The following is a 123433-nucleotide window of genomic DNA, read 5'->3' as shown; positions in this document are numbered from 1 at the left end:
CATCGGCTACAATGACTACACCTAAACTCCCGACTCACTTGGTAACGCAAATGCATTTATACTTTCTCGGGTGCTACAACATCCCCTATACATTTTCGTAACAATTGATTCTTGCGTATATTGAATGCATGAAAATAGTTGTGCAGTGCTACATTGACGTGATACACTATTGGGGCAAGTTGTGAGTCTGGTAGTAGCACTGCTGGTGGAAGTATTGCATTGCACATCATACAATGTAATAAGGGGTTCTTTCTCTCATATAACCTGCACTCCATAGGACACGGAACTGAAGGAAATTAATTTCAAAGCAATTTTTAAGGCTGACTTAGGCAGCAATTATTTAGAACAGCAAGGTCTTGCTTGGTAATGTGCGTGCATTTACGGTACTCATTCTTGATTGTGCATTTTTCAATCGTCAATCCACTCCTGCTTGGGGCCCCAGTATGGTCTGAAATATAATGAAATTTTTCAACATTTATATTAAGAGTTACGGCTTTGTCAGAGCGTCTGATCATTTTCATGTTCTTGCGAGGGCAGTCTACGAAACTATCAATCGATCATTGCAAGGATACGGTTCGTCGTGATGAAGGCGGACACGAACCACTCGTTGAACTTGTTGACCACTTGGAACTGTTTCAGTGCATTATGTTGGTTGAGCAGTCGCGCACAGGCTGTACCACTTGAATTCAGCCTTTCGGAGCTGCGCAGGGCAGTCTCCCACAGCTCCTCGCTACTAATTAATGGTTTGAGGTGGCGGGGGGGATATTTGATGGGGCATTTCCACATTATATGGGAGAGATCTGCTGTCTGGACAGGGCAGAAGCGACACTTGGGTGTCGGGTATGTGTCGGGAAAGAATAAGTGCAAGCACGTGTTGCTTTTAATGCAACACGTGCTTTGTGCAAAATATGCTGGACATTTCTAGAACATTGCGATGTTCCGTCAAAGGCGGCTCTACCAAGTGGTCGGCCAACCACCTGATATTTCCTCTCATCCTCCCGTCACCATTAAGCGCCAAGTAACATGGTGCCTTCCTGCACCCCCAACAAAAATGAAGCATTGTGGTTTGCCCGACTAAGAACAAAACTGTGGTCTGTGAAGTGATAAAGTGAAATACACTTTCATCACTGCCATTGCCAGTCCCGTGTATAATTATGTACTGCAGTTTTTCAGCTTGAATAGCTGATATCTGCAGTGGCGATTCAGTGGTCAGTGTATTCTGCTGCAGGGTCGCAGGTTCGACGTCTGGCAGCATTCCAATGGTGGGGGGGAGGGGGGGGGGATGCATAACCACTTGTGTACTCACACTTTGATGAACGCTTAAAAAATTGGCAGAGAAACCATTGGATGATGATTGTCAAAGTCAAGTGGTAGCTGCCCATAGACATGTTGAGATATCCTTTTGGGGGTCTATTGGTTATTGCTAGGAGTGCATGTGGGTACTGTGACGGTGCACAGGCTCCACAATCGACCCACGTTACAAAACCACATCAAAACTCTTAGGACACACACTGTGCACTTTCAGAATCTTGTAGCATGAAGGCAGTGGCTGCTGTGCTTGAGCATGACAGTGCCATTGTAGGTATCTAAGATGAGGTATTGATTGAAAAAATCAAGAGTTTCAGATCAAGCTGTTACGAGAACAACCACAATGTTTCTGCTATGCGACAGCATCTTACGCAAAGCAGAAACTAGTATGCTCCATGCAAGGGCAGATTTTACGACATCCACTTCATGCACTATGGATATTCCTCCATTGCCTCTTTATTTCATTAAACTACAAAAAAAATATCATTCCAGTCACTAATAGCGTTGCCACAAGGGCACATTCAATGAGAGCTGAACAGTATCGCATTTGAACCGTTAAAGGCATGACCACGGTTGTGAAAAAGTTATCACCACTGCTGAACATAAGCATGTCACGTGACCAACTTGCAGACAATAAAATCATGCCACAGTGAAGCTAATGTGACACTAGGCTGGTCAATTCAGAGCGCTTCAGTAGCACTACAAAGGTCATGTAAGCAAACAACAAAGCTTTACTGAGAGCGTAAAATGGCTCTGATTATGATAATGAAGCCTCGTCATTAGTACTAGATCCAGCTATTACGTAGGTCAACATTAAAGCTGTTTTACACAATTTTCACATCACTGTCGGAGTGCTCTAAAACAGTCAGTCAAACGTGCCATAATAATGCAATGAGCACAAACAGCCTTCGATAAGTTCAACGACGATGTTGTTCAGCGATCACTGAGAGTGCTCGTGTGACAATGACACGATGGAAGTTTTGACAACAGCAGTGGCAGCAATAGTCCCTTCATGATCCGGACTGCGGTTTCCTGATCACATGAGCACAATCGTACTTCCCACGCACCACCTTAAGCTTGAGACCCGGAACGTCCTTCGTCCGAGACCTGTAGACCAGGACGACGCTGTGTTCCTGCAAGTTGTGTCCCACGCCGGGCACGTAGGCTGTCGCCTCCTTGCCATTGGAGAGCCGCACGAGCACGCACTTGCGGTTGGCCGAGTTGGGTTTCTTGGGCTTCTTTATAAGTGTCTTGATCACGACACCCTTCATGAAGGGCTTGCTGTCCAGTGGATGGCGTCTCTTCTTCTTGGGCGGCGGAATGCCTCCGGCGTGAACCTTCTCCAGGATCGGGTCATAGATGAGGCCGTCGCGGTGGGGGTTGCCCTTGAACCTGACAAAGTACCTGTGACGCACAGGCTGTACGGTCGGAAGGCTTGGCCTCTGAATTCGGAGCGGCGTGGCAGCGGGAGAGTTCGACGACTGCCTGGTGTAAGGAGTTGGCAGGCTCGCCTGCCACGCACTGGTTGCACAAAACGAGAGACCTGCACAAAGAATGGCAACAAGTAAGTATTGTTATCCTTAAGACACCTACAAAAAAAGACAAACTGAAATACACAATTTTTTTCCCTCTCACCTTACAGTGGGGACATTTCGTATCACGCACATACAAATTTCTTTTAGTGAGTGACGTACACTCGAATGCTAAGTCTACCGGCCATGGCATCCAGAAAAAATTTTAATTTCTCCTGGCACAGCCACACAACTTGGAACTGTTTCAGTGCATTATGTTGGTTGAGCAGTCATGCACAGGCTGTACCACTTGAATTCAGCCTGCATGCATAGGATGCTAACAAAAACAAACTTTTCGTGGCAACTGTAGTCTCCAGACCTTTGGTCGTGACTACTTCTTGACATATAGCTCTGCCTCACCAACTCCTCTGCAGTGCGCAGTGAAGGCGCTTTAGGGCTTGTGCCAGCCAACCGATATCGAGAGCTGGCTGCAAGTTTCAGAGACCCATTCTGTGGGTGACTACCCAACGACTGCCAGAGACGTGGCATACGCCAACGCTCGTTGGCTGAAAGCAGCACCTCAAGTCTGTTATGGGCCGTTCCGGACGGCACATCGAAGAGATGCCGAGAAGGTGCCATTCTATCGGCGTCGGGCGATCAGAGGCAGATAGTAGAGCCCTTCTGCTGGTTCTCTTTCCTGATTGGCTGACGTGACCCAGAGGTGTCGCTGCACTATACAGAATCGGTGAGATTGAGTTCAGCTCATTTGAATATCCTCCCGAGACCTGAACACAATTATGTGATATAATCGCTCTTCAAGGTGTTTTTTACTGTCTACTGTTATTAACTTGAGAAACAGTTTTTAAAATTTAAATACCACGGTTAGATGCCATAAGCTGCATCTCCATGTACGTGAACATCTCATCTAGTCATGTTTGCTGTTGTAAAAACTGCATTTCATTGCTTAAACGCAGAGATGAAGATGTGACTATGTGTAGTACATTGCTATGTTGCTGGCGCATTCAGTATTTTCTATATAGTGAACTAGAATTATAGTTCACTATAATTTTCACGCAACCTCAGTGATTTAGAAATACACCTCAAGGTTGCTTTCAGCCGTCTGGGACGACACAGAGGTCTAGATCAAGTGAGTGTCAAATTCCTCGAAAGCAGATGAAAAGATTATGAGTAAACCACTTCTTTACAATTACGCATGAACTGTACTTTACACTCAGAATGAATATTTTGCGTAATCACATCCGATTAAGCTTATAAAAAATGTAGAAGGCAATGTGCAATGTATTGTTCAAGGGGTCTTAGGAGGATATAGGACGAACGTTGGTGCAAAGAGACGATAATTAAACAACTACAAACAGGGTGAAGCGGGCCTTTTAAGAATAAATGAATGATGGGGGAGGCAATACAAAAAGTTGACCGAGCTAGTTCGCCGTCCACACCGTACGTTTCTGCTGCAAACAGATGAACACCCTGCATATCACCCGAGTAAATTAATTTAATAGCATTACACAAAGCTTCCTATCCGAGAAGCGCGCTCGTTCAGATGGACCAAAACATGTTCCATAACTGACTGATCAGAGAGAGAGAGATAATTTATTAGAAAGGCGGAGAGGTCGGCCTGAGCTAGCATGAAACGACTGACCAAGCAGCGTTAAGAGTGCGTCAAAACTATCCAACGTATTCTGCGGCTGGGGTCCCAAGTTAGCCTCCGCAGTCTCTGTGCTTCATTATTATTATTATTCGTAGTTGTTGTAACATGCATGGAAAATTCTATTACTGTGAAGGTTGTAGAAACCACGGTAAATGCCGATTTGTGTCCCGGGTTACATTGAGAAACTCGTGGTCAGAGGTGGGCATGATACGGAACCATGCTCTTGGTGGAGCAAATTCGCTTGGGCGCTGCACTTACTCCGAGAAGGTTTGGCTGCGTGGAGGGTCATCTGTGCGAATGCGTTTCCGAGGCTTCGTAGGCAATTCATGATCATGAAATTTTCGTCGCAAGCTTACAAACGATGTGACACTGTAAAAGCACGCTGTACCGCCAGAGCGGTCTGCAGCGGTCACAAACGCACTTATTTCACCGAACCGAAAGCCTCGCCGATTGCCATGATGGTGATAGTTAACTGTGTAGTGATACTATTTTATTGAACAACAAAAAAGGGCACCTGAATATGACTACTACTACTTTCATTGCAAGGAATTCGGCTAAAAAAGATCATGGTATTTTATTTGTATTTCAATTCTATCTTGAGTATGGCCTTCGAGATTACCATCACCTAATTTCTATGATTGTGCTGCAGTCTCGAAGGCAGCCGCAAAAATGAACCAAACCTTCAAAAGATACAAGCGGTTTGAGTACCGTATTCTGGTACACTGTAGTTTTGAGGCAGCAAGGAGGAACAAAGCAGAAACTCAAGAACAAAAACAAAGCGCATGACCTAACCAACATTCACGTGATCTGCGGCGTAGGACGCGGGTGTTTTGAAAACAAATTTAGGATAGGATAGGAATAAACTTTATTTGTCCAACGGTTATGGCTGTTGGTGCCCGGGGCTAGGCTGCCAGGGATCCATCGCCGGAGAAAAATCTTCCGAGATCCTCGGCAGTGGCCCTGGCTCGCTGGACGGCCCACTCCTGGTCTTCGGGTGCCTCGCTGAGGAGGGCGGCTTGCCATCTCTCAGCGAGGTGCCCCGCTTCAGAGGGTCCTGCTGTTGTCTTCCCCCTTCCTCTTGGTCCTTCTTCCTCATGGCGTTGGCATTCCCAAAGCATGTGGGCCATATCAAATTTAAACGCAAAAGCGCAGAATACTAACTTGCTTCGTGCTGAAATATCGCCTGCGAAGCGGCCGGCACAACAAAGACATGTGGATGCTCTGCTGCACAGAACTAAGTAAATAATATAGATGGCTCTACATGTGTCCGCAAAGCGTTGTGTGAGCTGTCTTTCATATGTTTGAATTCGGTGACAGCGGTCGCACTACAGAGTGCGCAGTTATTTCAGCTTCCGAGGCACCCGAGTGTTGGCATGAGGCAAGCAAAGGTGCTCAGGTATTCCTAATCTGCTTGAAAAATACAAACATATTAGATACAATGCGTTACATAACGTGCTCTACTAAAGCTTTGGCTTACGAGCGTAGATTTTCATAAGACGCGCTGCTTCATAGCGTAATAAAGGGCAGTTCATGCGACAGTGCTGCGCGATTACTCGCAGCCGTTTTATTTTTCGTTAGGGCACTTTACTTTTATTAAAAATGATTGAAAAGACTGAAGAAAACTTGATAGATACAAACCCAACACAATGATGTGGCGATCATTGCGATAGCAATTATATGGACACTCCAAGCGCAATTCTGTCGTCTCCGTGAGGTTCCGCGTAAAGTCCAAGGGCGATAAAAAATACGGGGGATGCTTAGAACTTTCTAAGAATGCGAAGGCGAAAGCCTAGTGGCACCTTCTGTTGTACTTTCTACTGATCGGCTGTTGAAATTTCTGTTGAACGCCTGGGTCGCAATAGGGCCGCGTGTTGATCTCTCTTGACCGCTGCCACAACTTCATCCATAGCCGCTTCCTCACGACGGCGGTTACGAAGAGCGGCAATTGGAGCTGCTCTAGCCTTTTCTGCCGTGGCGTACTTTCTCGGTCTTCCTCACCCGCGACTAGGGCCTGGTGCGTCGTCACCCTTAGCGATGTGGAATGAAGCTTTGAGCCCACGCGGCGACGTATGCGCGAGCGCGCTGCGAGCGTGCTGCCGCCGTTTCCAGAACGTTTTACGGGCGCCGCCGCCTGACATTTCCCTCCTCCTCCCCAGCGCCGCCAACACGCTTGCCCTCAACAGCCCTACTGCGCTGCTGCTGACATTTCTCTCCCCTTCCTCAGCGCCGCCGTTGCCCTTCCCATCAATGCCTTCCCGCGCCGCCGCTGACATTTCCCTCCTTTCCCTCAACCCTGACTGCACTCGGTCTCAGAACCCTTCTCCGGCGTTGCTGTTTCCCTTTCCCGGCACACTCCGTTTTTCTGTACCTCACAACGCGACCATGAAACATAAGAGAACCTACTGAAAGAACCTAATGAACCTACTACCGCGAAATTAAGGAAAACGAAATTAAGGAAATTTACAGGCGTAAGTTGGAATCAGCTAGCGCAAGACAGGGGTAACTGGATATCGCAGGGAGAGGCTTTCGTCCTGCCGTGGACATAAAAATAGGCTGATGATGATGACTTTTATCAATCTAAACGAATTTTTTCTTTATAGTGTTCCTTTATTTAAAGGACCAATCATGTGCAAGTTTATATGTATACGCCACTGCCTATGTGCCTACTATTGGTCAATCCCCCAGATTGGACACGGGCCACTTTCATTAAAAATACCTTTAAAATTTCTGAAGTAAGATTTGCAATAAGATGGGGCGGGTAATCGTAAATGACATAGCAGACACATGACAAGAGGGGTGGCGCGTGCTCGCAATGATTTAGCAGCGCATTCGTGCGTCCGGTCTTGTTCTACGTCGTGTGCGTTTTGAGTCATTGGCAATAATCTAAAGTGCAAACTGTGTGTGGCATGCATATACGGTTTTCACATTTACCACTGGGTCCCACATACAACTGACGCGCGAGAAAATTAGTCACAGTAAAGTTTCTCGACCGTCACTATAGGGTCTTACGCAAAACGAGAGCAGTGTTCTTTCTGGGGTTTTACGTGCCAAAACCAGTTCTGATTATGAGGCACACCGTAGTGGAGGGTTCCGGATTAATTTTGACCACCTGGGGTTCTTTAACGTGCACTACAACGCAAGCACACGGGCGTTTTTGCACTTCGCCTCCATCGAAATGCGGCCGCCGGGGCCGGGATTCGATCCCGCGACCTCGTGCTCAGCAGCGCAACGCCTTAGCTGACTGAGCCACCCCGGCGTACGAGTACGAGAGCAGTCAAGTTTGTGCCTGAATTGTACTGTAATCAACGTCGATGAGATCTTGACAACGCGCTCGAAAGTTTGCACCGCTTGATCGACTGCGCTCCCTCTTGGGTGTACTAAAAAAACTAGATCTGCAAAGCAATCGTGACTAGCATTAAGCATTCCACGAATTCAATTCAAGATGCGAACGACAAAGAAGAGGCGCAAGTTCTACTTTTGTAGACACCCGGCTACGATAATTTAGCCCCACTTTTTTAGGGGCGAAGCTCCTTAGGGTGTGGGTCTGTCCCTCCTCTGTAGTAGTAGTAGTAGTAGTCGTCGTAGTAGGTAGCCACGTCTACTTTTATGAAAAAAAAATTCCGAAAGTTGTCTCCGTAGCGCGGAATCGAACCAGGGACCCCTCGCTTCCGAACGCGCGGCGCTAACCACTACGCCACGAAGCGCACATCGACACGCGCACCACGATGACAATAAATACCCAACATTAAGGAAAGACTGCGCGTTTCTAACGCGTTTGTGCTAGCGCGTTACGGCCCGTGTAAGAAGCTGGTGTAAGACGCTGTGGCCTCTCCGCCTTACCCCCGTATTCATAAACGCTCCTCGACTTGAACTTGACTTGCCACCGCCTTGGGCAGCGCGTTCGAAACGCGTTGAAGGCGGTGGCAAGTCAAGTTCAAGTCGAGGAGTGTTTATGAATACGGGAGTTATACTCTCTCAGCAGTCATGTGATGGCGTCGGCAAACGCGGTGTACGTTCCGGCATGTGTAAACGGCTGCGTAAGACGCTGTGGCCTCTCCCCCTTACTAGAGAGTACTGCACGTTTCTAACGCGTTTGTGCTAGCGTCCCCTTAAGCGGTAGATGGTGCAATTATAATGAAGGGCGCTGTTATAAAATAGGAACGACGTCACATATGGCGCGTGTCATTGGTGGAAGTCAATCGTTCGATTTAGTGCGGCGAGACTGGGCGAATTACACGGAAGATTCACGGTTTACCGATTATTCCCTCCGGAGCTTCGCCCACTCATCATCATTCACCCCGTGGATATGCGGTGTTTTTTTTTTTTTTAGAACTGAACAGCTGTCAAAGAGTTTGTAACGTGCAGTTCTTGTACAGTCTGAATTACACTTGACTTGCTTAGAGTGGTTAATCAGCCGATTTGGCCGCTGTTTTTCACGCAGAATAATGCCTAGGCCGACGAACAATGAGACCACGCACAAGTGGAGCCTAGCAGCTATACCGTGATGTAGCAGATGTAGACGTTATCGCAGTCCCCGAAGTACAGTGGCTGCCCGAAGACAGCATCTGGAGCGAGCGTACAACGCTATTGGCAAAACGCGCGATGGCTCGCATGCGCAATTGCACACCACCCGAAGTGATGCAACAGTGACGTCATCACGACCTCGCGAGAGAGGCGCAAGTTGAGGTGCAGTTTGTAATGAACTCAGCAGCTTTGTAACGATAAGAACTTTTTTTTGTATATCAGATTGCTGAAGAAAACTTGCACGTTGACGATACCGACAGAACGACGACATCGCGAGATCGTACTCGCGGTCTGTGTGTACCACGTGGTACACCGAACGTGTTCGCCAGCTCGCACTGTACCCTAGGCTCCTGTACACATAGTAAGCACGGACGTATACGTTATACATACAAGAATCAATAATTACCTAAACAAAATATGCGATGTTATCTTCGCGGGGCAGTGTAGATGACATAACACTACTAGCGTAAGTTCACGTCTTTGGCACTGGCAGCGAAGAGTCACGCCATGCTAAAAAATAAAGAAAAAAAATAAAGAAACAGCGACCTTACACGACGCCTGAGTGCACACTGCTGAAACGCCGTGAAGGTTAAATCGTCTCAGTAATTGCGTAAGTCACCGGTTGTCGCCGATGAGGTGCAGCGACGACTCGCGAATTGCTTCACAAATTGTCCGCGCAGCACGTTGGATGATTCGGCACGATTTTCGCGGCCAGCGGACCAAAGGTCAGACAAAGCCGATGACCTCCAAGATGTTGACGACGAAGTCGTGGCTGCTGCCTAGCGGCGGGTTGTCGAACGTGTCGCAGTGCTCGGTGCGACCGTTCTCCAGGGATTGGTCGACGTACAGACCCATGCCGTTCCTGCGTACGAAGCCGTGGCGATGTTGTGACGCAGTTTTACGAAAATTGCATAGATTTTGCGCGGCTAGAGACTTTCAGTTGTCCGTAAACGTATCAGACAGTTTTAGTGTGTCCGGTATTCCGCTATACCCAATGACATTTGCGTAATACCGGGCTACCGCTAAAGGCCCTTGATGTTGGAAAGTAGCGGCACTCTTTGATCTACGCCGCGACATCCTCGCCGGCGCTGCTAACCTCCTCTTTTTCTCCCCCTCTTTCGCGGAGCCAGCTCATCTGCCGCGCTGAATGGCTGCGGCGCGCGATACGACCCTGTCAGGTGACTCTGACGTCACGAAAACTTTTTTTTTTCGCGCGCTTTTAGTTCCTCTCGTCCGCCATGCGCCTTACAAGCGGTGGTCGCCCTGCCGCTCCGAACGTGCGTTTCCCAAGTTTTCCCGTGTTTCCGTAGGAATCTGGGCTTCGTTCTCCGTGGAAATGCCTTGCTGCTGCGCGTTTCAATGCAGCAGCAGGTCAGAGAAAGGGCGAGCATTATTTTCTATCCCCCGAGAAGAACGGACTGTCGTGCTCTGGACGCAGTGGCTCCATAACATCGGGAGAAAGGATTTCGCCCCTTCTAAGCACGTCGTTCTTTGCGAGGTGATTGTTTCAGCTTTCCTTATATATTGGTAGGTGAAGTTGCATGGAGATTTTAATGCCCTTCGCATAGCCGGACTCTCCGTTCAGTATAACTGTGCATATAGTTTTTTTTTTTTTTTAAGTGAGTCGTTGAAGTTTTTGTTGACTCTTCGCGCCGTGACACAATTTTTTGTGTTTTCGCGCCTGCGTTAGTTTCCAAGATAGGTCCTCCTATCGAAACGTTGGCCAGCCTTTCTGAGGCACCTTATCCCTGTTTATAATCCTTATTCCTCGTTTCCAATTGTATGTAATTTATGAGCTAATAGCTGTAACTCCTATTCTGTAATTATGTGTGTGCGTGTGTGCATGTATGTGTTTGTGTGTGTGCGCGCATGCGTGTGTGCGTGTGAGTGAGCGCCGAGTGGAAATACTGCGTAGTTAACATGGCACTTTCTTTCGAACCACCTACCGGTCCGGTCCGCAACCTTCGGCGCCGCCTAGATCAGTGGCGTCAGTTATGAAACACTGGTAGCGATTTTCATCTTGCGAAAAAGCGCGAATAAGAATTATTTTGTTGAATTAAACCAAACAATTATCCTCTTTCCTGCATATAGGCTTATGAACGTGAGTTGATTAAGCGAAGGTAAAGTCAATTAACAACCGCTCAATATCTTGGCAGCCGTCGTGAAGTAAATAGCCGTACGCAAGAAAGCGAAGATACGTATCTGGCATGTGTTATGCGCTTATGAAATATCCCTGAACTCTGATAAACTTTTACATCTTGAATGATGTAAGTTGATTATCAAGTGCCATAGTATTCCCTGTGAGCAATCAGCCTCTTTGTTCTCTTTTTTGTGAGACTTAGGGTAGTCCCAGAGGTGATGGAATACAATTTCTCGTCGTTTTATTGCTACGGAATACAGACGCGTGCGTTAAGTTCTATATTGCCTATTTCGCAAACACAGCACGTATTTTGCACAGTGACATTGGTACAAAGGCTTTTGGCCCACGCGAATTCGCTTTAAACAAACTATCACATTTCTTCTTGGTTACCTTCTTTGAGCTTTTTAAGAGCCACAATTATGAAACAAATTCTCGTGTATATTCTATGCTGCTTACATTATATGCGCTCAATACACCTTCGCGTTACGAACAGCCCAAGTAGTGACGGAGAGGCAAACCGTTCAGCCATTGCTTGGTACTAATTTTTTCGGCGTGCTTTCACTTGTTTTAATCGAAGCGTCTTCAAAAAAAAAAATGTCACGCCGTTCTATCGGAAGCGTACTTTCGTCACGACACTTTCACAGGAGATAAATTCCCATATAACGATTCAAAGGGCCGAATAAAGAAGCGCGCGCATTGATTCTAATGCGGCTGCAGCAAGCCACTGGGGGTTCAGCGTGCCGTGCGCACCGCGCCGTCCCGGGGAGGGGAGAAATCCGAAGAGAATTGAGGAGGAAAGCGCGCGCGCGGAGGAGACTGTCGCTACTTTCAAGATCAAGGGGTTTTAGCTGGATGGATGGATGGATGGATGCTATGAGCGTCCCCATTGAAACGGGGTGGTGAAACGGGCTCACGATTGCACCGCTGCCGAAAATTTACGCCAGCAGCGAAGTAGAATAAATTTGGTTACTGATAATAGTTGTTTGTCTAATTGAGCTCTGCGAAACCAGGTGGTGCCACCAATCCGGCCGCTCACGTTTACGCCTCCGATAACCCGGTCAATCCCACAACGGTAAAAGGTTTGCGGACGAACTAAAATTCCATATTACCTTTTGCGGAATAGCAGGTGATGCTATTCAGTGCACTCTTAAATAGATAGCAGGTGATGTGCACTCTTCAATAAAGTTGCACCCTTCCGGGCTTATCTTGTCCCACAACAGTAACCATCTGCCATGCTTGCTTTTTCTTTCTTGAGAACGCTGCGCTCGATACTTTTCTGTCGAGAATGCTATGTCACGCTGTCACGCTATGAACAGCCGTTCGTGACCTGGAAGTACCGGGTGCGCAGCGTTAGAGAAAGGAAAGGCGCGCAAGATAGATGACGATCATTGTTGTGTGACAAGAAAATTAAGTCCCTAAGGGTGCAAACTCTTCAAGAGTGCATTGTCCTTTATTGGTGCAAGGGCCAGGTGTGCTCACTGAGCACCAGGGGCCGTATTCTGTAACGCTTCGGTTTTCGAAGGATTTGGTTTGGCGGTGGCGTCACATTGGGGCGGTCCGTTGACGTAATGAAAACAAGTGAAAGGACAGAGACCAATCGGCGCGAAGGTTTCTTTTTGTGGCAGTGAACGTCACAAACCGAGTAAAAATATAGCAATTTACGAGCGCTTCTTGGTAAATAAAAATAATTTGTTCATGGTATTGATGATGTTTACGTTTTTCATCATGAAACGTGTGTGAGTTGTACTGGCGGATCAGACCGAAGCATCGCGTGCGGCTTCGCTTCGTAGCAGACGACAAATTAGGTTTCCGCGTTATTGACATGTGCGTGACGTCATCAAAAAATGCGTTCGCGCCCTGAGGCGATGGCGTCATCCAGGCGGTGACCAATCGCTGCACGCAAACCGAATCCTTCGAAAACCGAAGCGTTACAGAATACGGCCCCAGGACGATGTTTTAAAAGGTGTATTGCAATGATGTATTTTTCTATGATGACATGTAGATTGACTTAAGCAATAACGCCTAAAACAAAAATTTGTTTAAAATTATGGAGATGTACCTCCGAAAAGGAGTTGACGGCACTCCATTTGTCGTTACACTCTAAAAACAGTTGCACCCTTTAGGGCGTATTTTTGCCACAGAACAATAATCGTCATCTGACTTGGGTGGATTTCCTTTCTTTAACGCTGTGCGCCCGGCACTTCTCGGTCACGAACGACAAGAGCGTTATCAGCGTGACACAGCGTTCTCGACAGGAAAGTAGCAAGTGCAGAGTTTTCAAGATAGGAAACGCAAGCAAGACAGATGACGATTATTGTTGTGTGGCAAAAATGCACCCCAAAGGGTGCAACTGTTCTTAGAGTGTACACGAATAGGCAGTGCACCCCTTAGAACGAGCAAAAAGTGTACAAAGTCCACTCTTTTTACACCCTTCACTATGTCCCCATTTGCACCCTTACATCCTTTGTGCGCCATTTCCAGGGTGCAGTAAAGGTACACTTTTTATTTGTGCACACAAACGGGGCGTGAACACAAACGGTGTAGATGCACCTTTGTTGGTTCACACCACGGGTGCACTCTTAAAATTAAGCTGTCTGCACTTCGTTCGTTGTACACCCTTTAGGTTCTACAATGTTTTTCCGAGTGTATGTTGTACAGGGAGAGATGAGTGAGACGACCAAGGTCAGACACGCACCCGCCGCCGACGAGGATCATGGTCTGGTTGGCGGACATGAACAGCTTGGCGGAGTGCGGCACGTCGTGCATCGAGCCGACGCCGATCCAGGCGTAGCGCTTGGCCTCCGGCGAGAAGGTGAAGAGGAACGACTCGCCCGTGCCGAAGTAGGCCTGCTTGCGCTGCTGCCAGCGGGTCGAGCAGTAGGCGCCGAAGCGCTCACCGCGCGTCGTCAGCACCACCAACACCGTGGGCTCCCAAGTGTCCGTGTGCACGTAGAAGTTGGTCAGGCTGCTGCCGTGCTCGTTGGTCGAGTAGATGAGCTCAGGCTGCAGCATCGTGATGCGCGGCGGAAGCCAGTTCCACAAGACGACCATCTGCACGAAGGCCAGAAAAGGGCGCCGTGTCGACTGAGTGCGTGTGCATATAGGCCAATCTATGTATATTCTGTTAAGTGTAGGTGCGAAATCAATAGCACTCCTCCCATCAGCGTTATTACTTGCGATAGAAAGTTTTATGCTTATCGTTTAAAACTGGTTCGTGAAGCGTGAAGCGTCTTGTCTGAAGCCTCTTGTGTGTCATACGCGCCTCCGAAATGTGCTCCCGCTCTAAACTTTGTTTGCATCAAGTAACAGTTTACACGATGCGGGACTGCTGATATCTTACTTATACGGCGTTATTCGCACTGAATTGTGCCATCTTGTCTGCAGCCTCTTGGAGTCATATGTAGAAGTGCACAAAAAAAGTTACAATTGCGGAAAGAGACGCATAGATGGGCACTAAAATCTTGGAGACAACAGCCATCCTTCGCCAAGAGCATGATAGATGGCTCAAGGATGCTTCAGAACCAGGGCGCGTCATATCTCTATGGGGGAAGTGAGTTCATCAACGTGCAACTCGAGAGGCGATTCACGAGCAAGATCACCTACGGCAGTGGCGCATTGGGCACGAGATATCTAAACATGCTATCACGAGGCGCTTCAGCGGCAGCTTTATGTGAATTTAGTTGCTCTTTTTTTTTTCTTGCGCCGCATGAGCTCGGACTAAAACATCGCGATGCGAGACGGCAGCCATTTCAACCGATCGCACTTCTGCGCGCGCAATTGTTGATTGATCACTTACGTGATTTAATTTTCAGCAAGAATTAGTTGGCTAACGTGTGTGCAGATGCCTTGGCGAGATCGTATGACGAGCCATGTTGCTCTTGTAGAGCACCTTCACAGTACACGCGTACATCCACATTGTTAATCGACTGAGCCGGACAGGAAATGGACGTGCCCCCCTCCATGCACCCTAACCGCCATTAGCTTTATTTTCACGTCGCACATATAGTTGCCGAGTGTAATTGGCTGCAGAATGCCTGTCGCTTTATTGAGGAGCAGCACTGAACGTTACGCCATGGAAAAAAAAAATAAAGTGTCCCCAAAAGTATATAGCTACATTCGCCTTGCATGCCGCATTTCCAAGTGCCAGGTGACTAAACTAGTACTTCTGTATATGTCGTTGCTTGAATGACAGCCAAGCGCGCCTTTCATATTAGACCGCGCTTCTCGTCGCCTTTTGCGCCGTACATGACATTAGTAAAGAAGCTATAAATAACACTGAGCTAGCGTTTCTGCATTTGTTATCGCTTGAATACTGACCAGGGCATTCTCTTTCATGCCGGGCTGACATATACATCGCCTTGTACTCTGCACCCACTGGTACCAGTTGAGTGAACTCGTCCTCCTGCAGTCCAACTGGGCGCTGCTATTTATATAGGGCCACCCTGTACATCGAATTGTATACTCCGCAGCTGCTGGTACCAGCAAGTTGAGCATTGAACGCGTACTTTTGCCCTCATCGAATGCCAACCGAGCGTTCCCATTTATACCCTGTGCGTCGACTTGTACTCCGCAGCAACTGGTACCAGCACGTGAGCACTGAACTCGTACTTCTGCCGTCATTCATTGTTTAAATGCCGACTGAGCGTTCCCATTCATACCATGTATACGTCGACTGCTGCTCGTACCAGCTTCTGGTACCTGCTGGTCCGCAGCTGCTGGTATTGAGTATTGAGTATGCAGCTAAGTGAGTATTGAATTCGCACTTCTGCAGTGAACCCTTGTGCACGGCACCGTGCGCGGCCGCACCTGGTCGCGGCTGAGAATCTCCGACTGGAAGTTGGTAAGCTGGGCTATGCCGACCGACATGGCGCTCGCGGCGCCGTATCTGCTCTTCTTGATGGACAGTAAAGACGAGGTGATCTCGAGGCGGCTGCCCGAGGCGCCGGTCTCCGAGGGCGACCCCAGCAGTCGCTTGCCCGGGTGTCCGCGCACGTACGCCTCGGACTTGAGCAGCTGATCGTTGAGCACCTTCGTGCTGACGCCCTGCGCGCGCACGTGCACGGAATCAGGCCCGGCGTTCCCCATATTCGCGGCCAACCTTCGGTGAAAAAGTTAATTGTGCGGAAAAAGTTAAAACAGCGCGATACACACAGTACTGAAAGAAATAGGACGAGACACACGGGCGCAGACTTACAACTGATAACTCTACGCAAAACCTTCCACATAAACGGACCACGGCACATTCGCAGGGCAAGCCACAATCTCTCCCCAACGTCTTGAAGGTACGTCGCGATAAGTCACTACACTCATAGCATAAAATTATGTAAAAAGAAAAATATGGAAGACAGTAAGGGGGCTGAATTCGAAAAGAGAAAGAACAACCTTCCTCTTTCTGAATTTGCACGCGCAGCCATAAAAGCTGCTGATGTTTGTGTTTTGTTGAGGCTTCGGGCTGTCGTTCATCGCCACCATGTTACATATCTTCCTTAATGTATTCTACTGTCTTAAGTAAAAATAAAATTAAGTTGATATGTAGTCAACGTTGTCTTGATTTTCTTTAAACGACCAGTCTTTTCACGCTGTTCGGAGGGCGAACCAACACCAAACTCGCCCAACCAGGCTCGATAACGTCATCAATGCCGCCATAATGCTGTCAGCCAGCACGGTGAAAAGCTGCGCGTCATCTCTATTCGCTTATCTCCAGCAGCACCGTGGGTGCTGCGGAGAGGACAACAATATGGCGTGCGTGACATCACGTGACTACTCCCTATGGGAGTATATATCACTGAGGTCATCGAGGCCGCCGTAGCCAGCCGTGCAGCCAGCCATAGAGTTTGCTACAATAATCACCAGAGGGAACTCTGACACTTCAATCGTTCAGATACCATGCTAATGATGGATAGTACATGGATTTGTCTGATCTTCGTGCTTGGGGCTTAAGGCGTTCTTGTGGCTTCGTTTATTACGCTTTATGTGGGCCTAAATTGGCCTAAATGTCAGAGCAACTTATTATTTTTTAAATGTAGAAGGTAATGAGAATCTACAAGCACGCATATAAGTGCTGCTAATTGCAGTGCAGTTCCGCTTGTTCATGCGTCCGTGACGTAATGGTTTCAATATCGGGCTTCCGATGCCAGAGGTCCTGTGTTCGAATCCTGCAGCCGTCGGACAACTTTAATAACGTTTACTTAATTGTTTCTAACGCAGTACTTAAAAAATGATCACTTTGCAAAGTCACGAAGCCGTTTTAAAGCCAGAGGACGAAGTTTAGGCCAATACGTGTACCAACCATAATGGGATCCCAAGCTGGCTTGAACTGCCCTGCTTGGTGCTCCCGTAGACACTATAGCCTCACCGTTCCTTCTAGTAATTGTATGAAACTCTATGCAGTCAGCATAGTGAAAAGCTGAGCGTTATCTCGATCGCCTTATCTTTCGCAGCGCCGTGGACCATGCGGAAGAGGACATGCAATATGACGTGCTTGACATCACGTGACTATCTCCCTATGCAGGCGTCCGCTGCGCGAGCGCACCTGTATGCCGTAGGCAGTCTTGAGGAAACTGTCCACATTGTACGGCATGTCCCTGAGGTACAATATGATCCGGTCCAGGAAGGCGGCGGCCTCGTCCATCGCGCCCTCACCCGAAGGACTGGCTGCTGACATGGATGGTAAAGTAAGCATGGAATTGGGGATTCCAAGTTACGACGTGGCAGGCTTATTGTATTATACAGGGTGATTTATTTTAGTGCTAGCAGAGTCTGAAACCCTCAACTGCCGATGACGATTTAACTCGTCGCGAATTGTTGGCAATTTATTGCAGAAAAAGAAAGAAATGCTCAGAAAGTTCCACATTTACGGTGGAAAATGAAGTGATCTTTTTATACAGCTTGTTTTATTATAGTGTTAGCAGAGCCTTAACCCGTTGATTGCTGATGACGAGTTAATTCGTCGTGAATTCCTGGCTATCTCGGAAAAAAAAGATGCCCACAAAATTCCACATTTACGGGAAAAATGGCGCAAAATATGCAGTTTCTGAGAAAATTCTGCTCTTCTAAATTTCTTTTTCGGAATGTCACTGCAGTATGTGGTTACAGTAATGCCCACTTGTTCGAGTAATTTCTGTGCACGTTAAAGAACTGCAGGTTGTAAAAATTATCCCGGAGACTCCACTTATAACGGCGTTCCTTATAATCAGATCTGGTCCTGGGACGTAAAATCCAAGAATTTTAACGCGATTGCCTTAAGGGCCCCGTGTAGCAGAAAATCCGGCGTTGGTGTCGGCGTTAAATATCGGCGTCTGGCGGAAATAATCATGCCGAACCACATCATCCCGAACCACCCCGACCGGCGGGCCCTTCGCGTGGCGCAAGGCGTTAGTGAACAAAAATTGAATTTCCCAAAGTAAAATCCGTCAGAAAAATCGTAAAGTACGACTTAACCACAACTTACATACGTGATAGCGTCGGATTGTAATTTGAATATACCAGAAAAAAATCGTGATAAGCAGCCAGGGATCTTTGAATGCTATCGCTTTCCACTCTTAAAGGCGAAGCTTGAGCAGTCCTCATGATGGTGTTTCGCGATACCTTGGTTCTAGGCAACATTTAGGGGAATGTTGAAAACCGAGCCGCGCCTCTGGGCACCAGCAAACAATTAATAGTATCAAAAAAATGTCCTAGGGCCTTCACATTTTGATATAAGACGGCTTATATTGCCCATGTAAAAATGATTTTCCCATCAATGAATTTGTGTTTAAAAGTGAAGCCAGCTTGAAGGGGATCGGTGTAGGCGTGATCTTTGTAAGCTGGCTTTCCCACGTTGTGGGTTGCAGTGAAGCCTACTCAAAGAAAAATGCGATGCGAACGGATCCCGATAACGCTATCGCGTTCCACTCTTAAAGCCGAAGCTAAAGCGTCCTCCATTTTTTTACAATAATCTAGCTTAAAGATCAGATTTGCGCCGTCTAGACCCCACAAGCAATCTTTAAAAATTTTGTTCACGTTAAACTAACATCTGTATTTTAGTCTTAATATTTATGTCCTTCAAAATCGCATGGAGCTATCCTACAGCGCATTTCGGCCTGGTCGGGTACCTGAAAAGGTGGTCATTACTTCCGCAACAAAAACGCCATCATCAGGTAGTCAATGAAAAAGATTCGTTTATTAATTTTAATTATTCTCCTTAGGGCACATGCTGATATTTCATAGCGTTTCATCATTTTATGAACACCTAAGATTAGTACTTGTCGGAACGCGATCGCCTCTGGTTGCGTACGTTTGCAGGGTTTTCGGTCGTGCCATTCGAACACTCACCCTTGTTTTTGGCCTTCTTTCCTCCAAACACTCGGGCGAACACCGACTCATTGGGATATTCGCCTGTAAGAAAAAAAAAAAGAGCGCAAGATTAATCGCGGCACGTTTACATACAAGTAAGGTGCCGAGGGTGTCTCTCTCGAAAACCCTAACATCACAACAGCCCTCCATGTCAGCAGTGTGCGCTAAATCTTTCTGGGGGTGAGGTATTCTGTGAGTTGGACATGTCCATTTTGTCTACTCTGAAGAGCTGATTGGCTGGGGGCGCCTGTCTGCACCACCGGTCAGCCAATCAGAAATCAGAACTTCTGCAGCAGACGCCATGGACTTGTCTATTAGGTGGTCACTTGCAGAATACACCCCCCCCCCGCGCCTGGTCTATATATAGGCGCGTGACTGTGGCTCACTCGAGTGGTCCTGGACGAAAAAGATGAGGATGGCCATGGCGGCGCGATACAACGCTCTCACGCCCTCGATCAGGAAGCAGTCCATGGTCCGCACCTGAAGCCCGAAAAAAAAAAAAAAAAAACCGACCAGCGTCAAGCGCCTCACGCTGTGTTGCGTCGACAAGACTGCTTATCACGAACGGAACCTTTTGAAGAGTTTTTTTTTTTTTTTCGAAATGATCCAAATCCAGAAACCGAAACTATAGATCAAATTATGCTCCAATGGCAAGCACATCTCATCAGCTTTCCTCTAAAATGTTTATTTACGTAATCCTCCATAATTGGCATGTTTGAAGTCGTGTCTGGAGGGAGAAACATAGAACTTATTTGTCCTCAACTAAAAAAAAGAAAAAAAAAAACGTCTGTATAATTCCTTATACGTACGTGCTGCCGCGAGCGAGCTTGGTTGGGAACGTGTAAAGGTTTATAGTTGCGGCGGTGGAGCGCCCGGGAAGCACAGCCCTCCACTTCTCCTCCTCGCCCTCCCACTATGGGGGCTGCGGGAGCGGAGGGTGGCAATCGCCTTCCTCGCCGGCGCTCACGGCGCCAGAGACAACACACATGGGATGAATCGGCTTATATGTACAGCCTACTTACACTACCACTACACACATGCGATAGTTAACGGCTATGTTCACTACGGAATTACGCAGTGAGACATCATCATCATCATCATCATCATCAGCCCATTTATGTCCACTGCAGGACGAAGGCCTCTCCCTGTGATCTCCAATTACCCCTGTCTTGCGCTAGGTGATTCCAACTTGCGCTTGCAAATTTCCTAACTTCATCATCCCCCCTAGGTTTCTGCCGTGAAGAGACAGGAAGAGAGCGGCGTGGATCAGAGAACAAACGGGGATAGCCGATATTCTAGTTGACATTAAGTGGAAGAAATGGAGCTGGGCAAGCCATGTAATGCGTAGGGTCACTAGGGTGGATAAACGGTGGACCATTAGAGTTACAGAATGGATACCAAGAGAAGGGAAGCCCAGTCGAGACAACATACGCTACCTAGATATCCTCACTGGAACAAATATACGCCTTTAAGAGCACCGTTTCTTTAATAAAGCAAATAGCTTTCTGGAAGCCTTCGGCTATTCGTCTACCCTGAAAAAATTCGTTGACGGTTTCTTTGCAACTTTTTTTTTTTTTGCTCAACGTTCGCTGTAGCATCTCATACACGTACCAGGTGGTAGAAGGGCAGCCCGCGGAAGATCCACAGTTGCCACGTGAGGAATACTTTCTCCAGGTCCTCCTCCTGTTGCACCTTGCGCAGTAGCTTGTGGTACGTCTTCTTCTGCGCATGCAGTGCGATAAATGACGGGAGTTGCGTTGCTAGCCATATATAGCCTCATTGAGTTATATTTAGTGCCTGCCCAGTCACTGCAGTGCATGGGAGTCAGTGTTCCACTGCGGTGGTGCCAATTTCTCATGCAGATTAGGGAGCCTTCGTGTACGCACGCCTACGTCCTGTAAAGCAGCCTTTGAGCACGTGTATTTGAAAACTCCTCTATGGGAAATGGCTACAGCGTTTGCTTGACCGCTCTTCGCCGCATTGCTTCCGTACATGGAAGTAACTTTGAATTTGCTTTCAGCGTGACATGCGGTCAGAGAGTTCCCCAACCGAGCTCCACAAATTGTTACTAACTACAGAGAAAGTGACGCCTTCTAAGCGACCCCCCTCTCTCATTCTCGGATTGGCCATTATAGAGCAGGAATTAACAAAAAAGAAAGGCTATGTGCTTGCAGTCTATCGCGTTTTGTGACGTTAGTTATTCAGACGTATACGTACACACTCGCTGAAACACATACGCTTCAAAATCAATTCTACACTGTAGCCGAGTTTTAGAATAGGGGCCCCAAACGTTTTGGGGCCCCAAAGAAATAGCGTCGACACCACTGCGCATGCGCGAGACGCTAACTGCGTTTGGGTTTTGCGTTGGGCACGCTATTTCGCCGATTTAGCGGGAGCCCCAAAAGCAGCCCCAAAAGTTTTGCGTCAACAAACATGGCGGCACCCATCGAAGCGGCGGCTCTCCGAGTACCAAACTCGGCTTGATTCTTGGTAACGCGTGAAGTTAGTAAGCTAGGAGAAGTGACTGCGGTTATCGCTTTCTCTCAACTAACGTGTGTAATGAAGATTGATTCAATAGACGCCGCTGATTTTGAATTCGATTGTCGATTTCATGGCTCGTAGGCCTAACGTGGATTAGCTTGGCTGGTGAAGGCACGTCAAGTTGGTTACTCAAAATTAGGCGCAATAAATCGATTGCTGCTAATAGATTAACACCTTAATTGCAATTAAATGCAAAACCACGAAAGTCAAAATTACTCTTCCGATCATAAAATGGTATAGTTTATTTTAATATTTATTATAGCTTTTCTTTGACACCGTAGTGGCGCTGCAAGCGCAAGACGGTATTCGCAAACGCAAAGCCCTATTCTAAAACTCATCGCTCTTGCATGCCCCAACGCTAACACCCGCAAAGCTCTTTGGGGCCCCAAACTTTTGGGGTCCCTATTCTAAAACTCGCTATTTTGGAACTGACAGATGTTCGAGCGCAGCTTAAATGAGCTGGAAAAACAAAGCGGTATTGTCACTGTCGTCGATGTATGGCGACTTCCGTTAATTTCGTCTCTCATTCGGAGATGATGTACCACACGTTCGTTGACCTTCCAGTCCTGCTCGCAGCGTGCACTTTCTTGAAACGTTAGGGCAACGAGGAGGGTTCGTGAATGGGCACGAGATACGCGATGGCTGTATTCGAGACGCATGCGCTCGACGTCACGTGTTAGCGCAGTAGCGAAGAAGGCTCCACCTACCGCTAGGTTCTTGGTCAGCTTCATGAGCGTGTGGGCCGACGTGTCGTACATGAGCCGCGTTTGGCTCAGGTGGCGCACTATGGTGCCTTCGATGAGGGCGCAAGCGCATTCGTACGTCTGCGCAGAAGAAAAAAAAAAACGCACATACTTTCAGACGTCTGCCTGATTGAGAACGCTTGTCTCGGTGCGCAATTAGTTCGCGAAGTGTCGCGAAGGAGGCATCATGTGTCCAATAATACAACAGAAAAATACCCATCCTGTGGCGATTTATATATTAAGTAAATGACGCTTTTTCAAAAGCAAAGCAGCCATTCTGGTTTGGTAAGCCAGAAAAGGGCTAAAATAAAAGCGTAGGACGAGAATGTATTCTAATGGAATCAAACACTTAAAATGATCGACTCGTTTAGAGGTCTTTTCCGATCCCAAAACAGCACTGATACGAGAAGAAACTATACTGGTTAAATTATCAGTGACGTTCGGCGCTAACGCACCGGCGCTGAGGTCGCGAAGTTAGAAATTGGCAAGTTTGCCCTTACAATTTTCTCCAAAAATAACGAACATTTCCCGACAAATGAATGAAGATATAGTTGGGATACAATACTTTACCAACGCAAACTGATTTTGTGCGCTTTTTTTACACCATATGCACCAGCCTGAGAATGTACATGGTCAAGCTTCAATCCCTGATGAAGAGCCTTTGTTTTTACGGCTTCTTTATGAAGACGTACTTGCCGTCATAAATTCTATCGTCCGTTGCATTACGAACACACGCAAGCCTGTACTTCCAATGTGTCCCGCAAAAAAAAAAAAAAAGAAAGAAGAAATGAGCTAATCGAGGCACAACGCATAGCACAATATGAACGCCTGTCCAAAACTAAAACAGGTAGGCAAATATTGGATCGCCTGGGTATAGAGTATCATGCCCAACATGGTGTCAAAGTAGATATGCCCAGACACATCAGAGGCACGATAACCGTCCCTCCAATGCCCAAGAATATGCATCCCACCCACCATCAGGGTAGGCGAAAAAGCAGAGCACGCGATATACAAAAGAAATTCGGTAACAGCAAGGGCACCATATTTGTAGACGCAGCTAGGTACAGACACAAACGCGCCTACACAGCAGTGGTGATAAATTACGAGGGAAAATGCACGACGAGCGCTACAGTCAACACGCCACACGTAGAAACCGCAGAGGAAATAGCTATCGCGTTAGGCATAGCACAAACACAAGCAGATATAATCATCAGTGATTCCCAGACGGCAATACGAAACTTCGTCAATGGTCGAATCTCCCCAGAGGCACTACGACTCCTAAAATTAGGTACCAACCACGACAGAAGTGTCCATCTCATCTGGACACCCGCTCACACACTACCAGACAGTAGCAATGAGGTGGCGCACCGCATGGCTCGAGAGCTTACGGACCGAGCCTCGGTTAGTCCCGCTTCAGCTACTACCGACGAGTGGGAGTGGGAAGATCGAATGACCAAATTTCATGAAATTACACAACACCATAGATTGCAGAGGCGCACAAAGCCGCACATTCCCGCCGCCTCATCCAAAATTAAACAAAAAAACAGTCTGTCGAATGGCGGCAGTTACAAACCAGTTCCTATCCGAGTCCAGCTATCATGCACATAATACACCCAGATTTATACACGACTGACAAGTGCAGACATTGCGACTCTAGAGCCACTCTAGAGCATATCCTATGGGAATGTGCGGGTATAACACACAATAACAGTGATGCAGCCTCAAACAGCGACAGCCTCCGCGCGCGCTGGGAGTCTGCGTTGCTCAGCTAGGACCTGCAGCACCAACTCTGGGCCGTCCAGCGAGCCGAGGAAGCCGCCAAGGGCCAACAACCCTTGGCCGAAGCCTAGGCGGGGTCTAGGCCCACCCCACCAAATCGCGGGGCACTCAATAAAGTTATTTGAATGAATGAAGAAAGTCTGCTTCTCCGCACAAGTACCCTCTATGTGGAGAAGCCAGCTTTAAAGGTACGTGCTATGCATACGCGCAGACACGATGTCAGCGTTCGCGTATAGACGTGATGCCCACCAAATGGATTAGCGGTAGGAGCGTTACAGCACAAAAGTGGTCATATATGTAGTGTAGGAGAGGCGGAGCAGAGCACTTGCATCCGTCTTGAATCAAAGTTCAGCTGCAGATCTCGCTTCCGTTAAATTTTCAGAGCGTAGCTCTTAAGCGCCCGTTGCTGCGGAGTGTCAGCGTCGTAGCTCGTAACCGAACGAACGAGCACAGCGAAAGATGAGAGCGAACGCGGAGCGTAGCGGGCGATGAAAGATGGCGAGAACGAAGATAGCGCGAGGAGGAAAACGGAGTAGTAGGGTGCCCCATGAGGCGGAAAGCGGAGGAAGTGATTACAAGGTAAATACATCTGGTAGCGAAGCTTCCATAGAAGCCCATACGTTCAAAACATGGTTGCTTACCGGCGGTTCATGGGGCTTAGCGCCATCTGTGTGAGGAGGGAACACTTCCGGCGGAAGAAAAAATAATTTGACGTCATATCCGTCAAAACCAGAAGTGACGTCATTTTGTTCTCATAGGCGCGAAATTTGTTTTCGGAGACCTGCCATTGAGCTGTATATTCAAATGCCCCGCCATTCAACTTCATGGGCGTTCCGAGTTTTCAGCGCGAAAAGCGATGCCGGAAAAGATCAGCCGTACGGGTGTCGAAATCGCATCACTGCACAGAACACACTTTCTTTGGAGGCCGACGAACGCTTTGGGCGTAGATTGCGTAGACTGCTCGTCCTTTCGTCGGACGCCAAGCCCGTCGGCGAGCGCTGTTGCACGAAAACAACTAAAGTAAACAAGTATCTGACGGTCGCAACTACTTTTGACTGCACAGGTTAAGAAACAATAAAACTACCCGCGTCACCTAATTCAGACAAACGTCGACATGCAACACAACACATGTGAGGCGGGCGTATTGTAACAGGTGAACTTTACGAGCGCGCCTTTCCACGCACTCCAAGAGCTGCATTGCATTGCAACTGATAGCGGCGTCAACGCCCGCCGCTATCGATGGGCGCTGAAACAAGGAATTTATTGATAATGATCAAGTAAAACAGAGTGGTATCTTCTTTTCTCGCCATGCGTATATAAAATGTATTAGGAATTTTATTTTAGTTCAATGAATCTAACTGCGTCTCGCTTTAATTTAAAAACGGTTTTTTCTTTCCCAGTGTTTCCCAGTGTTTTCTTTCCCTCCAAACATAGTCGCGCTTCAATCGCTGCTCCCATAACCACCCTTGCTGATCTCGGAGACAATTGGTTCTGAAACGCTTTTCGCCCGAAGCTTCGCGACCTATGTGGATCGACCTTGGTGATTATCAATCACTTCCTCAATCACTTCCTCGCGCCGCGCGCCTTCCACCACAGCCACGCGCCGTCTATGGCGAGGACTCACGGAGGAAGGAAAAAAGTAAGGAGAGGGCATTACGTCACGCAGTCAGCCTTGGCAAGCGAACGCGTTCGCTTGCCAAGGCTGACTGCGTGACGTAATGCCCTTTGCACAGTGTCGGCCCAACACGTGACCTCTTGGGTCGAGATCACGGAACAAGAATTGAGGTTTGCCGAAACGTTTGGTGCCCGGTGGAATCAATGCGCACTTGTTCGGGGGCCCTAGCCACAGCGCGGCATGCAGAGCGGAAGCCCTAAAATGTACCGTGCGTTAGACGTGACTATCACGTGTTGGGCCGACACGCTTGGCTTCAATCGCGTTGCGCGATGCTCCTTCCTAACTTTTCCTTCCTCCATGCGAGGGCCGCACGGCGGTGGTGGGAATGCGCCCCGAGCGTCCAGTTAATATTGCTATCGCAATGAAACAAGGTCTTCGGGAGAGTCGCAGCAAACCTGTTCCTCGGTGAGGTAGTGGAGGAGCAGGCAGACGACCGGGTGCAGGATCGGGCAGTAGGTGATGAAGGGGTAGTTGACGGACACCACGTACAGCACCCGCTCGGCGCGCCGCTGCCCTTCGGCCGAGAGCAGGTAGACCTCGTCGAAGATGGGGTCCGCGAACGCCGGCATGCCGGTGGGCCACTGGCCGTCCAGCGACTCCTTCACCGTGTTCTGGTAGTAGTCGTCGGGCGGGCCCACCTTGACGTGGCCCTGGCACAGCTTCAGCCACAGCTCGCCCCGGTTCAGGTGGTCGATGGGCCAGTGCTGCGTCCGCACGATGCTCTTGGCCTGCGATCGCGCGCGTTCACCGATCGAATGATTTAAAAAAATGCTGGCTCTCCCGCAATCCAGAGTAGATGTAAGCATGAAATGGCTACCGTCAAAGCAGACTGGTTGGATATGATATATACTAGCCACAATCTTCTGTCTGGAGTTTTACGTGCCAAAACCAGTTCTGATTATGAGGCACGCCGTAGTGGATGGCTCCGGATTAATTTTGACCACCTGGGGTTCTTTAACGTGCACTACAACGCAAGCACACGGGCGTTTTTGCGTTTCGCCTCCATCGAAATGCGGCCGCCGCGGCCGGGATTCGATCCCGCAACCTCGTGCTAAGCAGCGCAACTCCATAGATGCATACCGATTGAATGATGTTCGATTAGCCGCGCTCATCATCTAGCACAAATATTACATTTCATGATGCGTTTTGTTTAACCCAACAAATACCGATACATCGTATTTGATACGCTCAGTTTGGTACCTCATAATGCCGATTTATAAGTGCGGGAAGACTAAGGAAGAAGACAGCAGTGGCGTTTTTGACACGCTGGAGCGAAGTTTCGGTTGCGGATAGCTCAGTGAAGAAACAGTACTTGGTAATTACTACAATAACTCAAATAACATTTAATTGCTTTTTCTTTTTATCTGCGAGTGTACTCATCGTGGCCAGGAATTAAGGCGATCAAGTTGTGTTAATTTCCTCTTGATGTGGAGTGGTCTTTAGGCTTTTTCGGTTTAATTATTATAAGACAAAAGTCTTGTTGCTAGTCGAATTGGCTCACAATGATTATAAAAAGATAAAAGCGCCAAGGACAGACCAGCACGAGATGGTTTATCGACATGGACAAGCGCAAACTTCCAGCTAAGTTTTATCCCCGTCATAGTCGTTAATATAAGGAGTTCCCCACACATGCGCTATGGAGCAACACACATTTACTTTAAAAAAAAACTGAAATGATGACGTCACCGAAACATGCCGCGCATGGAATCTTTCCACGTATACAGTCGAACCCGGATAAATCGAATTTGAAGGGGACCATAAGAAAGTTCGATATATAGGTATTTCGATATATAAGATAAAAATTGTACGCAAAAAATTTCAAGGGGATTTCACTGCTGTTCGTTATACACGGTAATTCGTTATATGTAGGTTCGATATGTCCGGGTTTGACTGTTCTAAGCATAGAAATAAAAGGTTCGCTTACGAATGCGTTCCCTCTGAAGGCAATATATAAAACGCTTCCATCAGCTCTCTCGCAGTAGAATCTTTGGTTCTGGTCCAAAATCTTGCCCCCCCCCCCCCCCCCCCTCCGACGTTGTGGAGCGCACATGCAAACTCGAAAAACTTTCTTGCTGTCTCTTAATTTGAAGAAGTACTAGCCCGACGTTGTCGACTTGTCATTTTTTAGCATTAAATGAAGGTTCAAGCCAGCTCTGGAAGGCTGGCAAGCGCCGGAACACCCAAAATAATTCGCAATAATGCTTACCTGTACGAACTAGTTCTTAGATTAATTTCATGCAAAAATGCAAAGTCGAAAATGTCATTCATTAGCTTAGGACCGAATTAGAACAGCACCTTTTCCATGTCATTGAATAAAATTAAAACCTACCTAGTTATATCAATTTCAAGTTCCTTGAATTCTTACGTTGATGTTGAACTAATCGGATGCTTTGCTGTCACTTTTCTTGCTATAGTATTTTCGTCTCTTATTTTCAGTGCTCTCTTTATTGTTTTTTTTGTATAAATTATACGAGCCCCTCTCACATCTATTCGATGAGTTCTGTGGTTCAGCTCCGTACACTAATATTTGATAATGTTTCTCTTGTTTAATTGTGATTTGCGACTGTAAAGAAACTCCGCCGTGATATATTCGTTTTCGTTTTTGCTATAAATGAGAATTCTATAGCTCTATAACCCTAGCAGAAATACTGGCTCTAGTCATCATAACGCAGAATGTGGTCACGTGGGAGCAGGACAATTGCGATGTCCTTACACTCCGTCTCGCTCGCGGTTGCCGCCTATGTCAGGTGCTGCTCCTTGTGAGGTTGGATGTCGAGCAGCATAGCAGACGACCGAGCGAACAGGAGCGACTGTCAATGACGTCGCAATGTCCTGTTCCCACGTGACCATATTCTAGGTCATGGCGTCACGACGGCAGAAAGCTACGACATAATATTTAACGTGCTCCTGGGGGCTTGCCAGGGTTTCCTTTTTTCGGATACAGAGGCATCGGGCCTTCATTTAGCAATAAATAAATAAATAAATAAATAAATAAATAAATAAATAAATAAATAAATAAATAAATAAATAAATAAATAAATAAATAAAGTCGCAGTTTCGCCCGAAAGGCGAAGCATCAATTACGATAGCAAATTAGTAGAGATCGATACGGAGTAAGGATGGTAGTGTTATCGACTGTATAAAGTCGGACACATTCGCTTACTAACTGAATTAACAAGCATGGTGTCAGCGCGCACAAGCAAACATGAATAGATCCTACTCGACGACCGCAGACAACCGCTATCAAAACGCTGGCGTGAGCAAGCGCGGCTGCAGCAGCAGCGAGCGAAGGTTCGTGCGGTCTATCGCTTCAACGGAAACTGAGCGGCGAAAGCACAACTGCATACAAAGGTTGGAGTCGTATGCAGATCGCTTTAAAGATACGGTGCGTGCGACCTCCCGCAGCCGCGCGAAGTACAAGCACGCAGTCGCTGGCAGAGTAGAAGCTGCACCCCCTCCCTCCCGCGCTGCCTTCCCGCTTTCCTTCTTTCACGTGCGAGGTTGAGTCACCAGTTCTCCTTGCGCCCGGTCGCAAGATACGCAGTTGATGACGCAGCACAACGTCACTCCCCGTCTCTCCCTCTCATCCCCCCACGGCCTTTCGCGCGAAGGATGACGTCGCGTTTGCTCTCCGCCATGCGTTCGCTCTCCGTGAAAGCGCGCGTCCTTCGCGCGTTTTAACTCGCACGTACAGCATACCACGCTCGGCTGAGATTTTATCGCCCTTGGACTTTATACGAAACCTCATGACGACGGCGACGGTGAAGGCGACGACGACGGCAGAAATCCGCTTGGAGTGTCCATATAATTGCTATCGCAATGATAGAATAAAATGAGCACTGGTAAATACGTCATTACCGTTTTGAGACACCTTATAAGTGTTTACTACAGTGAAATTACTCCTTTAATTCACCTTTATAAGTGTCTTCCATCGTGAAATTACTCTTTTAGGACACCTTTATAAGTCTTTCCCAACCTCCATATGTTTGCTGAGTGTCATCATTAGAGTTTGCACAACTCCGGAAAAAATTGGAGGACACTGAAGCTTCGCCTTTAAGAGTGGAACGCGATAGCGTTATCGGGCCCCATTCGCATCGAATTTTTCTTTATGAGTAGGCTTCACTGCAACACAACGGGGGAAAGCCAGCTTACAAAGACCAAGCTTACACCGATCCCCCTAAAGTCGGCTTCACTTTTAAACACAAATGCATTGCTGGGAAAACATTATAGCAGGGGCAATATAAGCCGTCTTATATAAAAATGCAAAGGCCCTAGGACTTTTTTATCTTTTTTTTTATTAATTGTTTGTTGTTGCACCGAGGCGCGCGCGTGTCCAAAATGCATTAGTCCATGTTTGGCCTGCCGTAGAGTTAATGTATGTGCTCCCCTTCGGGAGCATATAAGTCGAGCGCCATCTGGATGGTGTCCTTGCAAGTAATCTACCCGTCCGCGTTGTATGGTAGAAATGCTGCAAAAGGTGTTTGTGTTCGAGTTTCTTCGTAACGGAATTACGTTTTCTCGTACATTCAAATTGCAGTCAGACGTTATCATGTCTGTAGGTTGTAGTTAAGTCGTACTTTACGATTTTTCTGACGAATTTTACTTTGAGAATTTCAGTTTTCTTCACTAACGCCTCTACTCCACGTGGAGGGCCTGCGTGGTGGGGGTGGTAAGGGATGATTTTCTCCGCCATGGACTCCGGTGCTTACGACGACACCGACGCCGGATTTTCTGCGACACGGGGCCCTTAACGCTATTGCGTTTATACGCGTCAATACTCGTTTAAATGCAAATGACCTCCTTGATCTTGCCCTGCTTGATTAAGCGGATGACGTCGTCGTAGACCTTCGTGACAGGCGTCGGAGAGGAGGGTAATGGCTCGGGCAGCTTGGACGAGTTGACAAACGGCGCCTGGAAACACGAAGGGAGCGCCATCGCTCGCCGATGCTTGCTGCAGCCTCCGCCTGTGTCTGAAAGAATTAGAGAAAGAAAGGATTCAGAAACGAAGGGGTGAACTTACGGGGGGGATATAGATGCTGATCCAACGCACACATTGGAATCTGTTTGAAGCGAATTGCTTTCGTGAAGAGGTTATATATATTTAAATGCTTGAGAAGCATATATACCGGGTGTTTCAGCGAACACTTTCAAAAGATTTTAAAGGTTGCCTGTGGCAGATAGCACAATTCTAGTTCATGAGCTGGTCTTCTCGAAGAGGCGGACATTACTTGCACAAAAAAGTGAAATGCATAATAGAGTAATTAACAAAATTCATTAATTAAGTTTTTAACCTCATGACCCATATTGTAATTTACAAAGTCTAGCCGTGGAGTTCGCAAGGCAGATCCACTGGGAGCGAATTTGCAGGATGACACCAGTTTCGACATATTAATCCCCGAACTTTGCGGATAAATTCATTGGCGTTCCAGTTACTTTTGTGCTTCATTGCATAAAACGACGTTTTCTTAAGAAACAAACTGGAACGCAAATGCATTTCTCCGCGAAGAATTGTGCTATCTGCCACAGGCAACCTTAAAAAAAAGTGTTTGAAAGTGATCGCTGGAACACCCTGTATATTATAATCCTGGAACCTAATCTTAAGACTTACGTTGCAACCCCGGGGCCGATCCAGCAGTCGACGATACACGGGACGTCAGCAGACTCGCACGGGCCGAGCCCGGGGTCCGGGGGAGCCTCGGGCAAGTGTCCAAGCGAAGCAGGGAAGACCGACCAAGATAACGTACACGTCGCCTGGGCGGTGGCGCGTTGCCGATGAGACGCGTGTAGCGAAGAAGGCTTCGACGCTCAGCGGCCGTCAGCTGCGAGTGCACGAGACGCGCGATGCCCTCTTCGTCTTCTTCTGAAAACGCGCTCGGTGCCTCGTCCTTTCCGTCGCCTTCTTCCTTTAATAAGTTAGGATACAGATTGTCGAAGTGGGAAAAACGTGTATGTGTGTGTGAAATTTGAATAGCGCCGGTCACGTGGTAAATGTATATACCGGGTGTTCAAAATTAAGCTTGAAGGAATTTTAAAAAATCGCCTGCTGCAGGTAGCATAACTCTTATCGCTGAGCGGGGTTATTCGAAGAGGCGGACATTAGTTGCACGAGGAATCGAAGCACACATTCAACTAATTAACGAAAACTGACTAATGAAACTTTGGGTAACAGCGCAAACAGACGACCACAAAAAGAGAGACACATACACACAAGCGATGTACCAACTCGCCCAAAAAGAAGTATTGATGACTAATGAACTTCTTAATTAATTACTTTATTACGCATATTGCAATTTACGAATTGTAGCCGGTGAGTTTGCACGACGTATTCACTTGAAATGAATTATTGGGATGGCACGAGTTTAGAGATATTATTTCCAAAAGTGTGGGACGAAATACATAGGCGTTTCAGTTACTTTTGTGCTTCAATGCATAAAGCAGCATTTTGGTTAAAAAGAGTAAGTGGAACAACAGTGCAATTTTACGGCGAGTTTGATGGCGCTTATCTCCAAACTGGTGTCATTCTGGAAATTCATTCCAAGTGGATATGTCTGACAAGCTCACCGGCTACAATTCGTAAATTGCAATATGTGTCGTAAAGTAATTAACTAAGAAGTTCATTAGTTGAATATGTCTTTCAATTTCTCGCGCTACTAATGTCCGCCTCATTGAATAACCCAGCTCAATGATAAGAATTATGCTACCTGCCACAGGCGATTTCTAAAAATTCCGTAAAACTTAAAAATGAACACCCTGTGTGTGTTCAAAATTAAGCTTGAAGGAATTAAAAAAAAAAAATCGCCTGCTGCAGGTAGCATAACTCTTATCGCAGCCGTGGCCTAGTGGTAGAACGCCCGCCTCGGCTGCGGGAGGCTGTGGGTTCGATTCCCACCGCCGCCGGGTGGTTCAAAAGGGTACAAGCGTACCCCGGCCTGGCGTTCGGCTTCCTTCAGGGGTGATACGCCTGGGAAAAGAGCCTGCGCCCTGAATTCCAGTCGAAACCAACGTGAGCACTATATATATATATATATATATATATATATATATATATATAGTGCGACTGATTATGCATGGTCTGCTCCTGACCAGCGTCGAGTGCCCTTCGCTCCTCGAAAAGGCAGGGAGTGCGTTGAGTGAGCTCCTGAACAACATTTTGCAATGTGGTGAACGCGGTTTAAATATAATGGATTCGGGACCTATAAAAGAGGTACCGTAATGCTGACACATTTCTCTCGCATTTACTTCAATATCGACGCTGAATTTTCATCATGTTGTTCATCTCATGTCATCCATGCCATGTATTAGCTTGGGCCACTATGCATGTGCTTGTGCATATCATATGCCTCTTGTTCTTGTCACGTCATGCATGCCCCATTCATGTTAATTTTACACCATTTATGCCATGTCATGATGCCATTCATGTCATGAGTGATGTCGTGTGATGTCGTTCATGCCATATCATGACCTCAATCATGTCATGGCATCCTTCATGTCATAGATACGTGTCATGCCATTCATTCATGTAATGACGACATGCATGCCATGCATTAAAGTCGCGGATACATATCAGCATAGTTGTGTGACGTCATTCATATTATGTCATGGCATCAATCGTGTCATCTCATGCATGTTAGTGAAGCGGCCAATTGCGGCGTTGATATGGCAGTGAAGGAAACGAACAGTAGGTGTCGCGTCTGTGAAGTTGGCTTCTCCGCAGCGTGGTGGAACATTTGACGTAATTTTAGAACGCATGATGGCGCTCGGCGAGTAGCGGCGAAAGGAAAAGAGAGCTGCAACTCTGCTTCCTTTGGGAGAATTTACATGGACACTAGGGCGAACAGAATGGTATGCGTCAGCTGTCGTCATTATGGTGGAATGAGTCTTTTACCATTGCGATGAGAGATGCATGGCGCCACCATTCCGGTGCACCAAAATCGGCATCTTAGTATAGCGAAGCCATTGCAGACAATGATAGAAAAGCATGACACATTGTACGCAGCACTGGGCTGTCTCGTGCGGATTTCCTGCTTTGCGCTTTGTACTACGACAAGGTTGGCGCCATGTATATTTCAAGTACACCGGTATGAAATGAATGCATTGCAGTCGGAGCCTTTTAGAACTTCAAATAAAGCGATAATTCGAATAAAGCGATTTTGTTAAAACGAGGATTTGCTGTATATCGCTGTAAGTTAGAGTACCGTCCATGGGTCATAACATGGCAAACAATTCCCTGCGTTCTCATGGTATTCAATCACTTCCAGATCCTCTATTCTGGACATTGTCGAATTCGCCATCTTACCAGTTCTGATTGGATCAGAGGACTACTACTGCCTTTCTGATTGGCTCAGAATGGTGACATTACAGGATTCGACAATATGGCGGAACTTGATTTTGCACTCCAGGGCACAATGGGTACAAGACATATCACTATACGGCTTTATGTACGAGTCATATGTCCCCAACTTCGTCAGACATTGTCTTCTAGTCGTTGTCTAGTAGCAAGAGCATTAAACCTAGCACAAGAATGGTAAACAGCATACTGCACATAAACAGGCTCACAGCCACTTTCACTCTTACCGGTTCAGGTAGTTACAAAAAAAAAAAAAAAAAAAAAAAAAACCGTTATTCACAACAGCATGAGACGGGACAATTGTCTTGCTGGCCACCAGGTGACGTCAGCATATGCGATGAGCTCGGAGGGGCGGCATCTTTAATGGGTGGAGTTGTTTCTCGCAGCACATACGCGAGGTATTTTAGGAAATAACTTCCCGTCGCCCAGAGGGGAGATGATGCGTGAGCTATCCTCACAATCTCGACATGCCAGGTGGGCCTGACCTCCGGCAGGCCCTTGTCGATGGCCTCTCTGACCTCTCTGTTTGTTTGTGGCGTGACATATACTGAGATGAAGCACACGGTTAGCACGGTGGCGATGCGGCCGACCGGACAAAATTAAAAAAAGAAAGAAAAGGCGACAGGCGAGGAACTGCTGAGCGCTACGACTTCCGCCATACGCAACGACCACGCACAACGACGCACCACAGACCGTGACTCGCGATTCCGCTCGCGCCCGGACGGACGCACAAACACGCAGCGACGGTTCCGCAACAGCGCTGGTCGAGAGACCGGACGACGGAGCCGGCGGACCGCAGGATGCGGTGAAAAATAAAGCGCCGACGCACCACTGCACGGCTCGCATCCATACCCCCACCAAAAACGGGAAAGGAAGAGAAGATGCTCTTCAACGCGGCAGCTCACGCAACTTCGCGAAGCAAGAAGAACAAAGAGCCCAAGAAAGCAGAAAGGGCCATCGCTTCTTTCGCTCGCGCCTTCGTTCCAACCAAGGTCGTTTCACTCCGGCGGCCATATTTTCCCTCTCGCCTCCTAAACCGGACAGCGCGGCCCGGCGACACAGACAGACGCTCGGCCCTACGGCTTTGTGGACCTCGAGTTGTTTTTGTTCGCTCTACAAAACGTTGCGTGTGTGTGTGTGTATGTCACGCGTCCGTGTCGTACGAGGCGAGACGACGATGCACGTGGAGTTGGCAAAGCGCAACAGGTGAGTTTATTTTGTCAAGTGGAACGGTGAGGTTCCGCAGAAGCGGCCCGATGTCGTCGGTTTTGAAACGAACGCGCGCCATCCAGCAGTAGCAGCAGCGGGCTTAGCATCGGCCCGCTGGGTCTTTCCGCCAGAAAAAAACTCGTACTACGAGCAAAGGCGAGATACGAAAGCAAGATATATCACGGCATGGCACGGGCGGCTTGCGCGTTCACGCTATGCCCTGTGATCCAAGAACAGAAGCTGGCGCTGCGCGCTGTACCGCGAGCCGGTTCGCGAGGCACGTAGTTTACCGAGCTATAGCGAGTTGTGTATGTGGCGAGGGAGAAGAGAGTGATAGCTCGTCGGTTTTGCGTAAACGCACGCTGGTCAGCCCCGAATGTAAATTTGTTTCGGTTTTAGAACAATGTATTCACGGGAAACGGCTCGAAAGGTTGCGCTTCTATAGATCTATGTCGACTTTCTCGACAAACGACCCGGGACGAACAAGGTCCGATGCGTACTGTTCTTTTTTACACGCGCCGGGAGAACGACTTGAGAATTATAAGCGGCCAGGTTGAGTGCGTTATAAAAATAAAAGTTGCGCGTGTTTACGCTGTTGACAAATTGACATTACTGCTTTAATATATATAGCTTGCCGAGCGCATGGTCTCGCATTAATCAAGTCGAACAGTTTGTGCGATTTTTCGTTTCATGATTGTAAACACTTTGACTCCGTACGCGTGTGAGGACGTGCACGTCAGCTAATGTCAATTGGAACCATGGTGGTTAATTGGAACTTATTTAACGCCATGCGATGGTGACATACGCGTAGTTTGGCAAATGGTTTCGCTTCCTTCTCCGCATGTCGCCAGTTTAAGTGAATTAATTACGATCAGGCGTCGCCATTCACGCACTATACCTCAAGTAAGTTGACCTTTCTTTTCTCTCCTTCTTTATCTTTTTTCGCATAGCATTCGGGGATTATTATTTATCGCGGGTACGAAAGGTCCTTCCAAGTCGCCCACGTGTTTTCATTTTGGTCTGGAGCTGCCCACGTTTTTGCTTCTTTCTCTTTTTTTTCTTTTTTTTTTGCGATTGGGATCGCAGCCTTCGATTCGGCTATAGCCTTTTATAGCGGCTTAAGTTTGGCTACTTGAGGCAAGGAGCGTTGACTTGAGGAGCTAGAAGACGAAGATGTGAGATCTCGGGACCGCTGGTTAGCGAGGCCTCTCTAGGTCGCTTCATTTTACGGTAATTAGTTTCGCTTACCTAATTCGATCGCTATCAAATGTCGTTCCAACGGTACGACCGCACATTTCTGCCTTGGTTTCGTCACCGTTTTATCGTAATTGTGCATGCTGCTACATAGTGCGTTTATCAACCGTGATAAGCGATGTTTCCATAGATACGTCGTACTAGTGTGACAAGGACATGCACAGATTGCACATTTCCTCCGCTCATGACGTGTCTTTACCAAAACGGACTGGCCTTCATGCTTATCAGATAAGACGTGCCGCGATTGGCTGTCGGTTCCTCGTTGCACTAGCCGTAAACAAACACACGATTGCGCTGGCAGAAGAGCTCGTCGTAAGGCCGGCTGCTGACGTTTACGTTTGCGCGTTTTCGCAGGTGGAGGCGTGAGCACAGCGGCGTCAGGTTGGACCCATGACCGACGAACGGGGCGAATTCGTCGAGTGGCGTTTCTGGCGCTTCCCTCCGCCCAACGCCAACCATCAGCGTTTCGGCGACGAGATCGAGAGGTTCGCCGCAGCGGCCGCGACGGCTACTCGTGCTGGAGCCGTCGGGAGAGTAGCCACCGTCGCTTGCGAGCAGCGAGGCCGTCCGGCGGCGAGGCCGCCGCGGTGCTCGGTATTCCTCGAGAAGCGACCGGCCGCCGTCGCCGTTCAAGATGAAAGCAGCAACCAGCGGGCCGAACCGGCCGGGATTTCGCCATCGGAGCCCATCTCTGCGGCCCGCGGAGCAGACGACGCCGCTGAAGCAGACGACGACTCCGCCGGCGTCACGGATTCGTTCCAGCCGAAGCGCAGCCACGGCGCGAGCCAACGGGACGGCGTCGTTGCGGTCTCGGTGGCCAGCGATTGGCGGAGGATCGCTAGGCCTAACCGCGTAGGTCGTCTGCTGCGCGACGCCTCGGCAGGTGATGCGGCGGCCGCCGAAGGCGGCGGCGATGACGACGACGCGGGTGTTAGCTTCGCACCGGCGGCGAGCCCCTTCAGAGCAGCAGCTGCCGCACCCGTAGAAGACACTATGGGCAACAAGGGCAGCAGCAGCAGCGGTCACCAGGCCGAAAAGAGAGCCAAGGGCTCCACCGACTGCTTGTCGGAGACGCCCAAAGGTAGCCCCGGGCTCTTTCGGTTGGGCCGCGACGTCGTCAGGGGGAAAGTACGGAAAACTCCGCAGACTGCGCGAAAGGCGGCGGCGGCCGCCGCCGCCGCTGCGCAAGACGACGTCGGCGTCGTTCCGGGAAAATGCCAAGTCGGTGGCGCGGCCCCCGAGTCGCACGTGGGGAGTGCGAATGGCACCCCGAAGAAGAGGAGAAGCGAGTCAAGTCCGGAGAGCTCGGTTTCGGGTTCGGTCTACGTCGACACGGTCTCGCACCTGGCAGATTCCGAAGACGGCGTCGTCGCGGACGCGTCGTCGTCCTCGAGGACTGCGGCCGAAAGCGAAGCAGGGACGACGCCACCGCAGCGGTCTCCGAGCAACGCTAGCGATACGACCGTGTTCGGCGACGACGTCTCCGACTTCGTGTTTCCGCAACCGCAGCAGCATCACCAGACCCCGCCCTCCTCGGCGCCTGTCACCGCGAATGGCACGGGAACGACGACGGTTACCGGCGGGCTACCCGCGTACCGCAGTGCTGCCGCGTCCGGAGTACTGCGCGTGCGGTCTCACAGTGAAGCCGACTCGACGTCGGTGTACTCCGTCGCCCGCGCGACCCCCTCGTGCACGAGTCTGGGTCGCGGCGATTCCAACAAGGCGACCAGCGAGGGAGCGGCGACGGCAGCGGGCTATGCCGCGCCCACTTTCACGTTGACGCAGCACCGCAAAGTGGTTCTCCCCAAATTCTCGGCGCCTTCGACCGCACTGCCTTCGGCTGCAGCAGCCAGTGCTGCTGCCAACGAGGAAAGCGGCGATGCCAAACCCAGCGCACCTGCGAGTACCAGTGCCGCGAGTGGCGGTGGACGCCGGCATTCGGCGTACGACGACGCGCCGCCTCTGGCCGGCAATGTGCTCCGCAAAGTTGCCTCCCTGACCCTGGAGCGTGCGGCAATCGAGGCAAAAGTGAACCGGCCAAAAGTGGTTCCCGAGAAGCTCGACTTCAGCATTTACGAAAAATTTGAAGGTGCGCGTGCCTGGCCTTGTTCTATGTAGCTTGCATGTGTTTAGCTTTCAGCCTTATATACTTGGTAACAAAATGCATAAACCATATAGGTGCAGATATCCACACTATAGCTAGCTGTCTAGGGCATGCCACTTGCGCTGTGCTTTTCGAGAAAACTAAAATACCACAGTGGATATACGTACGAGGTTGGAAGTATCGAGCTCAGTAGGTTGGGGCCTGTGCATGTCGATGTGGCTTTTACTGTTTCATGAGCGTTGTCCCTCAAACGGGTCAGCAATGCACACATATAGATTTATTAGCATCGCAGTGAACTTAATTCTTTTCCACTCTATACAATAGTGCGGATTTCTGTACTAGTGGACTGAACACCCTCAAGTGTGTTCAGTCCAGTGGCGCACCGACGGGGGGGGGATTTGGGGGTTGTAACCCCCCCCCTGAGGCCGACCTAACCCCCCCTTTTGTTTAACCTCTTTTCTTTCCTTGTGCATTTGAGTACTGCAACTAAGATGTAAGACGCGTAATCGTCTGCACACTCGCAAAAAGCGCATTTTTTTACAATTTCCCGTGAAGAAATTGAAATTAGTGCTGTTTAGATGGTATTGGCAAACTGTCAACCCCCCCCTGGCAGAGATCCTGGGTGCGCTACTGGTTCAGTCATGGTAACATTGTGCAATTTGTGTAGTCCTGGTTGTTGTGGTGAAGACTTATACCTCTGTCACAAGAGCACGCAAAAACTCTTTTACACAAGCGGTCTTTTACCAAGCTGAAAGACTTTTGAATGAAGAGGTGTTGCGTAGCAGACACACGGCGCCGACATGCGCCGATGATCTCCTTTTAGTGTTTTCTTCTGGACATGCTACCGAAAGTGTGGCGCTTGCATTCGAAACAATATCGGCAAAAAAAAGAAACTTGTGCATCTCGAAATATAAAGTGAAAACTTATTTACACATTTTTCAATTAAATTTAACATAAGAAACGTTAATATAAAGATTTATTATAGTAGTTTAAAGAGCGTCATCACGTGACATTCCCAGCCCGTTCGACCTGCTTACGAGACTACAGAAGAAAATGAGCATTACTGGGTTTACTACACCTTCTGCGAGACATAAAATTATTTTTTATGATGAGCCTAGGCGACAGAAAATTACACATTCGATTTTTTTGTTTAATATATGATAATTGCTCGTGCCCACTGGTTTCGAGGCTACTCCTTTTCGGCCGTAAAGGAGATCGGCGAACTCCTCTTCCAGAAAAGACGCTTCTGAAAAAGAGATCGCTCCCTGTCGTGTGTCTGCGGTTGAAACTCTTTTTCGGGAGAAGTCTTTTTGCTCAAAAGACTTTCGAGTGCCCGTGTGACAGGGGTATTAGTCCTGGTTGTTGTGGTAAAGACTTGTAAGTAATTCAATTTTAAGCACAACACATCTACCTGCAGTTGCCAAGTGCATGCCTTAAAGTATAAACCCCATGCAATCGATCTCTTCCGCAACGGTTACAAGCGACACGATGGAGTTGAACAAGTTGAACTCCACGCGAGCGACGCCTTCCTGGCATTGCTGGTATGAACTAGGACAACAAATACTTGCCAAAACTGGCGTGACTTATGTTTCAATAATTTAAGTTTGTGTTTTGCTGTAAAGAGGAGCATAAATATTTTTGAAGGTCTTGCTTTAGCTGCTTATCCTTGGACGTATCAGAATTCGGTCGTTTGCTTGTTTCGTGCGACAATCGGTAGTACCCAACTGATATACATCCATTTCCGGCTTCACGCTGTTGGCTAGTCGCTCATAGCACTTCCTGGCGATTAGCGACGAATTCTAGATTTCCAGAAGCGACTGATCGAGCGCCAAGAACGAGCTATCTGTTCTCACGACGGTCCATTTCATTGCTCAAAGCCGTCGCTCGTTGCTGTCGCGTACAAGATCACTCTCATGGGGCTTGGAATTAACACTTTTACTGCAAAAGGGGTAACCGGGGGGGGTGGCTCACGGCAGTTATTCCCACTGCGCAACCGTGAAGGGCTTTCCTGCAGTGCGCATGCAACAGCCTTACTAGACATCAAAGCGAAGAGGGAAACTTCTTATTGCTTCTGACCTGCTGCATTGTGGTGCTCTCTCTCTGCACCTACCTGGTGTTACCAGTGGGTCATGACGCACAGGAATTGAGGCTGCTGCAGTGAATGTGTTAAATTGCCACACAAGCACTCATTGTAGCATACCTGGCATGGCAGAGGGCCATCTTGTTAAAGTAGTACCACCGGTACATGTTTTAGTAGTTGCAGAAACTGTACCGTGTGCTTCTCACAAGTAAAACAATGGCACTTAGCGGATCAGGTCATAGGAGGGTCAGGAAACACTGCAAGATATTTTGGCTCAATACTAAAACAAGTTTCCAAGTGCTGGACCTGGGTGTCATCGACATTATCGTGACGTTGTGACACGTGCAGCAAAACTTTCTCTACTCACGGACAACTTTCTGGGGCAATGAAGGGAAAGCTATGGGGGGGTTTAGCTTCTGCGCATATGTTACTGCACTAAACTATTCCAGCAGCATTTGACAACTCTTTCTGTTTCTTAGAACAGACAAATCAGTGTAGCCTCCACATGGGATGGTTTCACATGTGCTGAAACGTGAAAGACAAAGCGCAAAAAAAGAAAGAGAGAGAAAGAAAACAAATTCAGACTGAACCCATCTCACGATCACTGTCAAGGTTAGGACGATTAGCATTGAAGCAATGTAGCGACACCGTGTTGCCAGTACCGAAACGCCTTGCGTATGAGGCGGTGTATGCAGCCGAACTCCTCCCTCGCACTTCCTTCTGGACACACTGCTCCATCTAGTGGCACCACAGCAAGGTCTGTGCATGTGTGAATGTATATTCAAACAAGATCGGCTAAATTTAAATAACGCACGTTCGATTTTACCCAACGTCTGATAAATTTTACTCATAACCAGTGACCCAAGTTGGCGTCAGAGGAAGCGGCACATACCTAGTGGCAAATACCCTTTTCAGTATATAACGGGAAGAACGACACGCACTACCATTGCTGACTCGCAACTGAAGAGTTTATTGATGCATTCACACATACAAATAAGCACAATTATACACGTGACATGAGTTGCCATCTGAATCGGTTAAAGTTATGAAAATATCTACGGGGGCAGAAATATGTCTTTGTCATCCAAACCAACTGCTGTTCGGCTAACGTTTGTCGCTTTCTTTGCAAATGTGATAAGCTTTGACCATTTCTTGGGCAGTTTGATATCCCTGTCTAAACACAATCTCCATAGCTAAGACAAGCTCAGTTAAATACTGTTCTAACTAGTCTGTATATCTGCATGTTCACAAAAAGTGGTGAACAACCTCATGATCGCCAGTGCAAGGCTAGATTGGATGAAGCTGCATTATTTACTAATGCACTATGATCTCTTAACCGTAAGTTAATACGTTGTCCTGTCTGTCCCAGTGTGCAATCAATCTCATACAAGAGTTCGTACCCTGTGATAGGGGTGCGACTATTGATTTGTCATGTGGTAAAACGTACACAAACTGAGTCGACGAGTGTGGCTCGTTCTCTGCAAATCTCAGTTAGGACAGGTACAGCTTGCAATTGGTAGTTAAAGCGTTAATGAAATCTGTCTTGGGAGCCCTTTATTAAGCATCTCTCATAGCTCCTGTGTAGTTGCGACAGTTCTGTCATTTATCCATTCTTTTCATCCTTCGTGATCTGCTCGCATGGTGCTATGCTGCCGTTACCCTGATCGCGCTTTCCTGTGAGGCAGTTTGCCCAACAAATGGCAGAGCTGTCATTTTTTTACTAACAGCATGTACATTCACAGTTTGTTTGTTTTGCGACATTGAAAAATGTTGGACATGGCTCTCGTGATGAACATGCCTTCATTTGAATGATTTGATAGTTTGGCAAACATGCAGTGCAGAGAAGCCCTCTTGCAAATTATGAACTGGTTCTATTGTCCCAGGCAATCGAAATCGCCCTTGAGTCACCCATTACTCTGTTAATATCTTACGTGTACTTTAAGCGCCACATCTTAAGCGAACGATTAGTGATCTCGTGGTACAAAGAAGAGTAATTAAGCTCGGCAGTATAGCACATGGGAATGAGAAGAATGTGTGGGTTTAGTGCAAAAATTTTATTCACACCATATACAGGGTGTTTCATTTTAGCTGCACCAAATCTTTAAAAGTAGCCTGTGGCAGATAGCACAATTATAATTCTTGATCTAAACTACGCCATGAGGCGGCCATTACTTCCACGAGAAATCAAAACGCCTAATTGAGTAATTAGCATAATTACGCTAATTAACTTTTTAATTAATGATTTTACGGCACATCTTTCAATCTACGAATTATAGCCGCTGAGTTCGCAAGGCGTATCCACTTGGAACGAATTTTCAAGACTGAACCAGTTTCGAGATAATAATTTTCAAAGTGTCCGACGAAATGCATGGGCGTTCCAGTTAACTTTGTGCTTCAATGCATAAAACAGCATTTTCCTCAAAAAGTTAACTGGAACGCCCATACATTTCGTCGGACACGTTAAAAATTAATATCTCGAAACTGGTTCAGTCCTGAGAATTCATTCCAAGTGGATATGCCTTGCGCACTCAGCGGCTATAATTCGTAGATTGAAAGATGTGCCGTAAAATCATTAATTAAAAAGTTAACTAGCGTAATTATACTAATTACTCAATTAGGCATTTTGATTTCTCGTGGAAGTAATGGCCGCCTCATCGAGTAGTTTAGATCAAGGATTATAATTGTGCTATCTGCCACAGGCAATTTTTAAAAATTTGGTGCAGCTAAAATGAAACACCCTGTATACCGTATACTAACTGTCAGACCTCTGCCAAAGCTGCTTAACTGGACAGATGACTCTCTTGTCGAGTTTTGCAAGTTCGCATTGGGCATTTCACCGTTTCAGGTCAGATGTTGCTCAACTGGTTCTGCACGACCTTCCCGGAGGACCACTACCTGCGGTTTCTGTTGACCAAGCAGGACCTGAAGCTGCTGGCAGCTCAGTTCTGCACCCACCTGCTGGCCGCAGGGGTGCTGCGCCAGATAGAGGACGAGAACGCCCCGCTCGAATCTCTTTTTCGGGTGCGTGTGCTGAGGCAGCAGCTTCTTGTTTTTGCATGTGCAGCTGACGTCAGGAGAATAGATTTTTTGGACCGTGTCTCGTTTTCTGTAGCAGTTTGTGGCATTTACTCTTGCTACTTGTTTTCTTCGGGGAGGGGGGGGGGGGGGAGGGGGGCTTGTTTGGTATCTGTCTTTATACTTTTTACAAAGTCCGCTTGTTACTTTATTCTTGTACTCTTTGGTGGACTTCTTGCATCAAACTGACGACTTACGTTAACCTTGTACTTGTTTCTGTGCTTGTACAGCTCCTACCTTGGCTGTCAAGAGGCTGCCAGCAGTATTGAATGAATTAATATGTAAATAAGCAAGCCCACAAATGGGTGTAACTAGATAGCCACTATAGTCCTTGAAAATTCCTTGTAAACATGTTGCTAAGTGAAAAATGAAGCTTCATATAGTAGAGCCCTTGTGTAGTATGTTTTTCACGGGACTGAAGGAGTAGAACATAAGATGGGGGGGTGTAAACTAGCCAAGTTGGTATTTGTTCATTATTTGTACAGCATGAAGTAGAGGCAGAGACGTCATAGGCATCAGAGACTGTTAGCATCAGAGAGAGGTGGATTGACTACCAATGGAGTTTTTATTGAACAAAGCCTTCAACTGACCATGCCAGTATCCTTTGCCTCAAGCACAATTGTTTGTTTTACTTCTGCGATTTTAATTTACAGTGGATTACGATATCAGTTTCACTGCTTCTTTGTGACTGCTTAGTGGAAATAGGGGAATGGCTTTGATGCTGTTTACATTCGCAAGAAGTTTGAAGCAAAGACGAGCCACCGCTAGGAAATATTTTGCCTGTGCTGCTGCAAAACCAGGTTTTTAGTTCTTGCCGTTTTAGTATGTATTAAATAACTGCATAAACTGAAACAATGTTTTAGGAAAGTAGTCGCTGCTTTGCCTGTGGGCACCACTTATTTGGCTGACTGTGATCTTTTAAGCAGCTAGCATTTCTTTTGTCATTCTTATTTGGTGTTCAAGTTCATTATGTTAATGACAAGAAATAGGGCTTATGCTTGTGTTTCCATTCCACCAGCACTTTTTTTATTCTAGCCTACAATAGACATTCTGTAAACATGTGCTAGAGAAATTGTTTTCTTTGATTTTGTCTGTAAGAACAGAATGGAGCAATTTATTTCACATCAATGTTGTCGCACACATAAAAATGCACAGGAGGAAGTCCCATAGCTCTGGCTGAAAGGGACCGCCTATAAATAAATGCATTCGATAAATTGCATATTATAATGCCAAAAGCAAAATTAGAATCACGTACAGAAACATATGCTTTCAAACGCAATAATTTAAAAAAGTTGAAATAAACTTGCATGCACATGATCGTTTGCAACCTGTTACAAATGTTACAAATGAAAAACTGAGAGGTGCTTGTATTGCTAACGAGTCCGTAACCTTTTCCTCTACAGCCTGACCTGATGTACTACTGGACACACTCTGAAGTGCCAGCAGGCCCAGCAAGCAACGTTGTGCCTGGTAAACTGACCACGGACTATTGGCCGCCACCAGACTCTGAAGGTGATGCCAGGCCTGGACTTCGATACACAGAAGCAGGTAAGGCCATGCCACTGGTAGCATTGTCACGTTTGCTCTTGACGTATGTTGCATATCTTGTGCTTTGTACCTTAGCACTCGGAAACTTGCCAAAGTAGCATTCATTAGAATGTGTGCTCCATGGAGCAGTGTGTTGTTTTGCAATCATCAGAGTTGACGTATGCTCACTTTAATAGAGAGGTTTAGTGTGTCTGGTATTCGGGTAAATGCAAGCAGACTGGACGTTTTACCAGGTGAGCGGAGGTGCGAACGTGAACGACCTGCACGGTGCAGGTGTAAATTTTTGACAGTGGCGTAATCATGTTCCTGCTGAAAATTGACACTAGCAGCAAAGTAAGATAACTTGATTACTGCAATATTAGTTATGCTTGTCTGGTTGAGCTCTGAGCCACTAGGTGGCTGCACTATATGCAGGCCATTCACACTTGCGCATCTGCTCGTCCAGACAAGTGTCCCAGACAAATCTGGAGAGTTGGCAAGTATTTATATGGGATCCCAGCCATACTAACATTATTACTTTGATAAAACATGCCGAAAATTACTCTGCTCGTTTTATCTGTTCACATTATGATTGAGCTGCCAGTACCTTGAACTTCCATCTCTTACTTCCTGCTGTAAAATAGCTTGGAAGTTAACTTTATTTCTTGGAACTTAGACCATCATTCTTCACTCTGTGACCTTTATAATGTCTACCTTTATAAGGTAGACATTGAGTGTTGTCATTCTAAAGCTTTCTTCGACTCCTTTTTGTCTTGCACATTTGATGAATTAAAACTGCCTGCCCAAAGAAATAACTCTTACTAATAATCGTAAGTATTGCGCAGCATTAATTAGCATTGTGTAGCCAGAATTTGTTAATTACTTGCTGCATTGTTAATTACTCGCCGCATTCATTTTTATCCTTTGTAATATTACCTAATATTGTGTAACTAGAAAGCTGCTTATCTCTTACTCACTATTTGCTATAGTACTTACTATTTACCAGCACCTATAATTTTTCCTGCTTTCTGTTTATCCTGCTTTAACCCACTACCCTCTGTAATGCCTTTGGGCCCTGAGGGTATAAATGAATTAAATAAGGGGTGCTAATTTTGGAATTTCTGCAAGCAGACATGACTTCATGATTTCTCAGCTTTGATTTTGCAATGACAACATGTTCCACAAAGTGAGCAGTTGAAAAAAGTAATAGCACATTGAAAGGGAATTGGTGAAATTATCATTGCTGCTTATGTCCACAAAACCATGTAGCCAGCCCAGCTCAAATAATCGCGACTGCAACATTGTAGACTCTATTCAAGAGCGCTGTCATGCGTTTGCATCGGCTCTGTAGATTTTCCCTAATTGCTGCTGAAGGTTTTACGTGAGTAAGCATGTCCCTTCCTTGGGCAGCAGAATGCGCCTATGGCTGCTGTGTAGGCTGATACAGTAGTGATATAAAATGTTGTCTTGAATTCACACGCTATTTATCACCTGTTGTCAGTACATGGGAATCCCCAGTAAACTCAAAATATTGTTCAACAGTGCAATTTAAGCGTAGTCATTTATTTCATGGAGCCACGGCGATAATTCAAGAGGTGCTGCTGCTCTTGTCCACAACCACAATGCGACACAATATGAAGTGTGGGAGCATAATCCAGCAGCTAGCTCTGAACTGGGTCCAAAGGCCGCACCTTGGGTAATCACTTTCAAGGATATTTTCGCCCTTGTGTGTCGGGAACGGCACCTCATGAGCGTGACAGGCGCTCTGTGAATCGGCGAGTGCCGATTGGCCAGCCAGCCAAAGTCGCCTTGTTCAAACACTGGCTTCAGGTTGAGACTTCCCTTTATCAGCTGCTGTTGATCCCTTCAATATCGACGAGATCCCCGTTGACAAATCTTCAGGGTACGTTTCACTGCTAGCACAAGTTTGATAACACCGCAGCCCTCCTGTCACTTGGTGTCATTTGGTGGGTTGCAGCGTGCACGCAATGCACTATCGCTTGTATGCGAAGGTTATAATGCTGAGTTACAATGCTCTCGTCTTGCACTTGTCTTGCAGAGGCGCAGCAGATGGTCATGGGACTGAAAAAGGCCCACCGAAATGAGCTGGAGAGGCTGCAGGTCGGTGCTGTTGGATATCTCGAAGCTTCCTTTCTCGCAGCATCATATTTTTTTTTTTTGTAGCCTTTCAATCTCGCCATCCCTACGGCAATGAAATTCATTTTATGATTGGTTCAAAAGAAGTGTTGCAAGGGGAGCGTTGTGCATTGAACTAACGTTTGATCCTCTCTGTATATCAAGCTTTTATTCTATGAAGAATAATTACCTGAAGCTGAATTGTCGAATAAGCTGAACAGTTCAGGGACCTTTGTTCTATCTCTCCCGTAAATACAGTGCAACTCTGTGAAGCTTAACTTCTGATGAGATGAACTGGTAAGGTAAACAAAGGAAAACAAACTTTTCAATTTAAGACACGAACGGAGTAGAGAGAGATTATTAGGCATGTTGCTGCAGTTGCCTGGCTTTGACAGCCGAGAAATATGTCGGATGATGGGTATAGTCCATTACTCTCAATATTTTCTTTTTTTACTACGCCTTTAAAGTGAGACTGAAAAGCTTTTCACATTGCAAAAAAAAAAAAAAAACAAATTGGGATGGGGGTGGTGGAGCTGCATCGGCCAAATTGCTTACATTATTTAACGTGTTGTGGAGCGCCAGGTGTGCAAAGTGACGGCAATGTAAAAACAGCATGCAAAATCCTTCCCGTCTCTTCGCAGTGTCACACGATCGTGAAGTCGCTGCAAGTGATCACATGCTATAATGATTGTGTCTTATTCTTTAGCTGGCCTTGTGTAACGTGTTCACAATTTTTTTTTACACATTGCAGAAAGCACATGAGTTGGCCCTCTTCTCTCTGCGTGGAGAGCAGGCTGCCAGGCTGACGGACTACGAGGGCCAAGTTGTTCGCCTGGAGCAAGAGGTGTGTACTCAAGGTTGCCACGCGTACTGTTTAAATTTTAATCAAGAGTGCTTTTTTAGTACGCCGAAAAGGTGGAAGGCAAAAGACAAGTGGCATACTGGTTAAGCACCTTGTCCTCTCGTTTGCTAGAACTCCTTGGTGAGCTAGTTGGTGCATATTTGATAGCATAAGTGTCTGCGCGTTTTAATGCAAGGACCCATTCACATGACGTGTGCAAACTAACTGAGTTTATTGCCATCATCATGTCGGAATACATACATCAGCGCATGAAGGTGAGAGAAACACATAATTAACCAGCAGCATGATCCAGGTCCTTGTGAGGTTGTCTTTATGCGCAAGCACTTATGCTATCATCCTGTCATCCCTCAGTCTCCCGAATTTTCATTGCATTAAACTGGTTAAGAATGGTCTGATTTTAAGCTCCCATGTAGGAGAGTCTCGCAACGGTTTGTTCTCGTGTGGGGTGGCAGTGTGTGGTCGGCATGAACAAGGTACTGGTGTTTTGAACAGGGCAGAGCTGTCACGGTAGAACTGGCGTTGCATAAAGGAACGTTTGTTGGATTTAGCAGAATGTGCATAAGTACTAAGTGTTTGAAAAGACTTCGGTATAGTGAAGGAATTGCACTGGATATGGTGAAGTGTTTGTCGTGGGTAAGTTTCGGGCAAGGGCAAAACAGACCCCTAGGATTATAAAGGATGTGAAAACTGTCTTATAGAGCTTCACCGCCTTTGTGCGAGTTGTTTGGCTTTGCACACGAACGTTGTTATACAGGTGACCACTGTATTACAACCTGTGCAAGACGCACTTAACATACTTTCATGAGCGTTCAAAAAAAGGCTTGTTTTAAACTCTTTCCTTACCGCTAGAAATGTTCTCAATTTCGGTGCTTTTATTAGTTGCAACATACATCATGGCACATAAAATTGCATCCTGATTATTAGTTCTTTTAATGAAAGTAATAACGTGTGCGACTGGGCTCGTTGGTGTTGATCTATGGCATTTCACCGCGTGAACTTGGACAGAGAACGGCGAAAGAGACAGACATAGACAAGCGCTCGTCTAGGTCTGTCTCTTTCGTCGTGCTTTGTCCAAGTTCGCGCTGTTAAACATAATGGAAGTGTACTTAGATTTAGGTGCACGTTAAAGAACCTCAGGTGGTCCAAATTTCCGGAGTCCCCCACTACGGCGTGCCTCATAATCAGATTGTGGTTTTGGCACGTAAAACCCCATAATTTAATTTAATTTTTTTTAAACCGTAATAGAAGTAAAGCAGAAATATTGCTCAGTGTTTTTGAGAAATGTTATGTGAAACTTCGAAGTAGCACCTCAAGAAGCATGAATAGTTCGCTATTTCCAGTATAAGTAATGAGTAAAAGAAATTATGAAATATACACAATGTGCACCTTTTCCTAGTTCCCAATTTCTGCAGGTTAGGCCATGCAAAAATATCTTATACAGATTTGGTGGCATGAATGTTATCCGTAGTGAATATTAGCCATAGTCATGCTATGAGTGAGAGACGTGACCTCGCAAATGTGAAAACAGGAAAGTGTCTGTTGTGCAGGGAGCGTTAATTTTTAGTCATTGCAGCAAGCACCTGGTTCTTTTTTTGTTGCATTCTTCAGGCTCTCAATGCTATGGTTGCCAGATTGGGGAGTATCCACAAGCCTGCTCATACTTGATTGTGTTCGATCAGCTGTTCTGTACAAGCAAGCTGGTCTAGTTGTGCACTTTGAACTAGTGCTGGAGCTTTCATGTGCTCTGTATGGTGTTTGTACTGTAATTTACAATGCCGCTCAGCATTTTACAGCAATGAATAAGGGCAGTTGCATGGACACTGTTAAAAAGGCAAGGGATTAGATTGCTAGTCAAGCTGCTGCTGACGATTAGTCTTAAATCGACGACATGCTTTTGTGCGAGTGAAAACTCCGCATGACTGGAAGGATTGCTCGTAATAAGCTGTACATATGCTGTCAAAATACTGGTGGATAAAAGCAACCCACAGTGGGAAAGCAACAGTTGCACTCGCTCGCTCCTGAGCATGTACTGATGTTTGAGACGTTGTTAAAACAGCGTAGACATCGGATTGAATAATTAGGCAACCCGACCAACTTGCGCATTTTCATTGCTCTGTCATTTAAAATAGTATTGTGTTGCTGAGTCGGCCAAAGTGCAAATTTTGTTTGATTGGGGAAGCGCTAGGAGCACTGTGGGTGGTATTTTTAGCAATACCTTCTGTCGAAGTTTCATTTTTCCAGACTTCGCAGTCTGCCGAAAGTTATCAAATCTGCCGAATAGTTAAATTGCAGTCATTTCATATGGTGCACGATGTTGCTCGTGGAAGAATTGCAACAGCCTTGTTTATTATGTCAGAAAAACTGTCAAACTGATCAGTTCTTTTTGGTCTGTTAAGGAACAAATTAATTGGACTGCATGCTCAGTAAGAATAGTGCCATAAACAACTTTGAATTTATGCCAGCACTAGCGATTGCTCTGCAGTGTACGGTTATGCATGCACCATAACATAGCAGATGGACTTGACCTTTGAGTTCAGATTCAGTGACTGCTGACCGTGCAAATTCACCCATTAATTCATCAAATTCATTATTCACATTTTTCCTTGGTTATTCTGATTCTTAGTCACTGCAGTGTGCCAATATTTGCTCTATCTGACCAAAACGATTTTGCTAGGTTTCTTTTCATGTACTTGTATGTCACTTCATACACAAAAGTAAGGGTTGCTGTGATGGCTACTGCATATTGTCACATTGGTGAGGTATGCCAATGAGTCTCAAATTTTCTTGTCCACTAATTCGTTCGCTTCAGAATGAGAAATAAGTTGTGCTTTATTTAAAGCAAAGCTTTCTGTGTGAACCCTTTTGGCCATTGCTGATTGTGGCTGCGGCTGTCTTGCTGAATAGCCACCCACTACATGTCACAAGAATTCACATGTAGTCACATGAACAAGAATTCAGGATCGCCAGTCAGCCTCTAGAGTCTGTGAAGGAGTACGTTTATCTAGGTCAATTACTCACAGGGGACCCTGATCACGAGAAATAAATTTACAGAAGAATAAAATTGGGTTGGAGTGAATACGGCAGGCATTACCAAATCCTGACTGGGAGCTTACCACTGTTGTTGAAAAGAAAAGTGTACAATCATTGCATTCTACCGGTGCTAACATGTGGGGCAGAAACTTGGAGGTTAACAAAGAAGCTCGAGAACAAGTTAAGGACCGCACAAAGAGCGATGGAACGAAAAATGTTAGGACTAACGTTAAGAGACAGGAAGAGAGCGGTGTGGATCAGAGAACAAACGGGGATAGCCGATATTCTAGTTGACATTAAGCGGAAGAAATGGAGCTGGGCAGGCCATTGGAGCTGGGCAGGAGCTGGGCAGGAGCTGAGCTGGGCAGAGAAGGGAAGCGCAGTCGAGGTCGGCAGAAAACCATATGGGATGATGAAGTTAGGAAATTTGCAGGCGCAAGTTGGAATACGCTAGCGCAAGACAGGGGTAATTGGAGATCGCAGGGAGAGGCCTTCGTCCTGCAGTGGACATAAAATATAGGCTGATGATGATGATGACATGTCACGTAGCATGTAGGCGCACACCAGTTTTCATGAGGCCACAGACGCAAGAATGAAATGGCATAATAATAATCAACCTGACTAGTGTCTCTCACACCGTCTTTGTCTTGCGCACTATCGCACCATCTCTTTGCATGTGCCTCTCCTGGCTATCCTTCCTTCGACAAACATCAAACATTGCCTTCATCGTGACATCGCTGTGCCAAGGTCTCGCAGTGTGTGTTTACGTGAACTGCTGTTTGCATTTTGGCATAGCTTGTGTGAGCATTGCGGGTGCATAAACATCAACATTGTACGTGATTGCATGTTGCATAAGATGACTGTAAAGACAGCTGTATGCACCACGTTTAGTTTTGTAGCATTTAGTTAACCACTCCTCAATCTTTGCTGCACATATATTACAATATGCGTGTTTGACCTGCGTAATTTATTTCTTCCTGCAGATTGACAAGTACCAAACCCTGGCCGGCATTGAAGAACTGACCAGGAAGGCGCGAGACATAGATGCACCCCAGGCGACGACTCCAGCGTCCACCGCTCGCCCTGCGGTGCAGGTGTCGCAACGGTCGTGCGAAGTCCAGACCCCCTCCGCTGTGCTGCGGTCTTGCGAAGTGCAGACCGCCGCATCGGCTACCTGTGATAAGTGGGTCCAGGCGCAATGGCGATTTGCAGTGGGCATGGTTCAGACGGACGAGGCAGAATACTCAACCCAGGAAGCTCAGACCCACGTCGACGCGTGTCACCGGGAATGCCAGACGGACGAGCAGCCTGTGAGTGTTTGGGGAACTGTCGTATCTCGGAGCAGGTCAAAGGTTTTAATCGTGTAGTGCCCACTAGCAAACTTGCTAGTGAGCACTAGCCACAAGCCACATGTTAAAGCTCGCCGAAGCCACTGACGAGAAGAATAATTTGAGCTGTCTTAGTAAATTACGCTTCTATGACAAGAAAACATCACTCTTAGAATGAGAGGCGACTTGGCATCCAGAAAAAGGTTTAAAAACAAGACAGGTGGCGCTACTGTCTTGACGTTCTTGCACCTCCTCATCATGATGTAGATCTTTAGTTTGATTAGACCTGGTTAATTGTTTGTCAGTAAGCACGGACCACTTTGCATGCTAAAGGAGCCAGAAGCTGAACTTGGCAAGTTTCGGTAACTTTTACTGCTGCACAATGCCCAGAATACTATAAAATACTTTGAAATTCACGATGTCAACCTGACGTACCGGCGCTGAGGGTTTGGTGCAAAATTTTAACAGTGGCAGTCTGGCCTTTATTTTAACTTCTAGCATTCCACCTCTTACCACGAAATAAGCGAAAATAGTTTTGAAAGATTACATTATCTCGATAAACTAATTTGGCGTTTCTCTTTAGTGTCCCTTTAAAGAAGAGCAGAGTGGGCTATTAGACCAAAAAATTGTTGAACTTTTGACATCTGTAGCCGGTCGTCTATGCCAATGCAGTTGGTGTGGGAAAAGGTTCCCAAGTCTCGTGGTTATACCAAGATGACGGTAGGCATGGTAGTCGAACGCTCAGAGATCTTCTCCTGTCAAGTCGGCAACTACAGAGGCAACCATCGAGTGTCCACTGTGGAGCTTGTCGTGTGTGGTGCAGAGAGCCCACGCCTCCAGATCGTTACAAGGAGCAGCACAAAATATATTTACAGAATGTTTACAAGGACATCAACCACCCGTGAAGGCCTGTGAAGCATTGTCTTTAGGCTTATCTTCAACACTTTCACTTTCAGCACTATGACGATGTCCTGCACGTTATGGTGCTGAAAACTCATAGTGAGCTTCTAGTTTGGTGGAAGTTTCATTTGGCTTACTTTTCTTTAAAAATTTCCGAAATGAAAGCTTCTCAGATTTGGCCAAACAGAGTGTCAATGGCTTCTACATGGCTCAAGAAATCCCAATGAGAGGAAAATTTTTGCCCCGTCAACTCTGAAGCGAGTTGCGCGGCTTCAAAGAAAGCGTTCAGGAAATGTAGTGTCAACAGTTTTATTACGACATTATTGGACCTTACACTGCTCTTGGCTTCTCTCTTTTCATAGGTGCTGCCCACCGTGGTAGTGACGAGCGCTGGCAGCCCGCCCGCAGCAACCACTCTCTCCCAGGCGGCGCCACCGCCTCCGCCTCCCCCACCTCCCCCACCCCCGCCATTTCCTTGCACACCGCCGCCGCCTCCTCCGCCTCCCCCGCCCCCATTTATGGGCATGGCCACGCCTCCTCCTCCACCGCCACCCCCTCCCTTTCCTGGCATGGCCACGCCTCCGCCCCCTCCCCCTCTGCCGGGAATGGCCATGACTCCTCCGCCGCCTCCCCTACCCCCATTTGTGGCGCCGGTCCATGGCTCCCCAGCACCTCCGCCTCCCCCCCCACCGGGTATGGGACCATTGCCGATGCCAGCGCCACCTGTGGGCGGCTGGCACAACGCCTATGCTGCAGGTGAGCTCCAGATGGCGCATGCTTTCCATCTTTAGTTGGCATGTGGTTGTTTCACTGCGATGACTGCCGCAGGCTCTTCGCAGAGTTTTCTCTCACATTAACGTACGCTCTTCGTCAAGAGTATACAGGCTACGTTTCCTGCGACCGCTAGGCTGACTGCTGGCTATTTCAGGGTGTTCCTCTGACATGGCATAAGTTCCAACATCCTGGCGAATGATAAGAATTCTCGTTCTTGCCATCTGCAGTGTCAGGAGTGCCACAGGAACTGCGCAAAACAACCAAGCGACATATATTGCAATGGCGCAGAGTAGCCCATACACATTTAACGAAGGCTGTACCTTTGTAGCCAAATGTGCCATCAGGGCAGACCTTACGATCGATTTCGAAGGGAGTTTTATTTCCAGATGAGATTCAGTCTGAGGAGCATTGTCGCCTAAGAGCTGTTAAACAGCTTGACTAGGCCAAGGACTCTTGCAACATGTCATGAAAATAAATTAGCTTGAGCAGAGTAAAAGGCATACAAAACACAAGTTTTAGCACTGCTTTCAGTAGTAAAAAAATACGGTGCATTAAATTATCCAGGCTGCATTTATTATTGGCTTAAATTCGAACATGAACAGTGGGAAAAACGAGTGAATACCGGCAGCATGTAATTACTCGAGTCTACAATGTGCAGTTGCTGCACAGCTGGTTTCTAAACCTGATGTAATCTCAACGCAGTGTGCGGGAGTTATAGCACTAGTGCAATTATATATGAACTTAAAGTACGGGCATGTTCCAGTAGATATTAACCTGTTTGCTTTTCTGTTTATGTTGACGTTACCTTCATTACAGGGCATGGCAGCACACCTGCCTTCTTGCTTTATTTGTACAGAAATGAGATATGTTAACAGGAACCCACAAGCCCGTTACCTTCGATACCTCCAGCACTGTCTCACGATAACCACCTCGATTATTGACGAGGGTACATGCATGTTAAGTTCCAGACAGCCAGAGGCAATGGGCTGTGGGTGCACCCTCATCGATAATCCAGGGGGTTATCACGAAACGACGTTGCACGTCCATATTGCTGTGACTTTTCATGAAAATTCACCCTTCATTCTTTTTGGCCCAACTTTCTGTTGTGTTAGTTAAGGTTTATCTGTATTGCGAGAAATCTCGAATCGTGTCATGCCATTGGAGGGTTGTTGTAGTGTTCACTCACCACAGACCTCTCATTTCTTCTCCCTTTGGCTGGACCCTATAATGCCCTCTTCAGTAGCTGGCACTGTAGAGTGTGAGTTGTCAAGTAATGGCTACTAGCCGGCAATACCTTTCTTCTTGCATTGCTGCATCCTCTGTGTGCTTGCTGCTGCAATGCGCCTATTGTGCTGCTGTATGGCTCTAATAGCAAACACATCAGTAGCTATGGCATTCCGGATGAGGTCGTGTGTTCGATTCCTGACCATGGCAGCCCCCTTCGACTGTGGGTGGAATAAAAAAATACCATGTAGCAGCATAGCTGACAATTAAGCAAGCCGTTAGTGAATGCCAAAGTGTTCCTATGGTTGCTAGGGCCTCGTCAAGCTGTTTGAACCAGCTTTTTGCCCTAGCATCCATTTCCAATGTGTATTTTTGGAAAAAAATAAAAATGATGTGATTTGATTTGATTTTCCTGCTTCCACGTGACTTCCTTCTAGTCATTACGTCACGACACATGCGCCTTGTGGAATACAAAACTGGAACAGGTTTGTTGAAAAGCTATTAATGCGAATGAATTATATCGCTCATGAAGCAAAAAATCTGGCATTGGCGTGACCACGTCAAAAAGTTCCAAGTGAGCCAATCTAGGCTGTCAATGATGTCATTTAAGGCAATGTTAATGAAGGCATAGTTAATTAAGATAGTTCATTACGGCACTCGAACCCACGACCATTGGTGAGAGCCGCACCCAGGACCTATGGTGTTAAGGCAAAGTTAATTAAGGCACTGTTAATTAAGATAGAGTTTATTAAGGCACCCGAACCCGCGACCCGTGGTGGTTGCAACGCTTTCGCATTCATCCACATAGGGATGATTAAGTGCCCCCTGAATTTTTTTAGCAGTAGACTGTTTATGGTGCTTTGAGGCTTTCTAGTTTTATTTCTCTAGGGTTTTGAGGTCCAGGATCTTCATTTAACGGAAAAAAATTAAAAGTACGAAATGTCGAGTCGGTGCTCCTTTAAATGTAGTTTGTAACATGGGCCAATCCTGGAGGCATTGTAATCAAAGGCATGGGTGGGCGAATTCTGATAACACTATTGAATTATGGTCACTCAGTTGTAGCATGAACACGTGTGAGCTTTTTTTTTTTTTTTCACTTAATTGTCTTGCATGTATTGGCTGCTTTTGGCAATGCAATGCGCGTGCTCTGGCTTCATGCTGCATTTGCATTGCTTTTCGTATTCCAATAACGTAATTTTTCGTCGTCCTTGAGGTAACGCACAGCTTGACGTACCCGATTTTGTGCAGCCCGCAAGCAACCTGTGAATCCTAAGGCGGCGATGAAGCCCCTCTACTGGACGAGGATCCAAGTGCCCTCAGCGCAGCAGCCACAGGCTGCTTTGCCAGAGAGCGCAGAAAAGGCAGCAGAGTATGTATCGCAGCATGCACATTGTCGTCTAGTAGACGTCTCTTCTTCAGCTTGTATAGGCTGGCAATACGTCTGGTAGATGGATTGCACAAGCCATTTATAGCCTTAGATCTCTACAAGACATTAAACCAACTAGATGAGTTGAGAACCATGTTGTACATGCTTGCGATGTGGCTCTTGACTGAGCTAATTCTTCCACTTCTAACATAATGAACGCAACACACTATGGGGCTGCTGCATAAATTTTTAATGACAAACAAAGTGTGTATGCAGTATCACAAGAGCATAAACCGTACACGCCGATTTATAGGCCTTGATAACCTAGATACTTGAAAGGATTATCCTTGCAACAGTATTGGGCAATCAGTGATTGCTTGTATGAAACTATTTTTTTCAATATTCCACATATAAGCCATATGCCTTAGGATAAGTTTTCAATATGTAGTTGGTAGTTCATCGGCCACAAAGGCTTAGTGGATATGGCCAGGCATGAAGTGGCGGGTTTGATTCTTGCCCAAATTATGACGTGGGGGAGAATGCAAAAACGCTCATCTACTTAGATTTAGGTGTGCAATTAGGAACTCCAACTGGTCAAAGTTAACCCAGAGCTTCCCCTACAGACTTCAGGCTTCCAGTGGTCAGCCATCATAGACTATCCAAGTTTGTTCAATGACAAGGTAGCAAGTTGAACCTCAGTTTTAATGAACACGGATATAAGGAATCATTGGATATAACAAAATAAATCTAAAATGTTTCACGTCAATATGGCCATGTAACGAATACATTCTTGTAATGAACATTGGATATAATGAAGTTAATTTCATGCCGAATAACGAGGCTCGACTGTGCAAGCAGTGTACCATTCTTATGAGATGAAATGCTCATAATGTGTGAAAGAACACCATCCTCAGGAATTCCTTTTACTATTGTCATTGTTCTGAGGGGCAGCAGTTTGGTGTTTGAGAACCAGAGCTTTTTGGAAAGCCGCTCTTTCGATCTTGTCGATGTTCTCCTGTTCCAGGCAGAAGACACTGTGGGAGAGCCTGGAGGAGACTCCCCCTACTGACTGGGACGAGTTTGAAAACTTGTTCTCGAGGCAGGTGCAGGAGAAAAAGCCCACGGCCAAAACGAAAAGTGCCAAGCAAAAGACTAAGCAGGTACTACCTCGCTGTGCACATCGGCTGCTTTGAGGCGCGGCATTTGTTTTTTTTCTTCTATGAGAATGCAGCACGTTTTTGTATAAATTGGAGGGTTTATGTACTGTGAAGCCATAACATGAACTCATTTCCATGCATTGCTACTGGGCTATAACCCCCGTTTCATACTTTTCATACTTTGCAGGCAATGCTGCGGAAGCTATGGAACTAGTATGGCCGTGCACATCTTACTCCATGTGTCTCGCAGTGTATCTGTGTTTGATCTGTGATACAATCTACCCTTACAACTACCTCGTATACAGTGGGCTCTTGTTAAATGGAACCTCAAGGGACCAGGAAAATAAGTTGTTTATCAGAAGTTTCATTTACCGAGAGACTTAGCTCAAGGGTCAACAAGATGCTCTTTTGAAAGGGGCCAACCTTATTGCCAACAGCAGGTAACAGGTGTAGCACGTTTGATTACAAAGCTTCTTACAAATTTACTAACTTGCACGTAGTCGCTGACTAGAGCTAGCAACACGGAACATATTACAGAAATAAAAAAAAAGTTATTTAGTCAAAAGAAAATAGCTGTTTTAGTGAAGCAATCCCTCTCGAAGTCGCCGATAACTTCGATCTTGATCTCAAATGTGAGTGCATTGTACGGGCGTTTCTGTGCCGCTATTGCAACCGCTAAGCAAACTTTTAGTCTGACGACGTTGCCAGCACAAAGAAACCACAACAATCCACAATCACGTTAGAGCCACACTAACCATGGCACCAACAAAAGCCAGCGAAAGCTGCCTTGGTGATAACGTAGGGAATTGGTGAGGAAATGCGAAAAGGAAATGGGGGAACAGTGATACCACTTGTGATGCCATGGAGATGGGGCACTCATTTTCATTTCTGGGAATATTTTAGATTGGTTTAAGCGAAGTTGGAGAAAGTGTACCATTTAATTAACTTTTTATTGCATTGCCTTTAGTACAAAATCAACCAAACATATGACTGTTGTCCCATTTAAGCAGCCATTCTAATTATGTGATTTACATTTAACGAGATGCTGCTGTATTACAACTACAACTTATGTCATAGTGTATATTATAGTATACCTTTGTGCTTTCAGTATTTGAAGTACAGTTAAACCTTGATATAACTAAGTCGATAAAATCGGTGATTTACTTCGTTATATCGAAATTTCGTTGTATTGACATTTGACCTTTCATGCAATGAAGTACAGCCGCCGATCGATTTTTCTTACATGGAAAGAGGCCGCAAACCTTTACGAATTATCGGGCAATCTAATAAAGCAATTTTGAATGAGAAAACAGTTCATTTTGTTGAATTTGGGAGTCAGCGACGAATGGTACGGTTTCACGCCACGTTGACGATATCTTTACATCAGCGGTGCAAGTTAGGCGAAGCCAGCCACGCTTTCGCATACTCTCCGCCCCCGGAGCTGACAGCCTTGCCCACACTGGGATGACGCTATCATGAAAAGCAGTGGGGAGCGAATGCTTCATCTGCCTCTCGTTTCAACGGGTCTTTGAAATTCGGGATTATGGAACCTCCAATACTAAACGCACAGTAAGACAGCTTACATGATGTGACGCCGTCTCGGCACGCCCACTCTTTGCACACATGGCAGATTACGTCTAAAGCAGGATGCGCGGCTGCGTATGCGCTCAGCTGCACTTAGTCATGCGCAGCAATGGCCGAGACGCGCGCCATAAATCAAGACGCGCACCAACTCGCCCCCCCACTACATCTCCTTGTGTCGGTATACCTTTGCGGTGGCAATGAAATTTTGTAATATTGAAATCGCGTATAAACACATTTTGTTATATTCAGGTTCTAAATACATTGTGTTCTGTGGGCAAGAGGTTATTAAAAGTTAAATACTTCGTTATATAGAGAATTTCATTATATTGACTTTCGCTATATCGAGGTTTAACTGTACTATATTTTGGTCGCAAGCACAAGCGGTGTGCCATAGTAGCTGGTCACAGAAATGTGTCATTTCACATGCTTGGTGGTAAATAGCTTAATATCTGTGATGCCTAACATGTAGTACTTGCGTGATATTTTGCGACATTAGAGCATAAGGTTGCATGGAATTACGCGGTGCATACCTAATTAGTTCTTTCATATCTGACACACTATTTTTGCGACACGAATGCAAGCTGTTGGCGAAGTCTCTCTAGCCTTTGTAGAATTGCCTGCTAGGTATGAAACAAAGCATAGTGCTCTTTTGAAATTGTGAGCACATATGTCTGGTTGCGTTGCTGTTTTTTCAGGTTGTATAGTCAGCATCAAAAGTTCAGACTGCATAATCCAAGAAAAATCTGAATATTTCTGCAGCATGAGCATGCAGCCTGGATTCAGATTGCGAGCCGTGCTAGTATTTGTGATCAACATAGGGTTGTCCGAGACGCGGGTACAGGCCACTCGGAACGTTTTATGGAACCCTTGCTCCGTAATCTTTTGAAACCGACTGTACAGTGCTTTAATGTAGTGAATCTCAGTTGAAAGAATTTTTAGCTTTGCTTTATTGAAGGTTGTGTACTTCTGACTGCCAGTGAACCAAATTTTCATTGTGGTTTCAATTTAACAGTCCTTGGGCATCATGCACATGCACTCGTCTTCGTGGTGAGGTTCGACATTTAAATAAATAGTATTGCCTAGGCTACCAGCGAAGTTCCTAACGCTGCATTAAATCCCTGAAAAACTATTCTTGCTCTGTTAGTGTATCCATAAATAGAATCAACATTGCTTACTCGAATGTAATTTTTTTTGTCCTTCTAGGTGGCGAAGCTTCTTGATCAGAAACGGTCACAAAACGTTGGCATACTGATATCAAGCCTTCGCCTCGAAATATGCGATGTGGAGAATGGTGAGCAAAGCTTTCTGCCTCTGGAAGTTTGCACCCAATGAAGAGTGAGATTCATGAATCACAGTTCTGGCTCTGTGTGGTTCTTCATTGCCACTACAATGTCAAGCAGATTGTTCAAATGGTGATTACTGGGCAGCCAGTGCATTGTTCCTGCTTTTGTGGATTAGATATGATGGGAACAAATGCAAGAAAGCAGGAACAGCGCATTGCTGTCTGCATAACGGCAGTCAGTCAGCTGCCATGTTGCATTGTGGGAAAGCCAGCTTGGCACTTTCCTCAAGGGTCGACTGTGGATTATTCTGTTAACTGAAGAGTATGTTGCGTTTGAACAGGCACTCGCTTGATTTCTCTGAAATGTCTAAACACTTTTAAACACAAATCCGGGGTTTATGCTCTGTATTCAAACAAGATGGGGACCAAAATTGGGGACTAGATTTCTCACCTGGGAAACTCGGTGATTTTGTGCATTGAAGATCTGAATGCACAAAGATTATACATCTGTCACTTGTTGTGGCCTACTGTCAGCATAGGCTGTTCTGGCCTCTTTTCCCATCGTGATTTACCATTGTGATGGGATATTCTTGTTTGTTGCAGCCATCTACAACTTCGACACATCAGTCGTGAGCTTGGACACCCTTCAAGCACTTTATGAAATTGTAAGCCTGTTCTACAATCTCGTATCTTTTGCGTGCAAAAGGCACCTCGTGCGAATGCGGCTGGCACTCGGTAACAGCTGTTTTTACCAGTCATGGTCACTTGTCATAGAGCTGTTGAGCGCAAGTGCATGCAACGAAGACGCTATTTGTCATATTGCAGCAACGGGGACCTAAAGTGGCACTAATGAGGAATGTTGTAAGAGAAGGCTTTAGCTTGAGAGCTCCTATTTGTGAGCACAAAGAAATCGTTTTGCTCGGTATCTGTACTGCACTAAATTTGATGGTTTGCTGCACTTAAAAGAAAGATAAAATCTACGGTCTGTATGAAATAATTTTTTAAGTTGTCAATCTTTTAAAGGAAATTCTTGAGAATTGCAAATTTTAGGAAACTCGTGCATCGAGTTAGCAACTCTGTAACCTGGCAGTAAAAACAATATCAACTGAGTAAACAACACCTGTGACATCTAAAGCGAACAAAACTGATGTATTACACGCCGCTCTGAAATGTACGAATTATTTATCAGTAGATCTTTTGTTCAAAAACCTCTGTAAAGATTGTAACAATTTCATGTAAGCTGTCGGCCCGTACTCATAATTTGTGCACTTCTGATGTTCTAGTGGGTGCAGTTTATAGTGCAGAGTTATGAATTTGTAAACTTTGTGCTACGATTTGTTTTTAAACTTAACGATATTAAGCTACTTGTTTTCTTTTTTCTTTAATTGAGGCCCAGATCAATGTTTTGCTTTCTACGGTCAGTAGGATTCAGCTTTAACACTTACATGCTACATTTTATTCAGGGTGGTACATGACTTGTTAAATGAGTGTTTCTGTGTTTCACATCTATTGAGAAAAAATGGAGTTTGCCCAGAGACACAACTTCCCCAAATAATCTAGCACGTCCGAATTATTCGTCAGCGACTGTAACCCTGTACTATACTTTGTGCAGCGTCCGACAAGTGAGGAGCTGAAGCTGATCCAGGACCACCTAGCTGTGAAGCCCGACGTTCCGTTAGACAAGCCAGAGCGCTTCTTGCTTGATCTGTCTCGCATTCCGGAGTACGCCGACCGTGTCGGATGCATCATGTTCCAGTCGACCTACACTGAGGCCATCAGCACCGTGGAGAACAAGCTGAACAACCTCAAGATGACATGCCAGGTGAGGTGCCGGACAGGGCCCGTGTTTTGTGCTAAGTCCGGGAGTATAACGACGGTGTGTTGAAATGTATTTACTGTCAAATACAGAAATGGAATTTGCTCCTTCGGCAGTTGATTAGCTTGCATCCCATGTTACCAGTAAAGTAGCACTAAGAGTTTGTATGAAAACATGTTTGGCAAAATCCTGTGGGAGGCCATGTTGTGCTAGTTGGTGCTTACACTAAAGGGGCCACGACATGGTCGACCAACTATTATCAATTTATTATTGTAATGGAGAGTAGAGGGGGCCAGCATACTTGTACGAACGAAAAAAACTGGGCTCTCGGAGCACTTTTTAAACCGTAAATAATTCAATTTAATATCGCTGCCTCTGAGCTCCTCCCACCTACAGATACTGTTATTTTGGTAGGTCATGTGCGAGGTTGAGAAGTTCTGAGCCAACGTTGTATTGTCTGCTCCTGAAATGGTCCAAAACCACAATGGATGTCATGCATACTCTGGCCCGCAGTGGTACCGCAAGGGCATCACCATTGCATCGTGCTCACATTCTTTCACTTGCGCAACAAAGTATGCACACGCCAGCGAATTTCATCATGAACCATCTCGGGCTGACTGTTGAGATGCACACGTGAAAATGAAACCACGCGTATACATGGACCACGTAGAACAGACTTCATTTCGTCGCCTGTCAGTGTTTCCAGACTGCTGTACAGTTCAACTCTGAGAAAAAAAAAATCTAATTTTCTGCTGTACTGAATGCACTGAAATTTTGCAAACTTGCTGGAATGAGTGCAGTTAAACATGCAATGCATAATTTGAGCTCTAAAGTTCGGTGTCATGGCCCCTTGAACGACGGTGCAGCCATGTGTCTGTGTTTTCTGTTATGGTTGTGTCGTTGCACTGCATTATGGCCTTCAGTAAAATTTGTTTCACATGGACATTGTTCAGATATGTCATTCACTTCCTCAATACACAGAACTGTTGTGAAAGTACTTAAAATGGAAGTGTTTATAAACTGAGTGCTTTAAAATATATGTGAAGGAAGTAGTCAAATTCATCAGCCAAATTAATGTCCACTGCAGGATGAAGGCCTCTCCCAGTGATCTCCAATTACCCCTTTCTTGTGCTAGTTTATTCAAAGTTGGGCCTGCAGATTTTGTGATTTCATCACCCCATCTAATTCTCTGCCGTCCTTGACTGCGCTTACCTTCCCTTGGCAGCCATTCTGTAACTCTAATTGACGACTGGTTATCTGCCCTATGCATTACATGACCTACCGAGCTCCATTTCTTTCTCTTAGTGTTGACTAGGATATCGACTGTTTGTTCTTTGATCCACGGTGCTGTCTTCCTGCCTCTTAACACTACGCCTGTCCTTCTCAGTGTCAATCAGAGGAAGTAGTCGAAAACATAATTTGCCTATAGACAACCTGTGGGCTCTAATAGATAACTTAGTGTAACCTTTCTGGGTAGTGTCCAAATTTTCTTGGGCACTGCAGAGCCTGAACTTAAGAGTGAGAGAGTGACACTTCAAGAATTATGCTTCTATTTGTGGGTTGGCAGGTAGTTAGATATGGTTTGAAAATTCTCTTCAGCATCCCCTTAATTGATATTGATTCTAGCATTACAGGGACAGATGCAGTTTGCAGAGATGTATGCCATCTGCATAAATTAAAATGCAAACAGAAAATAACTGATCGGAATGTCTGTTATGTCATCATAGAAGTGCGATGTGTAATCACTCTGTATCCAGTTTCCAGGCATGGAGCATAGTCCCAAGTGTACGTTTTGGAGTCCGAATTAAGCTACTGTTACAAGCGCAGGTAAACCTGGAAACGAAATAAGGCATTGAAGTAGTTTCGCAATTAGTCACGTTTGATTTTATGTTAATAGTACACTGACCCAAGCCATCCTTCTTTCTCTGCTGCAGGCATTATTACACAGCAAGGAGGTGCGCACTATCCTGGGGCTTATATTGGCTCTAGGCAACTACATGAACGGAGGTAAGGTGCCTACGCCTTTTGATACTGACTGAATCCTTTTTATTGAGAAATCGCATGGAATAGATACAAAACTGCCTGGACTGATAGCTTAGATTGGCTAGTGGCTGGTCCATTGAAGATTACTGTCGGAACTTGTTACAAGAAAGATGCATCTGACACAAATATATCTGTGATATTCAATGTTTGTTATAAGCATGTACAGTTGAGCTACATTCAAGCCGGCTTATAACGAACCTAAGCATCACACAGTGCCCGTTCGTTATATCCCACTGTTCATAACAAATGGACCTCTCTGAGAGAAAAAAAAAAAAAAAAGAAACTTGAAGTCACGATCCGGTACACATTGTTTATTAGAAAAAAAAAAGTTGGTGATAGTCCTTTACTTCTGCACTGCATAAGCAAGACTCAGTGACGGTGCTCATAAGTTTACTTGATGCGAAAACAAGTGTCCGTGATGTAGACAGCCTGCCAAGCTGGAAGCACATGGTGTGTTCTTTGGCAGCAAAAACATGACACGTGGCAAACCTCTGCTCCCTTGTGGTGTCAAAAGCACCTGCACAGTAAATGCTGTGACAGGTCTGCGCTGCATTTAGAAACATGTGCTTTCGTTTAAAGCTGCAAAGCCCACACCACCACTTCCCTTAGATGTCTTAGATGGATAGAAGGGGGACATTTGCGGAAGCACATCAGAATGCCGCAACACGCAGCAATTGTTTTTTTTTTTTTTCACACCACGACAGAAACCAACGACAATGCAATTTCCCCGGCACGTGTCCTGCCACTGTGGAGAAAGGTAGCCTGTTTGAAAGAGGGCTAGGGCGAACAGCCAGAGTTATTTTGCAGAAGATCGTATGCAGAAGATCGTATGCAGAAGATCGTATGCAGAAGATCGTATGCAGAAGATCGTATGCAGAAGATCGTATGCAGAAGATCGTATGCAGAAGATCGTATGCAGAAGATGGCATGCAGAAGATGGCATGCAGAAGATGGCATGCAGAAGATGGCATGCAGATGATGTGCAGATGATGTGCAGAAATTGGCCACTCCGCACATTCGCTGAGGAACTAATGCTTCTCTTCACTATCTGCTGGGCTCCTACAGCAGAGTCATTGGGGAGAGCCCTGCTTAGGTTGGTCTTTATCCCTAGATTTCGTACAGTTGTTACTAACAAAAAATCAAGCTCCTCAGATCTTCCCATTTTTCTAGCTTACTGCATAGCAAGGTGCTGGCATTTGGCAGCCTTGATACCAGAGGTGACCAACAAGGGTTTATTGGCAAGTAGCCTGCTCCTAAGACACCTGCATTTAAAAGAATGTTGCACATCTGCTGCCGTGGCCTTGAGCGACGCTGTGGCCTTGAGCGACACTGGCTCACACTCCCAGGGCTAGCACTAGTACACATGCATAAATACCCCAAAAAGTGGATGGGTGGGACGGTGGCCGGGATAGTCTAATTGGCAAGGCAACCCGCCGTGGTGGCTCAACGGCTATGTTGTTGCGCTGCCAAACAGGAAGTCGCGGTATCAGATTCCGGCTGGTGCTGCTGCATTTTGGGGGGGGGGGGGGGGGGTAAAATGGAAAAATGCCTGTATGCTGTGCATTGGGTGTACGTTAATTATCCCCAGGTGGTCAAAATTGTTCCAGAGCACCCCCCACTACGGCGTGCCTCATAATCAGATTTATGGCATGTAAAACCCCAGAACTCGATTAAATTGGTAAGGCACCGTATGTGAAATGTAGATGAGGGTTCAGCTCCCACCTGTGGCAAGTTATCCTTTTGTCCGCATTCATTTCTTCTTTGCCTTTTTCTTTGTGTATTTAAATTAGGCATAACTAAAGTATCCTATGCTTTCTTTTTCTGTCTGTTTTTGTCGTGAAGTTGTAAATAACAAAAAAGGTCGAGCCCCTCCAATCCCATTTTTCTCAGGGACTTCAATAAACGTTATCTGTTATGTTCTTCAGTAACAAAATATAATTGAGTGTTCCTAAGGAGGCATCCAAATTTATATATTTTCTGGAAAGTGCTGCAAATTTTAAAGAAAAATGTTTTGCACCTGTAGCACTATTTAACAGCAATGATGTAGAGCAAAGCATCAAAATTCTCTTCGTACCTGGCAGTGCACATCTTAAAATACCAATGTTTTTCATTATTCTCTGAACAAGAGTTACTTGTGAGATTGCTTTTGTAAGCAGAGGGTTATCAACACAATGTTCAAGGATTGTATCTTGTTGAAACTGGTATTGTGTCAGATTGTATTTTGTCGGAATATGCAAAAGTTTTATTTCCACATTTAGACATCATGGCAGGAAGGGCTGTTTTCGAGCAGAAGCACACTTTTCGAGCGGAAGCACACTTTTGACTGCTTTGAATAGCATATGTTCTCAAATTGAATACAAGTCAAATAAGCAAAGACTATTTGTTTAAATTAAAAGTATTGAATGTTCTCACACCTCTACCTGTAAGAGATTGCCTAATTTCATTTGTTACGGCACAATATGCAAATGCACGAGGCTTCCAACAGTGGAACATATGCATCGCAGGGAATAGGAGTCGTGGACAAGCTGATGGCTTTGGCCTCGAGATATTGGCCAAGTTGAAGGATGTCAAGAGCAAGGTTGGTCGATTGCACGCACCAATTCGTAGGTGCAACCCCACTGGAGGTCAGACTAACATTTCTTTTTGTTTTCATCTTCTAGGACAACTCTTTGACTCTTCTTCACTACATTGTCAGAGTCTATATAAGCAAGTTCCAAGAGGTAAGGACTTCGAAACTTACTCTAGCACTAAACTGTTCATAACCATCTCCTCTATTCTTGCAGCTGCTTCCAGAGAAGCCTTGTGCCGTTAATGTTAAGTACAGTGCCGAATGCACTCACACGTGTTTTTCTTGTGTGCCGTGTTCGCAGTGTGTTCGCTAATACGGGGACATTTATTTGTGCCACTAGTTAGGTTTGCGATTACCATTAGTTTAGTGTACCGTTGGTGAGCACATCTGTATTAACTTGCAAGATGTGCCTAAATGTGCATGTTCTATGAAGGACGTATCCAAAGTTTCTGTATGTATTTGCATGCTTGCATTCATATGCAAATGTGTGCAGTTCAGAACCTTTAACAGAAACTTGCAGGTGTATTACTGTTTCAGCTGTTTTGTAATTTTAGTTGAATTTTGAAAAATAACTTGCTAGGGTGTCATATAATTATCGGGTTGAACTAATCGTAAATGACACGATTGCCTCATGATTGAAATTGAAAGTGGCTGAACACGTGCAGCTTACGTAGTGGAGACTTTGTGCACTGTTTTCTGAAATCTAGTGGAAGCTGCTTCTCCTAGACTGTGATTTAATGGCAACGAGTATGAGAAACCAGTAAACTGTGTCTGAAAATGCTAGCTGCAATGGGATTTGTTAGAGAGGCGAGTTAAGAAGAAACATTAGCTTGGGGTGAACTCCAATTTTTATTTGAATACATGTGAAAGGCAGAAATGGTTGCATTATTCAATTGCTGAACCGATTTGAGTGAGATTTGCTGCATTTGATTGAAAAAGCTGCATTGTACCGACAGAGTTCAGACCTCGTTACTCGTGCTTTCCGGGTTTGTATTTGTCCGACTGTTATGAGTGTTGCGGACAACTCGACTTGTCCTTTGCTTTGTTTTGATTGGGTGTCTGTGTCATACAAGTGAAGCAATAGTCGTGCAAAATGAATGTCTCTGCGGGAAAAATAATTTTTTTTTCTTTTCATTGCACTGCGTTCTTGTTGCTGCAGGACGTTTCCCAGGAGAAGGCAAAATTTCCGCTACCTGAGCCGACCGACATGGAGCGAGCTGGACTCGTCAATTTCGATGACATCAGGGCGGATCTCAAGAAGCTTGACGCTCAGATCAAGAGTGAGTGTTGCATTTCCAACCTTGTCGACAAGGGTTAGGCTGTTGTGGTGTTCACTTCCTACACTCTTAAAAAAGTTTACACCCTTTGGGGCTTCTCTTGTCCCACAACTATAAATGTCAGATGTCTTGCTCACCTTTCCCTTCTTTAACTTGGTACTTCTCAGCCATGAATGGCCCTGTAGGCGTGCGCCTTAACCCTTAGTTTTCTTTTTCTTTTTTGTAAAGGAAAACAAGTCTGTGCGTGGTTCTCTTTAGGAGGGGTGTTTTGCGTCCATGCAAGTGTATGTCAATTGTCACTGTTTAGGTTGCGAGTCCAAGGTGCAGAAGGTGCTGGCAAACTCGGACGGCGAGCACCAGGAGCCCTTTCGGGAGCAGATGACCAAGTTTTTGCAGAAGGCAAGCCAGGAACAGAAGGAGCAGGAGGAGAACCTTGAGGAGTGCAGGCTTAAGTGAGTGGCTGCCGGCAGCTGGGTGTCTCTCGGCTAGTGCTTAGTAGTGAGCCCCAGCATTGGTCCAATGTTGTGCCAGTATAGAACCAACATAAGCCCAATAAAGCTTGTTGCATTGGATGTACTACAGTCGAAACCCCGCGATAAGGAAAACCCAAGACAACGAAATTCTCGCCACAATGAAATATCATCGTATCCCCGACGAACACCCATAGGATTCGGTACATTTCGTGTGTCGACAACGAAACGTCACTGAACTGCAATGCTGCACCAATGAAATTTGTCGGAACCTGTGTAACGCTAACAGAGCACAAAAAGTGCTCGAATGCATTTTCTATCCACTTAAATTGCATGAAACACTGTCGCACTGCATGCGCATTTTGCAAATAAAGCATTTGGTTGTTAGTCAGTGCTCTCTCCCGTGTCTCCTTTCTTTGTCCTGTGTTGGGCTGTTCAAAATTCTACTGTTTGACAAGGTGTGCCAACCAGCCAAAATGAGCATGTTGTTACTGTTTGTTTAACGTCAAGACCCTGTATACTCACTGAAAAAAAAAAAAGAACTTTGTAAAATTAAACTGAGAGCATCGAACCGCGCATGTAACCATTGGCTCGTATGATCATTATCGGATCATGCCCTGATGTGTGTATTTTGATAGCGTGTGTTGCCGACTCCCATTCAAGCTGTCTGCTGCTGCTTGTTTTCAGATTCCTAGAGACCAAGGACTACTTCAGCTTGCAGCCCAAGTCCAAGAATGAGTCTGAGTGGCCGAAGGAGTTCTTCACTCCGTGGGTGCCTTTCTGCAATGACTTCAAGAACATTTGGAAGAAGGAGGTCCAGCGCAAGATCAAGCTCGAGTAAGCTGTGCTCGTGAAGTCTCAGGATGCCACTGACCAGTTTAAGTTCGAAATAAGTGAAGAGTAAGCTTCAAATGTTCTAAACTTCACTTTATATAAGGAACCAGTGACTGTGCAAAGGCGCTACGGTAAATAGTGTGCAACTAAAATGTGTCGATGTTGTCAGTAGGGAAGGTCGTAAAAATTGTACGCTGTTTCTAACCACGACAGATAGGCACCTGCATCATCACTTGTTATAGCCTAATGTGCCAACACAGTAGCTTAATAGCAATGGCGTTGCAACGTCGAAGAACCACAGGTGATCAAAATTAATCCGTAGTCTCCCACTACAGCCTGCATCATAATGACATTGTAGCTTTGGCACATAGAACTCCAGAACCTGATTAATTTAAATTTTGTTTTGTTTCTCCAGCTTTGAGGCAGCTAGGAAGAAGGTGAAGGACCTGCAGGAAGCCAAGAAATCCAGCGTGATGTCCGAGGTGGTGAAAGTCAGAAATAACAAGCCGTCTGGCCTGGTGAGTTGTTTGTGCCTGGTGATCCTAATCATAGGGTAACCTTAGGTTAATTAGGTTAGGTTAACTAAAAGAAAGTATCAGTTCGAGCTAGACTGAGAGATTGGTCTTCGGTAACAACAAATTCGTCATTCATAGCAAGGGCAGCACTGTTGTTGGCGAGAAAATGACAAAAACGGAAAGTTGGAGTGGCACCACCTGTTGTAGACTACGGTACCTCTTGTGTGATGTCGGCACTGGCCAATTCACAGAAAGAAGCATAGAGGGAACTCGTGAGGATTATGTCAACTCGTCCGTCGTGGTGCCGTCTATTTGAATTGAGGAGCAGCAGCTGGGACCTTCGGCGGACAATTTTCTATACAACGAAGTGATTGATTGGCACACAGAGAAAGATATAGACTTGTAGCTGAATAACTTGGCAATGTAACTTGTCTAATATTTTCCTTTAGTGTCCCTTTAAGATGAAGGTTTAAGAAGCCAACTCTGATTTCCCTATTCAAAATGCATATGCAACGCAGAAATGCTCAAATCAGGCAACTGCTGTAAAAAAAAAAAAAAAAAAATTCGAATGAAATTTTTTGTATTTTGGACAAATTTTACAAAAGTTTACAGATCTGTAACTCTGCACCACAGAGACATCGCAGTTTGGTAAATTGCACTTCAATACATTTGAAGCGGACAAATGTTATGTGCAATTGCTAAAATGTTTACAACAATTCTGCAAAAGTCCGACGCATTAATTAGTGGCATATTTCAGGGCAGTGCATAATGCTGAAGATGTCGTAATATGTACAGTTCACAAAATTGGGACATCGTTTTCTTTTGTCGCGTTACGGAATTGTAGACTTAAACTGCTCTTGAAAAAAAAAAATAGGTAAAGCCTTTTTCCTAGAAGCAATATTTTGCTGGAACTCAATGCGTGGTGACATACCTCACTCTCGAGCAATGTTAGGGCACTTAAGAATTCCATTCTTCTATTGCACACTTCACTGTTTGTTGTAATTTGCATCAAATATACGTTCCCTCTTGTTGTGTAATGCATGGAAGCAAATTCGAAGCAGTTAACAATCATTTATTTTTCGATTCTTTCCTACTGCCTCAGTGTTTGCATTACATAATTTATTGACACCTGTAAGCATCTCCCGCTATATATAATACTGCGCTGTTTTTTTGTTTGTGGACTTTTTAATCCACTCCTGCTTGGCCCAAGCTTGGCCTGCAGTATGAATAAATATATGAATACTAATGACATTGTGTGCTAGTTATTTGGCAGAATTACAAGGTAGTGTAACCTTTGTTACACGAGTCGGCTTAGTCGTGGGCAGTTAGGAGGTTAAGCAGTCAAATGTCATTTTGCGAGCTTGACCCTTTGTTTTGCATTTTGCTCTCTCTCCGTACAGAAAGCGAAAATGACGAAAAGGATGCAGCAGCTTGGACAGAGCTTTCCTGCGTCTGGAGCACCTTAAGAAAAAAATCTTTGCGAGAATAGATCTGACTTTTGCAGCCTGCGGTGCGCAAAAGCAAACATACAAGTATACATATATATATACATATATATAAATAGTGTGACATAATATTTTTAACGAGATATTAATGATGTTAAGCGCGCACAGTTGTTGTTGTTGCATGTAAGAGGTACATCAGGTAACTTTCATGGTGGATCTGTCTGTCGGTCAACTGTTGCAAAGCTGCGTTAAATTGTGAATCTCAAGTTGTCGAACGCGTTTGCTATCTGCGACAGTGCCAGGGCACTTGTTTTTTTCTTTTTATTTATTTTTTTGCATACGTGATGAGCACTTACTTGTGCAATAAACGAGGGCTGGATTGTGCAAGGATCTATTTCCTTCGATTCTATTAATTCATCACTGGTCACAGCAAGTGGCCAGTAATGGCAATATCGAACACTTGGTTTCACCAGCCAGTGACAAAGGACAAAAAAAAAAAAAAGGAAAGTGAAAAGAATCCTTGCATAATACAGTCCGTCATTAGGATATGGCACGGTCTCGACGATGCAGGACTGCAGGTGTCTTGGAGGTATAAAGCTGACAAAGCAGGTGCAAGAAACGAAAAAAATATTTTGCAATTTTTTTGAGTTCTCGACAAGTGGCATTCGGATGGCTGGCCACAGCTGGTTGTGAGTAGTGATTTTTATCGTAAACTTATAGATCGATTAAAAAAAATGAAACTGCCACTTTACAGAGCATTTTAGTGCTGTTACCAACTCGATACAGATCATTTTAGTGATGCTATCAACTTACAAGTCTCCCACAACAATGTTACCAAAGTAATATGAAATCGGTATACACTGTGCCTATACAGTGAAATCTCGTTACTACGAATTTCATATTAACAATCTTTTCATTGCGAAAATTTGAAAAGTACTTAGCCATAAGCCTATTGTTTTACGTAAATATATTTCACTACAACGAAATGAAAAACCGAATATTTCGAAATAACGAGGGACAATTCATGCTTTGTCTGTATTAGTAGCACCTCAAATAACGAATTCATCACCCGAAATATTATGCATAATTGAAACTTATGAAGCCGTGAAAAACCTGCCACAGTGGCTTAGCGGCTATGGTGTTGCGCTGCTAAGCAGTGAGGTCGTGGGATCAAATCTCGGCCATGGCGGCTGCGTTTTGATGGAGGCGAAATGCAGAAACGCCCATGTCCCGTGCATTGGGGCCATGGTAAAGATCCCCTGGTGGTCAAAATTAATTCGGAATCCTCCGCTACGGCGTGCCTCATAATCAAATGGTGGTTTTGGCATGAAAACCCCAGAATTCAATTCGATTCAAGCCCTGAAAAATTTAAGTGGGCCATCATCATAAACAGACGGTGGCTGGGATTATAAGTCCGCGCCATCCCTATCGCCATTGCTCGCAGTAATGGTGGCCCACTGAAATAGAAACTACTCAAATTGGCACCATCAGCACTGCAATGATTGCATATTTGCACCCAGTAGATCGTTCACAATCCAAGCAGCCACCAGTGTAAGACTGGTTTGCCTTAAAGTACGAGATCGCGGAATCAAATCCCGTCCTCGATGGCCAGCATTGCGATGGGGGCGAAATGCAAGAGCGCCCGTGCGCGCCGAGGCATGTTACAAAACCTCAAGCAGGTCAAAATTAATCCACAGATCCTCACTATGGCTTAGTTCATAATCGGATCCTGATTTTGGGACGTACCACATTACACAATCGAATTTTTAAAGTCTGGTTTGCCTGAAGCACCACCTAAACCCAAGAATGATCAGCAAATCGGCGTAGGACACAATGAAAGCGATAAAATTTGTGGATGTTTTAGGGCTTCAGTAACACTTGGCAATGCTCTGCCAGTGGCGCACCATGTACAAATCTCAAATATGCAAATGATGTAAGGGCCCACTGTGTTACTTTAGAAACTGTTCTAACCTATATAAGTAGATTCTATCCTCGCAGGGTTTGGGTACGGGCTAGTTGGTATTCCATTTGCAAACTTGACTTTGCAAAGTGCACCATTGCAGAGTATTTCCACACTTGCCAGTAGCCACGTGGTTCGCATGTGCGAGAACCTGTGCTCTTACGGCATAAGAGAGCTTACATGCTAAGCGATTGCACAACGGCTCCAGGCGCATTATTTTGTTGATCTGAGGAATACATTGCTGCATGTTGAAGAATCGCTGTGCTGGGAATGCTGTTGCCCTGGAGCATCGCGCTTAATCTTGCAGAATGCAGCATTGTGGAACATGCTGAGAACTGTGATATGTATTCTCAATGTTGGCAGCTATCGGTACGATGCGCAAACTTATGGCCGGGTACACGCTCGCATACTGTTAACAGATCTGAGGTCTTTACCAACGTTGCATGCACCAGGTGACCTCTTCACATAAGCGCGCATTCTCATGCCTGTCACTGGCGTAAATGTACTATTTGTGGATGTAAAGCTTCGGCAGATATATGCGATTCCTCCTGTTGAAATTCATTTTTAATGCCAGTTACATGTTTTCGATACGATATTTCAAAATAAGAATGAATTTCAGTAATCCTGTGATATTCGTTATGTCGAGATTTCACTGTATAAATTCCTTTAAAACATACTATGGAGAATGTATGAAACGATTGCACTGCATGTGGAAACGTATCAGTTTGAAATGCAAATTTACTTTGGGATTGCATTTGTGCACTGCGGAGAGTGTGATATGCTGCGGCGAGAATTTGTTGTGGCCAAATGTTTAACAGCACCACAGAACTGTACATTTCCTAAAATACATCCTGGGACGCTAGCTGGGTAACTTGCGTTAGTGATTGTTTTGCAGGAATAACTACAGCTTGCTTTTACAAAAGCATTTAGATGGGTATATTAACCTGTTTTTACGGTTTCATTCAATGGAGCGCCCAGTGTAGCTAGTACATAAGGTGGCAGAACCATTTGTTCATTGATACTGGTAAGAACTGTACACCCTAGCTTTAGGGCATAATTTTGTCCCGCAACAGTAATCGTCAACGATATTGTATGCATTTCCTATCTTGAACACTGCACAATAAGTACATTTTTTGCTGAAACACAAAATCTTTGCCAAACTATACATGTTGTAAACTGCCTATTCTACCGAGATCCAAGAAAAAAAGGATTAGCTATGAAATTGCTGTATTTAGTCGATTATAAGTTGGATTTTTCACAGAATCCTTAGCCTCTAAGTCGCCCTACCTGCCTTATGCACGAGGCTGATAGATTCAGTTACTGTCTTGATATGGCAGCAGCAGTGACACGTTTACGGTGATCCAGATATTAGACGGCAGCGCTAATTGTAGCAATTAATAAACCTTGGCAAGGGATGCAGTACTGTATTTTAATGCGTATAACCTGCAGTGAGAATTTCAAAAATTTATATTAAAGGCAGGGTAGGGTGTAGGCTGTGTATAAATTTTGCATTGAGGTGCGACTTCACGGCAGCACAAATTTTGCCTTGAGGTGGCTTCACGGTAGCGCAGTGCGCACTGCGGTAAAGCCACACCATAAGGCGAAATTCATGCTGCCGTAATGTCGTACCTCATGGTTAAATTCGCATATAACCCGTACCGATTATTTGGAGGCTTCCAATTATTCGTTATTCGTTATTTCGGGCCAAATGTGGACAATCCGACGGCTACTCTATATTGCGTTATATTAGTGTGCATACATAAAATTAATTTTTCTCAGGTTCCCCCAACTGGCATCAGTCGTCTTATAATTGTGACCACCTTATAACAGAATAAATACGGCACTTTGATAGTCAGTTTCGATCGCTAAATGGTCTCTCTCGAGCCTGAAGAATCCACCGTTTGGTGAAATAGCGTGGGCATATATGCACAGACGGCTGAATCTCACATGCACAAAGTGACTGTCTGTCATGCTTGTTCAGACTAATGCTTTAAAAGTAACAAAATCTCTGCTGTGTTCTTTAGCCTTCAGGACAATGTCGTGTCATATTAGAAATGTATTTGACAGGTGTTTTTTGTTGTCGGTGATGATCTGTTATTCTCAAACATACAGTAAGCCCTTGTTATAAGGAAATCGCTTTATTCAAAATAGTGCTCTATTCAAAGTTTTTAGTGTTCTTGCATTAGTATGACTTCCCTTTAGAGAAATAGTGCTTATAATGAAATCAATTGTCTTGGTGGCTTCGTTACAAGGTTTTACTGTAGTAGTAGTAGTACCCGTGTCTACCTTGGTGGCAACAAGATAAGTCATTGATACTCTATGGTGCCACATGCATCTGGCTTCAAGTTGTAGCCAAAGTTTTTGCCATTTGAATACTTCGTCTCAGGGTGATGAATATAAGTATTTATTTTGACAAAGGCTCCCAGGAAGACAAGGACAGCAGAAAGTTTTGTATTCTAGCATGCTCGGACACTTTGCCTTTCAGTAACGTGAATCCCTACTAACTTGCTCAACTTGCAGTCTCTTAGACTTTGCTTTTAGCTCTTCACACATGATTGCAAAAAGTTGGTTAGGCTGTTTTTTAATTTTTTCTGCAAGATGGCATTGGGCTTGCCCAGATTTGGCAGGCGTATCAGCTGTTTGCCATGCATGACTCTGAGCACTACGACTTGCACCGATTAGGTCGTCGTTTTTTTCAGGAACAATGTGCTAGAATGTGCAGCTCTTACCTAAACTTTGTCATCGCTATCATATTTATTTAGAAGGGAGTAGCAGTGTGCCTGGATCTGCAGTTCTAACCAAACTTCGTCTTCACTATCATATCTATCCAGAGGCAAATAGCATAGGTGAGTGCAGTTAACGACGTGCATTTTTTTTTTAACAACTGTGTTGGTCGGTGAGCATATGTGATGTTTTCAGTGCTTTGTACTGATCAAATTGCCTGCTAGATCGGGTGTACGGCAAGCTCGCAGGTTTACATGGGCATGAAATGCTTTTAACCATTGCTGCTAGCTTTTGTCTTAGATAGGCACGCTGGCGGATGATTACGCTTTGCGGCACAGTGTATACAATTATGCTAACTTCATGCCAAGGTAGCACCTGATAATTGGAACTAGCAAAACCAGCAACTAGTAAAAAGAGTGCTTCTTTTTTTTTTTGGCTACATCTTAGACCACTGCTTACTAGACTTGTTCAACATTGGTTATCATGGGTCGTTTGTTAGACGAAAGAAAAAATGCTGAAATAAGATGTGGTTTCTGACAGCGCCATTATGTCACCATGAAAGGTTGTTATTTTCTTTTTCTTTTTTTTTCTGCTCGATAATGAAATACATCAGATAAACCTCTGAACTGGCTGGGTGTCTCCAACTGCATGTTAAAAAGTTTATCCTTGCTTCTGTAGCTGAAGTAGTGTTTTGAGTTCATGCGTGGAGTTGCATATTTGTGGATATTTTTTTTTCTTTTCACTGCTTTGATTTTTGCTTGTTTTAACAGCGCTAACGTACCCAAAAACATCTCATAGAACAAAATTTTCAGCGCACACAAACAATTTGTAGGTCTGAAGGGGTTAAATCGATTGGGCCATGTTGGTAGTTTTTGTTTCCTGAGAACCTTTCCAGGTGTGTGCGAAATACATCTAGCTGGAAGAGCTTCTGTTGTATGTTTCAGGTTGTCATTCTAAAAGAGATCAAATGGAACCCACAAATGAAAAAGCGTCACTTTAACATTATTTATATATATAGACAACAGACTGATTCTACTGTGGCTTTATGTACTTTGGCTTGGTTTATTTCTATGTGACTTCGTCGCTTGCGCAGCTTTGTTTCAAAAGCACCTTTAGCACACCTGCAAGAATACTCGCATTGCTATGACTGCAAGAGAGGTGTTACTAACGGCGATCAAGGTTATACTTTGTATAAATTATTTTTGTCTATAATTTGTATGTGCACCCTTACACTGTGATCCATTTATGTAATTCACATTTGTCCTTTAATGTTGCTGTGAGGAGTGGCAGATTATTGCCCACTTGTCGAAACGTATGACACATATCATTCGTGAGACATCTGTGAATTACACCTGCGAATTTTCTTTGTTTTGTACTAAAAACTTCCATTTGTTGATATTTTGGCTTTGAATTTGTGTACGTGGGGTCCTTCATTTTGGGGTGAAACCCATTTTCTGACAATATTTCGCACACACACTCAACAGGTTTTGGTGAGGGTTGGGGAGTCTGTTTGGACATTTGCAGTCGTTTCACAGCAATACAATGAAACCACTCTTTTGTTTATAAACAGGTGTCCCCTCTGGAAATGGGCTTTCAACCACCCTTAATACACACTTAATGGTGATCAAGTATGTTATACCTGACAAAGCAAGAGTGCTGATTGTGATTTTCTTTTGCGAGATGTTCTCCCATCTACCCCTCACCAAAAAAAACAAAAAAAACTTTGCTAAGTTTGCAGGAGAATAACTCCAATTTTAACCCTGATTGCAAACTACTGTAAATAAAGAAAAAAATGGCACCCAATTTTCTTACGTCCACGATGTAAAAAGAAATATGAAAAATCTAAAATGAAGGACCCTTAATCTAGTGCACTCGATATACGAATAACTTGTGCTGTTACGAGTGGTATGCTATTGTCGAGTGAATCTATTGCTTGTATGTAAAAGTTGTCTTGCAGCAGCTGTTAATACACTTGTAGATGTTGCGGTTGTATGGTACGGCTGCCTAATTCAGCAGATCGACGTGGTGTGGACTCTGCCAAAGATGGTCTACTCTGGACCTTTTTTATTTGTAAGTCTGTTCATTTTGGCTGGGGAATGTAGTGCACACTAGCAGCTTCTTTTTGTACAAGCTCCCTGGGTGATGAACACTTGTTTTTTTAGAGGCAGCACTTATTGACTTTGACAAGACGCACATTCCACTGTTTCCCCCCTTTTCTTTTATGCAGATAGTCCATTCCTTCGAGATGTATTTATTTTATTTATATTTATTTATATTTTAGAGACAAATAAAGCTCTTTACACGCTTCGTGTTGTGTTCAATCTGTTCCTTATTAGCCTAAATGTTCTGTGTGGAGTATGAGGTCGTGGGTTCAACTCCAGGCAACGACCTGTGCGTGCCTATAATAGAATGCAAAAACTCTTGCACACTGGAATTTCGGTGCATGTTGAAACGCCCCATTTATTACAATTAAAACAGTCTTCTCATACGGCAAACCTTGCAATGCAGTTTGCTGCTTCTGACCATTAAGACCCATCAATTACTAACGTACTCTTTTTTTAACCTGCACTTCACGCCCGCTCGTGCAGACGAGCTTACTGCAGGAGACCGTCTACGACGTCTCGTGCTGCACCAGTAGCCAAACGGAGCGAGTGCATGCGAACTGACGAAAAGCACCCGACTCCGCACTTCGCACGGCCTTGCTGGCTGCGTATGTGCTTGAGCACTTCGCAATGAAAACTGGTCGATTAGTTTCAGCAACAAATTTAGAGAACTCGATCTGCAGCTACGCCATCGCAAATACGCAGCACGGGAAGACAACTTCGCAATGCGCATAACGCAGCACTGATCTCTGAATCCGTGATGGCAATATTTAAACTCGCGAGCATTCTGGGCTACTTCCTTAGGAAATCTGTCGGTCCGTCTGTCTTAACGCGTGACACGATGCGCTCCATGGGTATACATGGGGACTCCTATATGGGGGTATACATGAGAATGCCTTATGACTACGTATGACAACTCTACGCACAGCCCACGTTGCGCTGTCAACTATTAATAAAATGTTATTTAAAAAGTCGCATAATTTACATACTGCGATTTTTACCTAAAATAACTAAAAATAGGTGCTTTCCTCAAATAGTCAAGGCCTTCAGCATCGAGCTGTTTCTATAATACGCAGCTGCATGTTAAATTTGTCTTTTTTTTAGGGGCGAAGCTCCTTAGGGCGTGGGTCTGTCCTTCCTCCGATGTAGTATGTAGCCACCTGTAGTTTTATGAAGTGTTCACTAGATGGCGTTCCACTTCCGGTTGCGTGGACACAGAATGGAGGAAGAGGTCAAGGAAGTTGGCAACCAAGTACAGGATAATCGAAACTGTAAATAGACAACCAGGGGTCATCAGAAAGAAAGTGAGAGAAATAGAGACCGTGAATTGGATGCAAAGAATGGAAACAAAAAGGACAATGGAGATTTACAAGGATGAGAAGAAAGAAATTAGAAGGGAAAATTTGTACGATAACACAAAGGGCAGTGCCTTGCTATTTGAGGCTCGAGCCGGTTGCCTAAGGACGAAAACATATCGGAACAAATATTCGGAACTAGATGAGACATGTGTATGCTGCAGTAAAGATCCAGAGACCACTCAGCACATCCTAATGGAATGCGACGGGATCCACCCAGCGAGAACCGTAGGTAACGTGCAACTCCCAGAAGCGCTTGGGTTTAAAGTGGAAGGAAACATAAACAGATCAGCCGTAGAGATCAGCAAGAGACGATTAGAGTACTGGTGGAAAAAAAGCAGGGAAAAGATGGATACGACCTGATCTCTTAAAATCATAGGCAACGGTACAAGGTAAATTTTTGAAAATTAAAAATAATGAGAGGTATACAAAAATGATGCATGGATAAAGAACATGTATAATATACCTGATTAAATCAAGCAGGCTAGGTGACTATTTGTCGCCGCCCCGTTTCAAAGGGGATGCCAATAAATCATCATCATCATCACGTGTATGTAAAGAACATGTATAGTATACCTGATTAAATCAAGCAGGCTAGGTGACTATTTGTCGCCGCCCCGTTTCAAAGGGGATGCCAATAAATCATCATCATCATCACTTTGCGCGCGTTCGGTGCCAACAACCGCGCTCGTCCCTCGCTGGCCGCACTGTCTCTTATCTCCACACGGCTCTGACCTTTTCTATGCGCTGTGCATTCGCCGCTCAGTTTCCGTTGAAGCGATAGACCGCACGTACCTTCGCCTGCTGCGACGTATATGCGCTTGCTGCCAGCGTTTTGACAGTCGTTGTCTGCGGTCATTCAGTGTGATCTATTTATGTTTGCTTGTGCGCGCTCACACCACGCTTGTTCATTCAGTTAGTAATAGTCGGGCCACATTTTCCAACGCACGCTACACATGCAATGCTGCCCGGATCGGCAGTGCAGCGCTACAGGTGTGTCCCTTCGCACGCGCTGCCCACGGGAAGCGCTTCTCATCAACACCACCGTTTCACACGCGCCTTCTCGTGGTCATCGAGTCTCTCTTCATGTCGGTCTACTTACGCCGCAGCACACCTGCTTACTTAATCAGCTCATGTTTACTACAATTCATATTGCTACCAAAGCCGCTCACCTTACTTCGTATGACATTGCTGTGTTGCTATCGCATTCATTGCTTCGCCCTTAGGGCGAAACTGTGACCTTTTTTTTTTTTTTTTAGCTGCAACAAACTTTTAAAAGTTGTTTGGGGCAGATAGCAAAAGTCTAACCCTTGATCTAACTCGATGAGGCGGCCATTCTATGAGAAATCAAAATGCGTAATTGAAGAATTATCATAATTACAATAATAAACGTATTAATTAATTACTTTATGGCATATATATTTCAGTCTACGATTTGTAGCTAGTGAGTATGCAAGGCATATCGACTGAGAACGAATTCCGAGGATGGCGTATCGCTTTCGAGGTATGCGCTGTCAAACTTTCGGTAAATATATGCACTGTTGTTCCGTTTACATTTTTAAAGAAAGCCTTATGCATTGAAGCACGAAAGTAACAGGAACGCCAGTGCGTTTCGTCGGACACCCTGAAAATTAACATTGCTGCGTATCCTCCCAGCTATGCGTAAGTAATTATTACTGCGATAGCAATTATATGAACACTCCAGGCGGGCTCCCGTCGACGTCGTCCTTGAGTGCTGTTCTGGACATCGGCGAATCCCGCCATAATGTCGAATTCGCCATCTTGTCTGCTCTGATTGGCCCAGGGGGCTGCTGCTGCCTCTCTGATTGGCTCAAAATGCCGCCATCGGAACTTGACAATATGGCGGTATTCGCCGGTGTCCAGAATAGCACCCCTTCTGTATGGTGGCTAGCCACCGCACCTTCTGTCACGGTGTCGACTGCACATGGTCGACGGTGCATGCGCGTGTTCACCACGTGTTCAAATTATAATGTCTCGAGACACGCGAGAGACTCGCGACGTGCGTTTGGCTGGGAAAATGACGAAGCCAAGTAGGCGCACCTTCAACGCTATACACTCAACCGGCTCTGCACCCCGCAGGGGCGTCTGCGTCAGCAGGCGTTTGGTGTGTTGCGACACCACGGACCCGAGCACATGGGGGTTTGACCCTCCCACGTGTATAGCCGTGCGAGGCTTAGCCGTATCCGGGGAAAAGGGAATCCTAGGGGTTGAGCCGTTAATGCCGTGGGTTTGGACCTTTATGGCCCCTCGGCGAAGGCAACACACCTCTTCGGCCTCCGCTTCACGTTGACGGCAGCCCCGGACTGACCCTCCCGGGAGAAATCGGCAGTCGCCTTTTCCTGTACCCCCGTCTCCAACCCTTTTCCTTCCCTTTTAAGTTTACACTTTTCCTGTAGTCTATTCACTTCTTCTCAATTCCAAATTGCAGGCGGCAATAAGGGTCAAGAGGAAGGCTTAGCTCCGGCCCAACTCCGATGCCGCCTATTCAAATACACGTAAAGATGCATAAACGCTTTTCTGAGATAATTACTGGGCCGACTTTAATGAAATGTATTGCGCTTCAGAGAGAAAGCTAAACTCTAGTGACTGTTGGAGCGGAATTATGATTTAGGGCCTGAATTTTGCTAAGTATGAAAAAAATATATATAGAAGTACGAAGTTTGCAAATTCGTAGCTCTGCCCCAAGAACAGATATCGCAGTTCAGTAAACTCCATCCGTTAGAGCATCCAAAGCGGACAAATTTGATACGTCAATTTGTGTCTTACGTGAATTTGCTACATTGCTTACAAGGATTTTGCAAACGTTCTACTGACATATTAGCGGTATACTTGTATGTGGCGCGAAAAACATTTTGTGAAAAGGGGACAGAAAAGAGGAGACAGTGGAGAGGAGATTCTGGAGAGGAGAAGAGGAGACTCTTTACTGTCCCCTTTTCACAAAATGTTTTTGGCGCCACATTCAAGTATACCTAGGAAATCTCAGCACCAACTTGCCCAAAAAGAAGTTCTTTTGGAATATTAGTGGTTTATTTGAGAGCCATGTATAATATATCAGTTTTGTCCGCTTCAGATGCAATATTAGGTACAGTTAACAAAATTGTGATATCGTTTCTTATTGCTGTTACAGAGCTGTAAACTTGATAGTTTCGTTTTCTGAAAATTTTCCATTTTTGGCAATCTTGATTGTGCAACGAAAACCGTATGCAACGAAAACAAGTAATACTAATACTGCTTATATATTTGCGACCATGCTGTGTCACCTGCACAGATGGCGCCGTTTGCGCACCACGCATGACGCAATCGGAGTTGAATTTAGCTACTTCGCGAGCGGCGTTCAGAGACAGAGAGGCCAGCTCGGCTAGAGCTTGGCTGTACGTCTGTCCATCTGAGCGGTAGTGGGCGCGTTTGAGATAACTCTTTCTGATATGTGTATAGTAGGTATAATTCATCAAATGCAAACCTGTGTTCATCAGGAGCTTTAAGGCCTAAGTGTGCGCATCCCCCCCCCCCCCCCCCCCCCCCCCTAGAAATGTCACGCTTTCTCGGCTAACGGCGACCCCGCGTTTCAGCATGTAGGGTCCAGAAATAGTGTAAAGAACCTCGTGCAGAACGTGTACCGTCTCCATCGGGAGCGGAAGCGCAGGAGCCCCAACCATCTACGATTACGGCGGGCTTGAACTGCGCAGGTCAATCTCGGGTGCCGCCAGTAGGGGGGGGTGCGGATCTGCAAAACAAACGGGCCTACTACGAATAGGAAGTGAACACGTTTGCAAAATTATGCTGTAACATAAGCGTGTGAGCTTCCTAACGCGCCAATGAATCTAACTTGTGTATTTGGTTAAGTAATTTCTGTGTTCTAGTGACCATACACCGTATACACAGCACGCACAATACGCTTCACGTCGTACCCCCTCTGCGGCTGCGTCTCTGATACAGCCCATACCCGATTTTAACGCGATAGCGTCAAGGGCCCTGTGTCCATGCCTGTGTCGCAGAAAATCCGACGTCGGCGTCGGTGTCGGCAAGGAAGCGTCGTTGGCGGAAATAATAATCTCGGACCACATCATTCCAAACCACCCCGACCGGGCAAGCCCTTCGTGTGGCGCAAGGCGTTAGTGAACACAAATTGAATTTCTCAAAGTAAAATCCGTCAGAAAAATCGTAAAGTACGGCTTAACTACAACCTACATACGTGATATAGCGTCGGATTGTAATTTGAATATACGCGAAAAAAAGCCTGATAAGCAGCCAGGGATCTTTGAATGCTATCGCGTTCCACTCTTTCTTAAGCGTCGTCCAAATGTTTTGTTTTCGTCTTTTTATGGAATTTCGTCCAGACGACGGCGTTTTTTGTATCCACGCGGATTTTCTTTTTCTTTTTTTTTTCTACGCCATCGCAAGAAAACCCATAGTGTGAGGAAGACGTATCTATAAAAAGGCGAGATAGAAAGTCGCCCAAATAATCAAGAGAACAACAGCATGAGACGATGGCGAGTAAAAAGAAAAAAGAAGGAAAGCAACAAATAGACAAAGCATGGACGCCCGCCGACATAGCGGCGCCGGCGCCAATGTGAATCGCGCCGCCACGTCCGGGATGTATATACCCCGAGCGGTGGCCCTCCTATTAGGCTCGCATATTCGGTCGGCAGGCGCGCAAGTCCTCTGCGGAGCCCGGGGCATTATCAGCGCATCGCCGCAGCGCAAGCGCATAGTTATACAACCACCACAGCATCTTCTCGTTCTTCATGACTCTTTTCTTTCTTTCGTGCCATTTATTGATATATTTTTATTTCACGCCACCTAGCAGCAGCTCCCGCCATCTCTCCTGCCGCACTGATCGTTATTTTTCTTCATCCGCTTTCCCTACCGTTGTGGCACCGACGCGGTGGCTCGATATTCAAGGGTGTGGTCCGTCTGTGTGTGTGCCGGACTATGTTGCGCGCGCACTCTTGAGGACTACGGGCGCAGCAGCGCGCACCGCTCGGAGGTGAGCGGGCAATGAGAACGGTGTCCGCAGTTGGAGCGGCTGTGCGTCCATTTGCACACCGCTGAGTGCGTACGTAAGTGTATTAAGGGTTTTTTTTTTTCTTTCTTTTTTTTTTTGCTTTACGGATGGGGGTGGGGGGGAGGGGAGAAGGTAGTGAGGGGGGAAGGAAGGTAGGGAGGGGAGAGGAAGGTAGCACACATGCGAGATTTTTTAAAGCTTAACTGCTGTGAGCAGACGTCTTTTCTGGGATACACGTGCACTTTAGTAACGATCGTTTAACTTTAGACAGCACACCGAGCAGCAGCAAACTGTGAACAGCAAATACTGACAAGCAATCAACAAACTGTTTCTAGATCAATCACAGTGGTACTTTTTAAGCAACTTAGGTGTTACCAATTTCACCTGCTTTAGGAACTTGTTTCTATAAACTTGCTCGAAGCAAGTCTCCCTCTTGCATCATTTCACAAAAAAGAAGAAAAAAAATCTTGCAAGTTGCATCGGAAGGTAATGAGGCCGACGTGCGACGCATTTTCGTAAGCAGGTATATCTTTGAGTAAAAATCGACGCAACATACGTAAAATCGTAAAATGGGCCCAATATCGTAAGCTTTACGAAGCATTCGGGAGAGTTAGCTGGTATGCTCTTGCGTAATATTGTGTTCTAATCTATCTATCTATCTATCTATCTATCTATCTATCTATCTATCTATCTATCTATCTATCTATCTATCTATCTATCTATCTATCTATCTATCTATCTATCTATCTATCTATCTATCTATCTATCTATCTATCTATCTATCTATCTATCTATCTATCTATCTATCTATCTATCTATCTAAACGTTTTCTCGCTAACCTGGGTTTCTGCGTTCTACATGGTACAAATGGTTAACGCGTCGGGCTGCTGTGCTGAGGGAACAGAGTTCGGAACCAACTGTCCGACCAACTTAAGTCACTGAGTAGTATATGTGGCAATGTGTTCCTATGTTCCTCTTTGACGCCTACATGGGTCGCTGGGGATGTGGGGCTGTGTATGTGGCCTGGGTGTGTATACCGCTCTTCAATTGTATTGGACCCGACACTAGCCTTCTATGCATGGGTCCAAACAATTATTGCGTATTTGCTTAGACATTACATGCATAATAACGGAAAAGGAATGAATCTCTTTCACGCTGACTTGGAGCAATGGTGTATCCACTTGGTCTGTGCCGCTTTTCAATGGACCTCTTTGATACCAACTTGGGTGACTGGGTTTGTGCCAGGCTCTTCAGTGAACGTCTTTGATGCCACTTTCGGTAACTATAGGTAATGGCCACTGGGAAATTGCCACTCTATAATGACAAAAAAGATCCCTTAAATTTCTCCGATGCTCGGCGAAATCGACCCCGCGCACAGCACGGACATTATGGCCGCACCGATAGATGGCGCTGATTGTGCAGTGGGTAAAGGCTCCCTAAGTGGGAACCAGTGTGCCGTAGCAGCAGTGCAGCGGGAGAGAAGCCCGACTGCATTTCGACCAGCCGTTTTCGCGATGGGCGATTTCGACCAGCCGGATGTACCAATAGAAAATATTTTATATATACACACGTACCCAAATCCAGTCTTTCGTCTCTGTTACCCAGATCTTTATTCGTCGGATAAATGTAGGGTGTGCGATGCCAGGGAAACCATGTGACACATGCTGTGGTAATGCTTAGACGAGGAAATACACAGAAACCACGAGGAGGCAGTCTCGAAACCGCAGGACGCGCTGGCAGGCGGCTCTGTTCAGCTCCGCATTAGAAGACCAACTCTGGGCCGTCCAGCGAGCCGAGGAAGCCGCCCGAGCCCAAGGGCTCGCGGCAGAAGCCTAGGTCGGGGCTGAGGCCTACCCCGAATTAAATTCGCAGGACCTTCAATAAAGTTGTTCAATCGAAATCCCCCTACTAGCTGGGTAGAATCGAAGCCGCTTCACACCGGTTCCTGAAGGACAGCAGTGCGACGCTTTAGCAAGCTCCGCCACAAATGACCTGTGTATATGCTGTTTTTTAATGCGAAATCATTACATGGCACATGAAGCGGGAAATCCGGCGGCGTGGCCGGAGATGCTACGAAAAGCCACGTGGTTGCAGAGACAGGCGTTCGCCACGCGTCGCGGCGCTGCCAGTCGGTGCGGCGATTTCGCTGAGTTCTGTCGTGCGCTCCGATGGACGAACCTTCGAATTCTCAGTCAGTAGCTGCGCCCGGCTCCTTTGGACGTCCACGCGAGTACGCGAACGAAGCCGTCGCAATGCTTTCGCATTCATCCACGTAGGGATACCTATAAGTGCCTTTCAAAATGTCCAATGAAAGTATTTCACGCGAACGCTTTTGCGAATTGCGCCGTGAATGGACTGGCTATGTGTCGCTCTTCAATGAACCTCTCGCCAAATTGCGTCACTTTGTATGTGCCACTGGGTGTTCGGCTACAGAGGGAACAATTCTGAGCGTTCGCACGCACCGGCGCGCCACGCTTCTCGTATCGGAGGCCGCGTGCGGACTTCTAGGCCGGGTCACTAGATGGCGTAGCGTGACCAGAAAGCATGAGATATATGATCCCGGCTGTCGCATGATGTGTTCATCAGCGCACGCACCGGTACGTTGCCACCGGGTACGACATGCGTTTCGGAGACCACGCGCAGGCTTCGCGGCGGCGGCGCTAGATGGCGCCGAGTGTTCTTAGGGAAAACCGATAGAGGAGTCACGCTGCAGTACACGCCTCATACATAAGGCGTTTCGACGGTGGGAATACGTTGTGCTGCTGTACTGCTTCAATGCTAAGTGCATTGCCGTTGACAGTCGTCGTGAGGTGGGGTTCTGCCGATAAAAAAAAAAAAAACTTCGATAAAAGCACCAGCGTACACAAAAATGTTTTCAACGCGTTGTTGTTGGACAAAGCTCCACATAGTGGCGGTAGTAAGTAGTAGTAAATAACTTTATTTCGGAAAACCGTCGGTTTCCTACGAGGAGATGGCTGTCAGGCCGTGCCTGGTCGCCACCTTCTCAGCGCGTTTGATGACCCGGAGCTGGGCGTCCAGGCTTGTGTACCAACAAGCCATTAGGTCAACAAGCCATTAGGTCATTAGGGTTCTGTCCCAGGCTTCATTCGACGGTGACTGTCCTAGGAGGTCTGGTGGGGGACGGTCATTGCTGCATCCCCAGATGATGTGGTCTAGGGTGACGGTCTGTGGCTTGTAGAGCGTGCATGTTGATGTGAAGATGGCTGGGTAGATGTATCTATAGATGTACGGGGAAGGGAATGAGTGGGTTTGAAGTCGTCGCCAAGTTATTTGTTGTGGCGGTAGCATCGTTGTTACTGCAGTTCCACTTTGCAGTATCCTCATATTCCGTAAAGGACGACATGTATGTGGACGAAATCAATAGGGTGTTTAAGTTTTTGGAAATTAAAAAAAGTCGCAGTTTCGCCCGAAAGGCGAAGCATCGATTGCGATAGCAAATTAGTCGACAGCTATACGAAGTAAGGATAGTAGTTTTATCGGCCGTATAAACTTGTAAACATAGGCATATTAACTAAACAAGCATGGTGTCACGCGCGCACAAGCTAACATGAACACATCTCACTCGATGACCGCGGTAACTCGATGTCAAAACGCTGGAGTGAGGAAGCGCAGCAGCCGCATGCGAGCGAATTGACCTTCGCACGTGCTGCGTCGCGCATCAACGCGAACTAAGCCGCAGAAACAAAGCGCATGGCGGGCTGTGTCCCCGTCGCAGATGGCTTTCAAGATACAGCGCGCGGCTTCCCGGAGTAGAACGCCCCCCTCCGCCTACCTAATCTCCCCCGGAGCCTTTCGGTCCGGGCGAGCGCACGCGGCCCGTACAATAGGACGCCCCCCCCCCCTCTCCCGGAGCGTTGCGCGCGACGCAAGACGCCGCACTTCCTTCCCGCTTTCCTCCCTTGTGTGCGCGAGGCTGAGCCGCGATCGCCGGCTCGCCCTTTCACTCGCACGTACAGCATACGGCGCGCGGCGACGATTTTGTCGCCCTTGGACTTTATACGGAACCTTACGGCGACGCCAAGGGCAGTAATGCGCCTGGAGTGTTTATATAATTGCTCTCGCAATAAAATATTGAACAGAAAGCATCGACGATGATTGACGGTGATTGAACGAATGAACGAACGAGCGACCGAAAGCTCGCCCGCGACACTCCTCTCATTCCGTGAGGTTTTCACTGCTTACGAATAAGCGAGTTACCGGAGCTAACCATATTCCACTTGGCTGCTGGCGCAATGCGTTGGCATCGACGTAGTTAACATGCAGTTTTTTTATTGTTGTTTTTTTTTCTTTGACGAGATCACTCACGCAAAGAAAAACGCTTCAAATACATTCTAGTTGGGCAAATCCGCCAGAAGATGTATACCAGCGTTGCTACTTGGTGTTCACGGCTGGTAATACATTTATGGTTACGCTAAACAGCATACGGCTCGCGGCGACGATGTTACCGCGCTTGGACATTATACGGAACATAACGATGTCGACGACGCCTGCGGCAACGGCATAAATGTGCCAGGAGTGCCCATATCATGAAGAGTTTGCAAAAAATCTTTTGCTTTCGTGCAAGGACATATTCCAACCGAAAACTCTCGCTAACAGACTGCTTTTCTCGCTCTAAGTGCATTTACCCCTGCACATTCCAGCGAAGGCTCAGGAGAAGCTTTTTAAAAAATTCTGAGGAATGTCCCTCCTCATTGTAAGCTCCGCGGTGTACAGAGAGAAAGGGAGAAACGAAATACAGGAAATGCAGGGATGAGTGTTGAATGGAAAGAATAGTTCGTTCTGCTAGCATATGGTAGAGGTTGTTTGATTGGACAATATGCTTCCTGGCGCATGCGCAGTAACATTTTTGCGAAGTGTCCATTGCTATCGCAAAAACAAAGTTCGCTAAAGTTCTGTGCTCTCGATGACGATGATGTTATCCGCATGCGGTCGCTCCGCACACTTCGTGACGTCTCCCTCCCGGCGACTAGCGCTCCCACGCCAAAAAGGGAAGCGCCGTGCCGCACCCTCGGTGGCTCAAGGGTGCGGCGGCGGCGCTCATTCATCGTGCGGCGTCGTTGCTGCTGCTGCTGCTTCGCGTGCCGCCGAAAGTTTCGCTTCTTCGTCGCGCCGGCGGATGTGTGTACACGACGCCGCCGCTACTAGCGGATCACCGCCGCTTCTTCTTCTTCCGCGAGGCAGTGCACTCGCCGTGGTTGCCTCACCCTCCCGGCCACCCTGGAAAGTATCGCGCGCCAAGCTGGCGACGTCCGGCTCATCACCGCTCGGCGAAATGCCGCGTCCGCGAGACCGCTGAATAATGGCCAGTGGCGCCAGAGGAATATCGACGGCGTGAGATTAACCCAGGGTGCTACAGGTGGTGTCCAAGTCCACTGCCCCGCTAAGGTTCTGCCTGAGTAACAAAAACCCATCTCGAAGGCCTGACGTTTATACTGGCTGCTGCACAGTAAAATTGTTTACACCTTTAAAAGTGAATAAGGGTGTAAATCAATGTATAACTCACACCCTTACACCCTTTTTTGGGGACTAAGAAAGAACAGACCACAAAAGCACTTCAACTAAGAAAAAACAGACGACAAAAGTGCTTTTGTCGTCTGTTCTTTCTTAGTCCACAAAAAGGATGTGAGGGTGTGAGTTATACATCGATTTACAGCCTCATTAACATTTAAGGGTGTAAACTACTTTACAGTGTGGAGCCGAAAGCACGTAATGGTTGCCATTTGTTGGACACCCCGGGCTGTTAAATTCCGCCATGTTGTCCAGTTCTGCAATCGCGGCGTTTTGAGCCAATCGGAGAGGCCGTAGCAGCCCCCCCCCCCCCCCCCCCTGAGACAATCGGAACTGACTCGATATGGCGAACCGTATACTATGGCGGAATTTGACAACGTCCAGCAGAGCACTCGTGGAGGAAAGAAATGAACTAGGAGGGATCATTACGGCCATGCAGTTCCAGCCTTGGCAAGCTAACTCTCATTGAAGCCTTCCCATCGCTTGTTCCTTCGAAGAAATCGGCCCAGCGCGTGAGCTCCGAGTCTCAGATATTGGACGAAAATGCTTGGTTCCAGGTAGTTTCTCATCGATGCGCAATTTTCGGCTGCTCTTCCTCGCAGGGGGGGGATCTTTACAGTACGTGCCAGCTGGACCTGCCCTGCGTATGCTCCGCACAGTCATGAAAATGAACTTCCGTGTAACCTCCAATTTCGTATGTTATAAATAACAAATCAACGTGTCGTATATTAACGCTATAAATACAAGAATGTGTCAATATTAATCGGTCAGTGACCGCTAAACTACCGAACACCTCATATGTCTCCGCTTACGCCCAGATCTGCTTGTGCTGCTTTGTTTGGTGTTCCAGCATACCGTTTTTTCGCCGGTTACAGATAAATATTTTGTTCAGTGTGCACATTTAGCAATATCCCAGCTAGAGGTAGGAACGGCAAAATCGCTGTAGCAGTGCTTCGTTGAACAGCCCAAGGCATCCACACCGTGCAGTTGACATGGTGAAATGTGTTCACTGCTCAGCTGTGCTATCAAATTTTTTAGTCATAGTTCGCATGCTAATGCGCATGTTTTGTTGCGGTGACTGAAATAAAAATACGCCTGTCAAGTGTCAGCTCCCCTGTTTCACTGTCTTAGCGCGAAATTTCACGACATCTGGACAAATTTCTCTATTTCTGTATACAATGCCTAAAATTTCTAGATGTAGGGAAACTTCCCTAGAGTTCGCAGCACTGCCTCAGGAACAAGACAAGCTACAGTAGTCTATAAATATATAGACCTCTCAACCTGGCAACAGTTCTGCGTTGGAGTTAAAATCTTCTAAAGTTAATTTTACTGATAAGTACAACAGGAGAGCTGCATGCAAGATCTCGACGTAAGGCGTACGTTATTTATATCTGAACCCAACACGAACTTCTTTTGTGTGTACGACTAACTTTGAATAACCAGTAGTTTTCAGGGGGGTCATTAACACATTGCTGCCTCGCCGCAATAGACGGACACATACTTCTTATTTAAGATCAGTTATGTACCAACGCTTACCTCACACTACACCTTGCTCATCCACCGTAAAATTTCTGGGAATACTCTGCCTTTTTGTCAAATGCTGCATAATCTTTGGCGCCTATCCTTGCTTATGCAGCATAACTGATGGATCATTTAAATCGCTGCGTTTGACTTTTAGTGTATCACAGCTTTTTTTGTAATTGATAGGCACAGAACTGAATTGCCCATGAACATAAATCTTTACTGCTGGTGTTAGAAGGTTAAGAGGAATATAGTGTGGTTGTGAAAAGGAAGAGGCGCTATATTCTGCAGCCCTTTAGGGAGCACGACTCAGCTTGAGTTCGGGAGCTCCTATCTAAATGCAAGGAAAGAGAGAAATATTTTTCTCGGCAGCCACTGCACCAATTTTGATGTGTGTTTGTTGCATTTAAAAAAGAAAAATAAAGTGCCTCGAGCCGCCAGTCGCGCGACAATTTTGCATGTATTCGCGGGCGTCTTTCACGCTCGGAAAAACACTTTTATGTAGCACGTATCGAGCAACAGAAAGCAATTTTCTCAATGACACTTTTCATCTAACTATAATATTTGAGAAGTTGAATAACTAATCAAGACTAATTATAGGATTAGGCGGAATGCAAAAAATAATCTGAGTATGTCCAAGCGACAGCAAATAGCATTACCTTGGTTCTGTCCAGCTACGAGGAATTTACATATTTGTTAATCTTGGTGCATGATAGTTAATTGGGATACCCTGTATAAAGGGAGTGCAGTCTACTTGGCGTGCAGTGTTCGACCTTCGATCCCTGCTTGTACCCGGGTGGTTGCGCTTCTCGACTCTACCAGGCTCATGGCGCCCTGGTTAATTTCCTGCAAGAAAAAAGGCTTGGCTTCCCGTTTGTGAGGGACTTTGCGAGAAACGAAACCTGCGTTATTGCTCATTTTGTTTTTGTATATTTTTGCATTCTTTTGTGATTAGCGTTGTTGTTGTTGTTATGTTGTTCCCACATGCCCGCTACATTCTTCGTCTTTGCTTTACTTTACTAATTGTGGCCTGTTGTCTTGTTGTAGCTGTAGGCGTAGATCCGCGGAAATACTGGCACGCATATTGTTGTTGTACGTTGTTGTTGTTGTTGTTGTTGTTGTTGTTGTTGTTGTTGTTGTTGTTGTTGTTGTTGTTGTTGTTGTTGTTGTTGTTGTTGTTGTTGTTGTTGTTGTTGTTGTTGCCTCAAAACATGGCACGTGCCCACAGGGGGAATTGGCTACATTAGGTTGTTTGAAATGTGCGTCTAACAAAATACCGAAGGGGGGTAAAGGCAAACATTTAACACGAAGCAGTAGTCAACTCAATGCCAACAGAAATTTTGAGAGGGGTCATTCGTAAATTTAGGAAAAAGAGGTCACAGTTTCGCCCTAAGGGCGAAGCAATGAATGCGATAGCAACACAGCAATGTGACACGAAGTAAGGTGAGCGGCTTTGGTAGCAATATGAATTGTAGTAAACATGAGCTGATTAAGTAAGCAAGTGTGCTGCGGCGTAAGTAGACCGACATGAAGAGAGACTCGATGACCACGAGAAGGCGCGTGTGAAACGGTGGTGTTGATGAGAAGCGCTTCCCGTGGGCAGCGCGTGCGAAGGGACACACCCGTAGTGCTGCACTGCTGATCCGGGCAGCATTGCATGTGTAGCGTGCGTTGGAAAATGTGGCCCGACTATTACTAACTGAATGAACAAGCGTGTTGTGAGCGAGCACAAGCAAACATAAATAGATCACACTGAATGACCGCAGACAACGACTGTCAAAACGCTGGCAGCAAGCGCATATACGTCGCAGCGGGCGAAGGTACGTGCGGTCTATCGCTTTAACGGAAACTGAGCGGCGAATGCACAGCGCATAGAAAAGGTCAGAGCCGTGTGGAGATAAGAGACAGTGCGGCCGGCGAGCGACGAGCGCGGTTGTTGGCAGAGTAGAAGTGCCCCCCCCCCCCCCCCCCCCCGCTCCCTCCGGCGCTGCCGTCCCGCTTCCCTGCTTGCGCGTGGGAGATTGAGTGGGAAGTTCCCCTTGCGCCCGGTTGCAAGATAGGCCTTTGGTGCCGGAGCGCAGCGTCGCCCCGCCTACCTCCCTCCCTCCCATAGCCCCACGCGCGACGGTCGCGTTTGCTTTCCGTCGTGCGTTCGCTCTCCGTGATGGCGCGCGTCCCCCGCACGCTACCGCTCGGGCATACGGTGCGCGGCGATGATGTTATCTATACGGAACCTCACGGCGACGGCGACGGCGACGGCAGAAATCCAGTTTAAGTGTCCATATAATTGCTATCGCAATAAAAAAAAGTTGTCGCAGTTTCACCTGAAAGGCGAAGCATCAATTGCGATAGCAAATTGGTAGAGAGCTATACGGAGTAATGATATTAGCTTTATCAGCTGTATAAACTTGGACATGCAGCAGCACCGGCAACACGCAGAACTGTTGTCGACGCCGTCGGCGTTTTGCCCGCGTTCGCTCAAAATACGTGCGGCGTTGGTGACTGTTGCCGGAGCCTCTGATATAAATAGGCACTTGGTGCCGCAGCTAAACGTCACCTCCCTTCCCTCCCCCACGGCCTCTCGCGCATTGGAACAAGGCGCGTTTGCTCTACATATATGGTGATTGTAAAGGAGGAAAGAGACGCCTACTTCTGCAGCCCTTAAGGGAGCACGGCGCAGAACGCGCGTTTGTTCTCCGCCGTGCGTTCACTCCCCGTGAAAGCGCGCGCCCCTCGTGCCCTTTCACTCGCACATACAGCGTTCGGTGCGCGGCGACGATTTCATCTCCATTGACGTCATACAGAACCTCACGGCGACGGCGACGGCGACGCCGACGGCAGAAATCTGCTTTTGAGTGTCCATATAATTGCTATCGCAATAAAAGAAAATAAAGTGAAGTGTCCCACGGTCGGTATCCTAGCAGTGAAGCCTTCCTGACACTTCAATAAACTTGTGGATAGCAGTGATCATTGACCAACTAGAGGTGGCGCCAGCGCCCGTACGTTCGCGGCAAAAGTGGCAAAAGCGCGCTCCTTCGATTCATGCCGCCACCGTGGCGCTGCGGTCAGCATTGCGATGCCTCCTTCCCCCGCTGTCTGTGCATGAGCACGTGTGTCGACGTTGCGCGCGTGCGATTGGTGCGCGCTTTGAACTTAGCTCAAGTAAATGCAGCTTCTCTCACGCGCGGCGAACCCATAAACGCTGCCCGCGGCCAGCCCGGCCCACCGCGTTGGGCGCTCCGCGCTACGTAGAGCGGCGCCACCTACGCAAGACATGAATCAAGAGTAGCGGCGCTCGCCCCCGGGCCCCCGTTGACGTCAACTATCAACTTCGAGCCACCATATGTTGTTTCTTAGTTCCCTTCTTCCTATCCTCAACTTCTTTTTCTATCCCCTCCTTCTCAAAGAGTAGACATTGTGCCCTTCTCATTGGCACTTGCCAGCCTGCTTGCTCCCTATTTCCCTCTATGCCTATTGTATATGTGTATTTTCATATATAATAATAATAATAATAATAATAATAATAATAATAATAATAATAATAATAATAATAATAATAATAATAATAATAATAATGTTTATTGTCACCCAAGAGATGCAGAATAATACAAACAGGCTGGTCTAAGCCTCAGTTGGCTTGCAGGACCGTGCCTGTGAACATGATATATACGGTGAATGAAAAAAGACATCGATGAGACACAAAAACAAAGGCAATAAAAAGGAATAAATAAAAAAATAAATGACAAGAAATAAAGAAGAATAACAAGATAACATTTGGTTATTCTACTTGAAACAAGAAATTGAAGCAGTAAATATTACGATGCTGTTCTGGAAGTTAATTTCGCCATCGCTCCTTCAACAATTCTTTGAGCGTGCTTTTCGAAGTCGCGTTAAATATTTCATCCGGTAACTTGTTGAAAATGTCCGGCACATAGGCACAGCGTCTGGCCGCACCATACCTTGTGGATAAACGAGGAACCACGTAACGGACGCTCAGTCTAGGCACCCTAGACTGAGCGTGTGGGTGCCCTCTCTCCCACTGCGGTGCATGCGCTAGCGCTCGTATCCGTTGCCCGTACGACTCCCCATGGCCCGGCCGCGTGCCGTTCGTTCGGAGGAACAACGCAACGAGCGTCGGGGAACTGGCGACTCAATCTCCCACGCGAAAGGAGGACAGCGGGAAGGCAGCGCGGGAGGAAGGGGTTGCAGCTTCTGCTCTGCAAGCAACTTGTACTTTGCGCGGCGCCGGGCGGTCGCGCTGCACCGTATCTTGAAAGCGATCTGCAACACGGCTCCTACCTTTGTATGCGCTGTGCTTTCGCCGCTCAGTTTCCATTGAAGCGATAGACCGCATGAACCTTCGCCCCCTGCTGCTGGCGCGCTTGCTCACGCCAGCGTTTTGACAGCGGTTGTGTGCGGTCACACAAACAACGCGCAGAACTGTTGTCGACGGCGGTGGCGTTTTGCCCGCGTTCACACCGAACGCGCGCGGCGTTGGTGACGTGTTTATGAAGAACGTGGCAACCTTTGCCGGACACCCTATGGCGGTGTACCGTAGCGACCATGAGGCCATGGTCCCTGTGGTCACTAAATAAATGAAAACCACCGGATCATATATATTTCTCATTCTTTAATAGTTCAGATAACCAATTACACCATCACATCTTAATAGTCATAATTGGAAATACATAATTCCCACCATAGTACAGCTTCGCTGTCTTCCATCTCCACCCCAGTGGAAGGGCTGATAGTTTTTCGAAGACCTGAGCAATCACCTGTAAGATAGAAATTGGCCGATAGTTTTTAATCTTATCTTTCTTCCCTGACTTGTGTAGTGGTAAAACAACGGCAGTTTATAGACATTCCGGAATTTCGTCACATTCCAAAAACCCATTCAGTATATGAAGGATAATATCTGGCAGAACATTGAAATTCCTGCGGATTATGTGAAATGATATTCCATCATATCCAGTGAGCTTGTTAGGACGGAAACTGAGAAGAATTCCTTCCAGATCACACCTCGAAATTCTCGGAAGGAAAGCTGACTCAGATATGGATTGCGTTAACGACCGAGTGTTTGTGGATTGAGAGACAACGCTTATAGGGACGCTTTTACGAAGTGCTTGTTGAAAGCACCAGCCACTGCTGAGGAAGGTTACTGAAAAGAATAGAATACAGACCGTTTACTGGAACTCACCCCTCTGAGTTGATTTACCAAAGACCAAGTTTTGCTTACATTATTTAATGATTGCTGGAATTATGGAAAAAGTAATGGCGTTTGGCGCCACGCAGAAGAGCAACAACTCTATTTCTTGCCGACTTATATTCTAATCGCAGTGCTTGGTTTCTCGGATTTCTTTTGCAGCATTTCGACAAGGTATCTCGATACGAAATCGCAGCAAGAATTTCCGTGTTCACCCAGCAGTGACCCTTTCTTATCTGTTTAGCTACCAGCCGTGTGCAACGTAATTCAAAGTTTTTCAGTTGCGTACAGAACCTTTCATACACCTTGCCCAACAAATCTTATTTTGTTAAGGATGCCCGGCCAAATGAAACGATAAGACAATCAAACTTGGACTGATTAACTATAGGGACAAGCAGTTCCGACCGACGGCGTTCCAGACGCGTCCCGTAATACAAGACGGCATGCTACAAAGTAGTGGTCAGCCAACCTTTGTAGAATAGTACATGACCTAAATGAACTGCTGGGAGCTCTGACCGCTATATGTGATCTAAGCAGGACCGCACTAGGCTATTATTAACTAATTAACCTCGCACTACGTCGTAAGTTTATGTGCTTATGCCTCTTTCATAAGATCTACTACACTAATCCTGTTCTTAAAGATAAGTTGTTCCTTCACACATCCTATATTTCACCTCGCATCGCTCACCAAATGAAGGTGGGGCAGTAGCGCACCCAGGATCTCTGCCAGGGGGGGGGTTGACAGTTTGCCAATACCATCTAAACAGCACTAATTTCGATTTCTTCACGGGAATTTGTCAAAAAATGCGCTTTTTGCGAGTGTGCAGACGATTGCGCGTCTTACATCTTAGTTGCAGTACTCAAATGCGCAAGGAAAGAAAAGGGGTTAAACAAAAGGGGGGGTTAAGTCGGCCTCAGAGGGGGGGGGGGGGGGGGTACCACCATGAAAATCCAACTCTTACTTTTACTCATTCATACCACGCACTGCCGACGACTGGAACCGTATTCGCGCCTCAATCGCTGCCATCTGTGACACCAATAATTTCAAGAAGATTGCCAACGATTTCATTTGTGCTCACCACTTATCTCTGTAATGCCCTCGGGCCTTGAGAATGAATGATATGAATGAATGAATGATGAATGAATGAATGAATGAATGAATGAATAATAATGAATGAATAAATAATAAATAAATAAATAAATAAATAAATAAATAAATAAATAAATAAATAAATAAATAAATAAATAAATAAATAAATAAATAAATAAATAACGCTCTAGTAGGAGCTCCACTTGTACATTCCAGACCGTAAGCGGACAACGTAGATAATCATCAGATACTTTTACAGGGCATGAAATGTTGATAATAAATTCCCCGATCAAACAGAATTGGTCCACTGAGCTCCACTGCCGCAAGATTTCATCAAGCTCTACCAGAAACCGTGAAAGGCTGCATGAGGGTGGTCGATAGACCGATAAGATGTGCACAGAAAATGGCCGCTTACAAACTTTCACCATCATAGATTCGGCATGTACAAAAGAAGCATCAGCAGAAGAAACTTCACAGTTGTCGTTTACAAAGAGAGCAATACCTCCGCCACGACGCTCGCTTCGTGTAACAAAATGTGCGGGAAAACCCTGTAAGGTGAATGTATCAAGGCAAGCCTGGGAAACATTGATTTATGTTAATACAAAAACGTCTACAAAGCCAGCTGCAGACTCAGCCAGAATTTTAAACCCTTCCCAGTATTTACGCAGTCTTCGAATATTAACGCTCACAACAGTGAAGCTTTGATCAGAGTTGCATCGAAGTTCTGTTTTAAATGAAGTGAAGTCCGGTAGTTGGCTGAAAGAAAAAGGCATGCAGGCTAAAAATGTTTCCACGTGTGCTTGTTTACCGATTCGTGCAAGAGACACTGTTTCATTCTTTTTCACGAAGATCTTGCCTCCTTTCGTCTAACAAAACTGATAATCCTCCTCCTTTGCCTTTGTTCTGGCTTTCTATAGAAGAGATCACGGTTAGCTTTGGTCAAGTTATCATTGAAGTAGATCTTTAGAAATGATACACCTTCACGTAGTTGCTACAGCTTTCCATGCGCTTCAAACCATTTTCCCTTCCAAATGACATATGTAAAGCGCGCCAGGACCACCGGTGCACCGCCGATTTTTACTTTCAAGCGATGTACGGCCGCAATGTCGTCAGATGAAAACCCAGACAGTTCCAGTTTTGCTGCCATTTGCATGATTGTTCGTGCTAAGCTTTCATTACTTTTCTCTGGCAGGTTACAAAATAATTTGTAAAGGTTAGAAAAATCGGCAAGTTCCAAAATAATTTTGACCACAAAGCTTACAAATCCGTAGCTCTGCACTCAAAATAGATATCATAGTTCTGTAAACTGCATCTGCCAGTGCATCTGAAGTGGACAAATGTGATAAGCGAGTTGATAGCTTAGGTGAAATGGTTAAAATTTCTAGTGCTTACGAGGGTTTTGCAAAAGTCCTACTTACAATTTAGTTGTATATTTCTAAGCAATGTATAATACATCAATTTTGTCCGCTTTAGATGCCTACATATATATTACATAATTGTGGGACCGTTTTGTATTGATAATTTACAGTGTTGCAATTAAGCTTATGAATGGTTAATTGTTACTATAACTTTTCCAATTCACAATTACTGTTAAAAAGTTTGTTGCCTGAGTAAGAAACCTCTCCCTGCATATATATATGTGTTTTCAAGTGCAACAAATATGGTTAAATTTGGTGTAGTGGATGCTGCGCAAAGTGATTTCTCTGTTCTCGCGTATTTAGATATAGCAGCTTCTGAGATACAGCTTTTAAGACAAATTCAGCGGTGGGATAATATAACAGCATGTAATATAACACACCCTGGATGGACCACAAGCATAGCAAGCTGAGTCTGTTTCTAAGCCAAGCACCCCAATTTCTGCACCCCCCCCCCCCCCCCCCCTTCCTAGGCTTTTACAAATCGTGCAGTCTTTTTCCGACGAGGAAACAGCACAAACACAACGGAACTTCTTGTATTTCTCTCGCGCTTCTCTTGATCGGGCAGCTGACTTATGTACCTACTTTCACCATAGCTTTCATTTTCAGTTTTCTGTGGTACCCAACGCCTCAGCGTAACTGAAAACGGGGTACTACCACGGCTGCTGGATATACTACAAAACGGGCAAGCAGAGAGTTCTCATAAACGCTGGGCTAAAAACTTAGCGCCGGACCGGTCAGTGGCGGCGCCTCGCGGCCTTCAGCGGAGGCTCCCACTGCTCTCATCCATGGGAGTCACGGGGGAGAGTTGAACTACGGCGTGGAGCACTATCGAAGAGCCGGGCGAGAAAGCAGGAGTATAGAAGGCAAGAGGAAAGCGAGAAAGGGCAGCGGGCAGCCAGCGGCGGTGGGGTCGGGTGGGGTCGCCGCAGGGGTCAGCTCGTCACTGCAGGGGCCGGACCATCGCCGGCTGGACGTCTGAGCGCCGCCGCCGGGACCCGCTGGCGCCAACCGACGACGCCGTCGCTGAAGGAGCACCGCGAACGATAAATGAACAGTAAGAAGAAAAAGTTAAGATAGCAAGGAACACGCAAGCAAGACACCAACGAGAAGCAGACGGCAGCAGCGTGTTCGCGATGTAGTACCACCTTTCCCTTCTGCATCCATCCAGGGCCGGCCCCGGCGTCGTCTGCTCGCGCACGTCTGTTGGAACTGCTGGTTCCCTCGAGCGCCCACTCTCTCTACCTGTCTCTCTCTCAACCGGTGGCTGCGGGTTATTTATCGAGCAACAACACAGCAACGGCAGCAGCTCCTTGCGGCGTCGAAGCCGCGGTGTATGTGACGCCAGAGAGAGCGCCACTGCTGCCACTGCGCCGTCTTTTGCGGCGTGTGAGGCATGGTGTGAAGTGTACGGTGTTCGCGCGCTGATGCTTCTGCGCTTCTGCAGCTTCTGCTACCGCGCTTGCCGCGGTTGCCCTTCTTTCTCGCTGCCTCTCTACCTATTCACTCCTACGAGGCTTGTATTGTAGCCAATAGCCGCTCCGCGAGATATTCATCAACGCGGATCACTGCAATGCCGCTCCAGCGTCGCCGCCTCCTCCTCCGAACCTCTCTCTCTCTCTCCATGTCATGCGGCCATAGATGGCGCTGCTGAAACTGCCCTAACTGCTGTCTCTCTCTCCATCATGTGATAGTATCTCTCTACAGCGCCCATCTGACTGCAACCAACGTTACTAGTTGACTGTAAAGAGCACGGTTTAGAGGTGACTGGGATCATAGCGTCGCACGGAACTGTGTCTTATAAAAGATACGAGAAACTTTACAAGAAAAGAAATACGTAAACGTTACAGAGAACGAAGTCGGGTGGTTATGATGCGGAATAGAGCACTGCATGGACCGGATGTCTCGGCCCGGGCCCGTTTCCTGAAGACCGAGCACGGCCCTGGCTCGTCATCTGACCCGGCCCGGGACCCCTAGGGATCTCTCTCTGCACTTACAATAAACACACAATGGCCTAGGTGGTATATGGAGGTACATTACAAGAAAACTGCAGTGACAATAAGAAATTGCAATAAAAACTTTTGTTCATTACAGAAATTGTGCCGCTATAGCATTTAAAAGGGAAAAGCAATGGTTGGGTTAAAAAGTTCAAGTGATTTTATTTGAAGCTCTGCGTAACACTTTGTTGAAAACACTGTGAGGTTGAGTAAACATAGTTGTTAAGTGGTTTTAATGCAATTAGCATTCTTAGGACCATATATAGCCCGCAGGTAATGAAGCCAAGGGAAGCATAGCTGTGGTTGAAATTGAAAGGTAGAAAATAATGAAGGGGAAATGAAAGTGGACGAAAAGGCAACTTGTCGCCGTTTGGAACCGAACTCGGAACCTTCGCATTACAATTTCAATTTCAACCACACCTTTCCTTGGCTACATTGCCTGCAGGGTTTATATGACCTTTATTAACAAAAATCAAACCCCTCTGTTTCCCTTCTCATCGTTTATTAATAGCGATGGACTCGAAACTGGTAGCCTTGAGGCCATTAAGTAGCATACGAGGGTTTACTAGCCACGTGCCTGCTCTAATAAATTCACGTGTCACGTGACGCCATCACGGTCGTCTTGCGAATAATTCGTAGAACTCAGGAGCCGCGTCAAAGGGACACGAGCAGAAGAAAGAAACATTGAAACGAGCACGAAATGCGCGTCTCCTCTTCGTTGCGAATGCTGGTTGCAGTGTAACAGACGAAGCTGGCACCTTGTTGTGGGCGACATTTTGCTCGAGACCAGCTATATAGTCACATAGGCCTTCGTTTGATGACTGCGTTTTCGGGGTCATAATAATCGAACGAACAATGAACAAATGAACAAACCGGTTATTTTGTCCAGATGGTTCATTCGGCGAAGTGGGGAAGAATGAAACTAGAACCATTTAAGGAGTACCGACATGAAATAGCTGACTTTTCGTTTTAAAACGAAGCTTTCTTAGCTTTTTCCTGCACTTTGGATATTTCTGTGTAACCTCTATCGATATAGACTGCGCAGACGCACACTGGTATCAAAATACCGCGCTCCCAAAACTCATACTAATGGTCCCACAAGATATATATATATATATATATATATATATATATATATATATATATATATATATATATAAGGGTGTTTCAGCCAACACTTTCAAAAATTCTTAAAGGTTTCCTGTGACAGATAGCACAATTCTAGTTCGTGAGCTGGTCTACTCGAAGAGGCGGACATTACTTGCACAAGAAATTGAAATGCGTAATCGAATAATTAACAGAAAATCATTAATTAAATTTTTAACTAATTGCCTGATGGCCCGTATTGCAATTTCCAAATTGTAGCCGTGGAGTTCGCAAGGCGGATCCACTTGGAACGAATTCTCAGGATGACACCAGTTTCGAGATATTATTTCCCGAACTTTGCGGAGAAATGCATTGGCGTTCCAGTTACGTTCTTAACAAAACGTCGCTTTATGCACTGAAGCACAAAATTAACTGGAACGGCAATGCATTTCTCCGCAAAGTTCGGGAATTAATATCTCGAAACCGGTGTCATCCTGAGAATTAATTCTAAGTGGCCTTGCGAACTGCACGGCTACAATTTGTAACTTGCAATACGGGCCATCAGCAATTAGTTAAAAACTTAATTAGTGAATTTCTGTTAATTATTCGATTATGCATTTCAATTTCTTGTGCAAGTAATGTCCGCCTTTTCGAGTAGACCTGCTCATGAGCTAGAATTGTGCTATCTGCCACAGGCAACCTTTAAGAATTTTTGAAAGTGTTTGCTGAAACACACTATATATATATATATATATATATATATATATATATATATATATATATATATATATATATATATATATATATATATATATATATATATATATATATATATGTCCGCTGCAGGACGAAGGCCTCTCCCTGCGATCTCCAATTACCTCTGTATTGCGCTAGCTGATTGCAACTTGCGCCTGCAAATTTTCTAACTTCATCACCCATTTAGTTTTCTGCCGTCCTAAACTGCGCTTTCCTTCTCGGTATTCATTCTGTAACTCCAATGGTCCACCGGTTATCCATCCTACGCATTACATGGCCTGCCCAGCTCCATTTGATAAAATCTTCGCCGCGCGCCGTATGCCCGAGCGGAAGCGTGCTGGGACGCGCGCTATCACGGAGAGCGAACGCACTCAATCTCTCACGCGCAAGCAAGGAAGCGGGAAGCCAGCGCCGGAGGGAGCGGGGGGGGGGCACTTCTACTCTGCCAACAACCGCGCTCGTCGCTCCGCCCGCACCCTCTCTTATCTCCACACGGCTCTGACCTTTATGCGCCGTGCATTCGCCGCTCAGTTTCCGTTGAAGCGATAGACCGCACGTAACTTCGCCGCTGCGGCGTAGGCGCTTGCTGCCAGCGTTTTGACAGTCGTTGTCTGCAGTCATTCAGTGTGATCTATTCATGTTTGTTTGTGCGCGCTCACACCACGCTTGTTCATTCAGTTAGTAATAGTCGGGCCACATTTTCCAACGCACGCTACACATGCAATGCTGCCCGGATCGGCAGTGCAGCGCTACAGGTGTGTCCCTTCGCACGCGCTGCCCACGGGAAGCGCTTCTCATCAACACCACCGTTTCACACGCGCCTTCTCGTGGTCATCGAGTCTCTCTTCATGTCGGTCTACTTACGCCGCAGCACACTTGCTTACTTAATCAGCTCATGTTTACTACAATTCATATTGCTACCAAAGCCGCTCACCTTACTTCGTATGACATTGCTGTGTTGCTATCGCATTCATTGCTTCGCCCTTAGGGCGAAACTGTGACATTTTTTTCTCTTAATGTCAACTAGAATATCGGCTATCCCTGTTTGCCCTCTGACCCACACCGATATCTTCCTGTCTCTTAACGTTAGGACTAGCATTTTTCGTTCCATCGCTCTTTGTACGGTCCTTAACTTGTTCTCGAGCTTCTTTGTTAACCTCCAAGTTTCTGCCCCATATGTTAGCACCGGTAGAATGCAATGATTGTACACTTTTCTTTTCAACGACAGTGGTACGCTCCCGGCCAGGATTTGGCCATGCCTGCCGTATGCACTCCAACCTAATTTTATTCTTCTGTAAATTTCTTTCTCATGATCAGGGTCCCCTGTGAGTAATTGACCTCTATAAACGTATTCCTTTGTAGACTCTAGAGGCTGACTGGCCATCCTGAATTCTTGTTCCCTTGCCAGGCTGTTGAACATTATCTTTGTCTTCTGCATATTAATCTTCAACCCCACTCTTACACTTTCTCGGTTAAGGTCCTCTATCATTTGTTGTAATTCGTCTCCATTGTTGCTGAATAGGACAATGTCGCCTGCAAACCGAAGGTTGCTGAGATATTCGCCGTTGATCCTCACTCCTAAGCCTTCCCAGTCTAAGAGCTTGGCTATGTATATATAAAGGGTGTTTCAGCGAACACTTTCAAAAATTCTTAAAGGTTGCCTGTGGCAGATCGCATAATTCTACTCCATGAGCTGGTCTACTCGAAGAGGCGGACATTACTCGCACAAGAAATTGAAATGCATAATCGAATAATTAACAAAAAATCACTAATTAGGTTTTTAACTAATTACCTGATGGCCCATATTGCAATTCACAAGTTGTAGCCATGGAGTTCGCAAGGCGGATCCACTTAGAACGAATTCTCGGGATGACACCAGTTTCGAGATATTAATTCCAGAACTTTGCGGAGAAATGCATTGGCGTTCCAGTTAGTTTCTTAACAAAACGTCGCTTTATGCATTGAAGCACAAAATTAACTGGATACACGACTGCATACACGCCTCTCACACGACGAGTTTCGGTGGTTGCAATACGACGTGTCGATACCTTGTTTCATTGCTAATCGATGTCACGCCAACATTCATTCTGAGATTGGTTCTGCCGGATGTTTTTTTATTAATAAATAGTCTGTGCAGCAATAAAAAGCTCAAATTTATATTAGGTGTGCAGCAAGCAAACGCAGCCGAAATTTCAAACACACGCATTCCAACTTCGGCATGAAAGTAACAATGCAGGCAATGACCATGTGCAGTATGATCAAGCTGTCCCAATATATGACCAGAATCTATTACAGATAAAAGCATTTCCTCCATTTTCATTTGAAATCCAAGAGAGCAAGTTTATTTAACGTCGCACGCAGTTACACGCACGTGGGTGAGGAATGAGCTGCCGCACTGACCCTGCCGAACACGCGAAGAGGTACTTCTCCATAAGGCCCACGAAGAACATTGTGAATGCGTTTGAAGTGGGAGCCTATCAATGTGTACTGTAGTGACCATAGTGAAATCTTCAATGTGGTTGAGTAAATAAACAGCGGTATCGCAATAAATAGGCGTACCGAAAGCGGTAACATTGTAGTCCAATCGTTTCAAGAGTGGCTTTAAGATTTTTTTTTTTTTTTTTGCTTTCGGGTGAACTATGTTTCCTTTTCAGAAACGAAAACGAATTATAACTTCGACCATGTTTATATTTTGTTTGCTAGGATAATTCAGAGCCACTTTTTCTAACTTCTTAATACAAACTTATTCAATACTACAAAAATAAAAGCAATACTCTTCAGACCAAAGAATAAGGTTGTAAACTTGCCGATGATTGCACTCGGTCATATTGTGGTTGAAATAGTTCAATGCATGAAAGTGCTGGGCGTATATTTTTCGACTACATGGGATGACCATATTCGCGAAACTCATAAAAAATTGTGCGAAACCGCTAGTGTGCTAAACAAATATAGGCATATCATGCCTCAATGTATAAAACTACTACTATATAACTCGTTAGCCCTTTCTCAGTTATCCTACGCACACCTGCTATGGGAATCAACAATAACGAATCTAAACTAACTGTTCTTAATTTAAAAGAAGTTTATGAGAATAATTGCAAACGTCCCGTATGATTTTCACACGCAGCAACTGTTTAAACAATTTCAGGTTATAAATGTAAATGATTATAACTATCGTTTACGTCAGTCATACTCCTCGGCCCCCCAAAATAATAATTCTTTTTACAGCGAGATTTCAGAATTAAGAGAAAACATTGTCGTATACACTGCGCGTCGCCTCAATATGTGGCACATACCTACTCCTCATAACACCTATGCGAAACAATCACTTTTACGATCTCAGCTTTGCTCATTAATTTCGCCAACAAATCTGTAGAAGTGCCGCAGTTGTCCAAAAAGATAATGCGAGATTACTTTCTGTGAATTATGCTGTATTCATTTTTTCTTGTATTTATTCTATTAGTGTGAAGCTGTGTTCCTTTGTGCTTTGAAAAATGCCTATGTTCCCTTCTGAAATCATTCACTGTACATGTGCGTAAAAGCAATCACTTGCATGGAAAGTGTAAAAAACTGCTGCTGCTGTGTAAAGGTGTAGCAACCCCGTCAAGGTACTGATCTCAGTAGCTTTTTGTGGCTACTCTTTCCTTGTGTATTTTGTTCCAGAAGCATATATTCAAATTCAAACTTAACCCTTTAGCTTCGCAGATTATGCCTTGGATCTATGTAGAACTTCCAGATGGGCTCGAAAACAGGACCCTAGGCCCATCAGTGAGTGGGCCCAGGCCCTGCCCGGGCCCGTGGCTTCAAGCTCCGCCTGAGCCCGAGAGCATCAGGCCCGGCCCAGGACCGCTAAACAATGCCTCGCCCGGACCGGCCCTGCCCACAGGCCAGGCCCGGGTTTTCGGGTGGGCTTGCGCCCGTGCAGTGTAACATGGAAGTGCGTGCTTGTTAAGAGATTGCTGTGCACTTATTGTTCCCTGCATGGATTGTTCCCTGCAGAGCTTTATTTATTTATTATTTTGTCATGCTTTTAAGGATAGAGGCATGCGCAGTGGTGTAGCCAGAGAAGCGGAAGGCGGGGGGCACATCGAGCATGTTCAAGCGTGCCTAATCTAAATCTTCTTTCTATATTCTCCTGCAACGATTGCCTCGGTCGATGCACAAATTATTTTCACTGACCCGTGACCAAGGCAGTGGATCGCGCCCACACTTAGTATAACGCCCACTCTTAGCAGGTCAAAAGCGAAAAGAATATCCCGTCCTTTTTTTTTTTTTTTCATTCTTTCTTCACTCCTAGAGGGCGCGCCGGGCTGCAGGTTGCGGCGAATCCACGCCGAAACGCATCCAGCGGCATCTTTGAGGTGGGGGCCCCGGAACTACGGCCAGAGAGTTCATTACCGCGAGGAATGTCCGGAGGTGGCTCATATACTCCAGCCGTGGCACGCTTCTTCAGATCTCTGCGGTATACGTGTCTCGTGGCCGGTAACGAACAACGCCTAAAGAGAGAGAGAGAGAGAGAGAGACAAAAAGGAACAGAATGCTTCATTTCGTCCTGTTCTTTCCCGGAAAACTCATCAGTCCGGGGCTCGGCACCATGAAGTTCCAGAACAAAACGCCGGGAGTCAGTTTCTTGTCTGTTTGCTTGTTTGTTTTTCTTCACTTAAAAGGTCACTTATGGTCAAGCGGTATTGTGCTCCTCTTTAGGAGAAGGAATGCTCGACGCAAAAGAACAGAAAAAGGAGAAAGAACAAGAAGAGAAGGAAAAGATCGTATAACGTTAGCAGATACCGAGCCGGACCTGAATGAACAAATGAGGCAGACAAAAAAAGAGATGAGAAGAGAAATAACTGAAGCACAAGATGGGTTATAGGAGGCCAACTATACGGCTTCGTGGATCACAGTGGCCAGTTGTGCTGAAAACTCAGTCTCGCGTAAGAGAAATGTTGCCATGCACACCGAGAGTATAGAACGAGGCTACAAATGAATCCCATACGGCTTTCTCCAAAAGAAAGTTTCTCCATTGCAGACAAAATTTGCCCTTGGTCTGGGGATCGAACTCGGCACCGACATTTCTCAAGGCGTCCACTTCAGCGATGTTGATGAGGTTCGTTGCGGGTAAAAAGAATACTTTACGATAATAGAAAATGTACCGTTTGTATGGTACATTTAGACTGTTTTATATTTTGACCATCAATGTTTCAAAAATGTTGAAAATCGCAAAAGCCTGGAAAAAGTGAAGCATCAAGTTTACAACTCTGTGATTCAGCAATAAGAAACGATATTACTATTCTGTGAGGTATGCCTACTGAGACATCGACAGAGCGGGCAGAAGTGATGTATTTTACATCGCTCCGCAATGCGCCACAAATTCGTCAGTAGGATATTTGAAAAAAAAAAAAAGCCCTGGGGAACATGGTGCCATGATAATTCGCCGCATAATCTGTAAACTCGCATGTTAACATCGTCGGATTCAGAGGCTCTAGCACTTGCAGTTTTAAGAACTGCGATATCTGTTTTTCGATGCAAAGTTACGGATTTCTAAACATTGTGTTCAAATTTCTTTAATCTCGCCGATTTCTGCCAATTTCTGTCAAAAGTGTGAGAACCTAAATAAAAATTCTGCGTCCTCCACATTGTTAGCCGAATTAAGACTTCTCCTTTAAATGGCAACAAATTCTGTCAGATACGTCAGGCCAGTTTTCCAGTGACAGCATTTCAATGTTTGTGAAGGTAAAAAAAAACAAGGCGAACTCACGAGCAGTATAGCGTCGGTTCGCACACTCTTCAGTCAGCTATGATTGCACCGAAATAAATTGGGAAAGAAGGTTTTTCATGCAATCATAAATATCGCGCCACTAATGCGGCCCTGGCTTCGTTAACTTGACGAGTACGCTGGATGGTGGCGCCTATTTCTTATCTATTCCCACCAAAAACTCCCACGCGGCCACACATTTTGTTGTTGTTGTGCACGTGTGTGTGTTATCGGCGCCTAAAACTGTTCATGTCGTCTTTCGTCTTTGGTCTTTTCATTATCTAATCGCTATGCTGTGATTGCAGCGACCTGCACTCTTTAGAAGTCTCAACTGGGCAGAGGTTCGCATGGGGCGCGCGGGCCTTATGTTGTGCATCCCTTACCTAAACATTCAGATCTCGTGCGCCCGTGCGTATAGCACATGCGCGCACGTGCGCGCGCGCATGTTTCCTTTACGCCAAACACGCAGAAGTGAAATGGGCAAATTTATGGCATCTCATTAACCACTTCACGAAAGTTTCGCTTTCAAATAGTGGCGAAGGGTTTTAGGTGCCAAAAAACTATATGATCATGAGGCACGCCCGTAGTAGGGGACTGCGGATTAATTTTGACCACCCGGGGTTCTTTACGGTGCACCCAGTGGACGGTACACAGGCGTTCCTGCATTTCGCCTCCATCGAAATGCGGTCGCCGCGGCCATAGTAGATTGCAAAGTGTGAGTTGGATCTTCATATTTCTTTCTTTTTCTTGAGGAGGCCGGGGACAAACGATTAGATACCCAGATGGGTCTCAGAGCGAAAACTAGGTGACATAGACCGAGAATGTTAATCGCATTAAAGCACGCAGCTTTTCATCCTGCTTTCTGTGCGATAATACGACGGATGGCTTCAATGAACGAGTGCATGCCCCTTATTTAGTATATCAGTAGTTTTATTAGTAGCAGTTGCAATAGCGGCAGTAGTAATAGATGTAGTGGCGGTAGAAGTGCAGCAGTAGTACAGTTAGTGTATAGTAGCGGTAGTATAAGTATAGCAGCAGTAGTAGTATCGCCATCATCATATTCGTCATCATTAAAGCTAGTCATCATCAGCCGTCGACGCCGTGACACTTTAAACGGCCGCTCCTTGTATGACACTTTAGGCATTTCCTTTACCGACTTATTTGCATGGCTTTTTCAACATAAAACGACATTTCGTAGGCTTAAACTGCTCTCTTCAACATTTTAAGTTTAAGAGCAAACGGAATGGACGAAAGTATTTGTCTTTGATTTTGCATGTTGCCGTCGTAGCGTTCTTTTTATGATACATTTAGGCTAAAGAAAGCGGAATGTCTAGTACGATGGTCTATGCTTTGTAAGATAACCATACAGAGGATTTCGTCACTCATTGTCTTATTACGTGTGGCACTCCACCAAGAAATCAGTTTCTCATCTGTGATTATGCGCAGGAATGCCACGTGGGCTCACGCGCATGGATTTTGTGACCAGTGAGCGTAAACAACATCCTTAAGGGTTGCAGTAAATAGCGCCTCTTCCTCTCCACTTCAAAATCATCACTAGATAATTTGTACATAGCCTTATGTACTTGTGTACATTCAACATCATGAGTATAATGTGACAATTCGTTTATGTTTAACTGTGTGTTTCTGTTGGTCAAGTATAGTGATATGCGAGATCGCGCGGACTGCATGGGACATTTCTGTGAAGCGTGCCGTGTATATATAGTGTTCAGTTCATACGTCATCCTCCAGGTAGTGTGCCGTCATCGTGACAATGTTCGTGTCGTCATTTGTTGGAATAAGCATTTTATAAATAAGCGAATAGCTTTCTTTGACTCTTTCGGCCGTTTTAGGGGTCGGGGATGGTGGTTGGACTTCACCGATACAACGTCGTTCACGCGCATGCCAAGTTGCTGCAGGACGCAATCGACGCCTAACACAAACAGTAAATATATAAATAAAAAAAAACATCTAAATAAACGTAGTTCTTACAAACTTGTGAATTAGATATAAAGAATTTGCAACGGTAAAAAAAAGTATTTTGTCAAATTTTGTTCACAAAATCAGAGTTGTTACGGAAGTTGTGAAGATAAGGAAGGTAGCAACAATGCGGAGGTACCACATACAATTCGGCTCTGTTGTAGATGTGTCTTTATAACGAGATCAACTGTTTATTTTCACTTACACGAGAGTTATAGATTTACACCCTTGTTCACTTTTGAGGTTGTAAATTATTTACAGTGGATAGGAAAGGGCTCCGGCACCACTTTCCACTCATGGCAAAACCATTGAGCGCACAAACTCTCTCTCTCTGTCTCTCTCTCTCTGTCTCTCTCTCTCTCTCTCTCTCTCTCTCTCTCTATATATATATATATATATATATATATATATATATATATATATATATATATCGCATTGCTGCTATCACTCACCGTGGTGGATTAGCGGCTATGGTGTTGCGCTGCTAAGCACGAGGTCGCGGGATCAAATCCCGGCCGCGGCGGCGGTATTTCAGTGGGGAGCGAAATGCAAAAACGCCCGTGTCCCGTGCATTAGGGGCACGTTAAAGATCCCTGGCCAGGTGGTCTAAATTTCCGGAGTCCCCCACTATGGTGTGCCTCATAATAATATCGTGGTTTTGGAACGTAAAACCCCAGAATTTAGCATTGCTGCCATGCATACAGTGGTCTATATCTGGTGGTTTTTGTGTTTACCCACACATCTCTTGAAAGACTTCCGGTTAAGCCCTCTGGAACGACACAAGTTACAATAGCCTATAAACAAACACAACTGTCCAGCTGGCACATGTTTGCTGTAAGCTAGAATATTTTACAAAATAATTTTAGTGCCAAGTGTAACAAGAAAGGTTCATAGATGACTATGACGTAAAGGGCCCGTTGCTTATATTTATATATCCGAACCCATCAAGAAGATGTACATTAAGTAAACCACGCATATGGGACAAAAATACTTATTTTTTACTTGGCTAACGTATATAGAAATACATGACCGGAAGTTTTCCTGAGGTCACGAACACACCGATGCCACGCAGCGCGGATAAAAGGGCAACAGTTTTCCTTTTGTCTCATCTCGTGCACGTCGGGCGCCATCGAGGTTCGACGCCTGACACGCTAGATCGGCGCTCCATCACGCAAGCGTTACGGTTCATGGCTATATATATACCTGCGTTCTGAGTGGGCCAGAAGCAGTGTATACTATAGCCTCGCACGCCGTGTCCCGCCAGAGCGTCGGCTCCACGTACTCGTATTGTTGGAACATCGTCCGAGGAGCTTTCAACGTTACGGTAAGCCTTGCCATCACTTTCGATCGTCTTTCAACGCTTCGCTTATCGGGCGAAAGTGCCAAACGTTTACTTTAAAATAACATTGCCGCCAGCGCGTATGCTTGAGCCGCCAGTATATGCGATCTCTCTGCAACAGGCATGTGATGCGATTTATTGTAGAAAACTCACGTCATCAATTAAGGATTACGGTTAGGCTTGGCTCACATTTAGACATTCTGCGATCCGTCGTGAGAGAATGCATTTCTTCGCCGTGGTTGCTTCTCGAAAAAAAAAAAATGCTGACTCTCCCGTAATCGAGAGTAGATGTAAGCATGAAACGGCTACCAGCAAAGCAGATTGGTGGCGCGCGACGTAAGGCCTGAAAACTTACTGAGCCGAAATGAACCTGTTTTGAACTGAACCGTGTTGCGAATCTCGTCTCGGCCAAACAACCATCCGCGGCGTGCCGGACGCTGCCGGTCTGCATGGTCACGCAGCGTGGCGGCATCTCTCGAAGGAGGACCGCTGGCGTTCAAAAGAACACAGGCAACCCGGTCTCAGCGCCAAAAGATGACAATCAAGTGTATGGTGCACTGTATCTGACTTTTGAACGTCGCTATTGGAAATGACAAATTAAACTTAAGCGTACTAGAAGTTACAGCTTGAGTGATATTGCGAGCAAACATTAGGAAGAAATCGGAAGCAATATTTTTTAAAAACTTGTTTGGGCAGTAACTAGCGTACGTAATGGGTCCTGTTCAAGGGGTTGGGGGCCAGAGAACGAATTTGTTAAGGTTTTGACTGGTTGCCCGGATGATCTCATTTTGCTTTTGCAATGATGCCCGGATGTCCTCGCGGCTTCTCGTTTCGTTCTTGCGCCCATTCTCGTCTTGAGTGCCCGGATAACGCCTCTGAATTTTCGGTCAAGGTCTCTTGAAAGTCGTCGACAACCGAAGATAAAAACATTTCATGCTTGAAAGGGACACCGGTGGCGTTGGCCGTACATTGCGGGCGTCCTGTTTCTTATTTATTTATTTATTTATTTTTGGTTTTACGAGAAACCGGCGAAGAAACGGCTCTTTCCTGGCGGATGCCAGCTAGTGCCGAGACGCTGACGGGTTGAAGCGGATGACGGCTGCACTGTAAAATCGTTTACACCGTTAAAGTGAATAAAAGTGTAAATTCATCTATTTACACACAACCAAAAAGGGTGTAAGAATGTGAGTTATGGACCCATTTACACCCTTATTCACTTTAAAGGTGTAAACTATTTTATAGTGTGTGTGAATCAGGCCTTATAGAGCACACAATAATTAAAAAGAAAGCAGTGATCACTAACGGGACAAGGAGAGAAAACAGACACAGCTCTTTCGTTTTAACGAACTATATGAAGAACAAGTTGTTTCGTTGTTTACGGCAGTATATTGGTAGAGGAGTACTGACCTAACATTTCCGACTCGTCCTTTCTTTCTTTCTTTCTTTCTTTCTTTCTTTCTTTCTTTCTTTCTTTCTTTCTTTCTTTCTTTCTTTCTTTCTTTCTTTTGTGTTAAATGAAGATCCAAGCCCTGTAAACCACTGAAGAAATACTGGCAGGCTTCAGAACGCCCCCATAAATAGTTTACTGCAATACTTTCTTCTACGAATCAGTTCGGTTTCTATGCCCAACAAGTGAATGAGTCAAGACGTCATGATACGTTAGCATGCTGCGTTCATGCGATCGCTCAGGCTGCCAATGCGAGCCCGCAGCCAGAAGAAAAACACGCAGCACTCATTATTATTTTTTTTTTAATGAGCAATGTGATCATACCTGTTGAAATTGCTACACAACGTTAGTAGATTTGGCTCCGTGTCATGACGTCACGCGGTAGGGCCGATGTCGTCGGGTTCTCGAGGTCAAGTTTAGCGTCGAATTAAAGTACCCTGTAACTCATTATGAGAACGGTAGGCGCAAGAGTGGCAAAAGATTGTCAGTTCTATTATCCTGTAACTGTTTCCCAACATCCCTCTACACGCGCAAGAAGCATGTAATGTGGTTTCTACGACTCCGAAAGTATGTGCCAGTGCTCTTTCAAAGGACCCCTCACTGCAGTAACACGGCATTTTGGTGGCATGTGCATATCGACCGGCTGGGCCAACATAACGTAAGACAAAAGCGTAACGCATACGAGAAACGAAACACAGTCGGTCAGCGGTCGAACCGGCGACCTTTCTCGTTCGTGCGGAAGACAGGTCTATCTATACACGCCCAAGTTCCACATGATCGGCCTCCGGTCGAGAATGTGTACGTCGAGAGTGCAAGGCGCATGCGTCGATCATTTTGTTGTTGCCGCGGGTGCGCCCCTCTCACGAGCGCCGGCATGTCGCCTCTCGGCCAACATCAATTCCGTAATATGCACGCGCACACACAAACAACATCGGCGGGCGCCGACCATAAGGCGCCTGCAAGGTAGATACACACGCGGCGCCAGGTCTTAAAAGATTCTCTTCCCACGCCTGGTCCTCCTTGGGCGTGTAAGCATGCTAGACAGAGGCAGATCAAGAGGAGAACGGGGGGGCTCGTGTTGTACGGTGAGGGGGCTCTAGGGGGCGCTGTTGAGCAGAGCAAAGGAGAGGTGGCTCAAGAGGGAAGAGGAGGGGATGCGCAAGGCATTGTGTATGCCTCGATCAGACATCAAGCCCGCGTGCTCTTATGAGAACGTTCGGCGTCCGCATTGGCAGGGAAGCGTTAAAGCCTCCCGTCGGACCCTCTGAGTAACTTCCGTGCAGTGCCCGCCGCATCGATACATCCCCTGCAAGCAGGCACGCGCGAGTAAGTTGCGTGCAGTGTTGTCGAGAACAATGTTCTGGCGATGACTGCTGTTTACAACAGGCGCTCAAACGAAGCAAGAAAGAAATGTGAACATGCTCGTATGCTCAATGTTTTCGTCTGCTCAACCTGTTCGTTTGAACAACGCGGGTTCATCTGCTCAGCAGGCGCATACTGCACCTGCAGTAATCATGCACCCCAAGTGGCTCAGTGATTTACATGGCCACGTCATCCCTCATATGCCGCTATCGGGTCAACATATCTCTGCGGACATTCGTCTTGCTTTCGCGGAGGGGTACGCGCAGAAGTACGAAACGCAGCGTTCCGAGGTGCTGTGTTAAAGTTGCAATCGCGCGCGCGTGTAATGTAATCCTGCCTAACCCCACTGTCGTAAACGTCATCGGCGAATATAGGGAGCGGGTCAAATTACCCGTTATCTTTTCTGCAATTTGTGCGCGATCTTCGATCATTATATGCATTTATGCACGAACCGAGCCTACAGAGAAACAGCAAAAATCGCTGCTCACTCTTGCGCTCTCTGCATCGTGTTCGCAAGCACTTGCTGATAACTAGCTCCGACCACAAAACTGGAGATTTGCGCTGTTAATGCAAAACGGTGTAACAGTTCGAACCGTGTGACTTGAGCCAATCAGAATTTAGAGCGTGTAAGTACATTTGTGTTTCGTATTCGCGTCGTCTTCTGCCGAAGTGAGAGAGCAGAAGATCCTGCGAAACGCGGCCGGGTGTCGATGACGTCACCGAAGTTTTGATGAAGTCGTTCATTCTTCGTATGAAGGACTTCGTCTTTTTACACGCGTTCGCGCGTGCGTTATTTGTGCTACTGTATTAGCGAATACTTTTTTACCTCCCAACAAAGTGATCGTTCCCTCTTAAATTCGTTTCTTTTTGTTTGTCGTTGTGTCTTCAAGCGAACAACGGATGCAGGGATTCACGAGGAAGTTAGTAGGCCAGAACTGTTCGTAATATAACAACATACGCGCTATACTATATTCATACAGCCGCGCACCCAATGGCTGCCTCATCACGCCTTATAACTTCTGCAGCGCTGAACCGTACCGGCGGAAGGCCAAGCCGACGGCCAAGCCAAGATGCGAGTCGCATTAGCGAGACAGATTGCGTCGGTAGGCGGGGTAAGCGTCGGCGGTGGCGCGGCGGGTCTTCGCCTTCCTCGCTCTCAGTGGTTCCGGCAAAATGAACGATACCACGCAATACCGTGCGCAGTGTTTTCTCGTGGAGGGGTTGGGCAGTGGCGCCGAAGCGGCGGCAACGACGGCGGCGCGCCACCAAAGGTCGGCCCCCGTTGCTGCTATTTCTCGTCGACAGAGGCGCTCGCGACCGAACGCCCGGGAGAGGATACAAGCGCTCGTGCGTCGTCATAACGTGTGCGTGCGTATTTGTGTGTGCATGCGCGATGAGCAGCAGCTGATTTTGAGTCGGCGCTCCTCCCTTTGTATTACAGGCAGCGCGACCGTGAGCTGTGGTAGCCCGTAGCAGTTTATGTGCAACATGCGTATCATATCGTCTGCTTGCTGCGCAGGACCATTTGTCTTGGCCGGTTTGGGCTCCGAGTCGTCGCCCAAGCCGAGGGAAGCCTGCATGTCAGAGCAGGTGCGGAGATAGAGGCAGGCGCGCGAGAAGGTGCAGCTGTACGATGCAGCTCGATGGCTGCGCGTTCAGCAATCGGGCGAACGTTGAAACGAGAGGCTTGGAGCTCGGGGCGAGGGCGACGTTTTGTTTTTAATACACCGTGCACGTATCTCCCTATCAATTCGCAAACTTCGCCGAGTTACTGAGCCACCGTAGTCTGTGAAGGGGTGACTCCTCTGGTGGGTGTAAATGCGCGTACCATATTATTCTATTATTTGTTTCGTAGAGCAGACAGCAAAAATAATGATCGACATATCCTGCGAAATTCCTTGACACCATCGAATGGTGCTGCGGCCTCACGTGGGTTAAACCTATACGCATGTACTTTTACTAAACATTGAAAATTTCATTCTATTATTACCCTTGTCAGGTTCCACAGAATGCTAGCATCAATTCCCGTGAAGTTGAAACTTCGCGTGTCGATAATTGGCAAAGGTCAATATCCCAGATGAATTATATATATATATATATTGTACCGGAGCACATCGACACCAGCTCTGTGCCAATGTGGAAGAGGACGTTGACGATGGTGTGGTTCACGCTATGTCTGCTTTCAACTGAACCAGCTTGTTTAACCGCTTCGTCAAGTACTCTATCAAGTCTACCTAAAGAATACGCTTGTTGCAATATATATGTTACAGATCCCATGCATGCGCTTCGACAATCGATGTTATGCAAATCATTTTGGAGGTAGCCGATATCAAGCATCGTTTGGGCTTCTTGCAAAGCGTTTCATTTCGGACGAACCTTATTGCGCAAGGCGAACGGTGTGTGTGACGACAGCGCCAATGTGGTGACGACGATGGCATGACCGTGACGGCTATGGCATGACGACTGAAATTTTGGACTCCGGTGAAGAAACGTTATGGTCGTTGTGCCGCACAAGAGAGAACTTTTAATCTCACGCGATGTTTATGTTTGTGCAATACATAATTCACAAAGCTATGCGCCGAAATGCAAAAAAAAAAAAAAAACCTAATGGGGCAGGTGCACAGTATGATGACGTCAACGTAGTGATGTGACAGGAACTAAAGCGATATATGATGCTCCTCGTGTGAAGGGTAGTGATAATAAGTGGATGCTATATAAATAGTTGTGTCACAGTGACACATAATCAGTGGCACACACCCAGTCGCTAAGAGTGGGCTGGAAAGAAACAAGAAATTGAATAAAGTCAAATAAGCTGTTGAATGAATATCATACGCCATTCTATTAAGAGGCTTTAGAGCTACCTAGAAATTATATGTACAGGTCTTACATCGTTATTTAAGGTTTCATTACGCAAACCAGAGATGGCGCTTATAGAGACACTACGTGATCGGTAAAAATCCAGCGCTATACAAGCCGGACCATCCGCTTGCTTAATACCTTGTAATGATGTAGCCCAAACATCCAGAATCAAAGAAGGCGTTGAATATCGTGCGTTCATCCAATAAGATGTCCCTGTACCTTGAAGATACGTACCTGTGAGGCGACATTACATGTACAAGTTTTATGCGGTGACTTATTGTTTCAGTATGCACAAAATTGTGGCGCTGAATCATGCTTTGCAGTCGTTCTCAGTGCACGAAAGAACGCAAGGATCAAGCCCAATAATACTTCGCCTTAAATAGGACACACATCTCATGTCATCACTACATGATTATGTAAATTAACTCGGCAACATCGTCAATCGCACATAACATTTATGTTCTTGTACACATTCAATGTCATGTATGTAATGTGGAAATTAGTTTATGTGCACTGTGTATTTCTATTGGTCTAAGTAGCATTATGCTAGTGAGATTCTGAGGAATCGGACATTTCTGTGAAAGCGTGCCATATATATATTGTTCAGTTTATTGCACATTATTTTCCTGATGATATTGTACCATCGTCCTGACTCACAATGATTGAATTGTCATTTGTTGGAATATACGTTTTCTAAAAAATTAAGAGTCTTCGCTCTTCTCAGAGGCGAAGCTTCAAGATTCTTGCCACACCCGTCTATGGTGAAAATGCAGTTCGCGCTAATGTAGTTTTTGCACCATATGAAACCGCGTGTAGTAGTTATGCTGCATCATTTTGTGCGCAGGCAACAGTCATCCTCTATTCCATCTTTCTAGGCTGTTACCCTCGTGCATAGGGTAGCGAACCGGTCGCTCATCTGACTAACCACCTTTGCTCTTTCATTTATTATCACTACAAGCATCATTCATTTGAAACACCTGACTACGGCGCGCACGACAATTGACCCCATGAAACAACGCCACTATATTTGCTCTTACCCTGCAGGTTCGTAAAGAACTAAAGACAGCTACAACAATTTTTTGTTCGTCCACTTTGAGCGATTACATGCGAAATAGTCCGGACAGGTTCTAGAGGTATACTTGACCATTCAAAACCAGAGATAACCTCAGTCTTTATGGATGACAGCATTTGCAGTGAACCAGCCTTGATGGCTAGGGAATTTAATCGTTTCTTCTGCTCAGAGTTCTCGCCTGGTATAATTGGCTCCCCGATTCAGGAACCACGTGATACGTACGCGTGAGGACGAAGTTCAAATTTCTAAAGACGGCGTGCTGGTACTGTTAAACTGTAAGAAACCATCAGGGCCCGATAGAATACGAAATGCATTCCTTAAGCTGTATGAGTTGGATGAGTTGTAGAATTCTTAGTTCAGATTTTCAGGGCATCGCTAAACACGGGTGACTGGTTAGTGGCTAGGGTAGTTCCAATTTTCAAAGAAAGAGATCCGCCTACTTCAATTGCATACATTGCCTACAAGCTGTTAGACCATATAATCTGTAAATATATAATCGATCACATGGAAAAGGAAAACCTATTCTATGCTAAACAACATGGTTTCCGTTGGCGCCTATTTACCGTGACTCAGCTTTTTGAGACAATTCAACATATCGCGGTAGCCGTAAACGACAAAGAAGACGTAGATGTCATTGCGTTAGACATCTCGACGGCTCTTGACAAGGTCTGCCATGTGAAACTTCTACGGAAGCTTTATGACACCGGTCTTAGTTCGAAAGTTGTGCGATGGGTACAGGCCTATTTGAAGAATAGACAACAGTTCGTGAAAATTTCCAGTGAGCGATCGTCGACATTGCCGGTCACGCCTGGCGTTCCGTAGGGGTCGGTCTTAGGACAGGTACTGTTTTCAATAGATATTAATGATATAGCCGTGAATATGAACCGTTTGGTTGAACTCTTTGCAGATGAATGTCTAATGGTAGGTGGAGTAAGAAATGTCAGCGATCAACTTGTATTGAATGAGTCCTTGCAGATCATTATTGATTGATGTGTCTCATGGGACATGCAAATTAATTTTCTGAAGTATGCTTGGATGACAATATCTAATAAGTCTATATCTATATCTAATAAGAATTGCCCTCAATTTTTCTATATGCTATTGGCGGTAACATATTATGACGTACAAAATAAATGAAGTACCTTGGCTTAACAATAACAAGTGATTTAAACCAGAGCCGCCATGCAGAGAACGCTTGTGGATCGGCGCAGAGAATGCTTGTCTTGTTAAAAAGAAAATTGAAGTATGCTAGCTCCGACGCAAAACTAAATGCATATTTGGCAACTGTTCGCCCCAGCCCGGAGTGCACGTGTACGGTTTGGGATCCCTACGAGCAATACCTAATTGATAAGTTGGACAGAGTACAACGTCTTGCGGTAAGGTTCGTCTTCTCGTGCTACAACCGAACGCATTCTGTTGCAGACTTACTTCATAGAGCGAACCTTGGAACACTTGCTACGCATAGAAAGGTTGCTATAGGTTAAAATTTGGTTCAGTTGTATTAGAGAAACCTTAACGTGGACCCCAGAGCGTATTTGCGACCTCCCGGCAGGGTATCCTCCAGGATAAATCATAATTATGCCTTAATGCCTTATTCATCCGGAGTTGATATGTTTGAACATACTTTCTTAATAAAAACAATTGCTGATTCGAATAGACTTAGCTCAGAAGTGTTTGCAACTGCTGATACTGCTGATTCTTTTGAAATAAATTTGCAAGTGTTGTTTCAATGAGTCTTCAATGTAAATGAATATTGTATTTTCTTAACAAACTGTTTGTAATTACGAATAATTATTTGCGTGAATGCAATTTTTTTATTGTTTGTATCCCCACCCTGTAACATCCCGGATAGGGCTCGCAGTATGGGCAGATAAATAAATTTCTGTCTCTCTAAAGACGAGATAGATGCTTGATTTCTTTCTGTAATATGGATGTTGTATTATCATTTTTTAAATAATTCACCGTAGTCATTTAAAGTAGCATGCCAGGCGTTCGACAAGGTTAACCTTCCTAGTTATGTCCTCAACGCCCTTTATCTCCTCCTGTTTCGGTGGAGAATTCACAAAACTCTTCTTGCGAAGATTGTTGTTCAAACCGACAAGTGAATAGTCAACACGTTCATCTGCTCATGTCAATGTGTTCGTCTGCTCATGTCAATGCGTTCTTCTGCTCAACCTGCTCGTCTGCTCATGCAAATGTGTCCACCTGCTCAACGCAGTTCGTCTGTTCAGAAACTGCACCTAACTATGCCGTTCTCTGCTGTACGTATCACAGTGGCGCCTTTTGTTTCCGAACGTGTACTCCGTCCTACCAGTTGGCTGACGCGAGGTCCATGTCCCACAGTGGTGCACGCTTTTAAATGGGGCAATGTACACCGGCGTGCGTGCACGGGAGACGAGATAATGCGCGTACGGCGCCGCGCCGTGGTTCGTCGTCCACTGTATCTCTCTCTTTCTCTCTCGCACACATGCACGCACGCACGCACGCACGCACCGCACGCACGCGCAGCTGATGACGCCGCGATGCTGATGCGATCTTCCGAGTGCCGACGCCAAGCCAGACTGGCGCCGTCGAGCACATCACCCCATGCTGACGCCTATACGCTACTCGGAGTGACGGCGGCGGCATAATGAAGACTGAAGTGCGATTAGATCAAAGCAACTTAACTGCCTTTTTATTTTATACGGCAGGCAGCTGTTAGTGGCTTTTCCCCCCTGATCAGGACGATGTCGTAGTCTAACTGGTGCCATAACAACGACGTAAAAAAGTTCAATTTTTTTCAAGTTTAACGTCCCGAAACTGAACAGGTGGCTATCAAGGAGGGATGCTGTTGTGGGGGTGCTCCCGATTAATTTTGACCGCCTAGGGTCCTTTAAGGTGTACCTAAAGCACGGTACTCGAGCCTTTTCGCTTTCCCTTCGGAGCGGAATTCAATGGCTTGGACTCGGCGAGTTGATTCGTCTGGATGATATCACAACTTGCTAAACTCACGCGCGCTTTCGCACTTTGTTAAACCACGAGTTCATTTTATTCCACGTGCGCACTCGTAAAGAGATGAGGCAACGCGTACGACTCTGCCTTCGAAGCCAGTTTTTCAGCCATGCTGAAGCTCTTCGTTAGTAAAGTGTCCCACGCGCTGAAAAGGGAACATGCCCAGCTTGCTGCTCCACGAAGCCAACATGAGAAAAATTCTGCGCACCACTTCGCATGAAACTATTACACAAACTCAGTGACGTCTATAGCATGAATCTCAACTGTGCATACTAGTAGGAACGACATTTTTATCTGATTTACCTGAACCCACGTCATTATAATAGATACATTTCGACTCGGGATCAATGTCGCAAGGGACGAGAACAACACGAACACTTCAAAGTCCTTTTTTTTACTGTGACAGTAATTAGAAGCTAAAAATTGGGTTTGCTGTGC

General features: G+C 45.9%; 3 protein-coding genes across 5 annotated transcripts; 1 reads left to right on the top strand and 2 right to left on the bottom strand.

The window, feature by feature from the left end:
- Positions 1 to 1746: 1746 nt before the first annotated feature.
- Positions 1747 to 4938, bottom strand: LOC119457531 (40S ribosomal protein S12, mitochondrial). Its single transcript, XM_037719129.2, has 2 exons — positions 4747 to 4938; positions 1747 to 2851 (listed from the first exon to the last, which is right to left on the bottom strand). The coding sequence occupies exons 1-2, from the start codon at positions 4820 to 4822 to the stop codon at positions 2319 to 2321; spliced, it is 609 nt and encodes a 202-aa protein (XP_037575057.1). The 5' UTR covers positions 4823 to 4938; the 3' UTR covers positions 1747 to 2318.
- A 4165-nt stretch (positions 4939 to 9103) lies between these two features.
- On the bottom strand, positions 9104 to 32478 carry LOC119457530 (GTPase-activating protein skywalker). Its single transcript, XM_049670156.1, has 11 exons — positions 31833 to 32478; positions 31022 to 31194; positions 26620 to 26952; positions 22735 to 22851; positions 21098 to 21208; positions 19873 to 19966; positions 19466 to 19528; positions 17685 to 17806; positions 15959 to 16195; positions 13848 to 14203; positions 9104 to 9874 (listed from the first exon to the last, which is right to left on the bottom strand). Exons 2-11 carry the CDS (start codon positions 31157 to 31159, stop codon positions 9739 to 9741), a joined length of 1707 nt encoding a protein of 568 aa, XP_049526113.1. The 5' UTR covers positions 31160 to 31194; positions 31833 to 32478; the 3' UTR covers positions 9104 to 9738.
- Positions 32479 to 35397: 2919 nt separating this feature from the next.
- LOC119457529 (formin-2-like) lies at positions 35398 to 79423 on the top strand. Of its 3 annotated transcripts, none has more exons than XM_049670152.1 (21): positions 35398 to 35777; positions 37389 to 39123; positions 44064 to 44239; positions 45697 to 45841; positions 47880 to 47941; positions 48708 to 48800; positions 52832 to 53158; positions 54439 to 54832; positions 57323 to 57443; positions 58465 to 58600; positions 61385 to 61472; positions 62067 to 62128; positions 63076 to 63285; positions 65214 to 65286; positions 67827 to 67900; positions 67983 to 68042; positions 69051 to 69171; positions 69476 to 69620; positions 70326 to 70475; positions 70888 to 70990; positions 72388 to 79423. In XM_049670152.1, exons 2-21 carry the CDS (start codon positions 37425 to 37427, stop codon positions 72451 to 72453), a joined length of 4305 nt encoding a protein of 1434 aa, XP_049526109.1. In that variant the 5' UTR covers positions 35398 to 35777; positions 37389 to 37424; the 3' UTR covers positions 72454 to 79423. The 3 variants fall into 3 exon arrangements, with proteins under 3 accessions (XP_049526109.1, XP_049526108.1, XP_049526110.1); XM_049670151.1 differs by lacking the exon at positions 35398 to 35777 and adding an exon at positions 35857 to 37010; XM_049670153.1 differs by lacking the exons at positions 35398 to 35777; positions 67827 to 67900; positions 67983 to 68042; ... (3 more) ...; positions 70888 to 70990; positions 72388 to 79423 and adding an exon at positions 66027 to 66128 and having other exon boundaries at positions 37048 to 39123.
- The last annotated feature ends 44010 nt before the right edge of the window (positions 79424 to 123433 follow it).

This window comes from Dermacentor silvarum, chromosome 7, assembly GCF_013339745.2.
Source record: "Dermacentor silvarum isolate Dsil-2018 chromosome 7, BIME_Dsil_1.4, whole genome shotgun sequence".
In the NCBI taxonomy this organism is placed as follows: domain Eukaryota; kingdom Metazoa; phylum Arthropoda; class Arachnida; order Ixodida; family Ixodidae; genus Dermacentor; species Dermacentor silvarum.
Note: the sequence above shows the minus strand (reverse complement) of the source record. Positions and strands in the feature narration are given on the sequence as shown.

Coding starts and splice junctions, on each gene's coding strand:
- LOC119457531 (XM_037719129.2), bottom strand. CDS start 4,822: ATGATCATGAATTGCCTACGAAGCCTCGGAAACGCATTCGCACAGATG. Junction 2,852..4,746: donor CGCAGCCAAACCTTCTCGGA/GTAAGTGCAGCG, acceptor TTCTTTGTGCAG/GTCTCTCGTTTTGTGCAACC.
- LOC119457530 (XM_049670156.1), bottom strand. CDS start 31,159: ATGGCGCTCCCTTCGTGTTTCCAGGCGCCGTTTGTCAACTCGTCCAAG. Junction 19,967..21,097: donor GGCTGCCCTTCTACCACCTG/GTACGTGTATGA, acceptor TTCGGGCTTCAG/GTGCGGACCATGGACTGCTT. Junction 14,204..15,958: donor AGATTCTCAGCCGCGACCAG/GTGCGGCCGCGC, acceptor GCCTTCGTGCAG/ATGGTCGTCTTGTGGAACTG.
- LOC119457529 (XM_049670152.1), top strand. CDS start 37,425: ATGACCGACGAACGGGGCGAATTCGTCGAGTGGCGTTTCTGGCGCTTC. Junction 45,842..47,879: donor ACTTCGATACACAGAAGCAG/GTAAGGCCATGC, acceptor CTTGTCTTGCAG/AGGCGCAGCAGATGGTCATG. Junction 53,159..54,438: donor GCCAGACGGACGAGCAGCCT/GTGAGTGTTTGG, acceptor CTCTTTTCATAG/GTGCTGCCCACCGTGGTAGT.